General features: G+C 48.9%; 9 protein-coding genes across 9 annotated transcripts; 4 read left to right on the top strand and 5 right to left on the bottom strand.

Moving 5' to 3' along the window:
• Positions 1-7,838: 7,838 nt before the first annotated feature.
• Positions 7,839-14,104, bottom strand: LOC115386923 (serine protease 27-like). Its single transcript, XM_030089388.1, has 7 exons — positions 13,973-14,104; positions 13,702-13,848; positions 10,237-10,257; positions 9,969-10,131; positions 9,611-9,879; positions 9,315-9,454; positions 7,839-8,914 (listed from the first exon to the last, which is right to left on the bottom strand). The coding sequence occupies exons 2-7, from the start codon at positions 13,754-13,756 to the stop codon at positions 8,132-8,134; spliced, it is 1,431 nt and encodes a 476-aa protein (XP_029945248.1). The 5' UTR covers positions 13,757-13,848; positions 13,973-14,104; the 3' UTR covers positions 7,839-8,131.
• Positions 14,105-14,426: 322 nt separating this feature from the next.
• LOC115387035 (RNA-binding protein FUS-like) lies at positions 14,427-35,429 on the bottom strand. The gene is made up of 15 exons (XM_030089565.1): positions 35,314-35,429; positions 34,098-34,122; positions 33,699-33,862; positions 33,169-33,394; positions 31,412-31,668; positions 31,122-31,326; positions 24,854-24,888; positions 20,731-20,772; positions 20,514-20,623; positions 20,291-20,420; positions 20,082-20,180; positions 19,643-19,814; positions 19,333-19,430; positions 15,766-15,916; positions 14,427-15,239 (listed from the first exon to the last, which is right to left on the bottom strand). Exons 1-15 carry the CDS (start codon positions 35,324-35,326, stop codon positions 15,200-15,202), a joined length of 1,767 nt encoding a protein of 588 aa, XP_029945425.1. The 5' UTR covers positions 35,327-35,429; the 3' UTR covers positions 14,427-15,199.
• Positions 35,430-37,411: 1,982 nt separating this feature from the next.
• Positions 37,412-42,369, top strand: anapc2 (anaphase promoting complex subunit 2). Its single transcript, XM_030089549.1, has 14 exons — positions 37,412-37,749; positions 38,038-38,287; positions 38,366-38,705; positions 38,853-38,985; positions 39,071-39,272; positions 39,385-39,504; positions 39,604-39,721; positions 39,841-40,019; positions 40,089-40,230; positions 40,325-40,400; positions 40,500-40,703; positions 41,474-41,606; positions 41,695-41,936; positions 42,017-42,369. The coding sequence occupies exons 1-14, from the start codon at positions 37,651-37,653 to the stop codon at positions 42,224-42,226; spliced, it is 2,448 nt and encodes an 815-aa protein (XP_029945409.1). The 5' UTR covers positions 37,412-37,650; the 3' UTR covers positions 42,227-42,369.
• Positions 42,370-43,108: 739 nt separating this feature from the next.
• Positions 43,109-51,781, bottom strand: LOC115387079 (ras-related protein Rab-35). Its single transcript, XM_030089621.1, has 7 exons — positions 51,646-51,781; positions 48,388-48,882; positions 47,296-47,346; positions 46,990-47,113; positions 46,769-46,893; positions 44,816-44,940; positions 43,109-44,671 (listed from the first exon to the last, which is right to left on the bottom strand). The coding sequence occupies exons 2-7, from the start codon at positions 48,440-48,442 to the stop codon at positions 44,522-44,524; spliced, it is 630 nt and encodes a 209-aa protein (XP_029945481.1). The 5' UTR covers positions 48,443-48,882; positions 51,646-51,781; the 3' UTR covers positions 43,109-44,521.
• A 2,344-nt stretch (positions 51,782-54,125) lies between these two features.
• On the bottom strand, positions 54,126-65,618 carry srrm2 (serine/arginine repetitive matrix 2). Its single transcript, XM_030089538.1, has 14 exons — positions 65,426-65,618; positions 64,166-64,417; positions 63,954-64,049; positions 63,687-63,872; positions 63,294-63,374; positions 61,475-61,540; positions 61,009-61,038; positions 60,800-60,910; positions 59,613-59,733; positions 57,661-59,528; positions 55,712-56,323; positions 54,785-54,862; positions 54,573-54,680; positions 54,126-54,486 (listed from the first exon to the last, which is right to left on the bottom strand). Exons 2-14 carry the CDS (start codon positions 64,411-64,413, stop codon positions 54,432-54,434), a joined length of 3,660 nt encoding a protein of 1,219 aa, XP_029945398.1. The 5' UTR covers positions 64,414-64,417; positions 65,426-65,618; the 3' UTR covers positions 54,126-54,431.
• A 468-nt stretch (positions 65,619-66,086) lies between these two features.
• arl6ip1 (ARL6 interacting reticulophagy regulator 1) lies at positions 66,087-70,500 on the top strand. Its single transcript, XM_030089623.1, has 6 exons — positions 66,087-66,235; positions 67,502-67,635; positions 68,684-68,803; positions 69,435-69,552; positions 69,761-69,845; positions 69,933-70,500. Exons 1-6 carry the CDS (start codon positions 66,200-66,202, stop codon positions 70,049-70,051), a joined length of 612 nt encoding a protein of 203 aa, XP_029945483.1. The 5' UTR covers positions 66,087-66,199; the 3' UTR covers positions 70,052-70,500.
• Positions 70,501-75,186: 4,686 nt separating this feature from the next.
• Positions 75,187-78,377, top strand: rnf25 (ring finger protein 25). Its single transcript, XM_030089585.1, has 10 exons — positions 75,187-75,268; positions 75,519-75,590; positions 75,992-76,088; positions 76,349-76,416; positions 76,502-76,571; positions 76,672-76,743; positions 76,814-76,960; positions 77,039-77,128; positions 77,326-77,463; positions 77,549-78,377. Exons 1-10 carry the CDS (start codon positions 75,249-75,251, stop codon positions 78,146-78,148), a joined length of 1,374 nt encoding a protein of 457 aa, XP_029945445.1. The 5' UTR covers positions 75,187-75,248; the 3' UTR covers positions 78,149-78,377.
• Positions 78,378-78,933: 556 nt separating this feature from the next.
• Positions 78,934-82,649, top strand: kat8 (K(lysine) acetyltransferase 8). The gene is made up of 11 exons (XM_030089579.1): positions 78,934-79,352; positions 79,701-79,775; positions 79,997-80,175; positions 80,246-80,299; positions 81,177-81,341; positions 81,433-81,522; positions 81,599-81,739; positions 81,827-81,920; positions 82,017-82,167; positions 82,262-82,416; positions 82,499-82,649. The coding sequence occupies exons 1-11, from the start codon at positions 79,034-79,036 to the stop codon at positions 82,561-82,563; spliced, it is 1,488 nt and encodes a 495-aa protein (XP_029945439.1). The 5' UTR covers positions 78,934-79,033; the 3' UTR covers positions 82,564-82,649.
• Positions 82,650-85,798: 3,149 nt separating this feature from the next.
• Positions 85,799-110,543, bottom strand: LOC115387022 (xylosyltransferase 1-like). The gene is made up of 11 exons (XM_030089543.1): positions 110,111-110,543; positions 101,920-102,382; positions 100,349-100,542; positions 99,358-99,560; positions 96,636-96,716; positions 95,449-95,665; positions 93,868-94,044; positions 90,308-90,576; positions 88,886-89,081; positions 86,830-87,166; positions 85,799-86,121 (listed from the first exon to the last, which is right to left on the bottom strand). The coding sequence occupies exons 1-11, from the start codon at positions 110,534-110,536 to the stop codon at positions 85,799-85,801; spliced, it is 2,886 nt and encodes a 961-aa protein (XP_029945403.1). The 5' UTR covers positions 110,537-110,543.
• Positions 110,544-121,223: the final 10,680 nt, after the last annotated feature.

The raw sequence follows: 121,223 nt of genomic DNA on the forward strand, positions 1-121,223 counted from the left end.
CGACTTTGTTGTCGTGTCATCTGACCTTTGGCCGCGTGTTTTGGACACTCGGGCGAAGAGAGGAGCAGAGCTTTCGACCGATCACCACCTGGTGGTGAGTTGGATTCGCTGGCGGAGGAGAAAACCGGACAGACTTGGCAGACCCAAACGTATTGTGAGGGTCTGTTGGGAACGTCTGGTGGAACCCTCTGTCAGCATGGTTTTCAACTCCCACCTCCGGGAGAGCTTCTCTCATGTCCCGAGGGAGGTTGGAGACATTGAGTCCGAGTGGACCATGTTCTCCACCTCCATTGTCGAAGCAGCTGCCCGGAGCTGTGGTCGTAAGGTCTCTGGTGCCTGTCGTGGTGGCAACCCCCGAACCCGGTGGTGGACACCGGAGGTGAGGGCTGCCGTCAAGCTGAAGAAGGAGTCCTATCGAGCCTTGCTGGCTCATGGGGCTCCCGAAGCAGCTGACGGGTACCGGCAGGCCAAGCGAACTGCAGCCCGAGCAGTTGTGGAGGCAAAAACTCGGGTCTGGGAGGAGTTCGGGGAGGCCATGGAGGAGGACTATCGGTCAGCCTCGAAGAAATTCTGGCAAACCGTCCGGCGCCTCAGGAGGGGAAAGCAGGTCTCCGCCAACACTGTTAACAGTGGAGGTGGGGAGTTGCTGACCTCAACTGGGGATATCACAGGACGGTGGAAGGAATACTTCGAGGACCTCCTCAATCCCGTCGCCACGTCTTCCGTGGAGGAAGCAGAGGCTGAGGTCTCGGAGGTGGACTCGTCCATCACCCAAGCTGAAGTCACTGAGGTGGTTGGTAAGCTCCTCGGTGGCAAGGCACCGGGGGTGGATGAGATTCGCCCTGAGTACCTCAAGTCTCTGGATGTGCAGGGACTGTCTTGGTTGACACGTCTCTGCAACATCGCGTGGCAGTCGGGGACAGTGCCTCTGGATTGGCAGACCGGGGTGGTGGTCACCCTGTTTAAAAAGGGGGACCGGAGGGTGTGCTCCAACTATAGGGGGATCACACTCCTCAGCCTCCCCGGGAAAGTCTATTCCAGGGTACTGGAGAGGAGGATCCGACCGATAGTCGAACCTCGGATTCAGGAGGAACAATGCGGTTTTCGTCCTGGTCGTGGAACAGTGGACCAGCTCTATACCCTCCATAGGGTGCTCGAGGGTTCGTGGGAGTTTGCCCAACCAGTCCACATGTGTTTTGTGGACTTGGAGAAGGCATTCGACCGCATCCCTCGTGGTGTCTTGTGGGGGGTGCTCCGGGAATACGGAGTCCGGGGCCCCCTGTTAAGGGCCGTCCGTTCTTTGTATGACCAGAGTAGGAGTCTGGTCCGCATTGCCGGCAGTAAGTCGGACCTGTTCCCGGTGCATGTTGGACTCCGGCAGGGCTGCCCTTTGTCACCGGTTCTGTTCATCATTTTTATGGACAGAATTTCTAGGTGCAGCCAGGGGTCGGAGGGGGTCCGGTTCGGGGACCACAGGATTTCATCTCTGCTTTTTGCAGATGATGTTGTCCTGTTGGCTCCATCGAACCAGGACCTACAGCATGCACTGGGGCGGTTCGCAGCCGAGTGAGAAGCGACAGGAATGAGGATCAGCACCTCCAAATCCAAGGCCATGGTCCTCGACCGGAACAAGGTGGCTTGCCCTCTCCAGGTAGGTAGAGAGACCCTAGCCCAGGTGGAGGAGTTTAAGTATCTTGGGGTCTTGTTCACGAGTGAGGGACGGATAGAGCGTGAGATTGACAGGCGGATCGGTGCAGCGTCTGCAGTGATGCAGTCGTTGTATCGGTCCGTTGTGGTGAAGAGGGAGCTGAGCCGAAAGGCGAAGCTCTCGATTTACCGGTCAATCTACGTTCCCACCCTCACCTATGGTCATGAACTTTGGGTCATGACCGAAAGGACAAGATCCCGGACACAAGCGGCCGAAATGAGCTTCCTCCGTAGGGTGGCTGGGCGCTCCCTTAGAGATAGGGTGAGGAGCTCAGTCACCAGGGAGGAGCTCAGAGTAGAGCCGCTTCTCCTCCACATCGAGAGGGGCCAGCTGAGGTGGCTCGGGCATCTGTTCAGGATGCCTCCTGGACGCCTCCCTGGGGAGGTTTTCCGGGCATGTCCCACCGGGAGGAGACCCCGGGGAAGACCCAGGACACGCTGGAGAGACCATGTCTCTCGGCTGGCCTGGGAACGCCTTGGGATCCTCCCGGAAGAGCTGGAGGAAGTGTCTGGGGACAGGAAAGTTTGGGCATCCCTGCTGAGACTGCTGCCCCCGCGACCCAGCCCCGGGTAAGCGGTAGAAAATGGATGGATGGATGGATGGACTAAGGAACTTTTCAACCTTAATAAAACATGGAGGAAGGCCACAGAGGAGGAGAAGGAGGGAATAAACCAACTGCAGGTAGAAATCAAGGATAGGCTCGCATCTCTGAAAAGAGCAGAAAACCTCTTGAGGAAACGCAGAAGGAAGGAGCAAGCAAGATCGCGCTTTTACCAAGATCCCTTCAAATTTGTGAAAAGCATATTCACAAAGGAGAAGAGCGGAAGATTCTCTGCGCCAAAGGCCGACCTTGAGGAACATCTAAAAAGAGCTTCTACAGATGACCGGCGACAGGAAGAGATTACACTCCCACCTGATATTCTACCAATTAGCACAATAGAATACGAGCTAGACATCAGTCCACCCAGGTGGAATGAAGTGGACAAAATTGTGCGGAGAGCAAGAGCCGCATCAGCTCCAGGCCCTAATGGAGTTCCATACAGGCTCTACAAAAATGCCCCAGGTGTCCTGCAATTCCTCTGGAAACTGATGAAGGTCGTGTGGAAAAAGAAGGAGATTCCAACATCCTGGAGGAAAGCCGGGGGGATCCTCATCCCCAAGGAGAAGGACTCATCAGAAATTGGCCAGTTTCACCAGATTAGCCTTCTGAATGTTGAGGGGAAAATCTTCTTCAGCGTGGTCGCTCATAGGCTGGCAAGTTACCTGCAAAGGAACAACTTGATTGACACGTCAATCCAAAAAGCAGGCATCTCAGGCTTCGCGGGATGTGTGGAACATGCTAGTGTCATTTGGCATTAGATTCAGCTCGCCAAGAAGGAAGGAACAGATCTCCATGTGGTGTTCTTGGATTTGGCAAATGCCTTTGGCTCAGTCCCTCACAATTTCCTGTGGACAGCCTTTGACTACTTCAAAGTTCCATCAGCTCTTACAACCCTGGTCAAGGCTTACTTCCGGGACATCCAGCTCTGTGTGACTACAGCAGAATATACCACAGCATGGCAACATCTGGAGGTGGGAATCATGGCTGGCTGCATTATCTCCCCACTGGCATTCACGTTGGCCATGGAGGTCATCATACGGGCTTCTCGATGGGTAGTTGGCAGACAGCAAAAAAGTTCTGGGCTGAGGCTGCCACCGATCAGGGCCTATATGGATGACCTCACCTTATTAACTATGACCAAGGCATGCACAGTGCAGTTGCTAGGAAAGCTCCAGAACAACATCGAGCTGGCTCGCATGAAGATCAAGCCGAGTAAGTCCAGAAGCATCTCCATCATCAAGGGGAAGTTGTCAGACCACCGTTTCCACATTGGAGAAGAAGCCATTCCAACGGTCTCTGAGAAGCCGGTGAAGAGCCTGGGGCACTGGTATGATGCTTCCCTCAAAGATAAAGAGCAAACAGAGCAGCTCAGGAAGGACATAGCCAGCAGCCTGGAGAACATTGATAGGACCCTGCTTCCTGGTAAACTGAAGCTCTGGTGCATTCAGTATGGACTTCTTCCACGTCTCCTTTGGCCACTGACCCTCTATGAAATTCCGCTGTCAAAGGTGGAAAAGCTGGAGAGGATGGTCAACGCCTATGTCAGGAAGTGGCTTGGCCTTCCCAGGTGCCTTAGCAGCATTGGGCTTTATGGAAGAGGGATGTTAGAACTTCCCATCTCCAGCCTGGTAGAGGAGTATAAGTGTGCCAAGGTCAGGTTGGAGATGACCCTGCAGGGTACCTGTGATCCACTCGTGGCCCAAGCAGCACCTATCCTGACACTGGAAGGAAGTGGACCCCGCCGGCAGCAGCTGAGCATGCAAAGGCAGCAGTTAGACACAGGGACATCATGGGGCATGTTCAGGAGGGGAGGAGTGGTCTCGGTCTCTCCACTGGCACACCCACCTGGAATAAAGCTAATCCAGCCGAGAGGCGCCAGCTAGTGGTTCAGGAGGTATGCCGGGAAGAAGAAGCTCGAAGGTGATCAAAAGCTGTGGCACAGGCAAAGCAAGGGCAGTGGATGACTTGGGAAGGAGTGGAGAAGAAAAAAACTCTCCTGGAAAGATCTATGGGAGATGGAGGCATTCAGGGCAAGCTTTATAATCAGGGCTGCTTACGATGTTTTACCTTCCCCCGCAAACCTGAGCCAGTGGTATGGTGAAGACCCCACATGCTCTCTATGCCAATGTCCAGCAACACTAAAACACATCTTAGTGGGATGCAAGATCAGCCTAAGCCAAGGCCGGTACACCTGGCGACACAATCAGGTGCTAAGGTGTCTTGCAGCAGTGCTGGAAAACCAACGCACAAGAACAAACGCCCTTCCTCAGCCACCATCACATCGACAGCTAACATTCTTTGTCCGGGAGGGTCAAACAAGCTGCAATACCAGTTCAGCTGACAGTGGGCAGCTGGGTAAGGCACGGGAATGGATGTTGCTAGCAGACCTGGACAAAAAACTTTGCTTTCCACCGGAGATTGCATCCACCAATCTGCGTCCAGACCTCGTTCTGTGGTCATCCTCGCATAAGCTCGCTTATATCATTGAGTTTACAATACCCTGGGAGAATGCAGTGGAGGAGGCCTATGAGCGGAAGATGCTGAGGTATTCCGATCTCGCAGCAGACGCCAAAGAACAAGACTGGTGTGTGAAAGTACGCCCAGTGCAAGTAGGCTGCAGAGGCATCGTAGCCACATCAGCCAGTCTTCGTTGACTTCACCTCAGCCTTTAATACCATCATCCCCGACACCCTGGTCAGGAAATTGATCGATCTGGGACTCCCCCCACTCACCTGCACCTGGATCAAAGATTTCCTGACAAACCGACCCCAGACGGTTAAACTGGGGCCCCACCAGTCCTCCACCCGGTCACTGAGCACAGGCTCTCCACAAGGGTGTGTGCTGAGTCCACTGCTCTACACCCTCTACACCACGGACTGCAGACCCGCCCACTCCAGCAACACCATCATTAAGTTTGCGGATGATACAACGGTGGTGGGACTGATCACCAGGGGCGATGAGTCTGCCTACAGGGATGAAGTCCTGAAACTGGCTGAGTGGTGCTCGGCAAACAACCTGTCTCTGAACACCACAAAGTCCAAAGAAGTCATCGTGGACTTTAGGAAACGCAGGTCTGATCCACCTCCCCTTTTCATACACGGGGATCCAGTGGAGAGGGTCCACACCTTCACCTTCCTGGGCACTGTGATCACCGACAACCTCTCCTGGTCTGCAAACACCTCAGCTGTCTTTAAGAAGGCACAGCAGCGTCTGCACTTCCTGAGAGTTCTCAGGAAAAGTAACATCTGTGAGAAGCTGCTGGTGACCTTCTACCGCTCCACCATCGAGAGCATCCTGACCTACTGCATCACCGTGTGGTTCTCCCACTGCACCGAGGCAGACAGGCAGAGACTACAAAGAGTGGTGAGGACAGCTGAAAAGATCATCGGATGCCCTCTTCCCTCCATCAGAGACTTATTCACATCCCGCTGCCTCAGCAGAGCTGAGGCAATCAAAAGAGACAGTACCCACCCAGCACACCACCTGTTTGAACTGTTACCCTCTGGCAGGCGCTACAGGTCCATCAAAACAAAGACAAACAGACTAAGAAACAGCTTCTTTCCACAAGCCATCACTGCACTGAATCTGAAGGGTCACTGACAGACACGCACTCATGGAAATGTGCAATAATCTGCAAATACTGCAAGTTCTTTTCTATATATGATTTTTTTTTTTTTTTTTTTTTTTTTTTTTCTATTTATGTTTTCCTTTTAAATTTGCACTATTGTTGGTTGTTCTTTTTATATATACACGGATGCTGCTTGAAATTTCGTTGCACTTTGTGCAATGACAATAAACTGATTCTGATTCTGATTCTGATTCTGATTCTGATTCTGAACATCTAGGCTACTTAGGGAGATGGGAGTGCGGGGTAAGGCTCACAGGCAGGCTGTCAGGGACCTCTCCAGGGCTGCTGAGAAGGGGAGTCAGTGGCTATGGAGCAAGAGGAAGGACTTGACCTGGGCCTCCAAATGTCTGATGGCTGATGGGGGTGAACCTAGGACGCTGGGATTCACTGCTGAACCCTCTGGAGGTGTCGTGGGCTTGTCAGCGAAACACCTAAGAAGGAGGGTAACCACTTGACAACCCAAAGGATGCTGTCACTCATTTGCCTGCCACAGTGTCTCATCGGTGCCATAGGTATCTACTGAGGGATAATAACATCTAGTCCTACACAACTAATCTAATTGTAATATCTTTTGTGATGATACTTCGACTTACAACTAGTTGAATGACCCCTCTGTCACGGGCTGAGGGCGTCAGTATTGCTTTCACTTGGACTAAGCAGCTGTGAAGAGGGTGGTAGGAACCCTGCACACTAAAAAGCTCCAAATGTGTTGACTGCTTTACGGCATGCGTCACATCACGATATAACATTGTTTAGCCACCTTTAGATTCATTTAGACTCATTACCTCATCGCCATCCGTCCTTCACACAGCCACTGGAAACAAATGAAGACGAGTTCAGTCTGACAGCATGCCCACCGGGAACGCCACACGCTAGTCCTCATGGGAACGGTCAGGCAAAACACTACCGCTTTTGTCCACTGGTGCCGCCAAAATCAACGAAAACTGAAAGTTCCTGAGTGTTGCTTTAAATCAGGAGTAAAAATTAAAGATGCGTGACATGTGAAGCTACACTGGAATCGTGAGAATCACGTTTTTCAAGGATTTCAAATAGGGCTCGAAAGGATGACGTCGGCAGTGGAAAAAAACCGCAATGCATTGCGGTCAATGCGAGATGCGGTAACGTCGCTCCAGTAAAAAAAAGAACGAAGGGATGACGTCTTTCTCATTCCCAACTTGGAAGCAGTGGCAGGGACCGGGATATGTACTGGAGCGATGGTGGGAATGACTGTGGCAGTTAATGGCACAGCACGACTGCACCATGTCTGGACTTGTAGAAACTCGCCAAACAAAATTAAAAGAGCAACACGAGCACACGTCTTGCCTGTAGATATCACGTGTCCTTTCGTGCAATATAGTTTTAAAGGTTTATTCGAAACTTTCTCACCCTGAAATGGAAAAGATGAAGGTTTGAATCCACTGAGGAGCAGGGATGATGATGAAGGAGGTAGGGGAGGAGTGGGGTGACGATCGCTTGAACAGCTCCGTTGTGTCTGAAACTAGTAAAATAATTGCTTATCAGTAACCAACCATCTGAACAGTGTCTTCCTGTATTGATTTAAGCTTATAGTTTAACGGTCTGTTCCATCGATCAAAACATGATCACATCTGGTCTGTAAAATTGTACTTTGTTACAAATGAAAACTCGTAACTTCCTCATGAGCTGAGCTCAACCCGACTTGCTTTTATATCTCCGCTATCGTCACATGACAAGACTGAACTTCAGTGAAAGTTTTGAAGGACGGATTTGAATGTTTCAGCACGAGAGTCAAACATCAGACGGAAAGAAGCACCGTTACAACATTTACGTTGTTTATTTTCACACTGAATACAAAAAACAAAAAAACCTGCCAGCAGTTTTAATCCATGACCAGGAAAATACCAGGAAAGGTTGTTGTTTTTTTGTTTTTAATCTTGAAGCTAATAAAAATTAATAATCCGTTTTCCACTTCTGCGACGTCAACCCATTTGTAAATCATGTTAATGAAAAGAAAGTTGCATTTTCAGTGGCTGAAAACACCCCTGTGCAAACAGACACTGAAAATTGTCCCAAAATGTTGAGTTTTCTCTTGAAAGCTTTGTGTGAACGGTGTCCTGTTTCAGTAAGAGAACAGGCCTTCTGGTTTGTTTGCTTCTGACTGGATTTGCCTTCATCTCACATTTGTTTTCTCACATCATGTGACTCAGGCTCGTCTCTATGAGAAGAGCTGGAGGCTAGTGGAGACGGCCAGGAGGTGGAGGACGGCCATGAGGGAGGTGGAGGGACTGGAGGACCCCCCGCTGGCGGTGGTCTGAGAGGAGGCGGCTGTGGTGTTTGAAGAAGACAGACCAGTAGTAGAGCTGCTGGGGGTTCCACTGGTGGTGTTGGTTCCAGGTGTAGTTGCAGGAGCAGGGTTGATGGTTCCAGGTGTAGTTGCAGGAGTGGAGTCGTTGGTTCCGGGTGTAGTTGTAGGAGTGGAGTCGTTGGTTCCGGGTGTAGTTGTAGGAGTGGAGTTGTTGGTTCCAGGTGTAGTTGCAGGAGTGGAGTCGTTGGTTCCGGGTGTAGTTGGAGGAGTGGAGTTGTTGGTTCCGGCTGTAGTTGTAGGAGTGGAGTTGTTGGTTCTGGGTGTAGTTGCAGGAGTGGGGTTGTTGGTTCCAGGTGTAGTTGCAGGAGTGGAGTTGTTGGTTCCAGGTGTAGTTGCAGGAGTGGAGTTGTTGGTTCCGGGTGTAGCTGCAGGAACGGTGGTTCCACTGGTGGTTGGAGGAGGTGGGAGACCTGCGCAGGTGACATTCAGGTCGCTGTCGGTCACCGCGGACCTGAAGGTGACGTAGCCCGGCTGGTTGCTGGTGATGCGGCCGTTGATCCAGCTCATGTAGCGGGACACGCGGGTGTACACTCCCGGTAATCCAGGATTGGCACAGCCAGACCCAAAACTCACAATTCCGAGTTGCACCCAAACGCCTCCCTGCCTGCTCACCAGCGGACCTCCTGAATCCCCCTGGAGGAGCAGAAGGAGTCAGTGAGGAGGACGAGTCCCTCATCATGTCCTCCGTAAAAGATGATGACTGAGCAGCAGAGTTGGGGTCCGTTACTCAAAAAAGTAAAGAGTTACCTGTCACTAGTTACTTTTGAAAAAAGTAGTGCCTTACACTACTTGATTACTCCATGGAAATAGTGACGAAGTTACACTACTCGTTACTGCATCGTGCTCCGTGGAGCATTAGCTGAGCTGTCAGCACTATGGGGGTTTTCACCTCCAACAAAGATGGAGGAATGAGTCTACTGACACCTCAGAAACTGTAACGAGTTACCGATTTCATCAGAGCAGTCACGTGGTCACTTGTTGCTGCTTAAGCTAACCTTGCTATGGTAGCGATTCACTCATGAAATATGTTCACCTGACAGGCGTCCCTCCCTCCTTCTGTGAGCCCGGCGCACAGCATGTTGTCGGTGATCCGACCCACGCCAAGGATACAGTTACACTGTCTGTTCCCCACGACCGGCACCTCCACCTCCCTCAGGTCGTTGGAGAACGAGCCTGGAACGACACATGGCAACATGGCGGGCGTCAGCCTGGGCTCAGAGTCGCTGTGATTAGCATTAGTGTGGTAAGTTATTTGAAGTAGTTAAACTTTGTGATGCAACTGAGTGAATTCAACAAATGTTAATCTTCAGTAAGCTGCATGCGACCCACCATTCTCACTAGTCAACCCCCAGCCGGTGACCCAGGCGTTGACCCCGGTGTGGGCAGCGCTGCCAGGAGCCGCCAGGCACACGGGCACGATGCTGCTGGTGAAGGTCGCCGGTGAGGAGAGCCTGAGCAGGGCGATGTCGTTGTCCTGCGACACGCTGCTGTAGTTGGGATGACTGACGATCTGCGAGACGCTCCGGGACTGCTCGTTGGGGTTCGGTCCGGATCGGCTCTGGCGGCCGAGGTGCGCCGTCAGCCGGGCGGTCGTGAGACTGAGAGCCGCAGAGCGAACAGAAACCCCTGCCTGTCAGCTCCTCCATGTGTCCGTTTGCTGAAGACGTCTGGAAGCGAACCCACTCACCCCTGGAAGCAGTGGGCGGCGCTCAGAACCCACTCCTCGTTGATGAGGGACCCTCCGCAGAACTGGACCCCGAACCTGTTCAGACTGACCTGCCAGGGCCAGTTCCCCTCGGGGGCCACCTCCCCTCCGACGATCCTGTTGTTCAGAGACGCTCTGCCACACACTGGACACACACCGAGACATGAAGGCTTGTCACCACCACCACCACCACCATGTTGAAAATGCTACCGATGAGAGAAGAGAAGGAGTTTAGAACAGAATGACTCACCTGACGACTGCGTCTCAGCCTCTGGAAGACAGAGAAGTGTCTTGAAATAACATTCTGGATTCAGTTTTCAGGAGGCTACTTCACCGCCTGTAGAGGCGACGGTTCTCTCAGTTCACGAACATTCATTCAACGGAGCAGCTTGATATTTTTGTCAGTACAACAATGAAAGAAGATGAGACCATTCCAGACACAAACACACATTTCAAGCTGCAGCCAGCTTGTTAATTTTGCAAAAGGTGAAATCAGATGTCGCTCTTAGCATTGCGCTGTTGATCTGATGGTTACTACCAGACTAAACTCCTGTTAACTGGAGGAGAAGCTTCATTAATCAGTCGTCCTGACAGCAACATCAAACATGTCCCACTGGAAGCAGCATGAGCATCAGCTCTTCCTAACATCCATCTTAAAGAGCATCTTCCTCTTCCCAACATCAGATAAAAGAGCATCTTCCTCCCACTAACAGATGTAACGTCAGCTTAATTGTTTTTTTTTAAAAAGTGTTAGTTAAAAAAAGTCATAAATGTATGGCGAAGGGGTGGGGTTTAATCAACTATACACTGTAACAAATTTATGTAAATTTACTGTGAATTTACAACAGTATCTTAGTTTTTTGTAATAAATGTAAAATACTGTTAAATGTCCATCCACAGCATGTAAATTAACAGTAAAATCAGTCAGTTAACAATAACAGTAGATAACTGTAATTTAACAGTATAAAACAGTATTTTCTGTCAAGCGGTGGAGATCGGCACCATTTTCCTTCACAAGTCGTGTCACTATCCATCAGCATCTTACTGAAAATTGTGGGCTTATGTTTCTGTTTTGACGCCACACTTAATTATTCATCAAACTTTTCACATCGCTCAAGTTATTTTTGAGTGAGCAGATGTGACAGGATATTCCTGAACCTGACTTGGGACAGCACAGCTTCTTCATCATTCCAAGCTCTCCATGTGGACTTCAACCAACGAGGTAAACTTACTTTTAATCACAAAACACTGCCAGTGTCCAGGATTGTTTGTCTGCATGATTATTGAACAGTTGACATAAATAATTGCCTGTTTCATTAGGTGTGTTTCACCTGGTCAGGCTGCTAAAATTGGCAAAGCAAGCTCTGTAATTGAGCCCAAGTCAGAGGTAACCTCCCTCCCTAAACTATAATGACCAAATAACCACTCTCTCTCTCCGTTCTGTCTCTGGCTGTTCTCTCTTCTTCACACTTTTTACAGTTTGTTGCTCTAGCCCTTTTCTATCCCCTCATGCTTCCGCTGGTCTGTTTCACATTTTTCTATTTTACCAGTGACGTGTTGCTAAATTTTTTGTTTGTCTGTTTGTTTTACAGACACCAGTCATCGGTGATGGAGGATACCAGTCAAAAGCTGCCGTCAAGTACTCTCACTGTTCACTGTCTCTCTCCTTCTCTTCTCTTTCTCCACTTTCATTGTTATTGTCCACATCCACGTGTACAAAAGACGTGTTCACAAGCTGGACTGTTCTGTTTCACTGTTCTTGGTGCTGTTTTAATGCGTTGTCTGAACTTATGCTTATTAGTAAAGCCGTTCATTGAGGATTTTATTATGTACAGTGTATTCCAAATAGGTAATGGAATACCTTTTCTTTTTGTAATACAAATGTTGTAAAGGTTATTAGTATTACAAAGTCTGCGGAGGGCTTGTAATAAAGTACAGCAATGTTATGGAATATATGTTCTCCTGTGTTTTATACCTGGGGTTCTCAAACTTGCTACTTAAAGGTCTGATCTGATTTTTATTCCAGTTCAGAGTTCAGGAAGGATTGGCAATAACATTTCATCAGTATTAAATCAGTTCACTTTTGATTATTCTGGGAAACAGCGTTAGTGTGAGCGCTCTGTACTCTGTCAGTTCTTGATTCTTGAAAACGGCATTAGAGTGAGTGGTCGTTGCGTTGTTCGCTCTGTGCTCTCCTTGTCTCCTCTGCGAGCTTAACCTGCTACTTTCTTCAGTTGTTTGGAAGGTTTGTGATCAGCTGGTAGAAGCACAAGCCAAGAAGGTACACAACTTAAGTAAAATAAAAGAAAAGTCATGTCTTCTGTGTTAATAGTCGGACTTGTGGATGTTACCTGCTGTGGTGATAAACATGAGGGATGGATGGACATGTTTCCAGATTGACTTGCTGTTCAGTCCAGAATTTCAAAAGCCCCGTATGATGTTATAAGCTACTTTTTCAATTTGTGGGGATTTACAGAAATTAAATGTAAAATAGCGAATTTAATATTCTTTGTGAATAAACTTGTATTTACTGTAAAATGACCATAACACAGTTATCCTACTGGCATGTACTGTAATCCAAAATACAGTAGTATACTGCTAAAATAAATAACAGTAGATGCGCTGTAAAATTACCACACCACTCACTGTTATCCTACTTTAATATACTGTAATTCAAAATACAGTACTTAACTGTTAAATTACAGTAGGTGCATTGTAAAAAAAAAAAGCAGTAAAATACTGGAGTCCCTGCTGCCTGGATTTTACCGTTTTTTTTTTTTTTAACAGTGAAATTCTTTACAGTGTACTTATTTCCTCTCATTTTCAGTCATAAAATCAAATTATATTGCTCTGCAATTATTTATGTATTCACCATTTGTTTGATCGATTTTGGTTGATTAATGTGAACTATTAATTTTTTTTTACAAATTTAAAACAAAATTAAAAGAGATTAAGAGTGAATCAGTCATTATTCTGACCCAGATCTAATGCCAACACCACAATAGTACCAGCATAACCATTATTAAAACAGTAACTGATGAGTCATGGAAAACTAATGAGTAAGAGGTTAATAACACTTTTCATGAACTAATTTTCAGTAATTTGTTGACCACTAAGATAAAACTATCATCAGTTTTTCTTTTGAGTTTTTGCTGAGAAATTTCAGCATGACAGTGGAGGGAAAGCCAAGGAGCCAAGATTTCACCATTTACATCATTTAGGACTTTCACTTCTTTTCACTTTTATTTATTTTTATCCGAGGAGTCACTTTTCCTGCCGCAGACTAAACTAATCTGTCATGTTTCATATTTCTGTGTGGTACTTTTTAGAAAATGGGATCTTCTACAGTCAGTGTCACATCATTTCTGTCTGAATGTCAATTTTTTTTTTTTTTTTTTACCGTTTTTCTTTCTTGCTGCTCATGGAACTAAAACTGAGATAACAACAGTTTGAAGCCCTGGAATTAAAATAAAAAGGAAGATGAGCACATGAAAACAAAATTCAATAAATTAAATGTGGCATCAGGGTGATGTTTTTCTCTCCGGTGATCAGGTAATAGTGGGCCGAGAACCAAACCCTGTGGTACGCCAGTGATGCAGAAGGATCACGGAGCGCAGCAGAGACGGGTTAGTTCTTCAGCAAAGGTTTAGATCTACATTCCACCTCATTAGGCCCCCTGTGAGGAAGTGATCCAGGTGAGAACATGCAGTCTTACCTGGAACCAGTAGAGTCAGCAGAGCCGTCACACACATCGCGCTGTGGGAAGCCATGACGGGAAGATCAGGGAGCTGCAGAGCCGCTGCTGAATAAATGAGCAAGTTGGACCCGCTGCCCTTTAGATGTAGACACACCCCTCACCTGTCTGCGTGTGAGAGAGAGAGAGAGAGTGTGTGTGTGTGTGTGTGTGTGTGTGTGTGTGTGTGTGTGTGTGTGTGTGTGTGTGTGTGTGTATCTTGTCTGGAGCTGTCTCAAAACAATGACTCAACTCTGATTGTCCTGCAGATTCCTTCACCTGCCCTGCAGGTCAGAGCTGCTGCTTCCTCTCACTCCTGGTTCATCACAGCGCTTTCAGGACCTGAAGGTTCGCTTGATGATGAGGAACTACAAGCATCCTTCCAAATTACCAAATCACCGATCACTTCTCGTGGAGAGGAGCTGCTAATACGATCAAGGACTTCATCCCACCAATCAGAGTTGAAAAAAGTGATGATTTAACACAAACACACTTCAAAAAGACACACAACAAGCTCACAAAAAGCACAAATTTACCTTAAAGATGTGAAACAATGTAAGGAGCACAAATGATCTGAAGGCTTCATCAGATAGAAAATGATCGTCATTCTGAAGGTTTGTTTTCAAAGGGTTTCTTTTGACCTGAGATTCTCCTCAACTCCTGACTCCACTCTCCTCTCCTCCTCCTGAGATTCTCCTCTCCTCCTGTCTTCCAGCTGCTTGCTAAACAGAAGCAGAATCACTTGTGAAGAAAAATGCTTGGACTCACTGAATTTGATCACATTTTTATCTGAAACTCCTCACAATAGAAACATCAACAGGACAGGAAGTCATAAACACAGGATCAAACAAAGACACCTCCGGAGGTTCAGCCTCAGCCAATCGGCAGAGCTGGCAGAGCTTCAGCTGGTCTGATCCGTTACACACCGTCACCGTTTTTTATTTGGCTGGAGGGAAATAGAAGTTCTCTGCATCCTAAACTCCTGATGAAGGGATTCTGTGAACCGTGTCGCTGCAGCAGCAGAAACTGAAGACTGAAGTCATGCATGTTGAATCTTTAAAGTTGTTCACATCAAACAAATAATGAATAAATAAATGAATAAATAAAGACATTTCAGTGAATCTGCCATGATAGCTGGTTGAAGTGTGTGCTCTCTGTTGCTGTCTCAACTCATTTTTTATTTTAAACGTGGATTTATTTCAAGGATTGTGGGTTTTCTCTTCTGGCAGATCGTCTCCGCCTTCCCTGCTGATGTTTCATCGCTAACAGCTACACATCTAGGAAATCTGGGAAAAGCAGACGGGTTTTTACATTTCCACGTTCCTCACGCATTCACCCTCTTCTCTGGGTTGATTCCCCTGACAGAGGAGGAAACACCAAACACGGGGACAAGAACAGGCTGGTTCTCCACACCGGTCAGGATGAGCGGAGTTAAAGAGAAGATGAGAGCAGCGGGTGGAGGATGTGGACGTCTGTCCAGTTAGTAGGGACGGCCTCGCCGCTCCTGCCTGCGATCGCCCCTGAAAACAAAACAACCAGTCAAGACACAAACATGAAATCAGCTTCGGTCCTTCATGAATTTAAACATGGAAAGACACTCAGGGTGTGATTCTCGCATTCTGAGCAACACAGCGACCTGAGGGTGTGTTCAATTCCACTTATCTTATTTAACCAGCAGAAAGCTAATTGAAGCCGGGCACTTATCCTGGTAACTGCAGGCAGGTGTGTTTTGGGTGGAACATGTTCTAAAATCTGGACCGACTCATTTCCACCAAAGACATTCCAGTTTATTCACTCCACTCGACGAAACATCTTCTACAATCTGTGACTAAAGAAAACATCAGGATCCACAGCAGAGCAGTCACAGCTGGTCTACAGGAGCAGAGGGAGGACCAGAGTCAGAACGCCTCCACAATCAGCTCCAGCCTCATCAAAATAAAAGCTGCAGAAAATCTAGTGTGTGTGTGTGTGTGTGTGTGTGTGTGTGTGTGTGTGTGTGTGTGTGTGTGTGTGTGTGTGTGTGTGTGTGTTGAGGCCTCGTCCCACCTAGCGTCCATCTTTCCAGGGCTGTACCCTCCTCGGTCTCCTCCTCGTCCCCTGAAGCCTCCACGGTCTCCGCCTCGGCCCCTGAAGCCGCCGCCGCCGCCGCCGCCGCCGCCCCGCTCAAACCCACCTCTCCGGTCGCCACCATATCCTCCTGGAGGCACAGAGGCCAAAGGTCAAGGATCAGCCTGAGGTCTGTTCATATAACCTCTCTGCTGCTCCGACTCGTTTCACTGAGATGGTTTCAAATGGATCTACAGTCCTGGACTGGGACTGAGTCTGGGTCTGGACTGGCTCTGGACTGCGTCTGGACTCGGACTAGACTGGACTGGACTGGGACTAGATTGGACTGGGACTGGACTGGACTGGGTCTGGACTGGCTCTGGACTGGATCTGGACTGGGACTGGACTAGACTGGACTGGACTGGGTCTGGACTGGACTGGGTTTGGACTGGGACTGAACTGGACTGTGACTAGACTGGACTGGGTCTGGACTGGGTCTGGCCTGGGACTGGACTAGGATTAGACTGGGACTGGACTGGGACTAGACTGGACTGGGTCTGGACTGGGTCTGGACTGGACTGGGTCTGGACTGGGACTGGACTGGGACTGGACTGGGACTAGACTGGGACTGGACTGGGACTGGACTGGGACTGGACTGGACTGGGTCTGGACTGGGATTAGACTGGGACTGGACAGGGACTGGGACTGGGACTGGGTCTGGGCTGGGACTGGATTGGGACTAGACTGGACTGGACTGGGACTAGATTGGACTGGGACTGGACTGGACTGGGTCTGGACTGGCTCTGGACTGGATCTGGGCTGGGTCTGGGCTGGGACTGGATTGGGACTAGACTGGACTGGACTGGACTGGGTCTGGACTGGGACTGGGACTGGGACTGGACTGGGACTAGACTGGACTGGGACTGGGTCTGGACAGGGTCTGGGCTGGGTCTGGGCTGGGTCTGGGCTGGGACTGGATTGGGACTAGACTGGACTGGACTGGGACTAGATTGGACTGGGACTGGACTGGACTGGGTCTGGACTGGCTCTGGACTGGATCTGGGCTGGGTCTGGGCTGGGACTGGATTGGGACTAGACTGGACTGGACTGGACTGGGTCTGGATTGGGACTGAACTGGACTGTGACTAGACTGGACTGGGTCTGGACTGGGTCTGGCCTGGGTCTGGCCTGGGATTAGACTGGGACTGGACTGGGACTAGACTGGACTGGGTCTGGACTGGGTCTGGGCTGGGTCTGGGCTGGGACTGGATTGGGACTAGACTGGACTGGACTGGGACTAGATTGGACTGGGACTGGACTGGACTGGACTGGGTCTGGACTGGCTCTGGACTGGATCTGGGCTGGGTCTGGGCTGGGACTGGATTGGGACTAGACTGGACTGGACTGGACTGGGTCTGGACTGGGACTGGACTGGGACTAGACTGGACTGGGACTGGGACTGGACTGGGTCTGGACTGGGTCTGGGCTGGGTCTGGGCTGGGACTGGATTGGGACTAGACTGGGTCTGGACTGGGACTAGACTGGAATGGCTCTGGACTGGGTCTGCACTGGGACTGGGTCTGGGCTGGGACTGGATTGGGACTACACTGGACTGGACTGGGTCTGGACTGGGACTAGACTGGACAGGGACTGGGCTGGGACTAGACTGGACTGGGACTGGGCTGGGTCTGGGCTGGGACTGGATAGGGACTAGACTGGGCTGGACTGGGTCTGGACTGGGACTAGACTGGATTGGGACTAGACTGGGCTGGACTGGGTCTGGACTGGACTGGGTCTGGAGTGGGACTGGGACTGGACTGGGACTAGACTGGACTGGGACTGGGACTGGACTGGGTCTGGACTGGGTCTGGGCTGGGACTGGATTGGGACTACACTGGACTGGACTGGGTCTGGACTGGGACTAGACTGGACTGGGACTGGACTGGACTGGACTGGGTCTGGACTGGGTCTGGGTTGGGACTGGACTGGACTGGGTCTGGACTGGGACTGGACTGGGACTAGACTGGACTGGGACTGGACTGGGTCTGGACTGGGACTGGACTGGGACTGGACTGGCTCTGGACTGGGTCTGGACTTGGTCTGGACTGGCTCTGGACTGGGTCTGGACTGGGACTGGACTGGGACTGGACTGGGTCTGGACTGGGTCTGGACTGGGACTGGACTGGGTCTGGACTGGGACTGGACTGGCTCTGGACTGGGTCTGGATTGGGACTGGACTGGGTCTGGACTGGGACTGGACTGGGACTGGGACTGGGACTGGGTCTGGGCTGGGTCTGGGCTGGGTCTGGGCTGGGACTGGATTGGGACTAGACTGGACTGGACTGGGACTAGATTGGACTGGGACTGGACTGGACTGGGTCTGGACTGGCTCTGGACTGGATCTGGGCTGGGTCTGGGCTGGGACTGGATTGGGACGAGACTGGACTGGACTGGGTCTGGACTGGGACTGGGACTGGACTGGGACTAGACTGGACTGGGACTGGGACTGGACTGGGTCTGGACTGGGACTGGATTGGGACTAGACTGGACTGGCTCTGGACTGGGTCTGCACTGGGACTGGACTGGGACTGGACTGGGCCTGGACTGGGTCTGGGCTGGGACTGGATTGGGACTAGACTGGACTGGGACTGGGCTGGGACTAGACTGGACTGGGACTGGGCTGGGTCTGGGCTGGGACTGGATTGGGACTAGACTGGGCTGGACTGGGTCTGGACTGGGACTAGACTGGATTGGGACTAGACTGGGCTGGACTGGGTCTGGACTGGGACTAGACTGGACTTGGTCTGGACTGGACTGGGTCTGGAGTGGGACTGGGACTGGACTGGGACTAGACTGGACTGGGACAGGGACTGGACTGGGTCTGGACTGGGTCTGGGCTGGGACTGGATTGGGACTACACTGGGTCTGGACTGGGACTAGACTGGACTGGGACTGGACTGGACTGGGTCTGGACTGGGTCTGGGTTGGGACTGGACTGGACTGGGTCTGGACTGGGACTGGGACTGGACTGGACTGGGACTGGACTGGGTCTTGACTGGCTCTGGACTGGGTCTGGTCTGGGACTGGACTGGGTCTGGACTGGGACTGGACTGGGACTGGACTGGGTCTGGACTGGGACTGGACTGGGTCTGGACTGGGTCAGTCAGACATTTAAAGCTTCTCCCTCGTTTGTGAAGGAAAGGTGGGACCAGCTGCTGCTGCTCTCAGCTCTAATTTATTTCACCTGTTTTTTTCTGTATCTGTACTAATAACCATGGCGTGCCGGACGTGGGTGTGTGTGTCACTCTCTCACACCCTTCTGCCAGGACTGGGTGTGTGTCCATTGTTGCAGTACACCTGTCCAGGGAGCGTCTCCTTGTCTCTACAGGTTGACAAAGCATTTTTTTTTTTTTTTTTGGTTACATAAAATGTCTTGAAGGTCAAGAAGAGAAAAATTAGATGTATTTATCTCTGAGAAGTGGACATCGAGCAGCACCGACACCAAAACAGTGTCGGAACAGAATAAAAACAAAAACGTGGTCAGCGTCAGCCCCAGGCGAGCCTCACCTCTCTCCATGGGGGGCATCCCGCCGGCGTCCTCCGGCTTCGGCGCCTTGCACTGGTTACACTCGTTACGCCACGAGAAGTTCAGGTTTCCACAGTTACTGCAAGAAAACGAAAAAAAAACAAGTTTCCATCAAAGCAGAAGTTTCCAGAGGACAGAGGTCTGACAGCATGTGGACTCAGAGACACACAGCGGGGGACAAAGACTTTGTTTCCTGGTAACAAGAGTTAAAGTGTTTATTAAACCGAACCACATCTGTGTGACGAGCAGCAGAGAGAAGTGTGTGAGAGGACTCTGCAGGTCTGAACTCACGGGTTTGAACACTTCCAGTCTCCAGCTCTCTGCTGTCCTCCTCCTCCTCCTCCTGCTCCTCCTCCCAATCCTCCTCCTCCCGGTGCGCCCCCTCCCGCTCCTCCCGCTCCCCCGTTGCTTCCTGGGAAACCTCCACCGCGACCTCCTCCGAATCCTCCGCGACCCATTGGCCCTGCACAGATCAGGTTTATTATCCAAGTGGGTTTCTTAAGACGCTTCTCGTGACACGAGGAACGGTCTTCAGGATATATTGAATTATTAATACGTACAGTCCTATAATCGTATCAATAAATGAGCAGGAAGGAGCGTGAATGTTCCTCAACTGTGATTTCGGTTTCAAACAGGAGCGCTTGGTGTGCCAGATGAAGGTTCTGAGCAGTGAATCTGTTGGTATCATCAACCCGAACAAGCATCGTCTCATGCATTAGAGGAAGCTCACCTCCTCGTCCTCGGCCTCCCCTCATCCCGCCTCGGCCTCCAAAGTCGGCCCTGCGGGTGGCGAACGACACTTTGATCGGGTTTCCATTGAAGTCCTTTCCTGGAACACACAGATTGAGGGGAAAGGTCAGTCAGAAAGACACTCTGTAGGAAAACTGGTCTCACTACTCTGTTTCCACAGTGAACAAACAGCTCAGGTCTGAAACTGACCGTCAAACCAGTCGATGGCGGCCTTGGCAGACGGCGGGTCGTCGAACGACACGGTGGCTTCTCCCTTCAGCTTCCCCGTGTCCCGGTCGGTGTACAGGTTGATCATCGGCATCCCCGTCTTCTTGTTCACCTAAGAGAACGAGCGGGAGCCAGACGTCTGCAGGGCTGACGGTTCCAACGCCGTGACGGCTGCGTGTGTCTGAAAACGAGGACCGAAGGTTACCTTGATGATCCCGATCTGCTTGAAGAAGTCCGCCACGGACTCCACCGTGTAGTCGTCCCCCAGGCCTTGGACGAAGATGGTGTTGTTATCGGAGTTATCCTGGTCCTGCACTGCGGGACGAAGACGAGAAGCAACACCAGACGGTGTGTAAACAGTCACATCCCGTTGGAGCTCGGACTCATTCACACACCAGAGTCAAAACCCACAAAGGACTTACTGTAGCCGGGTCCTGAGTGCAGATGTCCCGGCTCTCTGGGTCCTTCAGAAGATACACAAACAGGCACATAAGCTTTGGAAAAGTCACACACACACACACACACACACACACACACACACACACACACACACACACACACACACACACACACACACACACACACACACACACACACACACACACACACACACACACACACACAATGCATTCTCAACCCTGACAGATTTTTTACGTCAATGTTCCTGTAAGTTCAGGACTTACAGAGGAAGCCAAACAGTGATTCTCTCTCACTCTAATATCTAACTCTCATTCTACAGCTGTAACTGAACTGTGATCACAATGAAACCTTAAAAGAACCAACGACGGGCCGATTTACGAGAGGTCAGTCTCTGAGTATTGATTAAAACACAAACCGAGGACCTTTCCTGCTGCAGTAAAGAACACAGAAGTGGTATTTTTGAACACAGTTATCCTGCAAACTTCTTGAGTTTAAGTGAAATACCAAGAATTAATTTGAAAATGGAAATAGATGACTCAAAAAAACAAAACAAAAATCAGGTCCAACTGTGTGTTTTTCTACACAACCAAGAGTCCAGTGGTGATGTTGGACCAAATTTTCTCTTTTCAGGACAAGTTGGGTTTAACGGTCGATTTTTCCCACCCAGATCACCGAAGTTCTCCACCCCTACACTGTCAAACGGGACATTTTCCCAACTGAAATACCAACGTTAGATTCCCGACATAAGAACCAGACATATACAAAATCTGGTCAATTGGTTGAGGCTCTAATTGACTGGTGTTCATTCAGTGCTGGTTGTCAGAATAAAAGAAGAAAAGTGAGAAAAATCTAAATATGCGGCCTGAGGAGACAATCCCAGTAAAACCAGTCGAAATGGCTTCATTCTTTGTGTGTTTCCAGTCAATCAACAGTCTTTCTGCAGAGCGTCCAGGACCAGTTTTCAACTATATCCACCACTCAGCATGTTCCCTTTCCTACAAACTAGTCCAGATCTGTTTTCAGTCTATCCGTGCACGTTTCCTCAGTTGAATGAAGACGAAACACAAACGCCCATTGGTGTGTTTGAGTTCCGCGGACTTTTTCCTGCATCATGTTCAGTCTGACAAACCAAAGTTTGTGACCTTTCCTTCAAATGATGGTCTCATTATCGGGAGAAACCAAAGACAAACCTGGTTCACAAACACTTCCACTTGTGCTAGTCATTCTTTTTCAAGATGTTATCAGCTCTTATGAAGCGTCACTCAAACAGAGCGAGCAGCTCTGCTCTTGAAAGTTATCTCACTGGAATAAACTCCATTTCCATGAGAGTCTGGATCAATTCCCCTCAGATCTTCAGCTTCACAGTGAAACACATCCAGTCATTTTTAGTGCTGAACAAACTTGAAGGAGGCACAAGTTTTGATTCAGAAATAGTAGCATAGCTCCCTCTACTGGTACACACAGGAAGGTCAAGTATTTTTAAGAAAGAAAAAAACAATTTGAACATTTCTAATGTTAAAAAAATGGTATCGACTCTTTTGTGGCTCAATGTTTATTAGATAGACTTGAAAATGTTTTAGAGAACCTCAGTGTTTCGAGGTTCGTCTGTCTCCTTAAGTGACTCAAAACACCACCTAGTGGCGAAAACTGGTAGTGAGACACGAAACAAGCCAGAGCTCACTGGTAACTGGTGAGTTGAGCAGCAGAACATTTCAAAATGATCTCTGAGATGATATCAAGCTCCTGTGTCTCATTTTGTAGATTTAAATGAGTCATATCAGTCAGTGTTGAACAGAAATTTGACCTTTAAATTGTTGTAATTTTCAACAAATGTCTTTTGGCTTAAAAAATAAAGTGATTTTGGAATTTTTCTTTCGGTCGTGTGACAGAACCTTGCCTTGATTTGTTTTTCTGCGCCTTATTTCACCTGCGTCGTGTTTGTGAAACTCTGATGTTTCCATTTTCACATTTCTTTTCTTGATTTCGACACGTCATCAACACGGGGTAAAAACTAACCACAGACCGAACACACCTCTGAACCTGTCCATCACATCACACACCCCAGGTGATACAGCTGCAGTGTGGGAAATAGCTCCCCCTGCTGGAACTGCTTCCTCACTTCATTAGAAGAATAGATATTTCAGGCATGGTGACCGTTTTCATGATCCCTCCTGGTGATAAATACTGTGAAATGTCAGAAAACCAAGTCCACCTTCAGCATGTATTTTCTATTTGACCCACACTGTTCAGCTTTGATGCTAACGCTGTTAGCTCGTTTTCACTGCAGCATCATTTAAGCAGACCTGCCAACCTTGGTGAAATTTTATGAGTACCACTTGCCGGAACACTTGTCGACCGGGGGAGGGGGGGGGGCTGTCAGTTTTAAGTTCTCATGTGGTTCTCTAATTTGTTTATTGGCAAAGACTTAACAGATGTTTTTCTGATACACATTACATTGCGGCTGACCGTGCACGTTGTCCCCAGAAAAGAGCTTCAAAATGCTGCTACATGTCCTTTAACTAAGCATTTTTTGCTGTGTGTGTGCGCATGCGTGCGCGTGTGTTCCATTACTAAAACCTTTATAAAGCCGTGAATACGGTGTTTCAAATTAACTGGTGTCCTTGTTACCTGGTGACTGACTTCCTTTAGCATTTCCTGCTGCTGCTGCCAGTAGCCGCATATGTTGAAATCAGACTCATAAAAGGTCTGACAAGACTTTTTGTCTGGTTTTTAATATCTATCAGCAACAAGGGACGTGAGAGAAACCCAGTCGCCAGTTAAAAGGGACTCAGTTATTCCAAAACACCGGCTCCTCTCCGGTTTCGCGACACTCCTCCTCCGCTAGTTAGCTGCTGTGTTCAGGTGACTGGAACTGCTGCGGAAAAGTGAAACTCGGTCGTTAACACGAAAGCAGCGGTGACAGCTGGACTCAGGAGGGACTCAGGAGACACGTGAAGGAAGCGAGGACAATTTGCACAAAGGAACGACTCTCAGACAGCTGTGAACCGGCTCTCGTCGTTCACTTGAAAGAGCCGTTCAAACGAACGACTCGTTCATTGAACGTCGCAGCACTACGAGGGTAGCACATATGTTTCCTCCCGGTTCCATAGCTGCGGCGCACCAGCCGAATTTACCGGTATTTTTTTTCAGCGTGACAAATACAATGTGTACCGTGAATGTGTGACAACACACCGAAATGCGTGACACTTCAGAGCCCTGCTGCTGCATCGTGTTGTCAGACATGAGAACGTCCACGGTCCGCATTTATAACAGCGCTCACAGACGTCTACAGCTTTTTGCGTAGTTTAATGAGGCGGAGCTTACCAGCGTATTTTGATGTCAAATTGCGTACCCACTACGCAAAATGCGTACAGGTTGGCAGGTCTGTTTAAGCACCAGATCAGGTATCTAGTCCTCCATTATTCTCACTGAAGCCCCAATTACACAACATTCACATGCTTCAAGTGGAAACAAGTCATTTTTGCATTTCTCATTTCAGAAAAGTTTTTAATTTACATGCTAACATTTTGAAAACGTTGTCCGTTTACATGAAAACGGCAGAAATGATGAAAACGATGTGGTTGGTTGGTTTGCCAGCTGGAGCTGCTGGTACAGAGAACAATACACCATAAACATGAACAATGGGTGGAACAATCAAAAAGTTTCACCTTGGGAGCCATTCTCTAAAATTGGCTCTGAGCCCGTTGACATGTAAACGGACACCAAAACGCAACGCAAGTTCTCCATTTTCACTTGAAATCATTGCCATGTAAATGGAGCCTAAAACACTAAAATTGTCAGCCAATAAACTAAAAAAAACTGTCCCTTTTACAGAAAAGGTGCAATAAATCTTTCAATTTGTCATTCCTCGGGCCGGATTGGACCCTTTAGCAGGCCGGTTTTGGTCCGCAGGCTGTATGTTTGACACCCCTAAACCCAGCAGGTGTTCTTACCTGTCCAGGAAACATCGACCTCCATTTTTAAATGTTTCCAGTTTGAAAAGTTCATTTTCTGTACATGAAACCAGTTTTTATCTACTCCTCTTCAACTTAGTGTCCTCAAAACCAACAAACCTTTTTAAAGATGTTCTTTTTTTTTTGTTGTTGTTTTTTTTTTGTCACTTACCACCAAACTTATTGAATCCTCCTCGATCGCCCATTCTGATGAAGAGGAAGAGAAAAACGACACGCATTGAAGGCCAGCACCGACAGCGATTTCTCTCACCGGGTTGTGGGTAACGTTTAATCTTACTGTCTCTTCTTCACAGCCACCCTTCTTCGTGACCCCTCATCCTGATCAAACCCCTCTTTATGAACCTCGTGAACAAGAGGCCACTTTAGAGCCTGGGATGTTTACAGGCAGCTGAAATGTGCTGCTTTCACCCTCATGAAGTTAGAAATTCTTGACATGAGTTGCTTTTTAATGTCAGTTAAAGGGTTAATGAACCAAATGTCAACACCTTTGATTTCTTGAGAGGTGTTGTGAACTCTGAATCCCAGACAACTGCTGCACAGACAGTTTGAAGGTTTTTTTCCCCCCAAATCGTAAGCGTCTTAATGAACATCTGCTGAAACCCCTGACTGCCTGCAGTCTGACCCCCGCACAGTGTGAACTCCATAAGATGGCTGAAGTGTAGAGAGTCAGCCTGGGGAGAAGGTAAGAGCCTAAGGAGAAGATTCGCAGATTAATTAAAGCAGAGAATGATACAGTGAACCTGGAAGGGGGGGGGCTGGTTGGGGGGTGGTGGTCACAGGTGAAGGGGGGGGGGGGGCGATGGGAAGATACTGAGGCGTTAGTTTTGAGTGGAAGCCACAGTTTTCTGTGTGATGGAAACAAGTTTCAGCCAGGTGAACACACACAGAGAAGACACATCATCATACTGGATATAACTGGTGAATCATGTCAGGCATGATGCTCAGATTTGTTTTTTTTTAATCTTTCAGGTTTTGAGTGAATGTCTTTCTTTGAAAAAAAAAAACATTTACACTGAAAACACTTCTGTGAATTAGTTTGTGCCTTCGAGTGTCAGTACAGAGCAGAATCAGGTAGTTTAGAGCCTTTTCTAAAATAAATCCAGATTGTCTTGTAGAGTGGGCTTCACCCTTTAAAGCTGCTGCTGTAGGTTTATCACTGCTGGGAGAGTTTCTTTAAACCGCTCTCCATCCATCGTGTGCCTGATTTCCCTTCATTTCTTTCTCTTTTAGCTGATTCGAGCCGCTTAGAGCTGCCTGCGTTACGAGATGACAGTGAGGGAGGAGTAAATACAAACACGATGGATGAGAAAACAAACGATGGAATGAGAAACCAGTGTTGTCGCAGTTCTTCACCAACATCAAGAGAGAACAGCAGACTGCAGCTGAACCTCGATAAGGAAAAAAACTCAACTTACCCACAACTGTTTGTGCCTCAAAGCTTCTCCGTGTGGATGTAAAATCTTTGATCTGTGAACTGTCTGCTTTCATTTGTCATGTTCATTCAGCTTTTCATTAAACGTTTCCTCTGTTTTTAAGTCAGATCTGCATGACGTTGCCCCAAACACTTCAATGAGAGAGCAGTGTGCAAAGGTCACACAGTTTTCCTCACCAACACGTTCACGCTCAGCTTTTAAACTTGAAGGGAATTCCTCTTTCGGTTTAAAAATCTCATCATCAACATGAATTTGTTTTTGTTCCACCTTCTCCTTGTGGTTTGTTCAGACTTTCACACCAAATCCAAAAAACCCAGGACCGGACATGTTCTGCTACAAGGTCTGAATCGATCCAAACCACCATCATAGAGGTAGTTCGTGTTTTTCTCTTGTATAAAATGACCCCAGTGCGGCCGCACGGCACATCTGAAACCTTTTAGATTTTGCAGTTATTGTTCAGATTGAGTTTCATTCTTCAACCTTCAGTTTTCTCCCACCTTCAAAGACCATGAGGTGAGTTTCCAACTTCTATTTTCTACAAGTTTTCAGTTGTGTGCACCAAATTATTAAGATCATCCATCTATTCATTTTCAACCGCTTGTCCAGGACCAGTCTAAGCAGGGATGCCCATGTTTCCCTGTCCCCAGACACGTCCTGCAGCTTTTCTGAGATGATCCCGAGGCGTTTCCAGACGAGCTGGGAGACATAGTCCCTCCAGCGTGTCCTCGGTCTTCCCCGGAGATTTTGCCTGGCGGGACATGCCCAGAAGACCTCCCCAGGGAGGCATCCAGGAGGCGTCCTAAACAGATACCCGAGCCTCCTCAGCTGGCCCCTCTCGATGCGGAGGAGTAGCGGCTCTACTCCGAGCTCCTCCCTGGTGACTGAGCTCCTCCCCCTGTCTCTAAGGGAGCGCCCAACCACCCTACGGAGGAAGCTCATTTCGGCCGCTTGTATCCAGGATCTTGTCCGTTCGGTCATGACCCAAAGTTCATGACCATAGATGAGGGTGGGAACGTAGATTGACCGGGAAATCGAGAGCTTCGCCTTTCGGCTCAGCTCCCTCTTCACCATGACAGATCGATACAACGACCACATCACTGCAGCCGCTGCACCAATCCGCCTGTCAATCCCACCTTCATCCGTCCCCCACTGTGAACAAGACCCCAAGATACTTAAACTCCTCCACTTGGGCCAGAGTCTCTCCACCGACCTGGAGGGGGCAGGCCACCTTCTTCCGGTCGAGGACCACGGCCTCGGATTTGGAGGTGCTGATCCTCATCCCTGTTGCTTCACACTCAGCTGCGATCCGCCTCAGTGCATCAAGGTCCAGGTTCGATGGAGCCAACAGGACAACATCATCTGCAAAAAGCAGAGATGAAATCCTCTGGTCCCCGAACCAGAACCCTCCGGCTCCTGGCTGCACCTAGAAATTCTGTCCATAAAGATTATAAACAGAACCGGTGACAAAGGGCAGCCCTGCCGGAGTCCAACATGCACCGGGAACAGGTCCGACTTACTGCCGGCAATGTGGACCAGACTCCTACTCCGGTCATACAAAGACCGCACGGCCCTTAACAAGGGGCCCCGGACTTCGTATTCCCGGAGCACCCCCCACAAGACACCACGAGGGACGCGGTCGAACGTCTTCTCCAAATCCACAAAACACATGTGGACTGACTGGGTGAACTCTCACGAACCCTCGAACACCCTATGAAGGGTGTAGAGCTGGTCCAGTGTTCCGCGACCAGGACGAAAACCGCATTATTCCTCCTGAATCTGAGGTTCGACTTCAGGTTGAATCCTCCTCCCCAGTACCCTAAAATAGACTTTTCTGGGGAGGCTGAGGAGTGTGATCCCCCTATAGTTGGAGCACACCCTCCGGTCCCCCTTTTAAAAAAGGGGAACCACCACCCTGGTCTGCTAATCCAGAGGCACTGTCCCCGACCGCCACGCGATGTTGCAGAGACGTGTCAACCAAGACAGTCCCTGCACATCCAGAGACTTAAAACTGCATTAAGAACTTTTTCAACTTTAAAAATACTTATTTTCCACCATAAATATGTTACAAATATTCAATGACGTGTAGAATGTGCCCTGACATATTCATTGTAAGTACCGCTAACGGCGCTAACTTGTCACTTGAAAGTTGCAGTGCCGGTCCGGCAATTTGTATTTCTTGGGAAAAATTTGAGAGGATGTGACGTAATGTGCTGGCCTGATTTGCTTACCTTTCGTTTTGTCCGCCATTACTCCGCCAGATGCTTACCGAGCAACAACTGAGCAGTACTGAGAATGGATCTTCCAGAAAGTAAGAAAAGACCCGCTTCTAGCACTGCCACAACTCCAGCACAGACCCCACCAGGCAAAAGAAACTTAAATTTTACTCGAGCGCTACTAAAAGAGCGAGGAAGGAGTTTCCCTCTTCCATGCATGTACATGGACGCAAGCCACAGGGACGAGCGTTTCACTAAGCTGCAGTTACGCCCAAGGCCTGCAGGAGCCGTTCTTTCACATGAAATGTGCAAACTCCTTAATGCACCTTTAAGGTACTCAGGACGACTCTCGTCCACCCCCGTTGCCTTGCCACTGAGGAGCTTACCAACCACCTCGGTGACTTCGACTTGGGTGATGGACGAGTCCACCTCTGAGACCTGAGCCTCTGCTTCCTCCATGGAAGACGTGGTGACGGGATTGAGGAGGTCCTCGAAGTATTCCTTCCACCGTCCTATAATATCCTCATTAGAGGTCAGCAGCTCCCGTCCTCAACTGTAAACAGTGTTGTGGAGACCCGTTTTCCCCTCCTGAGGCGCCGGACGGTTTGCCAGAATTTCTTCAAGGCTGACCTGTCGTCCTCCTTTATGGATTCCTGAACTCCTCCCAGACCAGAGTTTTTGCCTCCACAACCACTCGGGCTGCAGTTTGCTTGGCTGGTCAGTAGCTGTCAGCTGCTTCTGGATTCCCATGAGCCAACAAGGCTCGATAGGACTCCTTCTTCAGCTTGACAGCAGCCCTTCAGGTGTTGCCACCACAGCAAGCACAGGACATCTTGTGACCACAGCTGCTTCAACAGTGGAGGTGGAGAACATGGTCCACTCGGACTCAATGTCCCCAGCCTCCCTTGGGACATGAGAGAAGCTCTCCCAGAGGTGGGAGTTGAAAACCCTGCTGACAGAGGGTTCCACCAGACGTTCCCAGCAGACCCTCACAACACGTTTGGGTCTGGCAAGTCTGTCCGGTTTCCTCTTCCGCCAGCGAATCCAACTCACCACCAGGTGGTGATCGGTCGACAGCTCTGCTCCTCTCTTCACCCGAGTGTCCAAGACACGAGGTCAGAGGTCAGATGACACGACAACAAAGTCGATCATTGACCTCCGACCTAGGGTGTCCTGGTGCCAAGTGCACTGATGGACACCCCTGTGCTCAAACATGGTGTTTGTTATGGACAAACTGTGGCTAGCACAGAAGTCCAATAACAAAACACCACTCGGGTTCAGATCAGGGGGGCAATGCATCCCAAGCACCCCCTTCCAGGTCTCACTGTCGCTGCCCACGTGGGCGTTGAAGTCCCCCAGTAGAACCATGGAGTCCCCAGTCGGAGCACTGTCCAGCCCCCCTCCCAGGGACTCCAAGAAGGCCGGGTACTCTGCACTGCTGTTCGGCCCGTACGTTGAAACAACAATGAGGCACCTGTCCCCGACCCGAAGGCGCAGGGATGCGACCCTCTGGTTCACTGGGGTGAACTCCAACACATGGCGGCTGAGCTGTGGAGCTGTAAGCAAACCCCCACCAGCCCGCCACCTCTCACCGCGGGCAACGCCAGAGAAGTGGAGAGTCCAGCCCTTCTCGAGAGGTTGGGTTCCAGAGCCCCGGCTGTGTGTGGAGGTGAGCCCGAAAATATCTAGCTGGTACCTCTCGACCTCCCTCACAAGCTCAGGCTCCCCCCCTCCCAACGAGGTGACATTCCATGTCCCTATAACTAGTAAAGACTGGCTTTAAAAGAAAAAAAAAAAAAGATTTGGGTGCGTCCTGCCTGCCTGGTTCGGCAGCCACTGTTTGGCTGCTCTTCGAAGCCCCGCCCCCCCTGACATGAGGAACCACTGAGTTCATTTTCATTACGTTTTCCTCACATTTTTTTCATTTTTTAAAAGCTGTCACACCTTTTTTTTGTAGCCAGAGAAGCACGTTATTCAAGAATTAACTCCACCGTCTGTTCCTCAGGAGGAAAATAAAAACATGATTTGAGGCCAGTTTCAGTTCTGCTGCGTGTTGAGCTTTAACAGTCACTCCAACACTCCAAGTAATGTTTTTTCCTCATGTTATCAACATTATAAAATATGCACAGTGTGGTTGTTGTTGTTTTTTTGTTTTTCTTACTCAGTATTTGACCTTTTCGCAGCTCCACATCACTGCTGGTTACAAACTAAACCATTTCATTATCATCCAGGAGGAGAAACGGTGGATTTAGATTTGTGTGTTGGCCTCATGGAGCCACTGCAGACAGACCGAAGAGCTGCAGGTTCACGTTTTCCTATTCAGCCTGGTTATTTCTGTGACCCGTTTGTACAGCTCAAAGTGTATTTAAAGCAGGAATCTGCTTTTGGGGTTGATCTTATTTTGGTATTTCTAGATCAGTTTTCAGTCACAACAGCAGTAAGAAAATAACCACAAACACTCTTTAGGCCTGACATTAGACGACGAAAATACACAAAACCCTAAATATCTTAAATATACCAGATTTGTCACATTGATGGTAAAACGGTCGCACAATGATGCTTTTCCAGGTCAGAACTGATGGAGCTGGGATCCATTAATTTGGGTCAAATCCGAGGATCCTCTCACACTGTGTGTATCAGATGTGTGTGTGTGTGTGTGTGTGTGTGTGTGTGTGTGTGTGTGTGTGTGTGTGTGTGTGTGTGTGCTGGAGGAGGAGGAAACACACTGACTCACAGTCCACCTGCACCCACACTAAGACCCGTCAACACTTACCCCATGCCTCCTCTTCCTCTCAGTCCACCTCGGCCTCCGCGGTCAAAACCGCGATCGTAACCTCCGCCGCCGCTGCCGCCACCACGACCTCCAAACGGCCCGCCGCGGCCCCGCCCACCACAGCCCTCCTGGCCGCCGTAGCCTCCTTCAGGACCACCGTACCCTCCACCTCCTGCGCTCAGGGGTGGGCTCTCATCTCCGTATCCTGACAGGAGACCGTCAAACGTTTCATTCATTCATTCATTCATTTCAAAAGGTAATCATTTGATGACCACGGAGGCGGTCCTCACCTCCACCCTGGCTGTACGGGCTCTGCTGGCTGAAGCTGGGCGGAGGAGGGGAGTTGTAGCTGGGAGGCGGGTTGTAGTGACCTCCTCCTCCTCCTCCTCCTAATCCTCCTCCTGCTCCTCCACCTCCTCCATGTTGAGGCGGCGGCTGGTGACTCCCGCCGTACCCGCCGGCCTGACCTCCACCATAACCTCCCCCGCCGCCGTGCCCACCGCTGGGAGGCTGGTTGTAGTTGGAAGCTGAGGAGTTTCCTTCATAACTGGTAAAAATAATTAAAAAAAAAAAAAATCAAAATAATAATAATAATTAAAGCCGCAAGCGGCGTCAAAAGGCCCTCGCCGGCTGCTTACCTGACCCGCCCCGTTTTATTCTTTCATTGATGTGTTTGACCTGCATGTGTGTCAGAATTCATGTGTCAAATTTGGTGCATTTCCATGGTAACAGGTACATTTAATCCAATGGGAGATTTTTCACTTGGGCCCATTAGAATAACATGGAGAACTTCAGCCATCGCCACGGCAACACCGTTAAATTACAACATGGTCACCATTTCCTTTATTGACTGGGATTACATGAAGGAACAGTCACCCAAATTTCATTCATTTCTGACAAACTAATAATTTTACACCCCATACAGATTTTCTTTTGATTCTGTAGGGGGCGCTGTAACGCCGATTGTCAAATTTTCACTGTCAATGTGTCCAGATAGGAAGGGTCAGTAAGTGTTTAAGATTTGGTTTGGATCGGAGTCATTATGAAGGAATGGCAGCCATTTCTCATACAAACAAAAAGGCAAAATTTGACATCAACTTTGCGGCGTTGCCACGCAGAAACCGTGAACTAAAGATTTATGATTTGGACAACTTTTAATTGTCTACTTGTGTAGATGGTGTCCACCAAATTTCAGCTCATTTGGAGAAGCGCACGATCAAAACAAACATTTTGTACGACGTCCTGGAAAACAGTGACTCAGCTTTTTTGAAAATTCAATCCCAGATAGCTGCTTTCCTGCTGTTCTGAGGGCGGGGTCATAATGATATTTTTGTTCGTTCTGACACGGCGCATGTGTATACCGAATTTCGTGGTTGTACGACAAAGTTTATTGCGGACCCCCTCCCATTGACGCAATGCATTTTGGTTATTGCAGGTGGCGCTGTAGAGCCAATTTTTTAATTCCAATATTGAAACACATTTAAAAAAAAATTCGCCGGAACTGAATTTTGTGCAAAATTTGGTGAGTTTTCGAGCAGGTTTAGGGAGTCAAATTCCAGTTTAAAGAGCAGAAGAAGAAGAAGAAGAAGAAGAAGAAGAAGAAAGAAATAATAATATTTTTTGCAAAAACAACATGCGATTTTTTTTTTCGCCGTGACTTCGCCCACATATTATGTATTTTCGGAACGGTCTTGACAAGCCCGACGTGTATGTGAGGTGTTTGAGAGTGTGAATGTCTGTGGTTGAGCGCTATGCGCTCGACAAATAATTTTTTTGTGTGAGAGTGTGTGTGTGTGTTTTTATGTTTCTACGTGTGTGTGAGTGCATGTCGGTGTGTGTGTGTGTCTGGACATGCTGTGCGCTCCACTTGTCATTCTTGTACGTTTGAGCGTGTGACAGGCCTTGGTCGAGCGCTTGACTAGTCGTCTGTGTTGCAGAAACAAAAGGCCCTTCGCCCTCGCCTGGCCAGGGGCTGGGGCTTCATAATAATAAGGCTGAGTGCAATCACCTGAGTAATCAATAACTCCTGTTAAGGGCCGAGCCTCACCCTGCAGACGAGGACGGCGGCGGCTGCTGCTGGTGCTGCTGGCTGTACCCAGAGAAAGACGGCGGCTGGTTGTAGCTCATGTTGGATGGCTGGTTGCCGCTGTTGTATCCTCCAGAGCTGTAGGACTGACTGGAGTGACCATACCCTCCCCCTCCTCCTCCTCCTCCTCCTCCTCCACCTCCTCCGCCTCCTCCTCCCTGGTTGGAGGGAGCAGAGCCGTATCCTCCTGGGGGGACAGAGACGTTCGGGCTGTCACATCGACAAGAGAGGATTTTTCCATCTAATGTCAGAAAAACGTCTGGCGTTTTGTGGTCTAAACAGACCACAAAACTTCAAGTGAAAAGGCATCATTTTTCCATTTTTCCATTTTTTTTTGGACAATAACAACAGTGTTTTCCTCCAGAGTGTCATGATTCCGAGCCCAGATTCTCCTGGTCCAGGTTCTCCTGGACGTGGTTCTCTGAAAATGCGAAGACGGCGTGCTCCGACGCGAAACACCGCGGTGCAGTCAGGGAATAAGTGGAGCCCACCTGACTGCGGCTGAGCGTAGCCTCCGTAGCCACCCTGGCTGTAGGACCCGGGGCTGTCCTCTGAGTCCTGGCCGTAGCCTCCGTAGCCCTGCTGACTGTAGCCCTGACCGGACGACTGGCCGTAACCATGGTTACCTCCACCGCCCCCACCATAGGAGCCGTACCTGCACACAGGAAACCCCGTTACACCACTGTGACTTTCACTGTGTGTTAAAGAAACCAAAACATCTTCTCTGTGAGGAATGTTGGTCAAACTGCTTATTTTTAGACTTTAATTTACATAAAGTCAACTTTAATCTCAATATACTGTATCTCTGGAGTGTTTCACTAAAATGCAGGTTGATTTGACAACTAGGTGGAAGAGTTCAGGTCCATGAAGAATCTCTCAGTGTAACTCACCCTTGTCCTGATGTCTGAGAATAATCTTTGAAGGAAAAAAAAACAGCATGTTAGAACGAACAGTTTTTTTTTCTTTTTTTTAATAATAAGAAAAATCATTTCATAAAAGTTGCTAAATTCAGATGAGCAAAACCAGAAGACTCTCAACCATTAAATTCTACTCATGTGTGCAAAACTAACTTCATCTTTGGGGCCAAAAAAATTATCTTGGGATTTTGGGTTTTGTGCGAAACTGCAGTTGACAGTGACATGAGTGTAAAGATTGAAAGACAGATTCAGACTCAAAACCTCTTTCACCTCAGAAACAGATTTCAATGTGTTTTCTGGTAAATGTAGCTGAGCTCAAATCATAAACGAGTGCAGATAAACATGTCAGAGCTAAAGTCTGAAACTTCTGAAATGGCATTAATTTAATAAAGGTGATCATACAGAATTATTAAGAACAATTAAAACATCAAAGAACAAGGAAAGCATGTGGAAAAAGCAACACAACAGAAAAAATGTCAAAGCAGTAAAGATGAACACACACTGATGTTAAAAGATCAGATCACACAAAAAATAAAGTAATAAACACCAACATACTTACAATATAATCATAAAACATAAATGGGAGTCATTTGGATGCCAATAAAAAGACAAAAAAGTAAATCAAAGTAAATTGAAGCATCCCTTACTGCTGCTTGTAGCAGTGCAAAGCTTTTTCATTCTACGATTGCACTGTGCAAGTAATTGATCCATTATTTGAGCAAAGATTTGTCGATTGCCCTGCACACCAAACCAAGACAGTTGGGCAACGTGCTGACCTTGCTCGCTTTGACAAAAATTGAATACCCCCAAGCCTAATAATGATCTGTTATTTGCGCAGCGCAACCGGTAGATTCCACACATCCCCAGTTGGTCACCAGTTAACACGGAAACCAGATAATCCGAAACACCGGGGCTGAGCTGAGAGGCGGGGTCGCCTCCACTAACGGGGTCAGAAGCGCAACTGAGCAAACTGCTGGCTGGTTACCGCTGACACTAACCAGCTAACCAGGGTTTTTCTCAGTGTGGCTGAATGTGAATTTAAACCTGTGGTTTTCACACCGACACCATATTGTCTACCGGACAGTTTCTCACGGCTAGCTTCACCTGGCTAGCAGCTAACTAAGCACCGAGGAGCCGGCTGTGGATCTTCTCACCGCGGGACGCCACATTTAGACGGGGTTGTTCTTACCGTGAGAGGCCATCTAATAGCGTGGGTCCGTTAATATCTGTCCCGTTATCATCTACCGCCGTGCACAGTTCAATGGACCGGGAGAAGAATCACGACCAAAATAGACGGTCATCACAAGTCCCGCCCCCGCCTGCTTCTGATTGGCTGAACCGCTGACGCTGATGAGTTCTATCCAATCATAGACCGGGACGATGCAGCATATTTTTACATTTATATAAATTATAATATTAGACCACTAAATGACTGTTGTCACTATCAACTGTAAACTACAATGTTAATGAGTGTGAGCATGGTTACAAAATTTACAGTATTATTAATTTTGAAAGGACTGATCATTATTGGATTGAGTTGATTGTTAGAACAAACGTTCTACTGAAACCTGGCTCATATAATCTTCATTAAATACATACTGAAAACTGAATTTTCTGCAACATACTAGGTGCTACACTGCGTGCTGTCAAAGTATGGAAGCCTGAAGACAACAGTCCTGCTGTGATTAGGCCTTCATGATAATTGCTAAATAAAACACATTTTTGTTAGTGCTGTCATGCCATAAAAAAATGAATCTAATTAATTACAGGATTTGTAATTAATTAATCTAATTAATCACACTTTAATCTCATATCTGCTTTAGGTCCCCAAGTGAAGAATTCAAATTCAGGGACGTTACAGAATTGTAGTGCATGACTCATCAAAAGAATACAGAGAAGAGAAGTTTTGAAATCCACATTTTTGTTAATGATGAATGAAAGCTTCAGGCCGTCTTGTCCAAAATAAATTCTAAGCCCAATAAGGCAAATTAAATAACACTTTCAGTGTGTTTCATTAAAGAAATTCAAAAGAAGAAAAAGTTGAAGTACATCCCAGCAACCAATTTGGCTTGGTGCAGTATTCAAAAATGCAGTACAAACATTGATAAAAAAAAAAAAATCTGAAATAAAATAAGGCTGAGTCTCAAATAGCCACTGAAGCAAACTAAACTGAAAATGAATACTGAAGCTAACTCAGTACAGCAATTTAAAACGAATACTACAAGTATAACATGCCTCTAAATAAGACAACAGTTCCATTCACAATGAATTGCCACTCAAGTGTGCTATAATTAATCTTAGATTATTTTTTTTGTGCACTAATTTGCAGTGTGATTAATTAATCTAATTAATGTACTAAAGTGACAGCCCTAATTTTTGTTTCATATAAAGTGCCACACTCCAGTATGACTGGAAGAACAACAGCTGTAAGTTCACTGACATCCACACCCATCAAGCCATTCACTCCAAAGCAGAACAACCAAGAGACAGCACGTGGAGAGTGAGGAAGAGGAGGTGAAGGAGGAATCAACAGTTCTTGAGTGTCTCGGCTCTTCTAATGAACCTGGCTGAAGGCTGGTATGACAGCCCCTCTTACCTTTAAAAAACAAACATCTCTGATTGCTTTTTCCCATGCTTGGTTTTTTTAACACCACCGCAAATCCTTTAATCCCACCACAGTTGTTTAAATCTGACTGTCAGTAATTTAATGCAACTGTTTTTTTTTTAAAGCATGCATGCCGAGTAAGAAATTCACACCTCATCAATAAAGAAATTCACTGGTCCTAGTAAAGAATCAATGGTAAGTGTCGCTGTGGGGGGAAAAAAATTCTCAGAATTAACAAATATCTTCAAAGTTTTGCTAGGAGATCTTTTGTTGATGTATGTTATTGTAAAACTATACTGAACATTTCAAAAAGTTATTGTGATTTTAAGTGCCTTAGCAGGTTGTGGACATTGAAGTTGGTCCATTATTTACATCACTCAAAAGCACCTGACTAACACCTGTGTTCTTAGTTGGTCACTATATTTAGATGTTGTCAAGAAACGAATGAACGATTTATTTGGGATGAAAAAAGACTCGTGAAAACAAATGTAATGAATTTAATGCAGAAAATAAGTAGGATACTTTCATTTTAATTGAACAGCATCATAATTTCATGCTTTCTTTGTTGTCTGTTATTTGTGTCAGTGACCGGAAGAGGGCAGCACTCAACATAAATAAAGATTCCGTAGAAGAAGAAAGAAGAGCCATGCCGAAAAAAGATAGAAGAGAAGAAGAAGAAGAAGCCAAATAACCCGCGGAGCCGGGAGCGACCTCACGATGTGACATTTAACTTCAAAATACAGAGAGAGCGGTCATGTTTTCACTAAAATATATATCCGGAAGGTGTTGAGAGTAGCATCAGCGATGACCCGCGTTTTTAAATGTCTGCGTTGGACGTTTTAGGACGATTAGAAACAGCCGAAGTTTAAATCTGACGTTTCCTGAAGCGACTTTGTAACGTGGGAAGAAAAACCTGAGAAGATGGAGGACGTCGCCATGGAGCCGGACTCAGTGGACCTGTCGGGACCGGAACCTCACCACAGGGTCTCCGCTGCGTGGGACGCCGTCACCGCGGAGCTGGTGAGTGGGTCCGAGAGCCGGGGCAGGGGGGCTGGGTGACCCGGGAGGGCTGCTGCGGAACTCCAGTCACATCTGTCAGGATTTAAAGTTTTCTCCTTTATTACTGCAGTTTACAGGCCGACAGATCCCTAGAAACCACATTCAGCTTTGATTCTGTTATTTTTATCTGCACGTGCAGACTGAAACCAGGAGCATTCTCACCACACACACGCACGCACGCACGCACGCACGCACACACACACACACACACGCACAGTCCAGCTGTACGTCCTGTCCCTGTGTTTTCAGGTGTCCGCGGACCCCTCCATGTCAGACCGGGACCTGTCGGACGCCCTGGCCCTGCTGAGCCGCCGGGGCCTGAGCCGGCTCCTGGGCCCCTGGCTCCTGGAGACGCTGCAGCTGCGCCTGTCATCCAGCGTGGTCCCCGAGTTCTGGTCCGGGCTCCACCAGCCAGAGAACGAGCTGCAGGAGAGGGACCGGGCCCTGGTCCTGCTGAGGGCCTTCCGGACCCTGCTGGACCGTCTGGACCCCTTCCTGAGTGAGACCTCACACCCGGATCTGTTCGCTCCCTGTTTGCGTCCGCCACTCTGAGCCGCCTCCTCCTCTTCCTCCTCAGATGGGCTGCAGAGGCTCGGGACCTGGCAGGAGGAGGGCCGCGGGGGGCTCAGCGGCCCCGGGCCCCGGGGCCTCCGGGAGCGGGCCTTCACCTCCATCCGGGCCTTGCTGCTCTTCTCGCCGGTGCCCGTCCTGCAGGAGCGAGTGCTGGAGTTCTACAGCCGCACCTTCTCCATCTACATGAAGCCGCAGGGCGGCGAGGAGGGCGGCCCCGCGGCGCCCGAGGGCTCCGACGACCCCCAGGCGTCCGAGGGCGGGGCCTGCCCGGGCTGCGGCGTCCCGGCGCCGGCCTGCTGGTGTCAGGAGGCGATGGAGCTCCTGCAGGAGCTCAGCCAGATGCTGTGAGAGCCGCAGACCGGCCACCATCACAATCCACAGAGCCAGGAGAGGGGGGGAAATTAAGAGTGTGTGTGTGTGTGTGTGTGTGGTGTGTGTGTGGTGTGTGTGTGTGTGTGTGGTGTGTGTGTGTGTGTGTGGTGTGTGTGTAGCTGGAGGCTGCAGCTGCTGCAGTGGGTCAGCACGGAGGCCGTCACCTCCATCCTGCACCGGCTCATCGAGCAGCGGATGGAGCAGCACTGCCGCGGCGAGTACGAGCGCTCCTTCCTGCTGGACTTCCAGGAGGTGAGGCCACGCCCCCCTCGCCGCCCGGCACAGCTTCCGACCGGAGGCTCCCCGGTAACCCGTTATCGTGTGTGTGTGTGAGCAGTGGCTGGAGCTGGTGCTGGGCTGGCTGAGCAAGGTGTTCATCGGAGAGAAGGACGGAGACTGCGATGGCGATGGAGCGGCGCCCGGAGGCCCGGGAGGCCCCGGCAGCACGGTCCTGAAGCAGTGGAGGTGTCACATGCATCAGTTCTTCTGCAAGACCTACGTCAGCATGAGGATCGAGGAGCTGTTCAGCATCATCAGAGGTGAAAACGGATAAAGACGGAGGAAATGAACCTTCAAAACAGATCGATGAATACCTTTTCTATTCCATTCTGGTTTTTCTCTGACTTTCTACTTGCGGATTTTTTCATCCAGATTTCCCAGAATCCAAAGCGGCCATCGAGGACCTGAAGTTCTGTCTGGAGCGGACCAATCAGAGGCAGCAGCTGCTCAGCTCGCTCAAATCTGCGTTTGAGAGTCGTCTGCTTCACCCGGGTCAGTGAACGCATCGCGGCCGCGCTGCGCTCGGGTTCCGCGCACATTTTAACGGCTTTAGCAGAAACCTGCAGGTGTGTGTCCTCCCCCCCGCTGCAGGCGTCCACACGTCCGACATCCTCACAGTTTACATCTCGGCCATCAAAGCGCTCCGAGAGCTCGACCCGTCCATGGTCATCCTGCACGTGGCCTGTCAGCCCATCCGCAAGTACCTGAGGTCAGCGCACGCACGCACGCACGCACGCACGCACGCACGCACGCACGCACGCACGCGCGCGCGCGCGCGCGCGTCATCAGGTCGCTGAGTTTCGCTGAAGCTGTGGTGGTGCGTTCAAGGACCCGTCACGACACGGTGCGTCAGATCGTGGCCGGGCTCACCGGCGACTCGGAGGGCTGCTCCGACCTGGCGGCCGAGCTGTCCCGGGGCGACCCCGTGACCCTGGAGATGCAGGACAGCGACGACGAGGGCGCCGGCCCGGAGGACTGGACCCCGGACCCCACCGACGCCGTGCCCGGTCAGTGAACGCACCACGGGATCCGCCACAGTGGAGGATCCCAACTGACCGGCGTTCCTCCCCCCTCAGATAAAACGGGCTCCAAGCGGCGCTCGTCGGACATCATCAGCCTGCTGGTCAGCATCTACGGCAGCAAGGACATCTTCATCGACGAGTACAGAGCCGTGCTGGCCGACCGGCTGCTCCACCAGCTCAACTACAACACGGCCAGGTACGCCCGAACGCACCACGCACGGCCCCGACAGCCCCGACGGATACAGCAGTGGTATTTTTGACCTCTGACCTCTCCGTGGTCTCGGCTGCAGGGAGATCCGGAACGTGGAGCTGCTCAAGCTTCGGTTTGGAGATTCTCACATGCATTACTGCGAAGTCATGCTAAAGGTGAGCCGGCGCTTCGTCCGTCTGTCTGCTTTCTGTGCGGCTGGCGCTGAGGCCCGTGTGTGTGACTGTGTGTGTGCGCGTGCGCGTGTGGACCTCCAGGACATGGCGGACTCCCGTCGGATCAACAGTAACATCCGCGAGGAGGAGCAGCGGCTGAGCGAGGAGGAGCAGCCGCCGCTCTCGCTGTCGGCCATCATCCTGTCGTCGGAGTTCTGGCCCAGCCTGAAGGAGGAGAAGCTGGAGCTGCCGCCGGTGGTGTGCCAGGCCATGGAGGCGTACACACACCGCTACGAGAAGCTCAAGGTGACCCTCACACACACACACACACACACACACACTCCTTTAGTCTGAACGAGGGAAGGGTTAGTGAGGCCGATCCAGCTTTCAGCTGATTCCACTAGCTTAAAGTCAGCTGGCAGTTTAAACAAAGAAAATAAATGACAATAAATAATCAAATGTGACCCAGAATTGATCCCTGAGGAACTCCAACCTCATGTTTACCAGTACTAGAAAGTAAATAAAGTGAATACTGAAGTTTTTAAATGCTACAGTCACCACTGTATCAGACTGTAGAACATCTACAAAAACAAGACGAATCAATTATTCCTTTGTAAAAAAAATAAATAAATGAGAAAATCAAGATTTTCAATTCCGGAAGTAAAATTTCACTTCTGTTTGATTTAACTATGTTCAACCCAACATTAAAATAAAGGGAACCCAAAGTTGATCCCTGAGGAACACCTCATTGATTCATTATTCACTTTACCTTTAGCTGCATGTCTCACAAACTGTAAATAATATTCTAAAAATCAAATTTTCTTAAATAAAACCAATCTTTTCTTTATAAACTGCTCATTCAAAATGGAAGATGACCCTGTATTGCTCCCTGAGGAACTCCAAGTGTTTTGTTGACAAAGAGAGAAAACGGTTCATATAATAAATCTGTCACTGCTACATTTTCTGTGTCTTTAACCCACGATTCTCCTTTAAAATGTCTGAAACATCAGTTTTCTTCTGGATCGTTTTGTGGAATGTGAGATGAAGCAGTGATGACCTTTGACCTGTGTCTGCAGGCCATGAGGACGCTGAGCTGGAAGCCTCACCTGGGCTCCGTCACGCTGAACGTGGAGCTGGAGGACCGGACCCTGATCGACCTCACCGTGTCGCCCATCCACGCCGCCATCATCCTGCACTTCCAGGACAAAAGTACGGGCGCCGCGCCTGGAAAACATGCCACCCCGAATCACACCTCGCCGTGTGGCCTTTGACCTCCCGTCTCCCCCCCTCCCTCCAGGCTCATGGACGCTGGAGGAGCTGAGCGCTCAGATGGGGGCGCCGCAGGAGCTGCTGCACAGGAAGCTGGCGCTGTGGCAGCAGCACGGTGTGCTGCGGGAGGAGGCGCCCGGCCGCTACTGCGTGGTGGAGACGGGCTCCAGCGGCGAGCGGCTGGAGAGGGGCGTGATGCTGATCGACAGCGACGAGGAGCGGGACTCCAACACCACCACGCAGTCCGAGCAGCGGGAGGAGAAGCTGCAGGTGGGTCCGCCGTGACAAACCGCTGTCGCCATGGCGACAGAAGCACGCCGCTTCACCCACGTATGCGTGTGTGTGCACAGCTGTTCTGGGCCTACATCCAGGCCATGCTGACCAACCTGGACAGCATGACACTGGAGCGGATCCACTCCATGCTGCGGATGTTCGTCGCCACGGGACCCGTCGTCACGGAGATGGACGTCAACGAGCTGGAGGCCTTCCTGCAGAGGAAGGTCCGGGACCACCAGCTCATCCAGTCCGCCGGCGTCTACAGGCTGCCCAAGTCCAACTGACGGGGGCGGAGCGGGCGGCGCGCTGCGTTCAGGCGCGCGCGGGAAACGCAGGACATTGATAAAACACTGACTGAAGTTCCAGTTCTGTGTTTTCCCAGGTCACCTGAATGCAACACGATTTTAAATAAAGACTGTTGAAATAAAACTGGAAGCTGGAGCGTCAGATTGTTTTCATATGTGAATTTATGGCACTAGGAAACATTTTTATGGAATATTGGATTGCTCCAAAACCAGCGGGTCACTTAAACCTGACTGAAGACATTAAAAACTGTGTTTAAAGGCTAAGGATTAATTTGACTTCCTGACCTGGGTGAAGCTCTGCCCTGAAATTGAACTTTCAGACTCATCGCTCTTCTTCCAGCACGCTTCTGTTTCCTGGATACTCTCGTATCGTTCTCCATCAAAAGATACGAATGCTTAAGTTACATGTTCGAGGTAAAAGCAGCCTGAACTGGAGGTGAACATGAGTTTGGATAAACTCACCGATACGCTTCGGTTCAGGAACCGCTTGCAGCCCAGTTTCATCCCGAGTGGCAAACAGAACTAGAATAACTTTTAGATTTAAACCCTGAAAGTTTTTTTTATACGGTTCATGTGATGAAAATGGAGATATTCACACAAATTCAAACAATTACTAAACCTAGTCAATTGTAATGAAACCTACTGATGTTAAAGGGGCTGTACCATGCTTTTTTTTAGCTAGACCAAACCCTAGAAATGGCATTAACATGGTAACCTTATGAATTAATGGCAATTGAGCTTTCATCAGTTCTGGTATTTAGAATTTGCAGGGATCAGTGCACAGAAATATTGATTTACTGATTAAAGCGATATTTGTCCTGGAGAAGTTGAACAGATCTCAGCGTCACGCAGACATTCTGGATTTATTGCTTTATTTGGACACAATGAAGGAAACAGACACTGAAGGACTTTGGGCTTGTGTTTTAAACACTCTTTAAAAGTCTCTGCTCAGCGGCCCACAGACACACACACACACACACACACACACACACACACACACACACACGTTAAAGTTCCCCTTTCGTTCCCTCTCAGTGGTTAAATACTGGGTTTACATTAAGACAGAAGCGAGAGATTCAGACTCTGGAGCCCGGGTAAAGCGTCACACCAGCACGTTTCCACCGTTCCTCAGGGGGCTTTGGTCCCTCGCACATCAGAGCAGGAAGACGGGAGTTTTAAAGCCCGTCGTCCGTCCCTCTAAGACAGTGCAGGATGTGCATGCTTGTCCCTTTTAAAGCCGGTACTGTGGCTGCAGTTGGCTGGTTCAGGACCGCCCTGACGCTCAGGTTTTGCTGGGCTGAAAGGCTCCGGCTGCTTTTAAACGCATTTTAATTCATTAAAAAAACACAAGAAAAAAACAAACAAAACACTGTAGGAATTAAAAGTGAAATTAAAACGGCCTCTCATTAGACAAGAACCAACATCTCTAGTTCCTCTTGATTATTTCAGTGTGTGAGAAAAACCTGTTGACTCTAGACACGCCCATATCACCTAAGACACGCCCCCTTCAGAGGAGCCACACCCACAGAGAATGTAGCATGAAGCTAGCTCTACAGCTAACAATGAGCCGGTACCTGTTGGTAACCAGAGCCACGCCCACTTAGCGAAGACACGCCCCCTTTTCAAAGTCAGTTCTCACATGAGATACTGGGAACGACTGATGTGGGTGTGTCTGATGGTAAAGTGGGCGTGTCCTGCAGAAATCTGGTTAAACACACACAAAACCTTTGTTAATATTTCCTTTGATTGGTTTATAATTCATTCTGTCAGTGAAAATCATTTAATTTATTAAAACAAAGTGAACAAGTTGAGAGACGGCGGTACTGAAGTGGACATGTTGACGTAGACACGCCCGCCGCTGTAAGACACGCCCACTTCAGTTTGATTTGTACGACTTGAAAAAGTAAACAACACAAGAGAGATGATGAACTGACGGGACGACACGCCCACCTCAGTACCCGACTTGTCCATCAACGGCTGGGCGTGGTTAAGTGGGCGTGTCCGTAAGCGCAGAGCATGGATTCTGATGTCAGAGTAGGCGTGCCACCATAGCCCCGCCCCTTCATGGAGGACACACCCATATTTGGCATAGAGGTGAGAAGTGGGCGTGTCTCTCTTGCTTCCTCTCGTTTCCTCTCACAGGCAGTGGAACACAGCCGACGCACCGGCTCCGTTCCCGAAGTTCTGTGCGCTCCAGCAGCGTGTAAATCCCGCCGTTACCTGCAGGGGGCGCCTGCTGCAGGCTGAAAGCGTCCGCCTCCCTCCGCGTCGGCCTCAGCAGCACTTCTTGCCCCTCTTGCGGCGGTCGCGGTCTCGGTGGGCGTTGATGTTGACCGTGTCCTTCTCGCGCTCGCGCTCCCTCTCCGCCCGGTTCTGGCTCTGCTTCTTGGCCCTCAGGACCATCCGGGTGAAGGCCATGAACATCTGGAGGAGACACGGCGGCGGCCATTAAAGACCCTCAGCCCGCTCCTGTCGCCTGGACGCTCAGGACGGCGAGTCGCACACGACGGCCGACCGTGAAGTTCTAGTTTCCACTCGGTGAATTTAAACCGGAAGGTTTTCTCTCACCTCCTCCACGTTCACGTTCTCTTTGGCGCTCGTCTCGAACACTCGAACGCCCACCGACTCCCCGAAGCGCACGGCATCCTGGGTATCCACCTGCTTCCGGGTCGGGTCGTCATTCTTGTTTCCCACTGATCGCACGCACACACGCACACACACACACAGGAAGTTTGAATCTCTTTGATTCTCTTTAACTCTGCTCTCATATAAAATCCTAATGCGAAAGGATTTGTTTGTGTGCGTTTCATAACTTGCTTCACTTCACCTTGAAAACTAAAAGTAAAATAAAAATATACATCTGAAAACAACAGAACTGAAGAAATTCACTAAACCAAAATACATCGTATTTAACTGTGTATCTCCTTCTGTTTGCACATAGTTTATTTGAATAAATAACTTAAAAATCTTTTCTCCTCTTGAAAAAACTTTCAAGAGGAGAAATTTCCCCTTGTGGGACTAATAAAGGCCTAATTCATTTATTCATTCAAAAAAATAAAAAATAAAGCTTCTCATGTCCAGAATAAGCCCTTATGAGAAGGAATGCAACAAAGGTCGTGACGTCGCCCGGCATGGCGCAGCCGGGGCTCCATCCTGGAGCCAGGCCTGGGGTTGGGGCTCGTAAGCGAGCGCCTGGTGGCCGGGCCTGTGCCCACGGGGCCCGGCCGGGCTCAGCCCGAAGGGCCGACGTGGGCCTGACCTCCGGTGGGCTCACCACCCACCGAGGGAACCGTAGGGGCCGGGCGCAGTGTGGATTGGGTGGCAGCCGAAGGCAGGCTGCCCGGCGACCCGATCCCCGGACACAGAGACTGGCTCTAGGGATATGGAATGTCACCTCGTTGGCGGGGAAGGAGCCCGAGCTTGTGAGGGAGGTCGAGAGGTAGCGGCTAGATATAGTCGGGCTCACCTCCACACAGCCGGGGCTCTGGAACCCAACCTCTCGAGAAGGGCTGGACTCTCCACTTCTCTGGCGTTGCCCGCGGTGAGAGGCGGCGGGCTGGTGGGGGTTTGCTTACAGCCCCACAGCTCAGCCAGGTGTTGGAGTTCACCCCAGTCAACCAGAGGGTCGCATCCCTGCGCCTTCGGGTCGGGGATAGGTGCCTCACTGTTGTCTCGGCTTATGGGCCGAACAGCAGTGCAGAGGACCCGGCCTTCCTGGAGTCCCTGAAAGGGGTGCTGGACAGTGCTCCAACTGGGGACTCCATGGTTCTACTGGGGGACTTCAACGCCCACGTGGGCAGCGACAGTGAGACCTGGAGGGGGTGACTGGATCGCACGGCCTCCCTGATCTGAACCCGAGTGGTGTTCTGTTACTGGACTTCTGTGCTCGTCACAGTTTGTCCATAACAAACACCATGTTCGAGCACAGGGGGGTCCACAAGTGCACTTGGCACAAGGACACCCTAGGTCGGAGGTCGCTGATCGACTCTGGCGGCAGACCCCCGGGCCCCCCGGTGCGGTGCGCCACCCCAGCGGCGGGCCCGCCGGCGAGCGCAGAGTTTCTCACACCCTCCGGGGCCGGACCCAGATCGCGGAGCCAGGGCCCAGCTTCCCTACCCGAGCCCCCCCCGATGTCTCTCGGCTGGCCTGGGAACGCCTTGGGATCGTCCCAGAGGAGCTGGAGGAAGAGTCTGGGGACAGGGAAGTCTGGGCATCCCTGCTGAGACTGCTGCCACCGCGACCCGGCCCCAGATAAGCGGTAGAAAATGGAAAATGGAATGTCCACAATATACAATAATGTCTGGTAAAACGTTAGAATGAAAAACTGAAACAAATCTCAGTCATACATTTTGATTTCCACAATGTTTCTATAAAATAAGAAGTGAATCAGAAACAGTGAATTGGTAAAACGTTCCTGAATTTACAGACTGAATGACCTTCGTGCAAATATCCAGGAATCTGAGTTCTGGAAAAATGATGAAATGACTTCCTGCAACCTGTAAAACGTTTTCTGGGACGTACCGAGGATTTTACAGACGGTGTCGCAGTTCTGAGAGATTTCATTCAACCACCGCTTCACGTTCACAAACGACTCCGGGTTGGTCACGTCGTACACGATGATCACGCCGTGAGTGTTTCTGTAGTACCTGAGGGGAGAGGGGGCGGGGCTTAGACAGAGGAGGAGGAGGAGGAGGAGGAGGAGGAGGAGGGAGAGGCTGGAGGAGGGTTTAGGGCTTGGTTACGTGGAGGTGATGGTCCTGAACCTCTCCTGACCCGCCGTGTCCCAGATCTGCAGCTTCACACGCTCCCCTTCGATGTCCACCGTCCGGATCTTAAAGTCCACACCGATGGTGGTGATGTAGCTGCCTGCAGGTACCAATCACAGGACAGAGTGAAACACAGCAGGGACCAATCAGAGCACAGTGTGACACAGTAAACTGAAACTGCTCCTCAGTTCACCGTTTGTGTCGTCAGAAAAACGCCCTGTTCCTGATAAAGAGTCTGATGTCAGAGGAGATAAAATACCAGAGAGCCGAGTTGAGACTCACCAGAGAAGGAGTTATCTGCGAAGCGGAGCAGGAGGCTGCTTTTCCCCACATCTGAGGATCAAACAGAGGAGAGAGGCCCAGGTGAAACCACAGCCCTGCAGCTCAGAGGACTCCAGCTGCTCACAGCCACACAGGTCCGATCATAAACACTCCTGAGATCACGGCTGTGCTACATCCTGAAGAACGGCTGGAGTTACTCCTCCAGACAGTGAACATGGAAAGTAACTAAAGTTACTCTTGTATTGCTAAATGAATAAATCTATCAGAGGGGGGAAGATGCTCTATAATCTGGACCATAGCTGAAATTACATCAACTGGAGGAAGAACATCAAAAACCTGAATGCTTTTGGAAGTTAGAGCGGGGAAGAAGCCAAAAACAGAAACAAACTGGGGAATAAAAGTGGCAATAATCAAACAGAGTAATAAAACACCAAGTGCGAACAGTTAGAAATAATTTGGACTAAAAAGTCTGATTTTTTTTTTCTTTTTGCCACAAAATGAATTTTCTACATTAAAACAACGATTCTTCTGATGCTGCAAAGGCAGCTGATCAGCCTGCTGCGAACACGTCTCCGTCCAACTGAGGGTTAAATGAAGGGAATAGTTTGTTGTGGGAAGGCGGGGCGGACCTGTCCGGGCAAATGGAGGAGAAAGTGAAAGCAGGACACGGAGCTGAGAGCTGAAACCTTTCACCTTCACTGCGTCTGAGCTGGAGAGAGCTGGAGACACCTGACTGCAGACCCATTCCTGAACACTCCTCCACTGAAATTCTCAAATAAACCATCAAATTAAAATGTCTACTCTCAAACTGGTACTTTGTTAGAATGTTCCCAACTCAAAGTGGGTTTTTACTCAGATGAAGGCCCTGAAAAACCTCAGTTTCTCACTTTACAGAGATTATTCTGAGGTTTTTCCTCTCATCGGTTTTCCAGAGTGACTGATGATGATCTGACTTCAGCCTGAAGTCGTCTGACGGCGACGTGACGACAGTTTCTCAGGAGTGAGGGAAGAATTGGGAGTGGTGTAAATACGAGCAGCTGTGAACTTTCTGCTGACGTGAGGCGAGTGCAGCGGCGGGTCGGAGGTACTGACTGGAGTCTCCGATGATCAGCAGCTTGAAGAGATGGTTGTAGTCCTTCCCGGCCATCTGAGCGACCCTGTCCTGCACCTCCCAGTCAAAAAAAGCAGGAAGTGATCTTCCTCCTCCACCCTGTAAACGCTCAGTGTCTCAGAAACCGCAGGCCGTGGGACATTTCCAGTTCGATACACGCACGTTGAAAATAGAGAATCTGCTGGTTTTCAGGTTCAGTTTCACATCATCGTTGGAGTGAAAACTCAGCAGCTCCAGATGAATGCAGCGTTTCTGAGGAGAGCTGTGCCCATGATGCTGCCTCCACCTGCTGCTCCCTCACAGGCCTCGGTCCAGTCCCTCCAGAGCGTCCTCACATCTCAGACGGCGCTCCGCTGCTCAGTCATACCCCGATCCCTTTTTAAACGAAGCCTTCCTCTTTCTGTCTGAGTCACTTCATGTCCTCTGGTGGTGGATGTGAACGAGTCCTGGTGTCCGGCTCAGTCCTGGATGCAACGCTGCAAAATAGAGAGAGAGCAGACTGTCAGAAGGTCACATCAGCTGCTTTCTGATTGCAGCCCCTCCTTTATTTACCTCCCCAAACAGCAGCTGAGTCACTAAACACAACTGGACCCGCCCCCCCCCCTAGCAGCAACAGAATCTAAAGCCCCTGACAGGGGCGGTTGTTGCCCTCTCATTTCTCCCATTATTCTGAATCATCAGGTGAAACAGAGGATATGTATGTTGGCTCACTGCGGGACGGTTTTCCATGGAATCAGGAAAGGCTGAGACCCGGAAAAGTCTGTCAATCCCGCTGCAGCTCGCTGCACAGCAGACAACGCGACGCTTCGCATCGGAAAATCGCCATTTAACAACCTTTTTACAGACAGTACGAGGCAACAGCTCTAACGGGAAAACTTCACAATCTCGTTTTATGAATAACAAATCTCCCTCATTCGGCTCGAACAGAATCTAAAGAAAGTTCTTTTAACCCTATAAAACAAGTAGAAATGTAATGACTTTGCTAGCAGCTAGCGCTTGGATTTGACCTGGCGATGAACGAAGGAAAGCAGTGAAAAGTTAAGTGGAGATATCTATTTTCTGGGTTTAATTAAAGGCAACCCCGTAAATAAACAAGACGGATTAAAGTGTCATACATGACGATTCAAAAACAGACCTAAATCGCGTATAATCGGAGGCTGAATACCTTCAAACAGACGCGGTCATTATCTTGCGGATATTTTTAACGGAGTCTGGTACAAAACTGATAGGAATCTAAGATCACTACCAATGACTCAAATAATTTAACATTTATGTGACAGCCTCACTGCTATTCTTTATTTAGATGTCAGAAATCAAATGTCATTAATCAAAGCGGACAAGTCTTGCAGACTGCAACAGAGGCTAAAAGCAGCCCGTGCAACAGTGTCCCTCAGCCGAGAAGAGCAGAGCGAATCTCCGCTTTGAAAAATTACGATTTAACAATTTCCTTTAAAACAGCAAAAACAAAGATATCTAACAATACAATTGAACATTTCCCTGAGACGTAAGATGGTTTGATTTTATCCGGCTACCACAGGATGACAAAAGATCAGTTTATTCCGTTAAAATTAAGAGATGTTTGTGACACATTCAGCAATTTGTGCTTCGATTCGACTTCGAGATCAATGAAGGAAAACGTATAATAATTGCAATAACATATTGGCTGCAAGTGTAATTCTTAACAGAGATGTCCATCTAAACCAGACGATTTAAACGGGAGACATAGCGTTAGAAAAAAACACGAGGCTTGGTTATAATGTAAAGGCAAATGACTGAACGATGCAGTAGAACCATTTTTTGCTGATATTTTGAATGGAGTCTGGTGTGAAACTAATACAGTGCTGCCGCTGAGCTAACAGGCTAATAGACGCACAAACAGCAAGACGAAACTCCGCCGCAAAAATGGTTATTTAACGAATGACAGTAAGACGCTGGACTATCGTGACATTTCCTGACGTATATGTGCCAAAACTGTGATTCTACCCCAAGTTAACTGGTATTTTACTGCAGTTTAGGAGTAACAGTTTCTGACTGCACATAATATACAAAAAAAAAAAATTATTAATTAAACGACCACAATATTATGTATTTACACAGGACGAATTAAAGCAGACAACTTGGTGTTTCAGGAAAGAGTCATGAATCTGAGACATAAAGAGGTTGGAAGGGCTCAATGAGCGAATTCACTGTATTTTGAATGAAGTCTGGCGAAAAAGTTTTCTTCCAGGGAAAACCTTTGATTAATCAAATACAGTTTTGATAACTTTTGATAAAATAATTTTTTGATAAAATAACGGATCCATTATTTGCGCAGCACAATCGGTAGTTCGCGCACAATCTCCTAAAAGCGAGTTTTACCCAAAACTGTATATTTTGTATATGCAGTACTGCATTTAGTATCAAAGCAACTTCAGCACTAAAAGTTTATTTCAATGCAGTATCCAAAGAAGACGAATTTAAGTATATCGCTTAAAGTCTGAGGAGGTTTTACATCACTGAGCAGATAAGAGAAATAAATACAAACCTAATCATTTGAGCTTTTAAACCAAGTCTGGTGTTACTTTAATCACGTTTTTTGACAGGGGACAAAACTCAAAATAAACTCTCAAAAAACGTTTACAAATGTGGAAATAGGTCATTATGGCTCAATCGACGTGCAAATAAGAAAATGGGAAGATGATTATAGAAGTTTACACTTTAAAGCTCACCCGGTGAAGTTCGAATAGATGACACGCCAAACTCCCAGCGAAAAATCATTGCTTTTCACTAAAACTCAATATCAGGACATTCATTGGATATCAACTAATAAATTAACTAAAACAAAATAAACACACAGACGATACCTTGCATACGGCACGCATTAGACGACTTCGCTCTGACACTTTTAGACATTTAACAGCAGTTTATTCAAAGAGTTAATAGAAACTGCCAGGCAGCTGACTGTTGGAGGTAAACGTCCGAGCAGAACGAAACTACACATACAGAAAACATTCCATAAGTTTTGATTAACCTCAGCCGAATTCACCAACAGAACACAATAATCAGGAAAAACTCTGGTATCCATGTGTTAACAGGTGTTTCGGCGATGACACGGCAGAAATCCTTAAACCCTCCGGGCTGGTGGAGGCAGTCCGGCGCTGCGGCTCCGGGCCTGGAAGTGGCCCCGTCGGGTCGGGAAGGGAAAACTTGTGACTCCTCGGAGAAACTTCGAAGCAGCTTCGGGGAGAAAACAAACTTACTGCGGTCATCCTGCGCGGGACGCGGAGCTCCCACCGTGGCTCACGTCTCCATCCCCCCCGCGGTAAGGCGCCGGTTTGAGTCCGGGAGCAGTGCGCTGGGTCGCGGCTCCGCTGTGAGTCTCCCGGCGGAACCTCCGCGGACCACACCTGCGCACCATCCTAGGCTGCGTTCAGGGCGCCTGGGAAAAACCGCCTTCAGCACCAAACCGACTGGAGTCATTCCTGTTCATCATCAGGCTTAAATCATATATAATTTCAGAAAATACTCTCAGTGTTATGTAATTTTTCATTATTCACAGTTTTATGATCATTGCATTATCCTTAACTGACTTTAGAAATATGTGTATTTTGATTATAAATTGTAAATCTATCAATAAATATGTATAAATCACAGGTGTCATGTTGTTAAAAGTTGATGAAAGTTACAAACGCCAGCCAGAAGAGCCTACTTTAAATCATTGCATGTATCATCACATTTTAATAGTAAAAATTACATGTTGTACTTGAGTACTCAACTAATGGTACATGGCTGAAATTATACTCAAAAGCAGATGGAAACATTGTGAGGATACTAACAAGCCAAGAATATTTTCTAAAAATATTCTATCAATTAGTTTTTAAGATTTAAAACCTCTTTGTGAAGGACTGGATTCATTCTACAAACAAAACTAAAGCAATGCGAGCTCCAGTAATCACAGATGAAGATTGATCCAATATAGGAAATAACCAACTCCACAGTTTTGGAGGGAATTCTCCTGGAATTTACTTCTTTACTACTCCCAAAAATTAAAATCAGGCAGATCCATGTGTGAAAAGCATGCTGGAGAAACTGAACATTTATATGTAGATCAGTCTCATTGAGACCTGGATGTGAACTCCTCAGATGTTTGGTTCTATTTTCACGTAAAGTGTCCAAAAGAAGGATAAATATCTGTTTTACAGACTGAAAGCGAACCATCACGAGAAAACGAGGTGAAGAAACACCAACAAACCTGTCATTTGTTCTTATATTTGTGTATGAAAAGGTTTATCAACAGTTGTTGACTGTATTAGAGCCTTTTTTATCATTTCATACTGAGTCAAATGTAAAAGTACAGTTAGAGTAGAAACCCGACTCTTCTGATTCAATTTCTTTTCATGTATTTTGCTTTTACTTAATTGCCTTTCCTTTTCTGAAACTATTTCTATAGTGGGATGTATGAATAATAAAAAGACATTTTTATTTAATTTTCATTTTATTACATTTTCATGATTTATAAGCACTCCTACTATATCATTTATGTTTCACTGCTGCTTCACTGGAACATTATTTTATTTGTCCAATTGAAATGCAGAGTGTGAACACACACACTAGGGAAAAAAAAAAAAAAAAAAAAAAAAAAAAACGCTGACATGTTTGAGCCTGATTGCAACAGGAGTCGTTTCCGGTTAAAGTTGTGAAAGATTTCACCACAGAAGTGTTGAACGATCCAGAAAATGAATCCTAAAGAAGGGCGTGGGCCTCTGAGGAGACACTAACTTTTCATTCTAATTTGGACACTTTTTAGACAGTATCTTCATTGTCTTTCCTTTAACTTTGACATTCGATTCGTTATTCACAGTAACGTCTCGTTTACACGACGACGATTCAAATTAAAACATCATTTGTTGCATTTTCATTTCATGAATTTCATATTTGGCCACTAGTCGGTGCTGTTGGCTTTTGTAATAAAACTTGAAATTATGTCAGTGGAAACGGCTGAGTTCGTGTGTTTACATGGGACTATTTATTCCTCTGTGAATCCCAATAAAGTCTAATTCCGCTCTAAAATGACCATGTAAACACCTGAAAACTTTATTAAAATTTAAGTTTAAAACTAAAAGAATAGACCGGCGGGTTTGTTCTCCCCTTGGAAGTGGAATTTTATGCTAATTAGGCGCGACTTCGTTCTGCGCATGCTCCGTCATGATGACGCAATACTCGAAGATGGCGGCCCGCTGTCGGCGTTTCGACTCATACGGAGACAATTTATTTAACGGCAGTTTCAGAAGAATTTGATACAATGAAACGAGCGGATTGACAGGCGCCTAACAACGTGGACATTTTCAAAGCTGTAGAGTCAAAGTCAATTGAGAAAGAAAGACGAAAAAAACGCTGTTTACTTCCTGGAGACGTCAATTACGTCATGGCCAACCTGTCCAATCAGAACGCATCACAGACCCCGGCGTGAGATAATTTAATCAATTTTTCCCATGTAAACACGATGCTCATGAATATAACTCTGAATTACTTAATTTAGAATAAACCAATTCCAAATTATAAACACCAGGTATCCACACTGAATGTGTTAATCTGATTCCTGTTAAACTTCCGATCTTCTTTCATCCCTCCATCCAGACTCTTCGTGTTTCTGTCCAGCTCTGATGAGGATTCTCTGTTCGCTCAGGAAACTCATTTTAACCTTCACAATTATTCACAGGATTCAAAGTCACCACACACATAAAATGTACAATTTATCTTTATTCGTATTATTCAGGAGATTCAACAAAGGAATGAATGACACACACGTTTGAGATTCCGCTCACATTAACAGGAAAAAGGGCGGCACGTCTGACCGTTACCACAAAGTAAGAAGCAGATCCAGACGGCAGGGACCTACAGAGGACAGAACACACCGAGCTTCCAATTCAGCGCGTCTGAAGCCCGCAGGCAAATAAAAACAAATGTACAAGCCGGCCGGCCGCCGAGGGGCGGGGGGCCGGGACTGCCGGGCCGTTCCAGTCTCCACAGCGCCAGAGGAGTCCCGTCAGTTCCTCCGTCTGCTGGACGGCGGGCGGCTCGGAGACGGCCGGCTGCCACTCCTACAAACATCAAGGAATCAGTTAAACCTGCAGAGCTGCGAGGAGCAAAACAGAAAACGAGTGTGTGTGTGCGTGTGTGCGCAGACCTGCGGCTCGGCGAGGACGCCGCTGCCCTCACGTGTCTGGGAGGAGAATAACTCAGCGAGCGAGAGTCTCTGAGCGAGTCTGCCGGGACGCGCTGCGGCCGGACGGGACTGAAAACACAAAACATCACATCTGAGGACTCCAGCCCGCCACGCTCAGCATCCGTCTGTCACTCCTGACCACAGCAGTGAAACATCAGCTGTCCCCGTCTCACCTCTTCTTCTGGGTTTGTTTCTCGTTGTCGGAAGAGGAAGAGGACGACGACGAAGAGCTCTGAGGCTTCGGTGCCTTCCTGTAAAACAATATTGAGAGAATAATGACGCCCAGTGTGGCTGAAGGACGGCTGTTCTGGATGCTGTCTGTGGCCACTTCACCTCAGAGTCCTCTCAAGACAGCAAACTGCTTCAGATCTCGCAAGTTCACAAGAACTTACAAGTTGATGCTTCACATTTTAGTTTTTTGTTCAAAAAGAGAAAAATAAAATCAGCAGATGAACAGGTTAATGCGTTCACATAACCAATATTTACAGCCGATATTCATTTTAAGTAAAAGTGAAAATACTAGTGTTAAAATTTTGATTAGTACAAAGCCTCTCAGGCTTCTGCAGCTACTTCCTGTTTGTGTTTTGAAGGCTAAACTGCAGAGTTTTCAGAGTTGTTTTTCGTTACTGTTCATCTTTTCCTGAGTGAGGGAAACATCTGCCTGTTAGAATTGAAACGACTGCTTTTGTTTTGTATTTATTCAGTGAAAAGTTGCAGTTTAATTTGATTCAACAAGTTCCACGACTATTGTGCTAACTGTTAGCATGTCAATGGGTTTTCCCATGCAAGTTGGCGGGACTTTTTTTTTTCTCCCATAATGCATGTTGTGTTTTACGGTGACTTAATCTGCCAGTCAGGAGACAAAGCTCTTCTCTCCAGAGATTATTTCACCGATAAAGCTTCCTCACTCCTCTTCTCTAAGCACACACATCCATGTCTGTGCAGGCGCTGTGCTTCAGCTCACTGCTGATTGGCTGGAGGCCGAGGAGACTCCAGCAGAGGGACGAGGCTGCATCGGAGCCAAATTCAGATTCGGTTCTCCGTAACTTGTTTCTGTGGCCAAACAGAGGCCTCTAGTGGCCGCTGACGGCATGACTCACCCGTTCTCCTGCTCCGCTTCGGAGTCGGAGCTCTCTGAGGACGAGGATGACGAGGAGGACGAGGAGGATGAGGAGGATGAAGAGGAGCTGGAGCTGCTGCTCTGATTGGCCGCCGCCTTCGCCTCCTTCCCGTTCACGGCGCCCTCGGTTCTGCCCGGCTCTCTGGACGGCGGCCGCTTGGCGTCCAACTGGCCGCTGTCCGGCGACCTCCTGGAGGTCGCGTCGGGGCGCCGCGGGTCCGACTGCGAGCTCCTCCGCCCCGGGGGCGGAGCTTCAGGGTGGGCGGGGTCTCTGGAGACGGCGTGTGTGGAGGAGGAGGAGCGACTCTTCGGCTCCTCCGGCTCCCGGCGGTTTCTCTCTGCCGGGAGCTTCAGGTCGCTCCTCTCTGGAGGCGGGGACGGCGAGGAGGACGAGGAGGAGGAGGAGCTGGAGGAAGAGCTGGAGGAGGAGGACGAGGACCTGCGGGGCTGGGGCGCGGCTTTGGGCTGCACGCTCTCTCGTTTTTCCGGCGCCCTCTCCTGCTCCGCCTCCCTCGGCCTGGCCCTCTCTCGCTCTCGGGAGGCGGAGCCGCTCGCCCTCCCCCGTCGCTGTGGAGACGGCGAGCGCCGAGACCTGAGGACACGACAAGCACGTTTCACCGGGAGGGACAGTCAGAGACCACCGCTTCACAGAGCAACGGTTTAATCTGAGGAGCCAGAGACTCAGCAGCTCAACGACCTTCAGGGACGAGCGACAAGGTCATTCTCAACTCGACCTCTACCCAGATCAAACGCAAAGAAATCCACAGGAAAACAAAAACAAAACATCGTTCACACTAGATTTCTAATACACATTTAACCATCTTTGTGTCTGATGTCTGACTGTTCTGTCATCTGGGACACGCCTGTGTTTTTGAATTTGCATTTCTCCGTCGCCAATCAGAGGTCTGTCATTTTCAGCCAATCACGGCGATCAATCAAGCGATCAGGCTGCTCTGTTTGTTCAAAGACGTAATAATCTTAAGAAAGACACGTTTGAACTTTTCTTGATCCTGAAGGCATCTTCACCGAAACCGCTGGTCTGAGTCTCAGACAGAGGGGTTTAGAAAACGCCGTTGTCACGGCAACCAGAACATCCGTGACTGTCAAACGGTCTGAAGACTGCGGCGTCATTCCACCGCGGTGCGACAGCTGCCACGAGCTACAGCTGCTAGCAATCCAAAGACTAGTCGCGGGAAACGGAGATTAAAACGTTTTCTGAAGCCGTTTCCCACTGGCCAGACAACCCGATTCAACCCGCTAACAATCGGCTCCTCCTGGCAGTGTGAAAGGGTTTAATCAGCATTTAGAAAGGCGTCTTTCAACCCTGCAATGGACCCGGGTTTTTTACTGTTTCGCCACTACCAGCTTTTAGTGTGAGGGACACATCCGGGAACGTACATGATGACGTGGACACAGCGTGGCTACGTTAGCAAGCTAGTTGTTGTTTCTGGACACAGCGTGAGATTTCCTAGACCAGAGAGCTCCCCCTGATCCGTGGGGAAGAGGAGATTCGTTAACAGGTAACGGGGACTGTGCTCCGTTGCATTGTTCACTTTCGTTGTGCTCCGTCGCGCTGATGATGTCATCAACGTGGGACACCATCAGCGCAGGAAAACGCAGCGACGCGGCTCGCCGTAGTGCAAAAGCGGAACGAGGTTTGAGCTTCACAGTCTGTCGAAAGTTCTAAAACTATGAGAAAGTGGGCCGGAGCATGATTTGATCAGACAGTAACAGCACGACGCATCGACAGGCATAATTATCCCCGTCTGGCAGAGCAGTTTTGACTCTCAGGCTGTTTGGTTTGAGATGACCTTTGAACCTGCTGCTCAGAGGTGAAGAACAAACACTTCAGTTCGGTTTAGAACCGAAACACCATGAAACCTGAAACTCCTTGAACGTGAGCGGCTGCAGAGGAAGGCTCTCTCTCACCTGACAGGACTTCTTCTCCTCAGGCTCCTGGACCTGCTGCGCCTCCTCGGACTCATGGACCTCCGGGAAGTCCTCTGATCTCTGGGTCTGTCCCGGTCCCGGTCCCTCTCTCGGTCTCGTTCCCTCTCTCTCTCCCGTTCCCTCTCTCGGTCTCGTTCTCGGTCCCGGTCCCGCTGCCGGTCCCTGTCAGACCAGGCCGGGGGAGGGGGAGTCCTCCTGGACCTGGGAGGGGGGTCCTGGTACTGCTTTGGCGGCGTGCGGCGAGCCGGGGAGGCGCCGACGGTCTTGGGAGGCGGAGAGCGCGACTTCCTGCCGGAGGGGCTGGACCTGGTGGTCCTCCTGGTCCCCCCCTCCCGGTCCCTCGCTCTCTCCTCCCCCCTGCCCCTCACGGAGGGCGAGTGGCGGGCGCCGCCCCTGGGGGGCGGGGACGGCGGCGGGCTGGGGCTGTCCGCCTGCGTGGGGCTGTAGCGCTCCTGCCCCCTGGCCCGGGCCGGGTGGGGGGGTCTGTCTCCCCCCGCCTCCCTCTGGGGGCGCTGGGGGGTGTCTCCCTCCGGGCTCTTGGCCCTCCCGTTGGAGAGGTATCTGTGAACGGCGGCGCCGACGCCGGACGGAGGAGCTCTGGGCGGGCTGCTCCTCTCCTTCCTCGCCGCCTGCTGCTTGGGCGCTTCGTCCTCGGAGGAGGAGGACGAAGACGAGGACGAGGAGGAGGAAGAGGAAGAGGAGGACGAGGAGGAGCTGTCGCTGTCACTGTCGCTGCTGCTGCTGCTCGCCGCTTTCTTCTGGGTCGGTTTGTCCTCCGGCTTCTTCTTCTCTGTCGGAGGACTTCTGTTCTGCCGCTGGCTCGCCTCCGGCCGCTCGCCCCTCAGCTTCTCGCCGGGTCTCGCCTCGTCTCGCCGCCTCTCGTCCTCCTCTCTCCTCCTGCCTTCGTCCCGGCCTCCTCCTCTCCCTCGGTCCAGACGCTCCCTCTCCTTCTCGCCCTGGCGTCCGCCGGCGCCCGGTGAGCGGGAGGCGGGCGACGGAGGAGCGTCCCTCCTCTGCTGGCGAGGAGACGCGGCGCTCTCCTGCCTCCGGCCGCCGTCCTTCCTCCCGTCCCTGACGGGCTGGTCCTTCTCCGTCCTCCCTCTCTGAGGAGGAGGAGGAGGAGGAGAAGGAGACGAGGAGTCGTGTCGTGTCATTTTACTGCGATCTCTTTCCCGGTCAGCGTCTCTGCTCCTTTCCCTCCTGATCTCCTGCTTCGGAGGAGGAGGAGGAGGAGGAGGAGGAGGAGGAGGAGAAGGAGACGAAGACGAGTCATGTCTGCTCCTCGGAGGAACCTTCTCCCGCCCTCTGTCAGTCCTGTCTCTGCTCCTGGAGCGCCTCCCTTTCTCTCCATCTCTGCTTTTTGAAGATCTTCTTTTATCTGCCTCTCTGCTCCTGGAGCGCCTCCCCTTCGCCACTTCTACACTCCTTGATCGCTTCCGTTTCACCTCCTCCACGCTCCTTGAGCGCCTCCTTTTCTCCACATCTACGCTCCTGGAACGCCTCCTCTTTTCTGGATCTACGCTCTTTGAACGCCTCCTTTTCACCTCCTCCACACTCCTTGATCGCCGCCTCCTCTCTGCCTCTTTGCTCTTTGATCGCCTCCTCCTTGCAGCCTCTGCGCTCCTCTTCTCCACCTCCACGCTCCTCGAGCGCCTCCTCTTCTCCACCTCCACGCTCCTCGAGCGCCTCCTCTTCTCCACCTCCACGCTCCTCGAGCGCCTCCTCTTCTCCCTCTCGGTGGATTTGGCGGTCTGTGGAGGGGGGGAGGGCGAGGAGGAGTCGTGTCTCCTCTTGTCTCCTCCTCTTGAGGCCTCGCTCTGCCGCTCTCTGTCCTGATTGGACCGTTTCTGAAAGGAGGACGGACACGTTGGTATTTCCTTACGACCTGACATCAGCCTGAACGGCCCTGAGCTGCTCGAGGAGCCACTCACTGCGTCTCCTCCGGGGCGAGGCGGGCTGTGCCTTCTCCTGTCCGGGGACCTCCCCTTCCTTCCTCCTTCCTTGCTTCTTGCCGTTTGCTCCTGCTGCCTGGACCTCGGTGGAGACTCGACGCTGATGAAACGAGAAGAAGACACAATGAGTACGTTTACATGCAGCCAATAAACCTTTTCAAACCCTTTCCAAACTCGAAACCCAGTAGCACGTGGCCGTGTAAACACCCGCAAAAACCCAAAAAAGTTCATAATCGAGATTTTAAAAACCCGAAAAAGACCGCTGGGTTACTCCTTTTCAAACTTGAAAGTGCCGCCGTGTAAACAGATATCGAGAAAAGGGACATCGTTTTAGGTTCTGCGCATGCTCCCATCCGCAATGAATCAGGGTCTTTTGAGTCCAGCAACGATTAGACGCGAAACTCACCACACTTTTGTCCGTGTGAGGCTTCCGTAACGCACGATACCAACTGTTATTCTGCGCGCGCACATGCTTCCTTCTGAAAGCCGGCGATTTGTACGGCCTGCAGAAAAAATCATGAACAACAGAACAACCGTTCTGTCTGCGTTCCGTCTACAGAACAGAACCGCAGCGTCTGCCTCTGCAGACCAGTGGAGGAGGTTGCCAGATCTGTCGATCTAAGCCGTAAAAAAAAAATCTGGAACTCGTAGAAAGCAGCCCAAACCTCCATCTCGGTTGAAAATGCACGTTAAAACCGTATTTGTACGATTTTAAAAAAAGCACGTCACAAAGACCTAATCATTTAATCAACCCATCCAACGTGTTAAAAAAAGAAGCTTACTTTGGCGGAAACCCCACCCAATCTGGCAACACAAAGCCGCTCCGATCAGAGCCGTTTTGTTTTGAGAAGACGATGACGTGCGCCGTGGTTTGGAAAGGAAGATCTCGATTGAATGCTCTGACTTGTAAACGGGGTAACTCTCTGTTACAGCATGTAAACGGGGTTTTCCTGATGTTTCAGAAACCCAGATATTGACCTGAACCCAGATATTAGCTGCATGTAAACGTAGTGAATCAGACGCCGATCACCGACTCTTCTCGAACCTCAGTCGGCGTAACGATCCATCCTCTAACTCCTGATCCTTTCATTAACCCCGTTTAACACTCAGACAGTGACAAAGCCTCCGCCGAGACTCAGGGTGGCGTCGTCGTCGTTCGTTGGTACCTGTGAACCGAGCCGGAGGAGACGCTCCTCCGTCTCGCCGCCTTGGTTTTGGGAGGACTCGAACTCTGTTTTGTCTTCTTCTTTGACGCTTTCCGTTTCTCGTCCGACGAGCTGAAAGAGGACACGGGTTTTCCGAGTTACTTCACTCTGAACCGAGATCGGAAAACAGTTTGCTTCTCCAAAACGAGGCGTGACGTAAAAACACCCACCTGTTGTCCTCCTCCGATGACGACGCCTCACTGAAACACAGACACGGTTATTATCTAGCAGCTTAGAAAGCAGCATTCCATGTATTCATGAGCATCTTTCTGTTGCTGTTACACAAAACCCGGTTTGCTGGAGGAGGCACCAAATGACAGACACAAGAAACACGCCTCACTGCAGGGAGCATCAGCTGTGACTAGCATTAGCATGCTTAACTAGCAGTTATCTTTCCTTCTGTCTGCATGAGGGAAGCTCATCTCAGCTGCTTTGTTAATCCTGCTTTTCATTGTCACTGGTTTATCAATCTGTTTCCAGAAGCATTAAAATCCAGATTACAGAGCATCTTCCTCCTCTGACATCCAGACAACATCTACTTCACTACAAATTACTCCACTGCTTAGAGAATGTAGCAATGACTTTGTGTTCATCAACACTGATGACTTTAAAACCAAACAGTGAGGTTTGAGATACCGTTTCTTCTTCTTCTTTTTGGATTTCTTCTTTTCTCTCCGAGGAGACGGCGACGGGCTCTCCGAACTGTTACCGGCAAAAAGAAAAAACAGTCACGTTTCCTCTGCACACATCCAGTAAGCACAAATTTAATTCAAGACAGAAACAAAACTCTGCACGTGTGTGTGTGTGTGTGTGTGTGTGTGTGTGTGTGTGTGAGAGAGAGAGACAGATAGATGTAGACACAGAACCTCATGGGCGTCAAACATACGACTTGAGGTGGAGCTAATCAAGAGAAAAGCTAAACTCATGTCGGTTCTTTTAGTTTTGCCGGACTGTTCAGTCACTGAACCTCCTCCTCCTCCTCCTCCTCCGATCACACCGAGGATGAAGGAGTTAAACCAGGCTGTAGAAGTCAAGTGTCTGGTGAACAGAAACGCTGCTACAGAGAAGATTTCATGTCTTTCTTCATTAAAAACCAAACAGAAAACAGGTGCAGTCAGTAGAGAAGAACGTTTACAGGAATCCTGAAATCAATGTTCTTGCAGAAAAGTGTTTTCTCTTGTGGATTTTTAGACATCACTGAATTGTATTTAGGATTCACCTGTAACATACTATAACTTTCAATTTTGCTATCACAACTATTATTGTTAATGGTACTCTCTCTTACTCTCAGTTGTCTAGTCTCTGGCTGCATGTACATGTGTACATATTCATGATATTATTCTGATGGTCCTTTTTTGTATGTCTTTCTTTTCCCCTCTTTTCTCTTTTCTTCTTCTTTCATCTCTTTATCTTTCTCTTTTTTAAATGTACTTCATTTAACTTTTTCTGTAAATAGTTTTGTGGTACTACTTTATTATTGCTGTTGTTTACAGAGACAATGTTCTAATGTTCGACTGTTCTGTTAAAAAAAAAAGGCAGAGAATGTGTGTAATATTTTGGGTGCCTTGTATTGTATTGCCACTTAAAGATTAAAAAAAAAAAGATTGCTCAATATTCAGTTGTAAGAACGTGCGTTTCATCCGTTCACGCTTGAAAAGCTTAAAAAAAAAAGAAGAAAAAAAAAAAGACATTACTGCTGGCTGGCACTGCGGGGGCTTCATTTATCAACCGTGCACACACGGCATTTCCAGGCCAAGCACAGAATTTTGCAACTTGTACTTATAAACGTGTGTAAATATAAGGACGACTGGGGCCAGGTGTACACACACAGCCTAGAGGTAGAATAAGAACTGAGAAACTACAAACACAAAGCATGAAGGGAGTCACAGCAGGTCAAACGCAGCAAACGTCCCGTTTACTTTCATCAAAAACGAGAGACGGTTCTCAGCTGTGACGGCTGGTTGAGATGTTAAATACTCCGGGAAGCTTTAAAGAACCACGAGCTCCACAGAGATCTGGGTTTCAGAGCACCGCTGATCTGTCTGCTGAGAGCAGGGAGCGGCTTCTCAGGAGGGAAACGCTTCCATTTCATGTAGTCATTCATTTAGAGTCTGAGGGTTCTGCGGGTTCAGTGACACACTGACAATCACTGGTTAATACAGTTCCTGGTGGTCCGGAGGCAGAACTCTCACCGGTCACTTGGGACGTTCCATTCTCAATAAGGTGATGTGCTTATTTAGATTTTGGGCAAAATTAATATTAATTGATTGGTGGTTGATTGAAACCAGAGACAGGAAGAGCAGAAGCCTCCCCAGAGCCCGTCCAGCTCCGGTGCACTCTGGGATTTCTGGCACCGACTTCAACATTAAACTGGAGTCTAGAGCCTCTGGAGTGGAAGATCCTTCAGAGTCTGAGACATCGACCATCAAACACAGGTCCGGTGAAGAGCTCTCACCTCTCTCGGTTCTTGTTTTTCTTCTTCTTGCGACTGCGTTTCTTTGGAGGGGAACCCGACTCGTCTGAATCCTCCACCAACCTGAAACATCAGACATTCATGACGCTCTTCATGCAGTTTTCCAGGTTTCGTAGTTCCTGTCAGACATGATCGGGCCGAATGATGCTCAGCATCCTCACTCTCACTGTTCTTAGCATTTCAGAACCCCCCTCAAAATTCTGTTATTTAAGAAAATTAAACTGTCTTTGTCTCAGAATGAATTGTGCAGGAAAAAATAAAATATGCTTGTAGTTTCTGCCGAGTGAAAAGTTTGGGTTTCTGTGAAAAAGACTTGGTTGAAGGTGCTTGAAGAATTTCACGAAGCGTCACTTCAGAGTGCGAGTTTACGCTCACGTATATTTCTGCTGCTGCAGTTGCTCCCTCTCCAGGCGCTCCTGCTCCCGCCGCTCCTTCTCCTTCTCCTTGCGGTCGGCGTGGAACGACGAGCCATCCACGTAGTCGCTGGAGATGCCGAAGGCGGCGCGGAGCCGGTCGTTCTTCTGCTGGTTGGCCGCTGCCAGAGCGTGAGTCTCCGTCACCCTGAGGAGCAGACGAGAGCCGTCAGCGTCACCGAAGCGCCTGGCGGAAGGTTACGTTGTGGCCCGGCGGCGGCGCTCCTACGTGGGTCTCTCTGTGGTGGAGGGAGCCGGCTCCAGCTTCTCCTGCAGCATCATCCGGAAGCTGTTCACCTTCTCCTCGATCTCCTCGGCAGAATATCTGAACACACACCGGAAACAACAGATCAAAAGCTGATTCATCGCAGAAAACAGATTTCACTGTCGACATGGAAACAGTTGAGACTGTATTCCTCTGAGAATTGGCGGCGTCCTCACCCCTGCTCCTCCATCATGTCCTGCAGCTCGGCACACTTCACCTCCAGCTGCCTCTTGCGCTGGTGCTCCAGGATGTCGGCGTTGGGCTGCCTGTTGAGCTGACTCTCCAGCCTCTCGCGGTCCTTCTCGTCCCGCTCGCCGCCGCGCTCGTCCCGCGGCCGCTTGACCCGCAGGCTGGACAGGTTTCGCTGCACGTAGCCATTGGTGCCGCTTCCTCGCGGAGTCGTCAGTCCAATCCCATTGTACATGACTCTGCAGAGAGAGAGAGAGAGAGAACACTGAGGGACATGACGGCAGAGGAGCCAAGTGGCTCCAGTCTCATGAGTGTTTATTTATCCATCTGCATGGGGAAGGTGTGTGAGCAAAAACCATAGGAATGATCCAGGAATCAGTACTCTGAAACATCACATTTCCATTCAAATTTTAATATTACTTACAGCTTTAGTGTACACACCAGAACTGTGTTTCGAATGTGCTTTATCATGTCTGGGATCATTCATTCAGTTAAAGAATATTATCTCCAGCATGAATCTTGTTCATTGTGCTCGACACAAAAAAAGGTGACTATTCATTCTCACATACTTCCAACTTCAAAGTTTGAACAGTGCGCTTCACATATTTATTTAACCGTGAGGACAACTGAGTCTGGACTGGATCCATTTTAGCCACAGAAAACCATTTTCAGCCTGGACCTGATTCAACATGAAGAATCCAATTTTTACAAACGTTAGAGTGACTGACTTTTCATCCAAAATTTTACACACTTAACTGCGATTACACTCTTCACGGAAAAGACAGAAAGCCTTGCAGAAACCGTAGATTAGCCTCGTAAATCATTGAAACACTCCAACAGCTTCATTCGGGCGGCATTTTATTGACACGGAGTTTTCCGGGTTTCCTGCGGGTGCTGGAAGGTTTACGCCGCACATGGTGGATCTATTCGAGTTCAACGCTTCGTTTTACCTTCAGATTCCGCTCAGAGGCTGAATCAAAATGAAGAAAACGTTAATTTAGAAGCGCAACAACACGTGCGCCAAACGGGCCTGTCGCTACAAAAGATTGTCAATTAGCGGAATTATGCTAATGAACACGGCCATTAACGCTTCAAACTAAATTAAACATAAACCACTGGAAAGACTGGGTCTGGAAATCACAGCTTAAACATTGATTGTAATGAACGACTCTTGTGTTTCACATTCACACAATCTGAAGGCCTGAAAACTCACAAGTGGCGAGCTAAGCTACGCTAACACTACGTACCAGCTTTGTTCCTCCGGAGCGAGGAGACAACAGTGTCCGAAGAGGGCTGTGGTGACAAACACCGTCCCGCCAAGTCACACACACCACAAGGCAAGTTTATAACGATCCCGTTGTTGAAAAATACTCGGAGATACGAAGAAACGATCCTAGCTTCCTTACAGTTAGCCGCTAACTGCTTCGCTGTCCAACAGGAGGTCCTATGACGTCATACGCACGTTACAGACGCTCAATCATGATGCGTTCAAGTATACAGAGTAGAACTGGGAAACGTCACGACTTGGTCTTTTGTGAATTTCCAAGACCAAAGAATTATGGTGAAAACTCCCAGATCAAAAATAGAAATTATGGGTGGAATATTAAGATATAAGGCTATCATGAACGTTGAATCGAATATAAATGGTGCTACAAGTTTTTGAACAGCAATGCCTTCCCTTTTTTGAGATGACTAACAAAAAACAGCAAACTGTTCCTTGTTTTTCTCCATACTGATATGGTGGACCTAACTCTAAAATACATATAAAAATTCTACATTTTCTCAGCATCTAAACAAATATAAATTAAATTGACTTAATTAGCGTCTAGAGCATGAAACGACATTTCCCAGGATGCCCCGGGCGTTGTGACGTGGTCTCCATTTAAAAACATCCTGCCTCAGTCGGACCGTTAGTGACGCTCGGTCCGCCTCAGCTGCAGTACGCGTGTTGCTCCGCGGGTCCTTTCTCTGAAATAACAACCAAATCTGCGAAACTAACCGAAACCACCGACTAAGCAATCATGGCCGAGGGCGATAACAAAAGCGCAAACCTATTGGTGAGTATAAATCATTTTTTGTTTGTGTTTGTTGGGGATTTTACGGCTCCTGCGTGGTTGTGGGTGTGTTTGCAGCTAGCATGGGGCAGCCGCCTCCTGGGTTAGCTCACCCCGCCGCGTCCGGGTGTCCATTTGCTCGGCTAGCCTGAACTTCGCACCGTCAGATTGTTACAAAACCGACATCTGATGGGGCTTTAATCGCTTATCCGACCATCTGTCACAGTGCGGCCGCCAGCAGTAGCCGTGATCGCGGCTAACAGCGGCTAGCCGGGGAGCTAGCGGGCTTTAGCCGCAGCGCTGACAGTTCCTTTGTGACAGCAAGTATCTGAGCTGACAAACAGTCACAAGCACCGAGTTTCACCGCGAGACGCTGACAATTCGCCGTTAAACCTTCTCCAATCTTTATTCGGCTCCGATTGTCTCCGGTGTGCCAGTCGGAGCTGCACTGTCATGTCAGCGCCAGAGGCACACACGCCCTGAACGTCCCGACGCAAACACACAATCCTGCTCATTCTCTGCACATACCCTATATATCCATGTACTGGTCTGTTTAAAGGCCCGTATGATGTCTAGATCAAGGCCCTTCATCTCACAGTTCCCTTATGGAGGACTGAAAACTGTCACACATCACAGGCTGCGACTAAAGCAATGACACACAGTTATGTAATTTTCTCTGCACTGATAGCTGAGCTAATTATTGCAGCCAGAGGTCAGATACCATCACTTCAACCCCATAGGGATCAAAGAAGACCCACAGTGATGATTGTCGGCTGTGGGATTCAAACCTGCACACTTCAGATCCCTGATCCACGTCCCAGAACCTCCAGGTCGCCACTGCTTTAATCTGCAGTGCAAATTACAAAAATAGAGCAAGAAAGAGGCTGCGAGATTCCTGTAAGAAGAACTATTTACTTGGTGAAGTTCTTTGTTAATGATGCTGACACATCTGGATTGTTGTAGCTGAGCTGTCAGCGCTGTGAGGGTCAGGCTCACGCAGGAAATCCACCTGAAGCGACATCAGTTAGTGGGAGGAAGGAAGATGCTCTAAAATCTGAAAGTTGGGTTTTCTTTCAAGAAATGGATTCATGAAATAATTACAAGACGAAGCAGCAAGAAAACGTCAGCGATTACTTCAGGATTGGTAACGGTCCTCCTCCAGGAAACAGCAGTTCAGCCACATAGTAACTGTTCAGACTGCTGATGCTCGGAGCCGACGCAGCAGTTCTTCCCTTCCTCGTGCTCACAGGCGTGCTGACTGTGTTTCAGGCTCAGGAGACGGCTCAGCTGGAGGAGCAGCTGCAGGGCTGGGGTGAGGTGATCCTGGCCGGGGACCGCGTCCTGCGCTGGGAGAAGCCCTGGTTCCCCGGGGCCCTGATGGGCGCCACCACCGTGCTCTTCCTGTGAGTTCACACCATCATCCACCCCCTCCTCTAGGGGGCGGGGGCGCTAACTGCCCGGCACATAGCTGGCATAGCAGGCATTTCCTTCCTGCTCATGCTCAGATACAGCTGATCCATCTGTTCCGAGGCGGGTGTGTTTGCTGCTAAGGCGCCTTTAAAAAGGCTCCAGATTACAGCTTTTAATCGCCCGTCCTTCATTCTGAGCTCCGGACTGCTGACCTGTTGTCACCCAGTTTGATGTGATGTTGAAATGAAGAAGTGAGACAGGATCTGGTGACATGCAGACTGCGCAGTGCACGGAAACACCGTCGACTGCAGCCCGAGCTCACGTGTGACGGCAGCGACTCGACAGCAGCTCCGGGCTCCAGCCCAGAGTCACCACTGCTTTCAGGTTTTATTGCTTCAGAATTTACGAAGATCCTCTGTGTTGGTCAGGAGGAGCAGCCTGCTCTCTCTCTCACTCACTCACACACGGGAACAGAAGCAGTGGATTTCTAGCGGTGGCTGTACGAAGACGCCCCATAAAACTTCTCTGGAAAAAGCTGAGAATCTGAACTTCTTCACCAGTGTTTCCTGCTGGAGTAGTTTGTGAAGTTTTTCTTTTATACTTTCACCAGTAAAGCCAGACATGGAACGCAGTGTTTTTCTGGTTTTCCCTGACATGTGAGTCTGGTTTTAGCACCCCCCCCCCGGGGTTCCCAGACCCGGGCCTGTCAGGCCACTGAATGCGTTGTTTGTGAACATTCCTATTTTCCTGTTCCCTGAACGCAGCGTTCCTCCGAGCTGCTGATCTGCGGTTGGAGTTTTTTAAAGTGTGTCAAATCCTCCAGGAGGACGACCGGCTCCTCCAGCCTGCGGATTTCATACCAAATAAAACCCCCACCTTTCCTCCAACTAGAATTAAACAATGACATGAAATCCAGCTGAAAGCGTTGAAACACTGAGTCCAGCCGTGACCACTGGGTATCAGTTTGACAGCAGGAAGCGGCTGCAGCACCACAGAATCCTCCGTCACTGCTGGCTTTCTGAGCGTGCCTCTGTGTTTCAGGCTGATCTACTACCTGGACCCGTCGGTGCTGACCGGACTGTCCTGCACCGTCATGCTGCTCTGCCTGGCCGACTACCTGGTGCCCACGCTCGCCCCCCGAGTCTTCGGCTCCAACAAGTGGTGAGAGAGCCGCTGGGATCGGGGTCATGTGACCATGTGCAGCTTCCTGTGAAGGAGCAGGGCGGCGTCTTTATACTCGCTTCAAACTGGTTCTGCTACTTCAGATTTATTACATCCAAACACATGATTTCACATCTGGAACATCGAGATTACTGAAGCTGCTTTAAGGGAGCTGCTCTGCGAACGTTAGAGGAGGAAGATGCTCTATAATCTGGATGTCAGAAGTTGAATGAATAGAACTTTCTCCATCATTTTATTTTGTGAACTCCTGATCCTGGCTGAAGAGAAGATGCTCTGTGATGAGCAGGAGGTTCAAAGCGCCGTCTCTGGACTGTGAACTCCAGTTATCTCTGCTTGGAGACCCGTCGACACCTGATAGCGCGGCGCCGTATCGCTGGCTGTTATCGCTGCGCCCGTCCTGCTGAGCCGTCGGCCTCCACGGCGTGAACCGTCTCTGTGCCCGGCCTGAAATAAAGAGGCATGAGTCAGCAGGACGGGCGGAGCGCCCCACCCCCCCAGCCGGGGCCCCGTTCCCCCGTCCTTCACCCGGCTCTGGCTGCGATGCTCCGTTTCCTCTCATTAACTGGTTACAGTTACTGATTGTAATCTGTAATCTGTCCCCCCTGCTCAGGACCACGGAGCAGCAGCAGCGCTTCCATGAGATCTGCGGGAACCTGGTGAAGACGCAGCGCCGCGTGGTCGGCTGGTGGAAGAGGCTCTGCGCCCTCAAAGAGGAGAAACCCAAGATGGTGAGGAGCCGCTCCGCTCTGCGCTCCACGCCATGAAAATACCGGCCGGTGCCACTCCGTCCCACTTAGCGGGGCTTGAAGTGGGCCGTTCGGTCGCTCTGCTCTCCAGGGTTCACCGGGAGAGTAAAAATAACATGAGTGATGGTGGGTGGGGGGGCGACGGGGGGGCGGCAGGCGGTGGTAACCTGACCTCCCTTCTCTTCCGCAGTACTTCGCCTCGGTGATCAGCAGCCTGCTGGCGGTGGCCTGGATCGGACAGCAGGTCCACAACCTGTTCCTCACCTACCTGATCGGTCAGTCGGAGGGGGGGGGGGCCTCTGCCTTCAGAACAGCTGCTGACGTGTGTGTGTGTGTGTGTGCGTGTGTGCGTACCCCCACAGTGAGCTTCCTGCTGCTGCTGCCCGGCCTCAACCAGCACGGCGTCATCACCAAGTACGCCGGCATGGCCAAGAGGGAGATCAACAAACTGCTGAAACAGAAGGAGAAGAAGAACGAGTAGACGTGATGAAGACGAGGATGAAGACGAAGAAGATGGTGACAGGAAGTCGGTTTAAAAGGAAAAAAAAAAAAGAGAGGCTGAGGTGGAGCGCCCCCTGCTGTCTGGGCCTTTTATTAAGTTTTTTCCATCTTTAAATGAGTTTAATTTCACCCTCTGTGCTGCATGCAGCCTCCACATGAAGGTCCTGCCCCCCCCCCCCGTTACCATGACTACTGAGCAGATCTGTCATATTTTGTAGCATCACTGCGTCGTTTGAAGTCTCCGTTTCTTTTGTGCTTATTTAAACGTAGCGCTGAGAACAAAACTGGATCTGTTTGTGTTTGTACATATGTCTCTGTTCTCTCTCTCCATCTTATTTATGTCTTTTTGTTTGTTTTTTTTTCTTCTCTCATTTTATGACTTTACAGGACAACTTTATGAAAACGTGAATAAACTTTGACTTCAATGGATTTTCTGGACTGTGTTTGGAGTTTATTCATGAAACAGAAAGATTCCCTGAAGGAAAGTCAGGAGAATAAATATCTTGACACAACTTAAAGAAAACCAGTTGGTGAAACTCTGGACTATTCAGACCAAGTCAGAAATTCAAATCAAACGAACAAAGCTGTGTGTTGCCCTGTGACGAGGTTCCTTCCAGGGAACTCCGGAAAAACCGATCTGGTGTGATTTAGGATGACTGTTCAATAAAACATTTCACTGCTACAAGATACATGTAAGTTTCTTATATAATTAACAAAAAGAAATTGCAGTTTTACTGAAGGCTTTTGTCTTTTCTGAGCTCTATAATCACAGCCAGCAAACAAAACACCAGTTTATCAGAAGATCACTGTTTCCCATAAGCCCCTCCCACTGGGCGTGACAGAAAGGCATATTTTTGGGCACTAAACAAACAAAATCATATATAACTGACTCGAAAACAAACCTTTCATGAGTTCATCATATCTCACCAGTTCATACTAAACACTTAGAGAACATCCATCCATCCATCCATTTTCTACCGCTTATCCGGGGCCGGGTCGCGGGGGCAGCAGTCTCAGCAGGGATGCCCAGACTTCCCTGTCCCCAGACACTTCCTCCAGCTCCTCTGGGAGGGTCCCAAGGCGTTCCCAGGCCAGCCGAGAGACATAGTCTCTCCAGCGTGTCCTGGGTCTTCCCCGGGGTCTCCTCCCAGTGGGACATGCCCGGAACACCTCCCCAGGGAGGCGTCCAGGAGGCATCCTAAACAGATGTCCGAGCCACCTCAGCTGGTTCCTCTCGATGTGGAGGAGTAGCGGCTCTACTCCGAGCTCCTCCCTGGTGACTGAGCTCCTCACCCTATCTCTACGGGAGCGCCCAGCCACCCTACGGAGGAAGCTCATTTCGGCCGCTTGTATCCGGGATCTTGTCCTTTCGGTCATGACCCAAAGCTCATGACCATAGGTGAGGGTGGGAACGTAGATTGACCGGTAAATTGAGAGCTTCGCCTTTCGGCTCAGCTCCTTCTTCACCACGACGGACCGATACAACGACTGCATCACTGCAGCCGCTGCACCGATCCGCCTGTCAATCTCACGCTCCATCCGTCCCCCACTCGTGAACAATACCCCAAGATACTTGAACTCCTCCACTTGGGCTAGGGTCTCTCCACCAACCTGGAGGGGGCAAGCCACCTTCCTCCGGTCGAGGACCATGGCCTCGGATTTGGAGGTGCTGATTCTCATCCCTGCCGCTTCACACTCGGCTGCGAACCGCCCCAGTGCATGCTGTAGGTCCGGGTTCGATGAAGCCAAGGACAACATCATCTGCAAAAAGCAGAGATGAAATCCTGTGGTTCCCGAACCGGACCCCCTCCGGCCCCTGGCTGCACCTAGAAATTCTGTCCATAAAGATTATGAACAGAACCGGTGACAAAGGGCAGCCCTGCCGGAGTCCAACATGCACCGGGAACAGGTCCGACTTACTGCCGGCAATGCGGACCAGACTCCTACTCCGGTCATACAAAGACCGGACGGCCCTTAACAAGGGGCCCCGGACTCCGTATTCCCGGAGCACCCCCCACAAGACACCACGAGGGACACGGTCGAATGCCTTCTCCAAATCCACAAAACACATGTGGACTGGTTGGGCAAACTCCCACGAACCCTCGAGCACCCTATGGAGGGTATAGAGCTGGTCCACTGTTCCACGACCAGGACGAAAACCGCATTGTTCCTCCTGGATCCGAGGTTCGACGATCAGTCAGATCCTCCTCTCCAGTACCCTGGAATAGACTTTCCCGGGGAGGCTGAGGAGTGTGATCCCCCTATAGTTGGAGCACACCCTCCGGTCCCCCTTTTTAAACAGGGGGACCACCACCCCGGTCTGCCAATCCAGAGGCACCGTCCCCGACAGCCACGCGATGTTGCAGAGGCGTGTCAACCAAGACAGTCCCTGCACATCCAGAGACTTAAGGTACTCAGGCCGAATCTCGTCCACCCCCGGTGCCTTGCCACCGAGGAGCTTGCCAACCACCTCAGTGACTTCAGCTTGGGTGATGGACGAGTCCACCTCTGAGACCTCAGCCTCTGCTTCCTCCACGGAAGACGTGGCGACGGGATTGAGGAGGTCCTCAAAGTACTCCTTCCACCGTCCAACAATATCCCCAGTTGAGGTCAGCAGCTCCCCACCTCCACTGCAAACAGTGTTGGCGGAGACCTGCTTTCCCCTCCTGAGGCGCCGGACGGTTTGCCAGAATTTCTTCGAGGCCGACCGATAGTCCTCCTCCATGGCCTCCCCGAACTCCTCCCAGACCCGAGCCTTTGCCTCCACAACTGCTCGGGCTGCAGTTCGCTTGGCCTGCCGGTACCCGTCAGCTGCTTCGGGAGTCCCATGAGCCAGCAAGGCTCGATAGGACTCCTTCTTCAGCTTGACGGCAGCCCTTACTTCCGGTGTCCACCACCGGGTTCGGGGGTTGCCGCCACGACAGGCACCGGAGACCTTACGACCACAGCTCCGAGCAGCTGCTTCGACAATGGAGGTGGAGAACATGGTCCACTCGGACTCAATGTCCCCAGCCTCCCTCGGGACATGAGAGAAGCTCTCCCGGAGGTGGGAGTTGAAAGCCATGCTGACAGAGGGTTCCGCCAGACGTTCCCAGCAGACCCTCACAACACGTTTGGGTCTGCCAAGTCTGTCCGGTTTCCTCCTCCGCCAGCGAATCCAACTCACCACCAGGTGGTGATCGGTCGACAGCTCTGCCCCTCTCTTCACCCGAGTGTCCAAAACACGCGGCCGGAGGTCAGATGACACGACAACAAAGTCGATCATCGACCTCCGACCTAGGGTGTCCTGGTGCCAAGTGCACTTATGGACACCCCTGTGCTCGAACATGGTGTTCGTTATGGACAAACTGTGACTAGCACAGAAGTCCAATAACAGAACACCAGTCGGGTTCAGATCGGGGAGGCCGTGCGATCCAATCACCCCCTTCCAGGTCTCACTGTCGCTACCCACGTGGGCGTTGAAGTCCCCCAGTAGAACAATGGAGTCCCCAGTCAGAGCACTGTCCAGCACCCCTCCCAGGGACTCCAAGAAGGCCGGGTACTCTGCACTGCTGTTCGGCCCGTGAGCCGAGACAACAGTGAGGCACCTATCCCCGACCCGAAGGCGCAGGGATGCAACCCTCTCGTTCACTGGGGTGAACTCCAACACATGGCGGCTGAGCTGTGGGGCTACAAGCAAACCCACACCAGCCCGCCGCCTCTCACCGCGGGCAACGCCAGAGAAGTGGAGAGTCCAGCCCTTCTCGAGAGGTTGGGTTCCAGAGCCCAGGCTATGTGTGGAGGTGAGCCCGACTATATCTAGCCGGTACCTCTCAACCTCCCTCACAAGCTCGGGCTCCTTCCCTGCCAACGAGGTGACATTCCATGTCCCTAGAGCCAGACTCTGTGTCCGGGGATCGGGTCGCCGGGCACCCTGCCGTCGGCTGCCACCCAATCCACACTGCACCCGGCCCCTACGGTTCCCTCGGTGGGTGGTGAGCCCACCGGAGGTCAGGCCCACGTCGTCCCTTCGGGCTGAGCCCGGCCAGGCCCCGTGGGCAAAGGCCCGGCCACCAGGCGCTCGCTCACGAGCCCCAACCCCAGGCCTGGCTCCAGGGTGGGGCCCCGGCTGCGCCATACCGGGCGACGTAACGACCTTTGTTCTTTTTCTACTCATAGGGGATTTGAACTGCTCTCAGTCTGGCCCGTCACCCAGGACCTGTTTGCCATGGGAGACCCTACTAGGGGGCATAAAGCCCCCCGGCAACATAGCTCCTGGGATCATGCGGGCTCTCAAACTCCCCCACCACGTTAAGGTGGCAGTTCTAGGGGGAGCACTTAGAGAGCACTTTTTTTTTTTTTTTTTTTTTTGGACTAACTGTTCTCACTTAGAGAACAGTTAGTCCAAAAATCCAATCCAGCTGGTCGGGTGGCCATTTTCCTGCCCAGCACCCCAGACCCAGGCTGTAGGAGCGCCCCTGCCCGGCCCAATGCAGGTCTGACTGCTGGGGGGCCATGAAGCCTCTGGTCTGGATCTGTATGAGAGCCGGCGTGTAGGAGTAGGACGGCCGAGTGAGAACCCTCAAGTGAACTGTTGAGAGAGGAAGCGTGGTGGAGGCTGTTATGTAAGGAGCAGCGAATCAGGAAGTGGAGAAATGTCTCAGTCTCTCACAATGAGCCAATCTGTGACTGAGCAAGGGAAGATTACCTGGCCAGGTCACCATCATCACAGCACAAACACTCACATCCACACCTCGGAGCTATTTCACTTCACGTGACTGTTTTTGGAGCGAGAACATGCAAACTCCACACAAAATTCCAGTCGGTATTTGAACCGAGGACCTTCTCGTTGTGAGGTGAGAGTGCTAACTGCTAATTACTGTGTGGCAGGTCTTTTTTGTGAAAGACATGATTAGTATGTTTGTTGAAATAATTCAACTTCATTACTGACAGTTCTGTTTAGATTTTATTTACTCCGCTTTCTGCACTAAAATTATATTTTTTAAATAGTGATAGTTTGTATTCTAGACTCCTTAAATGCGCTGATCCATAAATCTGAGGACTCTTTTAAACGTTTACTTCAGTTTATTTATTAATTTATCGTTTTAACTTTTATTCCCCTCTCTTATTTTGAAGGCCAGCCGGTCACTGCTGATGCTACTTCCTGTTAGCATTAGCTGCTAACGATTCTCAGAAACATGACGGCTGCGGAGTCAGAGTGAGTCTGAAACAACACAAATCTGTATCGTCACTGAATTTAAACCATGTCGTGTGGAGGAGCAGAGTTTGAACTGTACCCGGGGCGAAGTGTCGGAGTGTTAGAAGACTCATATTACGAGTCAAAGCATTGAGAAGTGTCGCAGCTGAGCTAACAGGCTAACGTTAGCTCGGTCTGGGTCATAAAATGTGGGTAAATAAAGAGATCTGAAATCATTTAAAGTTTGTTTTTCTTCCCCTTTCTCTCGCAGCGTGCTGTCTGAGATCGAGGTGCTTCAGTCCATCTACCTGGACGAGCTGCTGGTGGGCAGCAGGGAGGACGGGTGAGACCCGCTAGCTGCTGCTCAGCTGGAGGAGTCTGGTGACAGGGGCGGACTGGCAGACAGCAGGGACAGGGGGGCAGAGACAGCAGGGACAGGGGGGCAGAGACAGCGGGGACAGGGGGGCAGAGACAGCGGGGCCCGGGGCGAAGACAGCAGGGACAGGGGGGCAGAGACATCGGGGCGAAGACAGACAGCAGGAACAGGGGCAAAGACAGACAGACAGACAGACGGACAGCCGGGCCCGGGGTAAAGACAGCATGGGACTGTATTGGGTTGTCTTGCATCCTCTGGTGTTCTGCCTCTTGATCGCGGGGATGTGACTTGGTTGTTCCATCCTTTACTGTGCTTGTTGTCTTGGAGGACTGCGGTCCAAGCTGCCGGTTGTGTCCTTGTTGTTGCAGAGGCTGGGAGGTCAGCCTGGTTCTCCACCCGTCCACTGCCGAGGACTCGGTCTCCCAGTTCGTCCGACTGACGCTGACCTTGACCCTGGATCAGCAGGTGTGAGCAGGCTGGATGGATCTTTCAGATCCTCTGGATATTTACAGATATTGGAATGTTTTTGAGCAATTAGTTTTTTTCAGTCTGAACTTTGAAAACCACAAAACCCTCGACCTGCCTGGATGAGTCTGAATCACTTCATGTCTTAGATACTAAATTGATTTAAAATTTTCTTCCTGTTTTGTGGAAACCCTCTGACTGTCTCCTCCTCCGCTGTGTTTCCATGGAGACGCTCTGACTGTCTCCTCGGTGTGTTTCAGTATCCCTGGTCGGCTCCTGCCATCTCCATCCAGAACCCTCGCGGACTCTCTGATGACAAACTGAGCAGGTGGCGATTCCTCCTCCTCCTCCTCCTCCTCACCTCACCTCGGTCGTTCAGCTCTGACTCTAAACTCTCCCTCTCCTCCTCTCAGTGTCACCAAATGTCTCCAGCTGGAGGCTCAGGCCTGCCTGGGCTCCCCGGTGCTCTACCAGCTCATCGAGGTCGCTGCTCTTCTCTCATTTTCTCATTGCTGAAGAGGCGATGTGCTTTCAGCTTTCAGAGGAACGTTTCTCCTCATGTCGCCTGTTTTTACTCCTCCAGAAAGCAAAAGAAATCCTGACCGAGAGCAACATTCCTCATGGGAACTGCGTCATCTGTCTGTACGACTTCAAGGTGGGCGGCTCCCGTCGGCTCGCCTCATGACGACGTCACGCCTGACAGAGGTTTGTTCTGGTGTTTCCAGGAGGGCGAAGCCTTCACTAAAACCAGCTGCTACCACTACTTCCACTCCCACTGCCTGGGCCGCTACGCCCGCCACTCAGAGAGGGAGCTGCAGGAGAGGGAGAGGGAGCTGGAGGAGGACAAGACCCGGGACCACAGCCTGCATCAGGTCAGACCCCGTCGCTGCGACCCTGTCCGCCTCCTCTGCTGCTCTCTGACCCCGTCACTCTGACTCCGCCTCCTGCAGGAGCTGACCGTGGTGTGTCCGGTGTGCAGGGAGCCTCTGACGTACGACGTTGATCAGCTTCTGTCTTCTCCGGCTCCACAACTTCCCGAGGTAACCGCGGCAACGATGTGTTTCGGTGCTGAATGCTGCTCGTTAACGAGAAGCTGAGCTGCACCTTATTAAACGTCCTTAATGTGGGATCATTTCCAGAAATGATCCCTCGCTGAGCTGACGCAGATCAGGACCTTCGTCCTGAACCTCTGGTTTTTTTAACGCCTTCCGGTGGGAACTCCTGTTGTGTCTTCCAGCTTGATGAGTCGGCCGTCAGCTCAGATTTCCAGCAGAAATGGCGAGAACTCCAGAAGCTTCTGGAGAAGCAGCGGTCCAACGGAGGGATCATCGACCCCGAGGTGGAATCGAACCGCTTCCTCATCCACATCAACGAGGTGGGAGCTGATGGTGGACTCTGAATCCTGCTCCGGGACGGCCGGAGCGTCGCTGAGCGTCTCTCGTCTCTTCCTGCTTCCTCAGACTCCTGAAAACGGGACCCTGGAGGTGGACGGCCCCCCCGCCGCCCCGGTGTCCTCCACCCTGCCCCCCGAGGAAACCCGAGTCAGAGCGGACCTTTTCGGTCCCGGGCCGCCTCCGGGCCGTGGCGTCCAGGGCCACAGGCGTCAGTACCAGGCGAGGGGCCCGAGGAGAGGCGGGGGTCGGGGCCGGGGCCGGCCCCACCCCGGCAGAGCGCCCCCTGTGGCGGAGCAGCTGGACAAACTCAGTCTATCCTCAGACTGTCCCGAGGGCACCGCCGGGGCCCGAGCTCAGGGACCGCACATACCGGAGGGGCAACGGGAGGCTTGCGCCCCTCCGGAGGGCCCGCCGGCGTGTCAGACGAGGCCGGAGATAGAATCCCTCAAAGACGCCGCGGAGCCTGCCGGCGGCCACCGGGGTCGAAGGCGGGGCCCCCACCAGCCTCCACGCCACTACGGACCCCCGCGGTACCACTGGGACGGGCGAGCGCCGAGGAGCAGAGGAGGGGGCGGAGCCAACCACCTGTGTGGAGGAGGCGGGGCCCGGCGGGGGCACGGCCGGGCCCCCCAGCAGAGGCCGGCGGACCGAGAAGAGGTGCTATGACAAAGGGCAGCAGGAGGACCAACGAACGCCGCTGTGTGTGCCTCCATCGTCAGCCCGACCCCACAGACCCCGCCCCCCTCCTGTACGCCGCCATCGTCCCTGCCTCCAGTTTGCACTTTCACGCACTCAGACATCGGGAGAGTCCGAAGCATCGGAAACGGGCAGTTGTTGCTTTTTGTGGTGATGCTAAATGACTTGGAAGAACTTGAAAATAAATTTTTCTCCGGATGGTCCTGCGTCACAGTCTGTGTGTGTGTGCACTTGTGTGTGTGCATGCATTATCACAATACTCAACTTTATCACACCTGATCTCGTCACTTTCAATACTCATTTAAAATAATTTGGATGGTTTTGTATTTGTGCTTTTAGACATGAGAGAAGACCATAATTTTTTACGTTAATAAACTAAAAATCTAATGCAGATTTAAAATATAATGCAGAAGACATTTAAAACCCCTCAGTCTCAGCATCTTTTAGGAGTTTTAGAATTTAGATGAAAACCTCATTTCCATTCTGAGTTAGCTGATTGTTTTCATTTATTTTGGTTGTGTGTATTTATCAATTCGTGTCTCCTTTGACATTGATTTTATCTTATGTGACTTTTTCTATTAATAGTAGGTCATTAGCGTAACTCAAAAAAGAAAACATACAATTCATAAATTGAAGATTGAAATGAAAACATTTCTCTCCCAGTTGCTCCTGAACGCATCACGGTGAAAGCGGGATGTGAGGTCCGTCGGCGCTAAGACTCATGGGATATGTCGTTCTGCCTTAAACTCTTCAACGTCGTTCTTCCGTCGCCATTTTTGCTGTGGCGTACCCGTGGTGCAGCGTCTCTCTGTTCGAACTGCGCCGAACCGCGGAACATTTCAAACCTCCGGCGGAATGACTGGCGGGGCCGACTACCACAAGAGCTACGCCGGCAGCAGGAAGGACTCCGACCCCGGCATGGACCTGGACATGGACCACGGTCACATGGAGAGCGAGCGCGGGGATCTGGACAGCAGCATCCCGGCGACGTGCTCCTCCAACGGCAGCGGCGGGGAGGAGGACGAGGCGGAGGCCCCCAGCCGGCCCAGAGAAGCCCGGGGCTCGGGTAGCCAGCGCTCCCGGGACGGAGGCGGAATGCTCGGCTGCAGGGAGCAGGAGGTGTCGGTGGAGATCGGGGAAACGTATTTATGTCAAAGGGCTGACAAGACGTGGCGTGAGTGTTTTTATTTACGAGCTAACGACAGTTTATATGGAGAAAACTGCACCAAACTCCATGAAATCTTAATAAAGGTGCTCTTTAATAGACTCTACTAATGTTAGATATGATAAAATCTGAGTGGCATTCTCGAAAATTCGGTGTAGATCCCAAAAACATGAATGTAAACAAACATCTGTCACAGTGTTTTCCCTCAGTGTGAACCTCTGATTATTCTCTCTTATTATCCCTTAATTTATTTTCAGTAAAACACACTGAAATGCTTGTTTAATAATAAAATGTGTTATAAAATGTGATGTTTATTGACTGCTGGGATGCTCACTGACAGATTGCTCCTCTTTGCAGACACGGCAGAAGTGATCCAGTCCAGGCTAAACGAGCAGGAAGGCCGGCAGGAGTTTTATGTTCACTATGTGGGATGTAAGTTCTGCTCTCTATTCACAAACTTTCATTTTTCACTTGATCACAGTTTGATCCCGCACTAAAGATTATTATACTTTTATTTTTAATCACTTTTTCAGCCTCAGCTGAGATTTTACCAAATCATTCTGGATCTTTCCAGATCTTTCCAGTGATCCAGAACTGCTCCATCTCAGTGTCTTGATCCTCTGGGTGTGTTTACAGCGTTGTTGCTTCTTCAGTTAACAGGCGTCTGGATGAGTGGGTGGGCAAATCCCGCCTGGCTCTGACCAAGACGGTGAAGGACGCGGTGAGGAAGAGCACGGAGATCGGAGGCCTGGGAGATCTGGGCGATCAACCGGAGAGGAAGATCACCCGAAACCAGAAGCGCAAACACGATGAGATCAACCATGTGCAGAAGGTTCGAGCCGCCCCGGCAGTGAGGACACCGTCCCTCTGTTTCCGTCTCTCACCGTGTTTCTGTTCTGCAGACGTACGCAGAGATGGACCCGACCACGGCGGCGCTGGAGAAGGAGCACGAGGCGGTGCGTCAGCTCAGCTGCCTTTCTCCTTTCTTTCGCTGAGGCTCTTCTCTTTGTTTTGATGGACACCGTTCTTTCATTTACTTTTTTCCCCCCACTAGTTTAACTAAGAGTATTTTCTTCACTCTATTCAAAACATATTGGATCATTTTTCCTCTTTATTTTCATAGTTTTATTTTATAAAGTTCTATGACGTAGTGACTGTACAAATTTTTACTGTAGTATTTTTTTACACAGTGGCACAATTTAGACATTTAAGCTGATGTTTGACTCCCTTTGGTCCACAGAACCCTGTTGTCTCTCATATTTAGCCTTTTTGTTTTAATCAAATTTTTTGCTGTTTCTTTTTACTTCTTCCCACACAAATTTGATTAAATTTAGTTTTTGATTTATTTCACCTGTTTACTAATTTTTTTATTTTCTCAACCTTTGTTTGTTGAAGTTCTCCATAAATGGGGAGAAATTTGTTCCAGTCAGACGTGTTTCTAACTCTGAATGTTGAAAGTTTAATCATTTCCCAACTGATTTTATGTCATTTTGAAAGTGCCACACAAGATTTTACAGACTTTAAAGAAATCTTCACGGTATGAAACTGACACAGGAAGTGATGAAGTTTGGTTTTGACTGTGAAAGTCTAATGGAACGGATTAAATTTGTTTCATTCCCAAATTCAAACTGTAAACTAAAGTAGAAGTGTTGTGTCCTGATTTGACCTGTTGGGAGGTAGACTGGAGGGGGCGGGGCTTTCTGTTGGCTGCAGGATGAGGACACGCCCCCTGATGCAGGAGGGAAACAGTGACAGTACAGAGAGGCATGGTTTATTTGAGAGGATAACCTCTCAGCTCCCGGATGTTTGAGGATCTGTCCCGGTCTCCTTCAGATCACTAAAGTCAAATACGTGGATAAGATCCAGATCGGGAACTTTGAGATCGACGCCTGGTACTTCTCTCCGTTCCCAGAGGACTACGGGAAGCAGCCCAAGCTGTGGATCTGCGAGTACTGCCTGAAGTACATGAAGTACGAGAAGACGTTCCGGCACCACCTGGTCAGTCTGGCCCCGCCCCCCTCCGCCGTCACGCCGGGTTCTGGTGGTTTTCTGCCTGTTCTGGGTTTGACCCGGTTCGTTTCCTCCTCAGTCGCACTGCCAGTGGAAGCAGCCTCCAGGGAAAGAGATCTACAGGCGGAGCAACATCTCGGTGTACGAGGTGGACGGACGGGACCACAAGGTGAGGCCGGCTTGCCGTGGGGACGCTCGCCGGCGGTGTTGCGGCGCCTCGTTCCAGACTTGCTCTCTGCTCGCAGATCTACAGCCAGAACCTGTGTCTGCTGGCCAAGCTGTTCCTGGACCACAAGACGCTGTACTTCGACGTGGAGCCGTTCATCTTCTACATCCTGACGGAGGTCAACCGGCACGGCGCGCACATCGTGGGCTACTTCTCCAAGGTGGGTCTGGGGCGTCTCTTTAGCCCCCCCCCCCCCCCCCCCCCCCCTCGTTCGCTGGCGATCAAACGAGTCCGGGTGTGTTTCCAGGAGAAGGAGTCTCCGGACGGGAACAACGTGGCGTGCATCCTCACCCTGCCGCCGTACCAGCGCCGCGGCTACGGCAAGTTCCTCATCGCCTTCAGTGAGTGCTCGGCCCGCTTCCCATCATGCACCGCGGCAGAGCGGCTCAGATTCCCAGCTGCAGTGTGTGTGTGTGTGTGTGTCTGTGTGTGCGCAGGCTACGAGCTGTCGAAGCTGGAGAGCACGGTGGGCTCTCCGGAGAAGCCGCTGTCCGACCTGGGGAAGCTGAGCTACAGGAGCTACTGGTCCTGGGTCCTGCTGGAGATCCTGCGAGACTTCAGGGGAACGCTGTCCATCAAAGACCTCAGGTACACTCACACACACACACACACACACACACACACACACACACACACACACTGTGAGTCGGTGTGTGTGTCTGACCCCGCCTCCGCCCTGCAGCCAGATGACCAGCATCACGCAGAGCGACATCATCAGCACGCTGCAGTCGCTCAACATGGTGAAGTACTGGAAGGGCCAGCACGTCATCTGCGTCACGCCCAAGCTGGTGGAGGAGCACCTGAAGAGCGCCCAGTACAAGAAGCCGCCCATCACAGGTGAGCCGCCGCCGCCGCCCGGCCGGACGCCGCCGTCTCCACGCCGGCTAACCCGTCCCTCCGTCTGTCTCCGTCTCCGCAGTGGACACCATGTGTCTGAAGTGGGCGCCGCCCAAAACCAAGCAGGTCAAACTGTCCAAGAAGTGAGAGCAGAGCGCAGAGCGCCCCCTCCTGTACATAGCTGTTTACTATCCTGTCTGTATTTTCTTAAAATAAAGTTTGGATGAAACGACTGTCCCACTTCCTCTTTTCTTTAAAACCTTCTTCCAAGCGAGACGTCGTCATGGGAAACATGCAGACAGCCCTGCTGGGAGCATCGGATCAAACCAGATCCTGATGCTTCATGAGCAGAAACATCCAGAACGAAGGATTTAATTTAATCCCTGAAGATAAAACTAAATTCATGAATGTCACAAATCTGTAAATGAACACAATTAGATTCCTATCACTTAAAATTATATAATTAATTCACTAAATTCAAAAAGTAAATATTAAAAACGCATTTTAATACAATAGAATATTTCAGATTAAAATAGCTTTAAGGCTAATCCTGCTCATGATTTAATGTTTAGCCATCTTGACCTGCAGGTGGCGCCATCGCTCTATCACTGATGAGCTGCACTGATGAGTCCTCAGGAAATAAACTCATAAAGTGGATCAAATATGCATGAAGAACCCGCAGAACACAGAAGAACCAGAGTGGAGTCAGATCACCTGCAGAACGCAGCAAGTTGAGCTTTTATTCTGAAAAATCTCTGAATCCGCTGAAGTTCAGGTTTAAGGCGCCAGCGACGGTTTGTCAGTCTGAAGGTTTAGAACGGGACCGGAGCAGAGCTGAGCCGCTGCACCACGGCCCGGGACAGGAGGGACCGTGATCCGAGCACCAGCCACAACATTATGACCACCGCTGCCTCACTTTTCAGACAGCTGCTCTTCCACCTGTTCAGAGATCAGCCGTCCGTCAGCTGGGAGGCGGAGTCCGGAGCGCCACCTGGCGGATGCGTCTTGTTTTCCAGAAGCCAGGAGGACTTAACCAGTTAACCAGCTAACCAGTTAACCAGCGGCTGAACCTGTTCCCTCACGAGGAGCAGCTGATTGAGTCCAAACTCTGGACCAGTTAACTCTCCCACCTTCAGTTCACCGCTGCTCAAACTCTCCCGCACGTGCACCAGACGGTCACGTGGTGCAATCAGCGCACCTGAACCAATTAACATCAATTAACTGACAGTTTTTTTTTACAAAATGTAAAAAAAAAAAAAAAAAAAAAAAAAAACACAATACAGCATTTTTAAACATCCTCTTGAACAAATCAAATATCTGAATTTAAATCTATTTATTAACCTTTTCCATGAGCAGATATTCAAATATTTATTGACATTTTTCAACAACTGGTCTCAAACTGGTCCTAATGTTGTGGCTGATGAGTGCAGAAGTCACATTTTCACAACATTTAATGAACTTTAAATAAAAACCCTCCTCAGTCCATAAATAAAAGCTGGAAGGTGGAGATTTCCACGGAGACACAGACGGGTCGAAAAACGTCTCTGAAGGTTAAATCAACTTCTTCTTCTTCAGCGTTTCACTTTTAAGGCATTAAAAACTAAACCTTCCATTTCCTCCCTTCATTTTAAATAAAACAAACTCAGAATAAATAGTTTCTGTGTGAACTTTAAGTGCTGAGCGTCACAGTTTCTCATGGTATAAAACACAGAATTCCTCCCAGCCTCCAGTTTGGTCCCAACAATGTTTTTTTTTTCTCTTTGTTATTTGGCAACTTGAAATACTGAAGACATGTTTTTAAAAAAATCTTTGTCACAAACAATAAAATTAATCACAGAGGGTGAAGAATGACAAGTAAATACAAATAAATCCACTTTGTAAATGAAATAAACAAATTCAATGTCTTGAATTTATTTTCCTTTAGTTTATTTTTGTAACTGTATATTTATGTATAGTGATTCTAATTCGATATTTCTGCATTTACACCGCTATAAAGTAGAGTTAAATTCTCTTCATTTAGGTATTCCTACATTTATCTCTTATGAGAAATGTCTTTGTTCCAGTGCTTTCTGTCACTTCTAAATTATTCGAAAATTTGGAAAATTCATGTATTATTTCTTCCATTTATTTCTTTTAACATTCCCCACATTGTATAGAGTTCTTCATCTTAAAAAGATCTGTTAATCTGTCACTGACACACCGAGTAAAGTAAATAAAGGTTTTGGAAATTTAAAAATATACAAAAGTAAACATCATCCTGCTTAAAAAAATAAAATAGAAGCGTAAACATGTAGAAATAAATTCAAGACATTTTTATACCAATTTTAGATCAATTCTCATCTTTTAAATTCTTCTGATTTTGTGTATTTATTTGTAATTCTGTCATCTTCGATCCTCCATCACAACTGAACAACCTGAAAACAATCAGATTTAATTTAAACCTGCTAGAATCAAAAAAGAACCAAAACAATGAACATAAATGTTCAAAATGCTGGAATTTCAGATTTAAAACATCAAAACCAGCCGAGCAGCATTCTGCATGTAATACCAGTTTCTACCACACGAGGCGCCAGAACTCCCGTTTGTTCAAATCATAACTTTGGATCCACATCAGAATTTAAAATTCATCCAATTAAAAAAACAATCATGATTTATGAGTAAAGATAAAGACTCACGTTTTAAACTGAACTGAAGTCTTCAGATGTAAAGATTAAAATAAAATAATACGACTTTAGAAAAATAACTAAACTCTGGACGATGATTTTGTTTTTATCAGTAATCAGCCAAATAAAGACAAAAAATAAAATAAAACATGAACCGTGAGAAAGAAACTGAGTTGGAAATGAAAGAGACTGGTTAAAAGCTGAAAATTACAAATCAGACTTTAAAATTTAAATCATTTGATGTAAAATTACATTTGATCCTGACTGTTTCAAAATTATTGAACATTTCTGTCATTGTTTTTATTTTACAAGTAGTTAGTAAATTTTTTCATCTTAATTTTCTTTAATGATTTTGTATAAACTTCGGATTCAGTTTCTTTCTCATTTTTCAGAATTTCAATAAAATTTAAAATCGATTCTTCAATTTTTCAGGGGTATCAAATCAAACACACATAAATTCATCCATCCATCCATCCATCCATCCATCCATCCATCCATCCATCCATCCGTCCATTCATTCATCCATTCACTCTCTTCCTGGGTTTCTGGCGCTTCGTTGTGAATAAAAGAGAAAACTGAACGGAGACGTTTTCACAAACTTTAAATAAATAAATATGAGACACTCGAAGGACGCCTCCCCCTCGTACCTTCCTTCATGTATCGCCGCCCCTCCCTGGCCCCGCCCCCTCCCTCCCTGGCCCCGCCCCCTCCCCCCGCTGCTACCTGATGCGGCCGTCCCGGCCGGGCGGCCTGAGTTCGGACTTGGGGTCGGGGCTGGCGGCGCTCCAGGCGGTGCGGCCGCAGCGCTGCATGACGGGGCAGGCGGACGGCCCGGCGGAGCAGACGTCGGCCGCCGCCCAGCGCCCCTCCAGCAGCCCGTCCAGCCACAGGCGCAGCGGCGCCCCCGTCAGGCCGGCGTTGGCCTCCGCCTCCTCCACGGCGCCCAGGCTGACGGGCAGGCGGAGCACCGGGTTCAGACCGTGGAAGCTCTGCTCCATGTAGGAGTTCCTGGGGGGGCCGGCGTGGAGCCGCAGGACGTCCTCTGGACCCGGGACGGACCGGGAGAGACCGGGACGGACCGGGATGGACCAGCAGGGACCGGGATGGACGAGGACAGACCAGGACAGACCAGAACAGACCACTGTTAGCGTTTCTCAAGTCCTCCAGGAATCTCAAAACACACATTTACCAAACAGTCTGAACGAAGCTTCTCTGCATTCCCGACACCATCAACGGCATTTTCTCTCATTATTTAATTTAATGAACTAACTGATGAGTTTTCGTGATGCTGGATCAGTAAAGGGGACCTCGCCCTAAAATCCTCGATGTGATTCACATCAAACCCGAGTCTGAGGCTTCAGGGTCAATTAGACCAGCTGGATTTCCTGTTTCAGCTCCAGAAAAACAGCCATAGATCCTCCTGTCATCACGTCACATTAACACACACACACACACACACACACACACACACACAGAGGCCCGCAGAGGTCAAACAGACCGAGAGGTGACTGTGTGTGTGTGTGTGTGTGGATACCTGGACTATAAATACCGTGTGAGCCGCTGACAGCTGAGCAGGTCCAGGATTCTCCTGCTGCCCTGAGAGCCTCAAACCGGAGCTCCGTCCGTCAATACCGACCAATCAGAGACTGGCTGCTGGAAAGCCTCGCCTCATTCATCCTCTGACCAGTTTAACCAGCGACCCCTTTAAAAAAAAAAACCCCTAGAGCCCCGGACGGCGCCCCGGACCGACCTGGCAGGACGGGCCGCTGGCGGCGGAACTCCAGCGGCGCCACCAGGAAGCTGGTCTGGCCCAGCGGGCTCCAGTGGTGCAGCACGCGCAGCGTCCACACGCCGGGCCGCAGCGGCGCCGCCAGCGGCGGCCGGTAGTGCGTGACCTCGGCGGCGGCGTCCACCAGCAGGTCGTAGGTGGCGGCGATGACGTTGGTGGGGTCGATCCAGACCACGGTGGCCGTCAGGTTGCTCTGGCCGCGGCTCCAGCGCTGCGCCGCGCCCGGCTCGTCCTCCGGGCCCAGGACGCCGCCCCAGGACCGGAACAGGCGCTCCTTCGGGTCCCAGTCCGTCCCCACCTGAGGGCACAGGGGCATGCTGGGAGTTCCTTCATCAACGGCTGCATTCTGAACCACGATGGACCAGTTCTGGTTTATTTCAGGGTCAGAGTTCAACTTCCTTCTTTAGGCTCCCTATGAAGCAGTTTGAGTTTATTTCAGGATTCCTTCAGGTACTTCTGGGCTGCTGTGAGTCCGTGGACCAGCGTCTGGGTCATTCAGGGTTTTTTTCATTTTTGGACGAGCCTTAGTTCATTTCTAACTGTTTTTCCGGGTTTTTTGGCCCGGCTTCGGACCACTTTGGGTTGATTTAGACTTTTTCAGTTTGTTTGGCTCCTGATGAACCAGGTTGAGTTTCTTTCTGAATTTATTCCAGTTTTTTTTTTTTTTTTACTCTTTATGGACCTGTTTTCTTTTTTTTTTTGAGATTTATCGGCACATTTTGACTAGTTACAGTTTATTTCAGAATTTTTTTTTTCGTTTTTTTTTTTTTTTTAAGCTAGTTATGGACCATAGTATTTATTTCTGACTTTCTTTAGGATTGTTTGATTCTTTAAGGACCAGTTTTATGACTTTTCTCATCTTTTTTTGGGGGGCCTGCTGTGAACCAGTGTTTGGTTAATTTAGATTTTTTATTTTTATTTTTTTTTCTGGACTAGTTTTAGTTTTCTAACTACCGTAATTTCTAACTTTTTGGACTTGCTTTGGACCATTTTTGGGTTAATTTTGACTTTTTTTCAGTTTGTTTGGCTCGTGATGAAGCAGTTTTATCTTATTTATGATTTTTTCTGCTTATTCTGAACCAGTTTTGGGTTAGTTCTGACTTTTTCAATTTACTTGTGGCTCATCATGGACCAGTTTTAGTTTATTTAGAATTTTTTTCTAGTTTTTTGGGATTGCTTTGGACCAGTTCCGGGTAAATTTAGACTTTTTTCAGTTTGTTTGGCTCATGATGAGCCAGTGTTTGTTTAATTTGGGCTTTTTTCTTTTTCTTTTTGAGGGGGGCGTTACAGACCAGTTGTACTTTATTTCAGTGTTTTTTCAACATATTTGGCTCGCAATGGACCAGTTTTAGTTTACTTATGTGTTTTGCTGCTTGTTATGAAGACGTTTTAGTTTATTTCTACTTTCTTCTGGGTTTTTCGGCCTTGCTCTGGACCAGTTTCAGGTTCATTTAGGCTTTTTTCAATTAGGCTCGTGATGAACCAGTGTTTGGCTAATTTGGGCTTTTTCTCATTTTTGAGGGGTCTTCAGGGACCAGTTTTAGTTTATTTCAATTTTTTTTTTTAAGTAGTTTGGCCCAAGATTTAGCAGTTTTAGTTTATTTATGTGTTTTTCTGCTTTTTATTAGCCCTTTTTAGTTTATTTGTGACTAATTTGTTCCATTGTTAGTCACAGTTTTGTTGAACTGCTGCTCGGTTCTGCAGATTTCCTGCAGGTTTCTGGAACGGATTCGAGTTCTTGGTTGTTTCTGACGAGTTATTGGAGTGACTGAGCAGTTTTTCTGATGTATTTTGAACCGTTCTGCTGCTGTGTTGTCCGTATTGTCTGAAGGTTTGTGGACGTTCAGCGGCTCTCAGATCCAATTAAACACATCCTGCTGTGTGTTAGCAGTGGACCGGGTTTGGACTCCGCCCGGCGGCGCCCCGCCCGGTGGCGCCCCGCCCGGTGGCGCCCCGCCCGGTGGCGCCCCGCCCGGTGGCGCCCCGCCCGGTGGCGCCCCACCGGGCACTCTCTCACCTGGACGTGCAGCAGCCGGTTGGCGGCGTGCGGCGGGCTGCTGAGGGTGAAGTGGTCCTTGGGGGTCACCCAGGTCTCCAGGCTCTCCAGCTGGGCGGAGGCCCGGTTGGTGGCCAGGTGGCGGACCAGGTAGCCCTGGAACTGGTCCGACAGGAAGTAGGCGTGAACGGAGACCGGGTGGTGCTGCGCCTCGTACCTGAGGAGCCAGGAGGAGAGGATCAGAGAAGACAACGAACAAACGAACGTCACATGTCGATTCTTCATCGAATAAACAGCCGCGTGTCGCAGTTTAGAAGTTACTATAAAAAGAGAAAATATTTAATTTTAATGTGGAAGTTGGAGTTAATCTTGTGTCTGAGTCCTGATCTGCTGCCTGCTGAAGTTTAAAAAACACATTTTTCAGCCCTGATTCAAGCTTCGGTTTGTTTTCCCTCTAAATTTACTGGACTTGTTGTGAACTCGGAGACGTGAGCGGGGAGTCGGCGCTCGCTTCACGCCTCCCTTCAGGGGAAAAACGGCGTTGATTGGACCCGAGGCGCCGCCCGGACGAGGCGGCGAGCGGAAAACCGAGGACGATCAAACCCAGAGAGAGAAACCCAGAGACCAAGACCTGCTTCAAAATCACAGGTCAGAGAGAACAGGAGGGCCCTTCTTCAGCCACACACACACACACACACACACACACACACACACACACACACATACACACACACACACACTTTCCCATAATGCTACTCCCACCCATGCGGGGCACCGATCTCCACCCCAACCGCTGCAACAAGCACCTCCTTGTGCCCACTGTGGCTCTCCAAAACACACACACACACACACACACACACATGCACGCTCACACACACACACGACTGAATGAACCTCCCAAGTGAAGACCCCCCCCTCCCTCTCTCCTAGTTTTCTTCTCATGTGAACAGATACGCTGTTATTTATTCAATCCAGATGAATTAAAAAATTAAATGTCCTCACTCTGCATTTAGAAACTGTCTCCTTTCTTAGTAGCAAGTACACACACACACACACACACACCCACACACACACACACACCCACACACACACCCACACACAGAGAAAGAGCTGGATAAACACAGAGACTGAAGCCTGATTGTGCAGAGGGACAAGTCGTCCTTATCTTCATATTTAATTTGGACAAGCAGCAGCGGCGGCGGCGGCGGCGAGTTTTCTTCGTGGAAAGTCTCGTTTCATCGACTCGCTGCTCCGAGACGCTTTCAGCTGAGTTTCTCTCTCAGCTCAGCTGATCCTGGCTGCAGGACAGTCAAATCTTCCTCCTTCACTCTAATCTGGGGAGCGTTTTTCCCCTCTTCCCATCATGATTGGAAGCGTCGTCGTGGTAACAGAGCACGTCTTCTGGACCCCGAGGCGCCGTTCCCGTCTCGGCCGAGCTCCTACCTGCAGCTGTTGTCGTGGGGATGGCCCTGCAGCGAGCCGGCGGCGCGGCTCAGCCCCATCCGGGCGAAGGCGTGGTAGTGGGTGAGCGCGGCGTCCGACAGGGACGCCACGCCGTCCGTCTCCTCCTCGTACACGTTCTCCCAGTAGGCCTGGAGGCCGGCGGCGCCCGACGGGTACGGCCCGAACAGGAAGTTGTCCAGCTGGTTGATGACCTCCTGGTTGACGCTGGCCTCGAACTTACGGGCGAAGAAGGTCGGTCTGGACGCTTGCTGCCGTCAAGAGAGACAGAGAGACAGAGAGAGAGAGACAGGTCTTTAAAGACGGGACGCAGGTCTTTCGTCTTCAGAAGTCCTGAATGTAACAACAGGCCAAACAAATCGGCCGACAGTCCATCCATTCATTCATACAGTACCAGTTCTCACCACCAGGTGGTGTGTTGAGTCTCAGAGCTGCAGTAATCTAATAATTCTGAAACTGAGCTTCCTCCACAGCATTGACCTTCTTTACTTTCATCAAGGTCACACTTTCCTTTCTCCTTCCTCTCTTCGTTTCTACTTTTACTAAAAATTGGGCTGTAGATTTTTTATTTTTAGAAATTTTTTTCTTGCTGTTAGTCAAATTCGGTAGCAGAGGGTTTTTCTGTGGTGCTGCAGCAGCTTTCTGTTGTTATACAGCGACCTCTAGTGGTCAAACACGGTATCACACATGAGCCTGAGTCACATGAGCCGCCAAACAGCTGAAAGTCCAGCAATCCTGATATTAGTTAAACCAGAGCTGACCTCTGAACTGAGCCCAGCCTTCCTAAAAAGCCCCAGACTGCGACGGCCGGATCTGGACGTTTTAACACGTTGTTTGGTCTCTTTTAAACAGACTTCCTGTTTGGAGCCGAGTTCTTGAAAAAGTCAAACATGCCTCTTCAGCCAGATTGTGAAAACCGGACCTGGAAATACTTAAGACATCTGGATTCATCCAGCTGATTCTGGACTGTTTAAAAAAACATTTTCAAATCAGTTCACTCTGTTTAAAAATATTAACTTGAATTTTTAAACGATAGCGAGACTCAACAGACCCAGACCGTCTGAGACACACATTATCTGTCAAGACCAGTTAACGAAAACCCCGTGCAGGACAGATCCGGCACAGATCAGAGCCACGACCCCCCCGGACCGCCCCGGACCCCCAGAGGAGAGTCCATGGAGACGACACATTGACACACGATTGATTTCCTTCGCAGCGCTGCGAGGATGAACGTTACGTAACGTCAGCACGCAGTGATTCACTGAGGCCCGTCAGAGAGAAGCGCTGCTGGATCTTCTCTCTCTGTGAGTTTCTACAGAAAAACAACCAGCAAGTCGTCCTCAGTACTTCCTGGTAAGGCTGGACGATGGATCAGGTGACCACAAAGCATCATGGGATTGATCCACTCACTGAATGGGAGGATATTCTTCATATGTATAAACCTGATCAGAATAATCAGTTTTAATGTCAACAAATAATCCAAAGTCTTCATCTGAGTTTGATCTGAACCAATCAGGCGCTGCAGCAGCTTCAAATCTAAATCTAAATCATAATCTTGAGTCTGCATTAAGAAATAGCATTTAAATCCATAAATAGACATGTTTATCCTCTAAAAGTTCCTTTTTTTCACATCCATCAGTAAGATCATCATTATACGTCACGACCACTAAACTGAGACCAGAACATGCTTGTCATTAAGTCTGACGCTCTAAACCAGCCTTGAAATCCAGTCCATGATTTAGCAAACTGCCTCGTTTCTTTTTTCCCTGGAGGAGCAGAGGGAAGCCCTTCCCGGCCCGACCCGGCCCGGCGGGGCTGTGTGATCTGCTGCCAGCAGGCGGGGCCGGTCGGGGACGGTCGGGGCCGGCGGAGCCAGGAAACTGCAGCTAATGAGCGGCGAGCGGCGGCTTGATTTATCCTGCCTGTCCTCGGAGCGAAGACGACAGAGGAAAGGCTCGGCTCGGGTCGGCTCGGGTCTTTGGTCCGCCCTGCCTTCGTGCTCTGCGGCCACGCAGACCTCGTGTCGCAGCTTTATTTAGTCCCCCTCCAACCGGGTTCCACCGCCTTCTCTCTTATTTTTAGCCGGCAGTAAACCCCGCCATTATCACTCTTCTTCATTATTCCTCACCACAGATTCCCACAACCTCTACAAAGAGTTTCAATCCTGGATGTGTGACTCCGAAGAACAAAAATCCAACACTGCAAACTTTATGAAAGCTATATTTTTACTACATTTTAACTATTCATCAACATCTTTACTACTTCTTACCGAGTGGTTTCTTCTTTACTCTTTTAGTGAACTAATAATGCTTGTAAAGAGTCAACTATACTAACTAACCCAGGGTTCATTCAGGCTGCAAAGCACCAAGAAGGTCATTAAAATCCCCAAAATCTCAGCGATGCTGTCCTGATAGCGAGCCACCTGGTTCCTCTCAAACTAGCCTCAAAGCTACACTCAGGTACAACATTTTTTTTTTTATATTTCTCTTTACTTTGCACCAGAAAGTTTCAACAAAACTGTCTTTATGTTGGGATTGTAGCCTTTTTCTGTAGTAATAGTTCAGTTTTGTGAAAATAGAGACATTTTCATCACTTATACTCTGAGCTACAACAAAGAAAAACCTCTGAAAGTTAAAATGTAAAGGTTATTAGCACTATTTACTGATCCGGCACAAACAAAAGGTGCTTGACACTCCTGAACGAAGCAGACTAATAATGAAACTGTAGCTTTTTTCAATAATTGCTTGACTTATTTTCTATTTACAGTTAGATATAATATTAGGAAATTCAGGACTTTGCGGAACTTTGTCATGTTCATGAATGATCCGAGCAGGTTATTATTTGTCCTTTCATTTGTCTTCATCTGTTTTTTTCAGCCTCATGAGTTATTTTGAGAAATTGAAGCCAGATTTTTACTTTTATTTCTGTTTTTCTGATATTAAAAAACCTGAATAATGAAAAAGAGGTGAGTTTCGGACAGGTTGTGGTGAATATTATGGTCGCTGGTTCGATTCCCACAGCCGACAGGTTATCAGTGTTGCTCCCTGAGCATGACCTTTGACCCCCATCAAGTCCCATCCTGGAAAAAGGACGGGCAAATGTGGAGAAATAGTTTTACTGAAATATTTTCACTAGTTATCTTTAGGTTCACCAAACAGACTGTAGAGTACTTCAGCCCAGTTCACCCTGTGTGTGTGTGTGTGTGTGTGTGTGTGTGTGTGTGTGTGTGTGTGTGTGTGTGTGTGTGTCTCGTACACTCCGAGCCGCCCTGCCGGCGTTGGAAGCCCGACATTATGATAATGACGGCGTTGGAAACCTCAGTTACGAAGCTCTAAAAATACCAGCAGGCTGCCGTGCAGCTGTTTCCAGGATCCGCTCCTCTTATAGAACGCCACGGCGGCGGCCGCCACCGCCTCGCTCGTCCTCTTCTCTGTTGTTACAGCGAGGCCACGGCCGCACGCTGGAGGTAAAAGCAGCGCCGCTAATTTGCGAGCGCGAGGTTATTCCGAGGAGCGCCGTCCCGCCAAACCCCGGGGCCTCACCTGGAAGCGCGGCAGGTCTGTCGGCTTGAAGTCGTTGGGCGAGCAGCCGCACCAGTCCACGATGTGCTTGTACTGACACTTGCAGCCCAGCTTGCGGTTCCAGTTGGTCAGGCGCAGGTTGTTGTCCACCATGGTCTGGCAGTGGGCGCTGTTCTCCAGCACGGTGTGGAAAAACGACTGGCGGCAACAGAAACGCACAACAGACGTAGCTTTAGCATTAGCATGTATCCACGAGAACAGGGGTGTTCAACCTGAGGTTCTGGAGCCACATGTGGCTCTTCAGTCACTCTGTAGCGGCTCCATAAAGCCTTCACAGTACGAAACATGAATGAATATTGAACTTATGTTTATTATAGTTACACCCCACAGTACTACTCAAAGTGATTCGTCACTCTCGATTCAAGAGGGATTCAAAAAAAGGTTCAAGTAAAATCGGGAAAAAAAGAGAAAAACACAAGAAATAGGGGGAAAAAATAATAGAGTGTTAGAAATAAAAGAAATGTTTTGAATTTCTGATAGAAGAACATAGATATGGTTGGAAAAAAGCATGTAAAACTTCTTTAAAGGTGCATTAAGGACTTTGCACGTTTCATGCGAAACAGCGGCCCCTGCAGGCCTTGGGCGTAACTGCAGCTTAGTGAAACGCTCCTGCCTGTGGCTTGTGTCCATGTACGTGCACGGAAGAGGAGATCTCCTTCCTTGCTCTTTTAGTAGCGCTCAAGTAAAATTTAAGTTTCTCCTGCCTGGTGGGTCAGTGTGGAGCTGCAGTGCCAGAAGCCGGTCTGTTCTTACTTTCTGGAAGATTCATCCTCAATACTGCTCAGTTGTTGCTCGGTAAGCATCTGGCGGAGTAATGGTGGACAAAACGAAACCTAAGGATAACAGGCCAGCGGGAGCGTGCATTACGTCACATCATCTCAAATTCTCACCAAGAAAATCCTGGTGCCGGACCGGCACTGCAACTTTCAAGTGACAATTTAGCGCTGTTAGCGGCGCTTACAATGAATATGTCAGGGCACATTGTACACATCATTGAATATTTGTAACATATTTATGGTGGAAAATAAGTATTTTTTAAAGTTGAAAAAGTCCTTAATGCACCTTTAAAGGAGGTAAAAATGGTTGAAACCACTAAAATTTCAAAATTTCCAACTAAAAATACTTGAAGATAGGAGCAAAACTGTTAGAATCAAGTACAAAAAGGTTAATGTTAATGTTCACAATTCTGAACCCTAACTTCATAAATGCATCGACATATTTTTGTATGAGTATCTAAACTATATGAAACTTCCGGAGCTGCATTTGTCTCATTTTAAAGGCTAAACGTGCTTCATGGCTCCAGAACAAACCTGACTTGGCGGAAAGTCACAAAAATGGTTCTTTTGGGCAAAAAGGTTGCTGAACCCTGCAATAGACGTAGCATTAGCATTAGCATGTATCCACTAGAACTTCAGCTAAAATGCAGATTAGGCAGTCAAATTGTTTTCCAGAATTTTAATTCCCCTTTAATTCATTTAAAAAGCGTCACGTGGCGCCGGTCTGTGGCTGTTTTAAGAGGAATGGAGCGGCAGTCGGCGTCACCTCGGCGGGCAGCAGCGTGTAGGCGTAGAAGCGCTTCATGCTGCTGACCAGCTCGTCCTCGGAGTTCACCACGTAGTCCACGAAGGCCCGGTTGAGCAGGAACCAGTCGGAGCCGCCGTCCACCGAGATCCCCTCGGGGATCTTGCGGTCTCCCAGACGCCACATGTGGGTGTCGCACTCGTAGAAGAGGCGGTCCAGGCCCTGCTTACGGATGAAGCTGAGGACACACACGGCCGGCCGGAGCTTCAGTGAGTGCCAGGGATTGAATTCCATTGAATTTTTCTATTTTTTTCTCAACATCTGCTCCCACAGACACAACTTTACATAAAAAAGCATGCGACACACCAACCTTCATCAAAGAAATGAGCAGAAAATTAGATAAAAGTCAATGAAATACTGTTTAATTGAACTCTGGAGGGTATTTTACTCCAGATTATAGTTTCTCTTTAATAGCGAAACAAAATGGTGAATATGAAAACACTTCCACATAGAAAAAGTAACAAATCAAAAAAAAAGTAGATCGATGACTGTATATCTGATGAAACAAATAAGAATAATAAGATAAATCAGGTTAAATAAATAGAATAAAAAAAGAAATGTAGCTCAGGGTAAAAGATTTGTGGGCAGAAACAGCAAACTAAAAAGTAAAGCGGACCCAGAGCTGAACCCTGAGGAACTCCTCTGAGAAACATTCAAACTGCAGAAAATCACATGAAATGTGGATTGTATTGATAGACGCTACTCTTACACTCTAAATTTGTTTTTGCTTTGTATTCAAAGTGAAAATAAATATGATTTTCAGTCAACACTGTTTGTTGGTGTTTGAATTTTCTGTTGAAAAAGGATCAGTAAAAAAAATACATTTATTCAAAACATAACAGCACTGTGCACTGTCTAATGAACGAATTAATTCTAACAATTCAGAAATTAAGTTGAAACGCAGTCAAGAACTTGACATACAGACTCTAAAGAGACTTAATTTATCATTCCTCATTGCTCTCAGATCTGACGTTTGTTGACATTAACTTTACAATGAAAAGTTAGGAGGATCTACAGATGATCCCTGAGGAACACCACACCGGAGATATTCATGGAAAACCCACCTTCCACTGCAGAGAATCTCTGCATCTCTTTCCTCAGCCATTCATTCACACTCTAAATACGGTTTGACGCGTTGATCGTCTTACCGTGCGTTGTCTCTGCCGTGAGATTTGATGAAGTTCATGTTGCGATATTTGGAGAGAAACGCCACCAGCTGCTCGTTGGTCCTGAGGAGAGACGGCAGCTGTCAATCATCCAGTTCAAGTGTGAAAAGAAACCGTGGCAGAGCGAATTCCTCTGACATCCAGCCTGCTGCGTCATTTCTGGCTCCTCGCTCTGCTGTTTCATGGGTTAAGTTCGGTTTGGAAGCAGACGGAGACTCGAGGCGTGGGAAAACGTTTCACCTCCTGATGAATCTGCTAACGGCTGTTTTGATGCAGCTGCTGCGGCTCTGATTCTCATTTTCTGGTATTTGTTCGCAGCTGCAGTTGGACTGTCGAGAAACACGTCAGCTGATGGTGAGACGGGCCCTCTGTAAAGCCTGGTCTCTCCACTGTCAGAGCCGGAAAGTCTTTAATTCATCACGTAATTGGTCCTGGGCTGGAATGAGAGAGTGCTCGCTCTGCTGAGGCAGGTTTAATGAGGAGACGCTCACAGGAAGCTTCAAAGACGTCTAATAAGAAGGAGAGTCGTGTTGTTGTTGATGATGTCTGTGTTTGTGCAGCAGCAGAAGAAGAACCCTCTCTAACCTGGAGATAACCCCAAACACTCAACACACACTCAACACACACTCACAGGGAGGGTTTTCCCTTTAATGGACTCAGAGGAAAACAGGAAGTGTGAAGGATGCGTGTTTGCTTTGAAAAACTGGGAACCGTCTTCCATGTAGGGGAAAAGCAGCAGTGTTTGGGACAGCTGAGGCACTTTATTTACCCTCCTCCTGCTTCCTGTTGGGGTGTCAGAGACTCCCAGCATGCACCGGGCCGGCGTCCCGACAGCAGACAGACGCATCGCTCTGATTACTTCTGATTACAGTCGTTATCGAACCACAGGCATGTGTGTGCGTGCGTACGTGCGTGTGTGTGTGTGTGTGTGTGTGTGTGTGTGTGTGTGTGTGTGTGTGTGTGTCTGTGTGTGTGTGTGTGCTGCTACATACCAACTGACATGCTTCTCATGTAAAATTCATTCTAACAAACTGTATTTTTTTTAGTTTTATTACATCAGCGCTGTGCCAGTTACTAAAACTTAGAACTTCAGTGACTGAAAATGTTTGTTTCTTTCAAATAAAATACATTCTATAAGGCGCTAAGTTAAAAACTACAATATAGCATAAAATGACACAACGGCTATTGTTCCAGACTGTATGTGGAGATTCATTCAGTCAAATGATCAGCTGGCGAAGAAAAACGTATCTCGGATCATGGCTTGGTAGGAGAGAGAGTGATGTTAGATCTGACCGTGTGAGTTTAGTTAGGAGGAGGAAGATGCTCGATAATCTGGATGCAGGCTGTCGTACGTCTTCTTCAGGCGTCACCTTTCACTGAACTGAATACTGGACATCGTGTCGAACAGTTCTCGGCCACAGGAGGTTCTGGAAGAGCAGCTGCCGGACCAGGATCATCTGAACGTGGAACCTGAATTCTCTCATCCAGCTGCGAGATTTAAAGGTTTTGTTTTTTACTCTCCCCGACGCGTTTTGTGACAGACGAGACGTATACGGTGCAGAAATGACGGTAATCAGCTGCTGTGTTGTCCTCAGTGCAGACGGCCGCTTCCTGTGGAGCCCTGCTGTGTTTGTGACTCTGAACCCAGTGAGCGCTCTGCTGCATCGAGCCGAGCGAGGCCGGCCTGCGTCAGCGCCGCATCGACGCACGCCGCATCGACGCACGCCGCGCTGCTAATGCAGCGGCCCGGCTATGGATTATAGCTGGAAGCGTGTTCGGGAGGACAGGTCGCCGAGTTCCACTGACAGAACGCCACAGAGCGACACGTGACGAGCAGATCGTCCTCTCAGTGACTCCAGAGTCCGCACGGAGAGAAACCTCCTGCAGCGCCGAGCTGATGAACTTCATGTCCTTTGAGCTGCTGCAGACGACCTTCAGCTTCCTACTTCATAGACTTAGCTCTTTATGTTTTTTCTTTTAACTTTAAATGATTGATTCTTATATTATTTAGAAATCTGAATTTATTTTTAAATATTGATATTTTTAAAAAATAGTTTGTAAATTTTCATCTTCATTTTTTATTGTCAGAAATACTCTCAGTGGATTTGTGGTAATGTTTACTTTTTTAAATTAAGTCTTAATTTATGGAAATGATGACATTTTCTAACAAATGTAGAAAAAAACTTAATTTATTTTAGAAATATCTGATTATTATTATTATTTTTTTTTTTTTGTATTTTGTAAATGTCTGACTTTATGATATTTCAAGACATTTTAAACTATATGACTGGAAAAAAAAACCCTTTTCTTTCCAGATAAAACTAGACGTGACTCTACGGTAACACATCTTACTGATGTGAGTAGGAAACACTGACTGGCGGCACATTGAGCTGAATTCTGTGTGAACTGGTGTAAAAACCAGCCTGCATTATGGGAGCAGCGCCTCGGGAACAAACCTCTGCACTCCCTCATTACACACTATTTGACTTGTTGATGCAGAGCTGTGAGTGAATCCAGGCTGTCTCCAGAACTTCACCAACTGTCTGACAGTCTGTGTGAACGGAGAACCTCAGGGCTCCGTACTGGAGCCACTGCTCTTCAGCAGCAAAGGCTCCTCAAATAAACTGTTTTGATGCCACACGTGACAGTTTTTTTATTTGAATGACAAATTCCTGGATCTTGTTCCCTCCCGGGCGTGGCTGACCTGATGGGGTAGTCCGCGGCGCTGAGGTTGATGAAGAAGTCCCAGGACCAGTCGTCCATCTTCAGCAGGTCGTCCATGCAGCGCAGGTACATGGCGAGCAGGCTGGCGCCGCCCCAGATGGTGGACATCCTCCACGGCGTCACGCGGACGTTGGCGAAGCGGCTGGCCAGAGACGCCACCTCTCTGTGGAGGAAGTTGGACCTCTGAGACGGAGCAGAGACGAGAGTTACACTCCCATTTCACCTTTCAGGTCACTCCCAGCACACTCCCACGATGGAACACACACACACACACACACACACACACACACACACACACACACACACACAGGGATGAATACGAAATCTGACTCCAACTTAGAGAAAAAAATAAATCTGATGTTGATTTTAGGTCAAATTAATCAAATATGATGAAATAAAACCACAAAAATGTATTACATTTTTCTGTTACTTTCATAAATAACTGATTTACACTAAAGTTGGATTTTTTCAGAAATTTGCAAAAAAAATTGAATTGGCAATTTGTATCATAAAAAACTGAACCTTTCTTGTACATGTTTAAAGAAGTAATTTGTCTATTAATGTAAAAAAAAAATCTACATAGTGGACTCAAAACAGGATTACATTTTGCACCAATAAGAATTTAATTGCAAGATTAAATTTTCATTTATCAAAATTGTCTTTTTTTCATTGAGTTTTTTAGTGAATTTGGACTTTCTCTTGTAAATGTGAGCCTTTTATTGTAAATTCAGTTGTTTCTGTCATTAATTACAAACTCCTTCAACATTTACCACTGTACTTACTGAGACTGAGTGATTTTTTTGCTCGATATTTCAGACACTATTTTTTAAAATTTTTTATAAATCTCAGATTTTGGGGGATTTGGATTGAAGTTTGCATAAATCGAAGAAACTCTACAACATAAAAACAAACCTCAGCAGAGGGGAGCAGTGAAGGCGTGAGGCGGGTCTCGGCGGACTCCTCGCTCTCACCTGATCCACGTGGATGTAGTAGAAGTGCGACGAGTGATAAATGGCTTTGAAGAGCCGCTGGAACTGGCGGGACGCTCGGCCGTGGACCACCAGCACGAAGGCCAGCCGGACGGGCGCAGCGGCGGCGGCAGCGGCGGCGGCGGCGGCGGCGTCCGAGACGTCCTCGTCCCACTGGACGTTCACGCTGGGTTTACCTGCAGGGCAGACGTGAAGAAAAATCCCTTCAATGTTACATTTTAATCTTCCTCCTGCTGCTTGTCGTTCAGGTGGAATTTAGATTTGTGTAGTTTCGGTAGTTTCTTGTTTAAATTTATTTGTATTTTCAAAACTAATAAACATCAAATGAAATGTCACAATTCAGTTTCACCATTATGAATTTGTGGAAAATATCTACATATTATTTTCAGTACAAATCATTCTTAAAAGTGCTTAAAATTTATATTTATTTAAAATCTGAAATTTCCTCAAACTAAACTGTAGTTTCTAAAATCCCACAATGAAAATTATACGAAATATTCTTAATCAATAGCAACTTTCCATCTACATTTTTCTTTAAAAAGATGATTTACAAAAGGTAATTGAAGAAATAAATACATTTATATTTTTTATTTCATTTAAAATTTTCACAATTTTTTTTTGCCTGAGAACCGTAGAGAAGCTGTTTCTGGGTCTCTGGGTTTTCGGCTCCGTCCTTCCTGGAAGCGGATCTGAACCTTCAGACTGACGCCTCTCCGCCGTCACCCTGAAGACCCGCTCCGCCTAATTAGTGACCTCTCTGAGCCGCAGTGCATGCTGGGATGGGAGGGGGATGAGGTGTGTCCGTCCGGCGGGGGCGAGCGGGGCGAGCGAGGCGAGCGTTTCATCAAAGCAGCCTGTAATCATGGGAGCGAGAGCGGTGAGGCCGGCGGGACCAGAGCCGGGGCCGGGGCCGGGGCCGGGGCCGGGGCCGGGGCCGGGACCAGGGCCGTCAGTCTGATCCAGGAATAATGCCGCGAGCTGCGGACCCGTCCCGGGAACCGGTGGAAGCTGGAAATAGAGCCGCCGCTCCGCAGCTCCGGCGGGAAAGACGGAAACTTCAAACAGGCTTCACTGAAACCTGATGGCCAGAGAGCAGCGGTGCCCAACCTGAGGGCTGGGGGCCCCACAAAGGGCACAGGGGGCACCTGGAGGTCACAGGGGGCACCTGGAGGTCACAGGGGGGACCTGTAGGTGACAGGGGGTCTGGAGCTTTGATGTTGTGAGGTTGTTAAAATAAAACATCAGTCTGTGGGAAGAAGATGCTCAATTCTCTGGATGTGAGCTGAGCTGTTATTAGTCGCGTTCTCCGTTATTTTATGACCGACCGTACTGCTGAAACCAGGTCAAAACCAGGACTGAGACCAGGTCAACACTGGGTCTGAAACCAAGACTGAAACAAAACAAAAACCAGGTCTGAACCCGTTCCAAACCAGGTCTGGGACTGCGAATGTGAGCCAGAGGCCAGCAGACGTCCCTCGTGGTCTCTCCTGGGGACTGAAGGTTTCTGACGGAGACCTGACAACATCGTTCTGGGGTATTTGGCGCCGACTCACCGTCCACGGGGCAGAAGCGCGGCGCCGTCTCGGGCATCAGCGCCCTCGCCTGGTGTTTGCAGTAAACCTCCACGATCTGCTGGCGGCAGCCGCGGCTCTGGGCGCGGGACAGCGCGGAGATGGCCTCCTTCCCGCTCAGCTCGCACTGCGGCCGCTCCCGCCGGGGGGGCGGGGCCGCCGGGGTGGTGGGCGGCTGGGGGCGGGGCTTGAGCGTGTGGGCGTGGCTGCGGTTGTGCCCCGCCCCGCCTCTGGGCTGGACCGGGGGGTGTTTGAGGACCTGGTTTCCCAGCATGCCCGGCGCCGCCTTGTCCTGCTTGCGCTTGGCGTTGGCGCCCGGCGCCCGCTGGCGCTGCGACCGGGCGCCCAGGTTACTGTTGCTGTCGACCGAGTCGAAGTCTTTGGGGACGGAGTTCTCGTTGTTGTTGCTGTCGGGCCGAAGTTTCTCCTTCGGCCGGTGAACGTCCTGAAAAACAGAAAACAGCAGCTTTTATTCCACACACAGAAGGCAGAGCTTTCCAGTTCTGAATAAATCAAACACATTTTCAGTGAAGTCAGGAATTTATTCGAAAATAATCAAGTATCCAATATTTTAAAGTAGAAAAAAATTCATCTCAGCAAATGTAATTTACTGGAGAAAAGCTGGAAATTTTTATTTTTTTTCGTGTTTCTGGAGACACTGACTTACGTAATATATACTGTATTAAATTTAAACCTTATTGAAGTGATGAATTTACATGATAGAAAAAAAAATTCCTCAAATTCCAGTAAATGAAGACGTTCAGGAAGTCTGAGGGTTTCAGTGAGTCCAGAGGTTTAACCCCGCGAACACCAGCTGCTGAAATGTAACTGGAGCTCTAAAGACGAGAGGATAATCAGATTCCACGGTGTGTGTGTGTGTGTGTGTGTGTGTGTGTGTGTGTGTGTGTGTGTGTGTGTGTGTGTGTGTGTGTGTGTGTGTGTTTCAGCAGTAAAGCCGAATGACCTGGATGTGTTTAATCCCTCCGATCACTCCATATCTATGTTTTTCAGGGAAAGTGTGTTTGTACATCACACACACACACACACACACACACACACACACACACACACACACACACACAGTGTGAGGAAGCCGTAATATCAGCTCTCACCACCTGCTCCTCTGACAACCTTTCATTATCTCATCTGTAAGAATCATTGTTGCAGTGTGTGTGTGTGTGTGTGTGTGTGTGTGTGTGTGTGTGTGTGTGTGTGTGATGCTCACACGCCCCTCCACTCATTTGTTTTTCTCTTCTTTCTGTGTCACGGCATTAAGAACCTGAGCTGAAACGACCACAAAGGTGAAAATGGTCTAAAAGGTTCAAACCAACAGGAAAAACCCAAACAAGACACTAAACTGTAAAAACAACCTATATTATACTCAAACATACAAAAAAAATACTCCAAAATAACTGAAATCAAGACAGAACGAGTGGCAGAAAGATATTTTCACAAAAAAACGACAACTTCAACCTGAAGCCAATTTAATGAAACTTTCTGGTGAGAAATGCAGTCAAATGTCCAGAGAACTGTGGCATTATGGGTGTTTTTCCAACCTCGCCCGGACAACACGGCTTGGAGCAGCGGCGACAGAGACATGCTGATATCAGGTCTCTTTAGAAATCTGCTTTAAGAAAAATCTCTGCTTTCTTTGAATGATTTCAAATTCCTGAGGCCTCTTGTGGGCCAGTTTTGACCCGCGGGCCTTATATTTGACACTCCTGGCTGAGTCCCGTTGTCGTTACAGGCGGCGCGACTGAAACGTGACTTCCAGCGTCGGCCGGAGCAGATTCACCGCTTTTAATGATGTGTTGCTCAGAATCTCACCAGATTCTTCCCAGAAGGCCGTGCAAGCCATGGAGACTGGCCGCCACACACACACACACACACACACACACACACGGCTCTGAGTCACTCCTTCCTGCTCTTTGCTCCTCAGCAGGTTCTCATTGAAGTCGTCTTCGCTGCCTCCAGGCCTCCTGAGGCTCCGAGATAAAGACGACAGGAGGAGGAGGAGGAGGAGGAGGAGGAAGAGGACGAGGAGGAGGAGGAGGAAGAGGAGGAGGAGGAAGAGGACGAGGAGGAGGAGGAGGACACTTGATGCTCACACAGCTGTCCAGCGGTTCTCAGTCACTTCACCAGTTTACAAACACATTTTCTCCTCAGCAGCAGGTCGTCTGTCGTCGTACAAACTGGATAAAGACTGAAGTTTTTATCATTTCAGCATTTTAACCTAATTCATATGTGGATTAACTGTAAATCCTGAATAAGTCGGTACTGATAAGCTATAAAAAAAAAACTGGTTAAAAGTAACAAAAACAACTGTAAAGCCAACCTAAAGAGGTCCAGAAGTGTGAACGGGTGAGTGTGATTTGAGAGGCAGCAGCAGGATTCTTCAACCTGAATCCTTCAGGAAGCTCTGATCAGAGCTGTCAATAGAAACACCTGAGGCGGACGCGCCGCGTCTCCTCCATCACTCACACGTCCATCAGAGGGACGACGGGCCGGACGGATGACAGGGTGACTGTCACCCTCCAACAGCCCCGAGGTCCCAGCAGCTCAGGGTCCGTCCAGAACCCGGGAGAACAAGGTTCTGTGTGTGTGTGTGTGTGTGTACAGTGAGTGTAAACACACCTAAACAGAAGTGTGATTGATGCTCTGCTGTATGAAAGACTTCTTTATGACTTCATGTGAAGGTGTTTCGTCTCACTCCTCATGTTTCACTACTGCTGAAGCCTCCTCTCCTCCTCCTCCTCTCCTCCTCCTCCACTTCTCCTCCTCCTCCTCCTCTCCTCTTCCTCTCCTCTCCCTCTCCTCCTCCTCCTCCTCTCCTCCTCCTCCTCCTCTCCTCCTCCTCCTCCTCCTCTCCTCTCCTCTTCCTCTCCTCCTCCTCCTCCTCTTCCTCCTCCTCTTCCTCTCCTCCTCCTCTCCCCCTCCTCCCTCTCATCCTCCTCCTCCTCCTCTCCTCTCCTCCTCCTCTCCTCCTCCTCCTCCTCTCCTCTCCTCTTCCTCTCCTCCTCCTCTCCTCTCCTCTCCTCTCCTCCTCCTCCTCCTCTCCTCTCCTCCTCCTCCTCCTCTCCTCCTCCTCTCCTCCTCCTCTCCTCCTCCTCCTCCTCTCCTCTCCTCTTCCTCTCCTCCTCCTCTCCTCTCCTCTCCTCTCCTCCTCCTCCTCCTCTCCTCTCCTCCTCCTCCTCCTCTCCTCTCCTCTCCTCCTCCTCCTCCTCTCCTCCTCCTCTCCTCCTCCTCTCCTCCTCCTCTCCTCCTCCTCTCCTCTCCTCTCCTCTCCTCTCCTCCTCCTCTCCTCTCTTCCATCACATTAAATGATCCATAATCACCTGCTCCTACATCAGCGATGGCAGCCCGCCTCACTGAATAATTACAAAACCAGCTTGTAAACAAGTCCAGCATCAGTATTTATAGTTACAGAAAACCAGTCTGACATAAATCCCAAAAGAGTTTACAGCAAACAAACAAACCAAAAGACGTTAAAGCAGCCCAATACGAACCCTGAAACAACTTCAAGGTACAGGTCCACGGCTGGTTAAAACTCATCCAAATAGGACCAAACATGAGCTTTAAAACCAGTTTAATCCAGTGCAAACCTAGTTCTGAACCAGTCCAGTCTGAGCACTGCTCAAAGAATTCAACGCTGGTCCAAACCTGGTCTAAAAGCAGTCCAAAACAATCCATCCAGCTCGTCTCAAACTTTTCTTATTCCAGCGTCACAATGATTCTTTAACACTATCAAACCAAAGTCTAGAACCAGTTTAAATTCAGTCCAGAACCAGTTTAAGCTAAAACAGCTTTGTTTCAGTAAATGTCTCATAAACTCAGTCGTCCCAACTTTTCTGGATGACATGTTCTTTCACCTTTCAATGAAAGACCTGCAGAGCTCTGTGTCCTGGAACGAACGAACGAACGAATGAACGAATGAATGAATGAATGAATGAATGAATGAATGAATGAATGAGGGCCTGTGGATCTCTGCGTCCTGATGTGGATGAAAGAGTGAATGTGGGCGGGACGCTGCAGAGACAAAGGCCGAGCGGAGCCAGATGGAGCCGTGAAGCTAAATGGACTGTTAGCAGCACAGAGCGGATCACATCAGGGATCTGAGCCATCAGCCGCAGATTTAGTGACAATTATCCCCAGGAAACACACACACACACACACGCACACACACACACACACACACACACACACACACACACACACACACACACACACACACACACACACACACACACAGCTGCTGGATGGGTTTAATGTCAGCATGCGATTTGTTAATTTCAGAGGTAAAACCAGAGGTTGTCACTACTAAACTGTCTTCGTGCAGAAATACAGCGGTGTCAAACATAAGGCCCGTGGACCAAACCTGGCCAGGATGTCCGTGAGCCTCAAGCTGGAACTGTAATCTTTCAGAGAACGTTTGTTCTGGATCACTGTCTGGAGGATCTAACGGCGCTCTGAGAGATCAGGGAATCCAGCGACCGCAACATCTGGCCGAGCAGCAATAGCATTAGCATTAGCATTAGCATTAGCATTAGCATTAGCATGGATGGAACATTTTTTCAAAAGTGAAACATGTTCATCAAGTTGACAAAGTCTGGGAGACAACAGCTAACCTCAAATACACACACATATACACACATACACACTCTCTCTGTATATTCAGGGATTACCGACAATCTAAACTAGATTATGAAGTCTAAATCCCATCAGAGAAAGCCGATCCGTTAATCTGATCTGAACTGGCTGTCAGCATCAGAAGCTGCTGCCACAGGGTGTGTGTAAGCGTGTGTTCAGGTGTGTGTGTGTTGTTTTGCTCACTCGGTGGGGTCCAGCGCCTGTCAGCACTGCAGCAGTGGTGGGTTTAACCCCCTCAGGGTTCAGGGAGCAGGTTCGAGGGTTTTGGATCAGATTTTTTAGGAACCTGCTGGACTCAAAGGGAACGAGTTCCTGAGATGTGACGAGTGAATCAGGCCGTGGTGACGCCTCGGATCAGGTTCATTCAGCATCGCCTATTCTCTATTAAACTCTATTACTTTATGATCTTCTTTTAGTTCTCTGATTTTAATGACATTTTATGTATTAGCTTGCCTTTGTGAAGCACTTTGATTTGCCTTGTGTACGAACGCTGTGATCCAAATATACAAACAAAGTACAGAAGTCGTTAGTAACTGTAATGAAGTAATAACACCGAGTATCCTGCACAGTATGACAGTCCACACTCTGGGTCTCCACATGGCTTTAATGCTGGACAGGGCAGGATTCAGTTAAAAGTGTGTGTGTGTGTGTGTGTGTGTGTGTGTGTGTGTGTGTGTGTGTGTGTGTGTGTGTGTGTGTGTAACTGCTGCCTCCACAGAGCTCACATTCACATCACAGTTACAGAGCAGCACTGTTCAGTTTGCAGGGACCGTTGGACAGGAGGAGTATTTACAGGTGTGTGTGTGTGTGTGTGTGTGTGTGTGTGTGTCCTTGCTCCACAGTCGCACACTTTCACGTTCAAGACTCTCAGATGCTCACATGGATTCAAACACACATTCGAGTTTAACACAAAGGCTTTAACCCTCCAGAAGCCTTTGAAGGTCAACTGACACACACACACACACACACACACACACACACACACGGTTTACGTGTGGCTGTTTCACTTTTTACTGAGCTCCTCCAAACGATCTTTTATTGGAAATCGGACGCTCCTTCCTGCCAATAAAGGCGCCCCGGCGGAGGCAGTTTATCACGGCAGACCGTCGGCATCCCTCCAAGCAACGTGCGCTCTGTACGGTAATCTGATTACTTCAATTGTTTGGCAGCATCGATCGCCACAATGAGATTAAAGAAGAAGAGGAGGAAGACGGCAGAAGACTGGCTCTGGGTTTGTGGTCATTTAACCAGCCGGGAAACGACGTCTCCTGAAAACTCAAGCGAGTTTCATCTGCCTGCCGAGCGACCCGAGCAGCATCCAGAACACAGACACTGTGGACGGACAGACGACCAGCGACAACCATCAACACCTCCGATGGTCAAAACGACTGAAAAAATTCAGCTGAGGATCAGAAAACGCAAGAAAATCAGACACAGGAAAAAAACTGAAACCTAAAACCTGAATTAAAACAGATAAAGTAAGATGAGCGCTGATTCCGCTGCAGGACGGACGGTCTGTCCACAGGACAACGCCGCTCCGCGTCAATAAACACACAGCTTTTTGAAAAGCGCTCCCACAGTGGAGCTTTTCGAAAACGCCTGGACTCCATCTGCGTGAAAACGAGGCTTTGTGGAAACTTTTCTGAAACTAAAACACAAAAAACGAGTTTCACAAGCGATACAGGAAAGAGGGCCTTGAGTTGAGATGTAAATGTGCCCAATGCTCCTCCTCTCTCCTCTCCCTCCTTCCTCCTCCTCCTCCTCCTCCTCTTCCTCCTCCTCCTCCTCCTCCTCCTCCTCCTATAATAAGCTCAGGCATGTATCACCATGTTTTTTTAAGGCCAATAACTGTCAGGACGCACAAGAGGGAAGATCACAGAGCCTCAACTGTAATGAAAGGACGCGGTAGATCCCTGAAACACACACACACACACACACACACACACACTGCAGATACAGTAGCTTCATGTAGGAACACCTGGATCTCCACATAAAAACTCCTGCAGGTCTCACTGAAACCGAACATTTAATCATCCGTGTAAAAAAAGAAGAAAAGAGGACGACATTTTTAACCCCTTCACTGCATGTCGTGTCTGTTTCTGCATCTGTCTGTTCATTATAGATGTTTAGGGAATAAAAATGATGCTGAGTGTGATATTTAGTTTTATTTCAGACTCTTTTCTTGGTGTAACTGCAGCTTCATTGTTCTATGAACTGATGTGAGTTTCATGTCAGCCTCATTTTTAAAGAAATACTCTGAAGGTTCTTTGATATGTTCTGATTTCACACAGGAGCCTTATTTTATTTAACTGTATATTTATTTATATGTCAGATCCCTAAAAGTATGACTTCAGTTTGTTTTTCCTTTTTCTGAAACTCATCAACAGTTTTTAATTAACTTTGAGGTTTGAATGGAGTTTTATGTGAAAATAAACTCGAATAAAACATTGTTGGAAGTCGTTAATGTGCCTGTACACAGGGATTATAAATGCTATGAGTACACTGATAAAATAGTAGAAATACGACAAGAAATATATTCAGTTTAAAGACAGATGTCATTTCTTTATGTTGAGGTTGAAATAAAAGTGTGACTGCAGACGGAGAGCAGCCTTTCAGCTTTCTCCTGGTTTTTCTGGGTCATTATTGTTTACGTCTCGTTTTATCTTCACCTGGACCTCAAATGTCACAGTTTCCTTCAGTTTTTTTTTTTTTTTTCTATGACGCAGACATAGTTTCACAAACTGAAGCCACAAAACAGCCGTTAGAAAGCAGAAAAGTGACACAGTCCTTTCACAATATCCACTGAAGCTGGTGCGGCACCCAGAATGCACCTTGAGGAACTCCGGACCCTCCTGATCACAGAACGGACCTCCGTGACCCGGAGGTCGCCGCCGCGTTCGCCTGTATGCTGATGACTCTGTCAGCTCTCCCAACAACCGAACAGCCCGGGGTCTCCGCTCTGACCTGACCCCCGCAGCTCCAGGGGAGCAGGACACACACACACAGCCCGACACACACTCTCAACAACTGACCTCGCGCACACACACACACACACACACACACACAGTCAGAACATAACTGACACACACCACCCTGCAGCCCTGAAAGACTCTTTTAGCTTCACTTTTTTTAAGATTTGATCATTTAAATTGACTCTTTGACCCAAACCCTAAAAGGTCATATTTCGGGTCACAGGATCTGCTGAAATGTGTGGACACTGCGGACCAACTGGACGTAGACTGGATGAAGACCGAACAGAGACCAGCGGTCTGGATGTGGACCCTGTAGCCTCTCTGCAGTCCAGACTGCATCTGTCCGTCTGAGGTCTGAACATCTGGTTTCAACCTTCTTCACAAGCAGCCATGTTTACATGACTGTTGACAAACAGATGAGAATAAACAGCCAGAACTGCTGTGCTGTGATATTACAGTCTGGTAGAAACAGAAGGATTCTGGTGGTTTTCCAGCTGGGTGGTGATGGAGCCCCCCCCCCCCCCCCGGAGAGGTGAGCGGCTGCTGGGTCTCACCTGGCCGGCCTGAGTCCGGACCGACGAGCCCGGGAAGCGGTGGGATGGGAGGGAGGTTCGGCCTGCCGACACGGAGAGGACGGGATGCGGAACGACGGGCGGCAGCCGCGGCCGCTCGCCGGCATCTTCCCGGAGGACCGGGGCTCGTCCCGCGGCCGGTGGAGCGGACCCACGTGCGGCGGCGGAGGGGACCGCCTGCAGCCGGAGCCGGGCGGCCGGCGGCGGGTCCCGCCGCTTCTGCTGCTCCGGGGCGCCGCGCTCCTCTCGCTTCCCCCGGCTCCGGGCGCCTCCGTCCCCGGCGGAGGAGTCCAGGCTGCTGAAGTTCCAGACGATGAGGGTCTGCAGGAGCAGGACCCCCAGAGCCGCCAGCAGCAGCGCGGACCGGGGGCGGCGCGCCAGCCTGCGGCCGCACGGGTTCCCGTTCATCTCTGCCCGCCGACTGTGAGGCAGGCAGCGGGGAGTGAGCGCTCCCCTCCGCGGCCTGAGAGGGGCTCCTGGCAGCGGGAGGAGGAGGAGGAGGAGGAGGAGGAGGAGGAGGAGGAGGAGGAGACCTGGCACGGGCTGGAGAAGAGGAGAGAGGAGTGCAGGAGGACGCAGACGCCCCCGTGTGGCCATGAACATACACTTCACCCAGAACCTGCGTTTCCTCGTCATCCTCTGAAGACTCTCCATCAATATGAACGAGCATGAAACGGTCGCAATCGATCAGTTGTTTTTTTTTTTTATCCCAGCCAGGACCATCAGCACTGGACCAACAGCTGCACCTCCAGTCACGAGCCTGTCAAACTCCTGAAGTTTGCAGACGACACCGCCCTCCTCAGACTCATCACTGATGGAGATGAGCCTACAGGAGGGAGACAGACCTCCTGGTGTCCTGGAGCAGGCTGATCAACCTGGAGCTCAGCGCTCTAAAGACAGTGGAGGTGATCCTGGACTTCAGGAGGAACACAGCCCCACCCACCCCCGTCACCCTGAGAGCCTCCCCAGTGGACACCGTGGAGTCCTTCTGCTTCCTGGGCTCCATCATCACCAGCACCTCCAGCTGAACATCAGCTCCCTCATCAGAAAAGCCCAGCAGAAGACGTACTTCCTGCGGCAGCTGAAGAAGTTCAGCCTGCCAGCGAAGATGATGGTGCAGTTCTCCTCCTGCATCACGAGTCCATCCTCACCTCCTCCATCGCCGTCTGGTTCGCTGCAGCCACGGCCAGAGACCAGGACAGACTGCAGAGAGTCGTCCGCTCTGCAGAGAAGACCATTGGCTTCAGTCTGCCTTCCCTACATGACCTGTACACCTCCAGGACCCCGAGGCGTGTAGGCAAGATGGTGGCCGAGCCCTCCCACCCTGGTTACCCATTCTTCCAAACTCTCCCCTCTGAAAGGAGGTTCTGGTCCTGGTGGACGACACGAGAACAGTTTATTCCCCTCTTCCACCGCTCTCATAAACAAGACTTGTAAATCGTCGCCATAGTAGTTGTTGTCATTGCTATTGTGTTATTTGTGTCTTAATTCCTCTTATTTCTATTTTATACTTGTGCCTCTTTAAATCTGTTCTTTCTTTTGTCTGTGTTCGCACCTCCACCAAAGCAAATTCCTCGTATAGGCTACTGTACTTGGCAATAAAACTGTTTCTGATTCTGATAAGCGCTGATCATGTCCACGTTTTAACCTCCAGCCCCGGAGCACAGCCCTCTGCGGCCCAGATCAACCTCCTGATGGGCTCCAGGCTCCAGGGGCTGCAGGGGCTGCAGGGGCTCCAGGCTAAAGGGGCTCCTTGCTCCAGTGGCTCCAAGCAGTCCGGGGGCTCCAGGGCAGGGCTGCCAACCTCCCAGTGCTGGGGGGCTGCTTCAGGACACCAGCTCAAGAGAATGCTGGTGCCATCCTCAAGATTTTTAAGAAAAAAAAAAAAACAGACCAAAAAAAAAAAAAATACACACAGCCCAAAAACAAATGACTTTGTGCAATCAGCTGGGCTGCAAGTGGAAGAGACATAAAACATGCAGGAAGGGTTAGGGTTGGAACTGGAGTTTGACACAACTTCTCCAGGGCAAGGGAAGGCCTCTACGGGCTATGAGCCGACATCCTGCCTGCTTCAGGTCTCTCCTCACTTGAAATACAACATGTAAGAAGAAAGAGGAAAAACTCTCAGGTGATTTATTTTAAGTGTTGAGAACAGAGCAAGAGCTCCCTCTGCTGCACAGTCTCTCCCCTTCTCTCTCTCTCTCTCTCTCTCTCTCTCTCTCTCTCTCTCTCTCTCTCTCTCACTTACACACACACACACACACACACACACACACACACACACACACACACACACACACACACACACACACACGCACACACACAAACACACAAAACACAAAAAACAGCGCAGGCAGGTAAAACAACACTTTTATTTTTTTCCTCCACACTGAAACAGACTGGAACAAAGTGTCGGTGACTCTAAACATCAAACAAATTAAGTATAGTTCAAATGACCAGAACCAAACCCTCTTCTAACAAACGGGCTAAAGCATGTTATTTATTTATAACTATAACCTCTGCAGATAAGCTCACATTTTTTGGCTGAACAATTTCTCACATTATCTGCTCAAATTAAATGAAATCGGCTTAATTGCACTGTGTCGGGTCCGCCAGTGCAACATCCATGCAAAACAAACAAACAAAAAAAAAAAACACTAAATTAAATAGAATTAGCCTTTTAGATAAATTTAAACAAATGACATAATAACCTAAAATATTACAATTAAACGAAATAACAGTCAGCATTAAAATTGAGAACTGAGTGACAGAAACATCTTTCATACACTCAATTATCTGGCTACTTACCCGTGGTGGAAAGGCGTACAGTTGTGGAATGATAAGAAAGGAGCTGCTGACACAACTTGCATTTGAATTTTTTTGAATCATCTTTGACTTGTTCTGAAGTTTTTTTCCGACATTGAGCCTTTTAAAGTGAAGCCAAATCACCACAGAGATGCTGCTCTGTGATGGAGCTCTGCAAAATCGGAATGTGCCACTCACCATGGTGGTTCATTCACAAACACTAAATAGATAGAATATTAAATAAAAGTACAAGTTAAGTAAATTTTTCCACAGTATATTTGATAGGCTAACATGTATATCAGATAGGCTTTATATCATGTTTATTTGGAAAAAAAAAACAAGCAATTCTATGTAAAATCAGTCATTCCGCACCCCCATACAGCTGGAATGGAATGGTCCTCGTTTCATCACCACATTTTGCGATGCTTCGACTGTATGATTGGCCGTCGAATCAGGCCCCTTCCAAGGAATTGTTGAATATCTGATGACACCTCTAGTACAGTCACTTTATTAGCGGGTTCTTGTTGGAGGAGTCATGGCGTCCCTCCCTGGGGAGGGCTCGTCAGCTCGAACCATCAGACATGGGGCTTTGGTGGAGGCTCGGTTCTCTGTGGAGCAGCTCCTCCTGGCTGCAGGACACCTGAACATCCTGTAGGGGAGAGCGGGGTAATTTGTGCCAAGGGGCAAGTAGTGCCACCCCTATTATTTAGAAAACCATAGTAGTTTTTGGTCATGTGACCACATATTTTTGAAGAGGTGTCCATTCCGCTCATCTTGCAAAAAAAGGAGACACATGGCTTGAGAGGTAAGCACATTTAAGTTTAAAAAACATTTTTTTTGCCCTCCAAAGTAAAATTTCTATGTTTAAGGTTTTTTGATTGCTGTGTTTGAGCAATTATAGAAAACTTTGAAAACATTTCACACATGTTTTACTGCTTTATTAAGCTACTTCATGAGTCTATACAGTTAACATGATGCTAGCTCAGAACAGCTGGGGGATGCATTTTTTTTCAAAATGGTGGGCCTGGGGTAATTTGTGCCAAAGGACCTGTGCTAAGTTGTGCCAGTGGCACAACTTCCCCAAACTTATGATTATTTACTATATATTACTTTTTTTGAATGTACTGTTATTGTACATCTTATTCTTCCATTTGATCACTAAAACTATGTATAATTCTTAATTTCAGATCAAAATCCATCATGTCACGCAGATACAAAAGTAAGACAGACAGGGCTCCAACTTTTCGATGTTTCTGAAGCACAGTTATGAGGCCTGTTGATGGAAAGTCCATTTAGAGAGAATGATGAAGGAGTCATCCCTCGAGTTGACGTGCTTAAAAAATTTCCCACACCATAAAAGCGTGGTGATAGAGCCAGAAGGGAGCGCAAGTTCATATTCCACTGCAGCATTGACCAGTGAAATGTCCAGTAGAAAGTCGAATCTGTGAAGATATTCAGATGCAGATGCAGTCAGGTGCTCATTTTTGATTTTTGATTTTGTTCTTAGCATGGGTTCATGTGGCACTGGGCCTTGTTGAAGCAAATTGGCCTTTGATTATGTTAAAACTTTACATAAGCATTAAACAAGTACTTTTGTATTTAATTTGTCTTGTTTTTATCTAGCATTATCATTTTTATATAAACTTTATTTCAGACACAGTTGGTCCATATGAAAAATACAAAAAACATTACAAAACACTAAATTTTTTATCTTAAAAGTATCTTTTTTACTTCAGTTGTCAGTGGCACAATTTACCCCAGTGTATTCTGACTAATGGCACAATTTACCCCGCACTTGGGGTAAGTTGTGCCACAAAACCACTTTTTTTTCCAAAGCTATGTTTCTCACACAGTTTAAGATCCAAAGTGATTGCTCCCAGGGATGCACAACATCCTAAACTGTATGAATATATTTTAGTTGCAGGCATTCCTGTTATCCCCGTGTGTAAAAGGCACTTTAAGTAAAAATTGGCACTACTTACCCCACTCTCCCCTACGCCTCTCGGATAGGCTATGGCAGTTTTTCTCTGAGAGGAGGTTTTGGTCCAGAATCAGGGCGTCTTACTGGATGTTTTAAATGTGAAGGTGTCATTATTCATTCCATCCTGGAACAGAAACTGAGCCGCTTCGGAAGGTTTTCCAGCAGCTTCAGGGAAGACAGACTCTGATGCAGACATGTTAAAGTGAACCACGTCCAGTCCCTCTGCAGGCAGGCCTTCGTATATGACCGACTGACACTGCACTCTCTCTTCAGTCAGGCCTTTGGACTCAGTGGAGACAGAGAAAAGTGGACTTTGTGAGTTTGGACAACTGGTGGGAGGTGGGAAAAACCCAGATTAAGCTCTTTTGGAAACAGTACATCTCACACAGTGCAGGATCTCATAAAACGTGTCGATTTCAGCTAAAGAAATAAATCAGTGCACTAGAAGAGCACTTGTTTGAGGTTCTGTGTTCCTGTCTGGACTCTGAAACTCTGCCTTTGAACTGCACAAGGTCCATCCTGACCCTGCTCCCCAGAAAGGGGGATCTGGGTCTGTGGAAGAACTGGAGGCCCGTCTCACTCCTCTACACTGATTATAAAATACTGGCGAGGTGTATCGAAACAGACTAAAGGACTATATGAACTTCATCATCAAGGAGGGACAAACTTACTGTGTCCCAAAACAGACTGTGATGGAGAATCTCTTTTTAATGAGAGACATTAATGACATTTCTGAAGCACAGGGCTTAAATGTTGGACTGTTGTCAACTGATCAAGAAAAAGCTTTTCTAACCAAACAGGAGCACATCGGATTCCACTGTTCTTGAATACACCTCTAGGTGCTACTTGGACACATCATCAGTGATGAACCCGAGGTCATAGGGTGTTTCGGGTCTTTGACCATCAAACACCCTCACTCAGGTGACCCAGTCGGGGGTGTCCAAGTGGCCCACTACTCCACGGATCCCCCCTCCAGATCCATAGCCATCTTGGCTTTTTCCACAGCCTCAGTGGTGTTTTTGATGGCTCTTTGGCACAGCTGCCCTTTTACTCCAAGGAGTTTAAGGGTTCGGGATAGTGACTGGCCAGCAAAACCCCGACACCCCACCTCGACTGGTTCGCAGCGGGCTTTCCAACCATTGCTCCGGCACTCAGTCACTAGCTCCGCGTATTTGGCCCGCTTGCGCTCATTGGCCTCCTCCAATCTGTCTTCCCAGGGGACGGTAAGCTCGACCAGGACCACTTGCTTTGTTGACTGTGATGTTAACACCACGTCTGGGCGGAGTGAAGTGGCCAGGATGTTTTCTGGGAATTTGAGCTGCCTCCCCAGGTCGACTCGGAGTTTCCAGTCTTTTGCAGTGGTGAGAAGCCCCCCAGAAGAACTTGGCTGATGTTGCACATTGTCCCCAGCTCTGACAAAGGTGATGGACTGCTTGGGGGTGTGCTGGTACCTGCAGTTGGTCATTGCTGTGCTGAGTGTGTCTGCCAGAGCCCTCAGGACCTGGTCGTGACACCAGCGGTACCGTCCTTCCCCCAAGGCCTTCGGGCTCAACTTAGGATGTGCTCCAGGGTGGCTCTCCTCTGGCACAACTGGCATGCTGCAGTGTTCGCTAAGTCCCAACGCTGCAGATTGGTTGGGCTTGAGAGAACATCATATACTGACTGAATGAGGAACTTAATGTGCTGGGGTTCAAGTCTCCAGAGCTCTGCCCAGGTGAATTTCGCTGTTCAGCATGGTCCCACCTTGTCCAGGCGCCTTGTTGGTACATAGCCACCATCTTGACCCACCGATCCTCCTCCACCTCTGCACTGATCTCATCCTGAACCATATGACATTTCTCCCTTCCTCTGGCTTTGTCGTAGCAGGGCCTGGGGAAGCTGCCAAGTCCTGCCCGGCTCACTGCCATGTTGCCGACCAAGATGTTATGCTGCAACCGTGCCTCTGCTCTATCAACAGCTTCCTGTGCCTTCCAATTCCTCCCAGTTTTCACCAGGATTCCTGCTGTGGCGACTTTTTTGTCGGCGGAGCCCCGATACATCATCACCTGCCTGGCACGTGTGACCATAAACTCCTCCGACAGGCCGCTGATTGGGAGCTGCAGCATGGTGGAATTGCCATACAGTGCAATGCTGCTGAGGGATCGGGGGAGCCCAAGCCACCTGCGGAGAAACTGACTGCTGGTCCGTTCCAGTGTCTCCACCGTGGACATGGGCACTTCATAGACCAGCAGGGGCCAAAGGAGTTTTGGCAGTACACCATGTTGGTAGATCCAGGTTTTGAATTTCCCTGGTAGCCCCGACTTGTCTATTGCTGTGAGCCATGATGTCAGTTCAGCCTTGGTTTTCTGGAGTGAATCTGAATCCCTCAAGGAGCTGTTGAAGACTTTACCCAGGCTCTTGACAGGTTTTTCCGTCACCATTGGAATTGGTGTCCCTCCTATGGCAAAGCGGAACCGGTCGGCCACCTTGCCTTTCTTGAGGACCAGAGACATGGGCCCAATCCCAATTCTCTGCTTAATCCTCACTCCTCAACCTTGATCCTCAATCTCAAATTAAAGCTATAGTGCGTAACTTTTAAATGTCTATGAACGTCTGTTTTAGCCAAGCCACTACTAGTGGAGATGACAAAATGCAGATTAAGCCGATCGGCTCCTCTAACATGTCGCGGGGTTTTTCAATATATATATTTCTTGCTTTGCGTGTCGACCGGCGACATTCCCGCGCTGGCGAGCAGGAAATTACGCATTTTACGTCACAACAAGAAGGGAGGGGGAGGACGCGCAGAGCGTCTCATAGCAACAGGCTCAGCTCAGGCAGAATGAGGAAGCGACATGGCGGATAATCCAAAGAAATGGCCGAGAAAGACTCCTGGAGTGGATCCTACCACCAGAAAAAAAGCCTGGACGGTTGGGAGAAGGAAAGTGACCGACGGAGAAGGCAAACTTGTCAGGTACAAATTAGCAGGCACTTTGTCTCCCGTTTGTAATAAGCTATTTGCGTTTCTGTGGCAGAAAAAAAAAAAAAAAACAATAATTACCTCTTCGGAAGAGTCCGTCTTTTTTTCACCAGCTGTCCTTATTCACACACAATAAAAACCGTTTCCAACGGTGATTGGCGCTGTGGAAACGCGAATCACTGTGGCAGATTGGGGGGAGAGGGGGAGAGGGGGAGGGGGGGGGGGGGCAGGGGGAACACTGGGGTGTACGTCATGTGGAAGCGCCGGCTTTATTGTTGTAAGAACGCAGAATTCCGCTAGAGGGCGACTGAAGTTACGCACTATAGCTTTAAGTGCCTCCTCAAAACAAGTGTTAAGGAATGTAATGTCACTTGGAAATGGGACAACCCTTAAAGACAGTTATGTCCTTGGACCACAGGGGGCAGCACTGCGCAAGAGGGTAGAAGAAAGCTGGAAGTGCAGTGTTTCCTGCAGGAAAAAAGTTTTGGGGGGGTTTCGGACCGTCGGGAGGGTGCTAGCAGCTAGCGCCACGCTTCTTTGGACCGTCCGAAGGGGAGAGAGAGCGCACACGCGTGGAGCGCTGTTTTTTTTTTCTCTCTCCGCAATAATTTTGTAATAATTTAGGTCAATGATCCATAACAACGTCCTTTATAACTGTAAGTAATGTGCCCTGCATTAGAAATGTTTAGCATTTTGCATGTGTGACCTTGTTAATAAATGCATTCAAATGAATTTTCTTGATTTCTTTCTAACAGCCTTTGTAAATATTATCTGTGATAGAAACTTAATACAATTACTCCCAAAGTAATATACAAGATTTTTTATTAATAAAATAACAGCAAAACGAACTATTTAACAAGCATTCTGGATTATCCTTAACTCCAAGGTAGGTCTCGTAGAATCTCAAAATTAAGGGAGATAACGCTCCTTAGTCTCGCTCCTTTCCTCAACTTGTTAAGGAATGGGACAGCACTTAACTTCACGGGAGCGCGCATTTTGAGGAATGAGGAGTAAGATTGAGGATTAAGCAGAGAATTGGGATTCGCCCATGGACTTGGTGGGCTTGAAACTCATCCTTGCCCAAGAGATGAGCCGCTCTAGCCCTTGCAGTAGCCATCTGCAGCCGGGAACAGAGGTTGACGTCACTGTGAGGTCGTCCATAAAAGCTCTTATGGGGGGCTGCCGAGTGCAAGATCTTGACAAGGGGCCTCTACACTCCACCTCAGCTGACTTCACGATCATGTTCATGGCCAGGGAGAAGAGTGGCACTGAAATTGTTCAGCCTGTTATAATACCCTTCTCCAGGCGTTGCCAGGCAGATGTTAATGATCCTGATGTTACCCTCAACTGGAAGTTGTTATAATAGTCCAGAATGAGGTTTGTGATGGTCACTGGCACGTGATGTCTTGTCAATGCTGTTCCAACGAGCTTGTGGGGGATGGATCCGTAGGCGTTTGTAAGGTCCAGCCAGAGTGTTGCCAAATTCCCTCGGCTTTCCCTTGCCTCCAGGATCAGCTGTGAAACTACACCCGTGTGCTCTAGGCATCCTGAAACACCTGGGACTCCCCCCTTCTGCACTGAGGTGTCTATGTAGCCATTCTTCAAGAGGAAGTCTGTAAGCCGTTGGGCCACTATGTTGAAGAAGATCTTCCCTTCTACACATAGCAGTGAGATGATGTGGAACTGCTCGATGTTACTTGCTTCCTCTTCTTTTGGAATCCAGACTCCTTCTGCAGACCTCCACTGAGTGGCAACCGTTTCCCTGCGCCAGATCACCTTGATGATCTTCCAGAGTTGCACAAGGAGTTTGGGCCACTGCTTGTAGATTTTGTATGGGACTCTGGTGGGACCTGGGGAGGAGCTAGATCTTGCAGCCATCACTACTTCTTTGACCTCTTTCAGGGTGGGCTCTGCGGTGTCAAACTTCACGCCAGGCTCTGGTAGCTTTACCAGGGCCTCGCATGGGCCAAGATCTTGCTCCCTTGATGGATCGCTGAAGGTGATGTTGAGATGGTGGTTGATCTCCACAGGACACGCCAGGTTGCCGCTCTTCTTCTGTCCAAGCAATCGCTTGGTGAAGCTCAACGGTTTGGTAACAAATGCCTTGCGCTTTTTGGCCCTCTCCTTCCCCTTCCTTCTGTGCCATTCAGCTCTCCTGAGAGTGACGAGCTTTGTCCTCAAGATCTGCCTAAGCTCAGACAAGGCACTTCTCTCCTCTTTTGCTGCCCTGAACTGACGTTTCAAGGTCTTCAGCTCCTGCCTCAGCTGACAGATCGTGAGCTCCCGCCGGTTAGGTCTCGCCACACATTTCCTCAAGTGAGTCCACCTGTAGACTTGGTGAAATAGGTTGAGTATAGTGTGCTCTCGCTTGGTTGGAACAAAAACCAGCAGCCACAGCGGCCCTTTCTGGACCGGTTTGGAGACCCCTGCTCTATACTGTGCCTTCCTCTGACTGAGGGGGCCCGAGGACTGGTTGATCTTTGTAATTGACTGCAAACACTCCGACTTCAAACCGCACAACGGTACCTATTCCATCCCGAGCAGCGATGGATGCTGTTGGGAAAAATCCAAAACTCCCACTACAACCAACACCTGTTTCTGCTGAACCTGACTGGTGTCCATTTATCGCACACATCAGTCTTTTACCAGTCTGTCCTCAACGTCTGGAGAATTGTCTTCACTGTCATTACACTGCTCCACCACCATGGATCGAGTTTAAACATCAGCCGGTCTGACCAAGCTGGGAGATCTAAGGACAACTGGACGAAGGAAGACTGCAGCCAGACTGAGTCGTAACACCGGGCTCAAATTATAACATCTCGACCAGGTGATATATATATATATATATATATATATATATATATATATATATATATATATATATATATATATATATATATATATAAACATACATACACATATAGCTTTTCTTTCACATGTTTACTTGAATAAAAAGTGAGTTTTTTTAAACATGACAACTGACCAATAAGGCATTGGTTAAGGAACAAAGGTTCCCCCCCCCCCCCCCCCCCCCCCATCACACTGTAAGTGAGATAAGGTGTGAGGCCTAGTTCTTTAGATTGATCCAGCATTCAAGATGAGTGTTGGTCAGAACAAAGGAGGAGGCAGAGGTTTGGCTCTTCAGATGTGTTTATTAGGTGATGCCCGTGATCACAAATCAGTTTCTGAAATAAATCATAATAAGGAACAAATCAACTTCAGTCTCTGAGTTTCACTTAACAGTAACAAAGTATTTGCATCTGTCATGTAATATACACCAACACAAATACTCAATTTAATGACAAATAATTCAATTATAAGTAAGTATACGATCCTTCTGACTTTTTGGGTTT

Source organism: Salarias fasciatus, chromosome 4 (genome assembly GCF_902148845.1).
Source record: "Salarias fasciatus chromosome 4, fSalaFa1.1, whole genome shotgun sequence".
Taxonomy (NCBI): Eukaryota; Metazoa; Chordata; class Actinopteri; order Blenniiformes; family Blenniidae; genus Salarias; species Salarias fasciatus.

Bases quoted from the DNA above. Each gene is read 5' to 3' on its own strand.
- kat8 (XM_030089579.1), top strand. From the start codon at position 79,034: ATGACTGGCGGGGCCGACTACCACAAGAGCTACGCCGGCAGCAGGAAG. The intron at 79,776-79,996 runs GTAAGTTCTGCT...TTGCTTCTTCAG, and splicing joins TTATGTTCACTATGTGGGAT to TTAACAGGCGTCTGGATGAG. The intron at 80,176-80,245 runs GTTCGAGCCGCC...TCTGTTCTGCAG, and splicing joins AGATCAACCATGTGCAGAAG to ACGTACGCAGAGATGGACCC.
- anapc2 (XM_030089549.1), top strand. From the start codon at position 37,651: ATGGAGGACGTCGCCATGGAGCCGGACTCAGTGGACCTGTCGGGACCG. The intron at 38,986-39,070 runs GTGAGGCCACGC...GTGTGTGAGCAG, and splicing joins TCCTGCTGGACTTCCAGGAG to TGGCTGGAGCTGGTGCTGGG. The intron at 41,607-41,694 runs GTACGGGCGCCG...CCCTCCCTCCAG, and splicing joins CCTGCACTTCCAGGACAAAA to GCTCATGGACGCTGGAGGAG.
- LOC115387079 (XM_030089621.1), bottom strand. From the start codon at position 48,442: ATGGCCGGGAAGGACTACAACCATCTCTTCAAGCTGCTGATCATCGGA. The intron at 47,114-47,295 runs GTGAGTCTCAAC...TGGTACCTGCAG, and splicing joins CGCAGATAACTCCTTCTCTG to GCAGCTACATCACCACCATC. The intron at 44,941-46,768 runs GTACGTCCCAGA...GCGTGCGATCAG, and splicing joins CACCGTCTGTAAAATCCTCG to TGGGAAACAAGAATGACGAC.
- LOC115387022 (XM_030089543.1), bottom strand. From the start codon at position 110,536: ATGAACGGGAACCCGTGCGGCCGCAGGCTGGCGCGCCGCCCCCGGTCC. The intron at 102,383-110,110 runs GTGAGACCCAGC...TCTGTTTTTCAG, and splicing joins TCCGGACTCAGGCCGGCCAG to GACGTTCACCGGCCGAAGGA. The intron at 89,082-90,307 runs GTAGGAGCTCGG...CTGGCTCCTCAG, and splicing joins CCCCACGACAACAGCTGCAG to GTACGAGGCGCAGCACCACC.
- rnf25 (XM_030089585.1), top strand. From the start codon at position 75,249: ATGACGGCTGCGGAGTCAGA. The intron at 75,269-75,518 runs GTGAGTCTGAAA...TTTCTCTCGCAG, and splicing joins ATGACGGCTGCGGAGTCAGA to CGTGCTGTCTGAGATCGAGG. The intron at 76,572-76,671 runs GTCGCTGCTCTT...TTACTCCTCCAG, and splicing joins TGCTCTACCAGCTCATCGAG to AAAGCAAAAGAAATCCTGAC.
- LOC115386923 (XM_030089388.1), bottom strand. From the start codon at position 13,756: ATGGCTTCCCACAGCGCGATGTGTGTGACGGCTCTGCTGACTCTACTG. The intron at 10,258-13,701 runs GTAAGACTGCAT...TCTGTCTTCCAG, and splicing joins GCTGACTCTACTGGTTCCAG to AGGCTGAGACGCAGTCGTCA. The intron at 9,455-9,610 runs GTGGGTCGCATG...GTGTCGTTCCAG, and splicing joins GGGGTTGACTAGTGAGAATG to GCTCGTTCTCCAACGACCTG.
- srrm2 (XM_030089538.1), bottom strand. From the start codon at position 64,413: ATGTACAATGGGATTGGACTGACGACTCCGCGAGGAAGCGGCACCAAT. The intron at 64,050-64,165 runs GTGAGGACGCCG...GTGTGTGTTCAG, and splicing joins GACATGATGGAGGAGCAGGG to ATATTCTGCCGAGGAGATCG. The intron at 63,873-63,953 runs GTAGGAGCGCCG...TCTGCTCCTCAG, and splicing joins TCCACCACAGAGAGACCCAC to GGTGACGGAGACTCACGCTC.
- LOC115387035 (XM_030089565.1), bottom strand. The intron at 31,327-31,411 runs GTGAGGACCGCC...GTCTCCTGTCAG, and splicing joins CCCGTACAGCCAGGGTGGAG to GATACGGAGATGAGAGCCCA. The intron at 20,421-20,513 runs GTAACCTTCGGT...TCGTTCTCTTAG, and splicing joins AGCAGATCGGGATCATCAAG to GTGAACAAGAAGACGGGGAT.
- arl6ip1 (XM_030089623.1), top strand. From the start codon at position 66,200: ATGGCCGAGGGCGATAACAAAAGCGCAAACCTATTG. The intron at 68,804-69,434 runs GTGAGAGAGCCG...CCCCCTGCTCAG, and splicing joins GTCTTCGGCTCCAACAAGTG to GACCACGGAGCAGCAGCAGC. The intron at 69,553-69,760 runs GTGAGGAGCCGC...TCTCTTCCGCAG, and splicing joins AAGAGGAGAAACCCAAGATG to TACTTCGCCTCGGTGATCAG.